The 144,179-nt window shown below is 43.7% G+C and overlaps 3 protein-coding genes and 1 pseudogene across 4 annotated transcripts in view; 2 read left to right on the forward strand and 2 right to left on the reverse strand.

Moving 5' to 3' along the window:
• Positions 1-21,485: 21,485 nt before the first annotated feature.
• On the reverse strand, positions 21,486-74,961 carry LOC138745066 (zinc finger protein 585A-like; annotated as a pseudogene).
• Positions 74,962-104,772: 29,811 nt separating this feature from the next.
• On the forward strand, positions 104,773-107,050 carry LOC138745058 (zinc finger protein 239-like). The gene has a single exon (XM_069902137.1). The coding sequence runs from the start codon at positions 105,668-105,670 to the stop codon at positions 106,241-106,243; it is 576 nt and encodes a 191-aa protein (XP_069758238.1). The 5' UTR covers positions 104,773-105,667; the 3' UTR covers positions 106,244-107,050.
• Positions 107,051-125,220: 18,170 nt separating this feature from the next.
• On the reverse strand, positions 125,221-134,960 carry LOC138745049 (zinc finger protein 239-like). The gene is made up of 4 exons (XM_069902126.1): positions 134,804-134,960; positions 134,126-134,267; positions 129,894-129,969; positions 125,221-127,059 (listed from the first exon to the last, which is right to left on the reverse strand). Exon 4 carries the CDS (start codon positions 126,577-126,579, stop codon positions 125,974-125,976), a length of 606 nt encoding a protein of 201 aa, XP_069758227.1. The 5' UTR covers positions 126,580-127,059; positions 129,894-129,969; positions 134,126-134,267; positions 134,804-134,960; the 3' UTR covers positions 125,221-125,973.
• LOC138744987 (uncharacterized) overlaps positions 134,499-144,179 on the forward strand; it is a 14,106-nt gene continuing 4,425 nt past the window's right edge. The window contains exons 1-3 of one of the 2 annotated variants that reach the window (XM_069901963.1): positions 134,499-135,068; positions 136,667-136,858; positions 139,173-144,179. The exon at positions 139,173-144,179 is cut by the window's right edge and continues 4,425 nt beyond it. In XM_069901963.1, coding sequence (XP_069758064.1) covers positions 143,660-144,179 — 520 coding nt within the window. In that variant the 5' untranslated portion in view covers positions 134,499-135,068; positions 136,667-136,858; positions 139,173-143,659. The remainder of the gene's footprint in view (positions 135,069-136,666; positions 136,859-139,172) is intronic. The other variant, XM_069901972.1, reaches the window with a different exon arrangement.

Genomic DNA, 144,179 nt, shown 5'->3' on the forward strand with positions numbered 1-144,179 from the left:
ATCCAAGCTATGTTTAAATGATTCCCTTTGCATTTCCACAGTTAGTCCTGTCTATCATCAAAGTTGTCCTTAAGTTCAGAACCTTTGTATCTGAATTAACTCTGTCATTCCCTACCTTAATAAAGAATTCCAGTATCGGGGAGATATCAGGGATAAGTGTTTTACACAGAGTTGTTGAGGCATGGATCACTCTGCCAGGAGTGGTGATGGAGGCTAAAACATTAGGGGTCTTTAGACAGGCACCTGGATGAAAGGAAATTAGAGGGTTATAGGGAGGGTTTAGCACTTTTATATGGTTCAGCACAACATGGAGGGCCGAAGAGCCTGTACAGTGCTGGAATATTTTAATATTTAATTCAGTGCCAGCTCTCCTGATATCTAATCAAACAGGTCACATAACTCAGGCACTTTTGAGTCACTATGAATTTTCCCTCAGTAAATTCCATCTGACCTTCCGTGACTGATAACAGGCTTTTTAACATGGCCTTCAGATGAAGAACCAGATTATGATTGTTTGCAGCAAAATTATCTTTTGACTTCTGGCACGACAAGATTTAATAGACAATCTCACTGATGGAGCTACAACTTGGTTTATTGACAGGTCAGCCTTTCTTGATGATACAGATCTACATTGTGCCATTGTGAAAAAATACAAATGAAATAATAAAGACCATTGCCTCGACAACTTGAATTGTTGGCCCTTATTAGAACCGACATGATAGGGAAAGGAATATTTCTGTCCATACTAGAACCCTGTAGCCCTTGGGAAAGCTCACGCAGCTGCTTCTGCAAAAACCGCTGTTAGAAATGGGCCTAATATGGAGATAAAGCATAACACAGGATGCCCCTGCCCTGCTAATTTCATTAAGCTCTGTAAAGCACAGGAGGTGTGCCAGAAATCAAGAAATCGAATTATGAACCACCACTGCAGGACAATTTCTGTACGTCATGCAATTTTTTTACCTGTACTACTTAATTATACACATTCAATAATATATTTGACTGAGGAGGAATGGTAGGAGTGGCACTAAAGGGTAACCAACGATCCAGGACTGGGTCCTTGGTTATGTTTAAACACAGTAGCCATAGGTACCAAAAGGTAACCAACGTTCCAGGACTGGGCCCTTGGTCAGGTTTAAACGCAGCATCCATAAGAACCAGAGGGTAACCAACGTTGCGGGCCTGGGCCATTGGTCAAGTTTAAACGCAGCATCCATACAAACCAAAGGGTAACCAATGTTGCGGGCCAGGGCCCTTGGTCAGGTTTAAACACAGCATCTATATAAACTAAAGGGTAACCAACATTCTGGGCCTGGGGCCTTGGTCAAGTTTAAATGCAAAATCCATATGAACCAAACGGTAACCAATGTTCCAGGCCTGGGGCCTTGGTCAGGTTTAAACGCAGCATCCATACAAGCCAGAGGGTAACCAACATTCTGGGCCTGGGCTCCTGGTCAGGTTTAAACACAGCATCCAGACGAACCAAAGGGAAACCAACGTTCTGAGCCTGGGGCCTCATTCAGGTTTAAACGCAGCATCCATACGAACCAAAGGGTAACCAACGTTCTGGGCCTGGGCCTTTGGTCAGGTTTAAACACAGCATCCATACGAACCAAAGGGTAACCAACGTTCTGAGCCTGGGGCCTTGGCCAGGTTGAAATGCAACATCCATACATGTGGCAGGCTGCACCAAAGGAAGACACAGGCACAATACTGTTTGGGACAACACAGCTTTATTCCACTCACATAAATATCTAGTTGGCTGCTAGCTGTGTGAGAGAGAGAGAGAGAGAGAGAGAGAGAGAGAGAGAGAGAGAGAGAGAGACCTGCATATCATCACATTCACCCCCTTTAAAAAGTCCTGGTATTGCTCACAAGTCCAGGCGTACTATTGATTTCCGCACCCTCTAGGCCCTCCGAGGGAGGGTGCATGGTTTGGGCTGGGGGTGGTGGTCATTCGGCTGGGTGTTGTGGGTATATTGGGTGAGATATCCCGCCATCCATTTACATGACAATGGATCTTGGTGGTCTCCCCCGGGCTCCTGCAGACCTGAGCATAATGGCTTCGTTTTCTACATTATGAGCAGTCCGCGTCTATTGATGGGCAGTGTGCCTGGGGTGGGGATTTTGGCCGCAAAACTGGCATCTATGGGTTGCATCTAGCTGAGCCGCCTTTGTTGCAGTCATTGTCGTCTCCACATTATCGGCCTGATCTTGGCGGGGTGTCAGTGAGTCAAGCAGGGTTGGAATGGGGGGGGGGGGGTTGGTGGTGTGGTTGGGGAGATATTCCCCAAGGTTGTTTCTAGCTGTCTCCATCGCCTCTGCCACCCTCACAGCCTCTTCCAGGGACACTGTGCTTTGTTTTAACAGCCACTGGTGGATTTTGTTTGACTGGACCCCCACCACCAGCGTGTCCCTCATCAGGTCCTGCGCTATTTACTGTGGGGTTCCAGCGCGGAAGTTGCACGCCCGTGCTAGGGCTCTTACTGAGAGCATGAAATCCCAGAAGGACTCCCCTAGTTCCTGTCTTCTGGTCAGGAGATGGTGTCTCGCGTGTACTTCGCCTCCCCCTTGGAGATAGTGGGATTTGAAGCATGTCCATATCAGTCCTGGACTAACGTGCATGGGAGGTCTCCCAGCTGGGCCACCAGCGGCATTAAAAGATCATCCGGGTGCGCAGTTGGCATCATCCCTCGAGCGTAGTTCAGGAAACATTGTCTCCAGCGCTGAAGTGCGTGCGTGCGCAGGGGACCCGAGGGTCTAGTTCCAGGCATTCTGGCCAGAGCATTGTTGAGAGGTGCTGCCATTGATTCATTTCTAGGCACCCTGATCGCGCTGGGGGTGGGGACTGTTGCCTCCACTGATGGACATGGGAGTCCCCGGGGACTGGCTTTACCTGGTAGGCGTCCACTGAGGGTCCAGTGTCCTCTCTCTTATCTCCATGTCTGAACCAGTCTTCACCCAGTTTGGGGGTGCTCACACATGTCTCAACCATGAAGGATTCGTCCCCCTCCTCGATCTCCTCCTCGTGCTTGTGTGGGATCGCCCAAGTCGGGGGCAATCTGAGTGGAATAAATTGTGGCAGGCTGCGCCAAAGGAAAACACAGCTACAATACTGTTTGGGCCAACACAGCTTTATTCCACTCACATAAATATCTAATTGGCTGCTAGCTGTGCTTACAGTGGTCTCAGGGGAGAGAGAGAGAGAACATGGTCCAGACCTCGGCTTTAAAACACGGGCCCTTTGGGGCTACCTGATGGTCAGATGTCATTAGGCTGTGTGCCGTGTCTCTAGGCCCCCTGTTGGCTGAGTGATGTACTGCAGCGTTTCATCACAATACGAACCGCAGGGTAACCTATGGTCCGGGCCTGGGCCCTTGGTCAGGTTTAAACACAGCATCCATATGAACCAAAGGGTAACCAACGTTCCAGGCCTGGGCCCTTGGTCAGATTTAAACGCATCATCTATACGAACCAAAAGGTAACCAAAATTCTGGGCCTGGGCCCTTGGTCAGGTTTAAACGTAGCATCCATATGAACCAAAGGGTAACCATCGTTCTGGGTCTGGGGCCTTAGTCAGGTTTAAATGGAGCATCCATATGAACTAAAGGGTAACCAACATTCCGGGCCTGGACCCTTGGTCAGATTTAAATGTAGTATCCATGTGAACCAAAGAGTAACCAACATTCCGGGCCTGCGCCCTTGGTCAGGTTTACAAAAGGCAGGCACACTACGTTCAAGTATTGTGCTCGACTCCGGTGTCTGCAGATATTCCTGTTAAACTCCAGTCAGCTGCTCCACTGCAAAGTCTCCTACCATCTTCAAAGGGAGTTCTGTGAGAGTCACTCTCGCTGCTCTCCACGATCAAGAGATCCCTTTCTTCCTCCTCCCACCCCCCCTACCTTTTTATTCAGACAACTGTTTTTGCTTATGCTTAAGGGTTCAGGCCTGAAACTTCGTTACCCTTTACTATACATGCTGCGTGACCTTGGAGTACTGCATCAAGACTGAGGCATTGATGGGGATGCAACTGTTCTGAATGGGAGGACCAACCTGTGAACTCTTTCTTAGGCCACAGTGGGTTAATATCCCTTCTGAAGAATTGAACAACTCAATTAATAGGCAATTCTCCCCTCCTGAGGGCTTGTGAAAGGAGTGTCCAAACATCAATCGGCGAGTGTCAGAGATTTGGAGCAGATACTCCATTGGTCAGTTTTGGCTCAAAGAATTATTGAGGACCCTTCCATCCAGACCATAGAGCACCTTTAACCTACTAAATCAGGAAGGAGGTACAGGAGCATCACAATCAGGACAGCCAGGGTGGGACATACAGCCAAAACCCGTTATATCCTACCTCAATCAATGCAAAATTCAGTGACCACACTTTGGAAAATGGCAACCATTTCTGTTACTGCAAGATCCTTATGGAAATTCTGAGATATCTTGGACCCTAGCACCAGGGAAGCAACATCAGGGATATTCAATCTCTTTCTCTCAGGGTAGGAGAAAGGCCTCTTGCTGGTGTGGACTCTCTGGTGTTTCTGCAGGTTGGAGGTCCGGGTGAAGCCCTTGCCACACTTAGGGCAGGTGAAGGACCTCTCTCTGCTGTGGACCCGCTGGTGGCTCAGCAGGTTGGAGGACACGACGAACCCCTTTCTGCACTTAGGGCAGACGAATGGATTTTCCCCACTGGTGCCTCAGGTTGGAGGTCTTGGTGAAGCCCTTACCATACTCGGGCTGTGGATTCCAGTTCTTTTGGTGGACTTCACGAAACAACGTTACCCAAGCTTTCATCCCGGTCAGACTATTTTATTCTCCAGAATTGTGAGTTATCTGCACAAGGCCTCACAAAGATGCTCTCTCTATAAAGGCTGGCAGAGACTGATTACAGGTTGCCTTTGTTCAATTTACACATGGGCGGAGTTACATTTGGCCCAATCAAAAGTTCACACAATACATTCTTACCCAATGCAATTCCTACCAAGTACAAATTCCATTTCTACAAATGATTGGTAGCCTCTTATCAGACCTGCTCCTTGTTGGTTCAAAGTAAATTCCTACAGTTGGTCATCGTGCTAATTGGTCCTTTAGAATCGCCATGTCTGCCTTACTAGAATGCTGCAAAACCTAGCTGCACTATCACTAGCTGTTAACCCTTTCCTTTCTCATTCCTTCCTTTTTAAGCAGTCGTGGTGGTTTATAAGCAGCATATCCCAACAAAGGGGATATTACACACTCATCCCTAACCCACCATCGGCCACTTCCTCACTGCCTATTTCCCATATTCATCTATATTCCCCAGTTTCCAACACTCAGCTTCCCAATGCTCCAATTCTATCTGAGCCTGAATCTCCTTCTCCTGCCACTGCTCAGTCTCAACCCTCACCAATTCCAACCTTTGCAGCATCATAGGGGCGGATGGGCTTACCCAAGTCAAAAAAAAACTTTATCAATGGCAACAAGCGGCATCCAGTCAAGAGAATTACTAATACAACTACTACAATCATTACAACTCAGTAACCCATGAACCCTAAAGTTCGCATGTAACCAGTTAAAGAAACGGTGGCAATAACCAGCATTCTCCTTTAATTCTTAAGTTTATTCATAGCCCAAGTAGATTCTTAAGTTTATTCATAGCCCAAGTAAAGGAACCATCTGGAGCTGTGTTGTTTGGAATAATGGTGCAACATTGTTTGCCAAACAATACGCAGACACCTCCTTCTTTAGCCATTAACCAGTCCAAAGTCTGTTGATTCTGCCATGTCATTTTGCTGGTCCCATCAACCTGTTCTCCCACGGCACTCAATACATCATTGGATTAATTGATAAATCTCCGTTGGTTGTAATAAATATAGTTAATCCATTCTACATTCTTCGCAATTCCAGTTATTGGTATTAAGGATTCCCATCCTGTTAAAAAACAAATCCTGCAACATTTAAACTAAATTAGTATCCTTTCAGTACATTTCTTCTTCTCCCTTATCATCCCCCTTTTAAATCGAACCACGGTGTCCCAGGGAATCTAAACAAAGAATTTGTCATTTCTTTCTCGGATTTATGGAGGGGTAATGTCCATGTCAGCTACAGGCTCGTTTGTGGCTGACAAGTCCGATGCGGGGCAGTCAGACACGGTTGCAGCGGTTGCAAGAGAAAGTTGGTTGGTTGAGGTTGGGTGTTGGGTTTTGCCTCCTTTGTCTTTTGTCAGTCAGGTGGGCTCTGCGGTCTTCTTCAAAGGAGTTTGCTGCCCGCCAAACTGTGAGGGGCCAAGATGCACGGTTTGAGGCGATATCAGCCCACTGGCGGTGGTCAATGTGGCAGGCACCAAGCGATTTCTTTAGGCAGTCCGTGTACCTCTTCTTTGGTGCACCTCTGTCTCGGTGGCCAGTGGAGAGCTCGCCATATAACACGATCTTAGGAAGGCGATGGTCCTCCATTCTGGAGACGTGACCTACCCAGTGCAATTGGATCTTCAGCAGCGTGGATTCGATGCTGTCGGCCTCTGCCATCTCGAGTACTTCGATGTTGGTGATGAAATCGCTCCAATGAATGTTGAGGATGGAGCGGAGACAACGCTGGTGGAAGCGTTCTAGGAGCCGTAGGTGATGCCGGTAGAGGACCCATGATTCCGAGCCGAACAGGAGTGTGGGTATGACAACGGCTCTGTATATGCTAATCTTTGTGAGGTTTTTCAGTTGGTTGTTTTTCCAGATTCTTTTGTGTAGTCTTCCAAAGGCGCTATTTGCCTTGGCGAGTCTGTGGTCTATCTCGTTTTCGATCCTTGCATCCGATGAAATGGTGCAGCCGAGATAGGTAAACTGGCCCGCTGTGGAGAGAGAAGCCCGCTCCCTGAGGTCAGTGGAAACCCTGAATGCAGGACTACAAAAATGGCTCACGGAGCCAAACAAAAGTGTGCAACCACGCATGCGTGAGGATTCACGCACAAGACAAAAACAACACCGATGGGAGGGGGGAACCAGCTGAGGAGTAAATCTCCACAGCTGAAACAGACAAGTACAACACAACAGCAAGACTCTCAACAGGAAAACATAGAAAATAACGGGAACAAGAAGGAAGAGAATAAAAATAGGAAATCAAAGAAACAACAGATGACCAACTCAGAGGATGAAGACCAACACCAAGACACTTTTAATAAAAATAAGAAGATCAAAAATACCCAACAAAATAAAATAAACAACCCAACAAGAAGATCAGAAGAGACAGAGGTAAAAGACACAGATCCTGGAGTGGAGCCAGAAGAAGAGGAGGGAGAACACAGAGAAATGGAAGATGAAGGGAAGGGACAGTACATGGACATATTTTTTTGTAAAGAATATATGGAAACAGTAAAAGAATGGCAATCACAAGAATTCAGTGAAATAAAAAGAATAAAAAGTACAGAAGAAAAAATGAATAGATTAGAGATGATCATGACAGATATAAGAAAAAGAGTAGACAAGGTGGAAGAACGAGAAACAGCCATAGAAATGGAGGTAGATGACTTAAAAAAAGAAATTAGAAGAATCTGATAAAAAAGTTAAAGAGACACAGGAGCTGTGAGCTCAGAAGATAGATATAATGGAAAATTATAATAGAAGAAACAATATAAAGATAGTGGGCCTTAAGGAAGATGAAGAAGACAAAAAATATGAAAGAATTTATAAAAGAATAGATCCCCAGAGTTCTAGGAAGACCAGAATTACAGGAAGGAATGGAAATAGAAAGGGCACACAGAACATTAGCCCCTAAACCACAACCACAACAAAAACCAAGATCCATTCTAGTAAAATTCCTAAGATATACAACAAGAGAAAATATATTGGAGAAGGCAATTAAAAAAAAATAAGGGAAGACAAAAAACCACTGGAATACAAGGGTCAAAAAAATTTTTTCTATCAAGATATAAGTTTTGAACTCCTGAAGAAGAGGAAGGAGTTCAATGCAGCAAAAACAACCCTATGGAAAAAAGATTATAAATTTATGTTAAAATACCCAGCGGTACTTAAAATAGTTATCCTGGGGCAGCAAAGCAAACTGTTCTCGAATCCGGAAGAAGCACGAAAATTTGCAGAACTACAAAACAGACAGAGAGATGAAGAGATGTAACAAGAACAAAAATTACAACAAATTATATATATATATAAAATAGAGTATAAGAAAGAACTAAGAAGGGAAAGAAAGGGAAGAAAGGAAGTAAGGAGGGAATTAAGAGAATGACCTTTGTTATATATGAAGATTAAAATCTTTTCTGGGGGGACTGGGTGGGGAAGAATAACAGTCTCTGCGAAATCAGTTGACGCTTGCGAGCGGATTCGCAAATCCAAATGGAGAGGGGAGATGTGGTTGCCCGACAAGGGACAAAGGGCAACTCAGAAAGGGGAGGGACTATTAGGGTTAAAGGAATTTTAGATATGAGAATAGTGGAAATATTTTATGTTTTAGAAATGTTGTCATATAATGTGTTCAAAAAAAGAAAGCAGAAATGGATAAGAAGGGAAGGTGGTGATGAGGAAATGGAAAAGAAAGATAAACAAAGTATAAAATGACTATGTTGAACTATATGACTTTAAATATTAATGGAATACATAACCAAATCAAAAGGAAGAAACTGTTAAATTTACTGAAAAAAGAAAAAAATGATATAGCATTCGTACAAGAAACACATCTAACTGAAGTGGAACACAAGAAATTAAAGAGAGATTGGATAGAACATGTAACAGCAGCATCATATAATTCAAAAGACAGAGGAGTAGCTATATTAATCAATAAAAATGTACCAATCAAAATAGAAGAGGAAATAATAGATCCACCAGGGAGATATGTAATGATAAAATGTCAGATATATTCAGAATTTTGGAATTTATTCAATGTATATTCACCTAATGAAGAAGATCAAAAATTTATGCAAGATATCTTTTTGAAGATAGCAGATACGCAAGGGAACATACTAATAGGAGGGGATTTTGACCTTAATTTGGACTCAAACATGGATAAAACTGGAAAAAAAACTAACAGAAAGAATAAAGTAACCAAATTTATAATTAAATCGATGCAACTTTTGGATATATGGAGGAAACAACACCCAAAGGAAAAGGAATATTCATATTATTTGGGTAGACATAAAACATACTCAAGGATAGACCTATTCCTGTTATCAGCCCACATTCAAGGGAGAGTTAGGAAAACGGAATATAAAGCTAGACTATTATCGGACCACTCACCCCTGTTATTGGCAATAGAGCTAGAGAACATCCCACCAAGAATGTATAGATGGAAATTAAACTCCATGCTACTTAAAAGACAGGATTTTAGAGAATTAATTGAACGACAAATTAAAATGTACTTTGAAAGAAATACGGAATCAGTGAAAGATAAGTTTATACTATGGGATGCAATAAAAGCATTCATCAGAGGGCAAATAATAAGTTATGTAACTAAGATGAAAAAGGACTGCAATCGGGAAACAGAACAGTTGGAAAGGGAAATAACAAATATAGAAGAATTAGCAATAAAGGTACAACAAAAAGAAGAGAATTGGCAGATAAAAAAATAAAATATGAAACACTACAAACATATAAGGTGGAGAAGAACATAATGAAGACAAAACAGAAATATTATGAGCTAGGAGAAAAAACACACAAAATTCTAGCGTGGCAGCTTAAGACAGAACAAACTAAAAGAATGGTATTGGCATTAAGGAAAAAGGACAAACAAATTACATATAATCCAACGGAGATCAATGAAAACTTCAGGGAATTCTATGAGCAACTATATCAAACTGAAAACGAAGGGAAAGAAGACAAAATAGATGAATTTCTAACTAAAATAAAACTACTGAAATTACAAACAGAGGAGAAAAATAAATTAATAAAACCATTTGAAATAGAAGAATTACAGGAGATATTAAAAAAACTACCGAACAATAAAACACCAGGAGAGGATGGATTCCCAATAGAATTCTATAAAACATTTAAAGACTTATTAATTCCTCCCCTCCTGGAAGTAATCAACCAGATTGATAAAACACAAAACATACCAGATTCATGCAAAACAGCAATAATTATAGTAACACCAAAGACAGGGAAAGATCCACTTGCACCAGCATCATATAGACCAATATCTCTACTTAACACAGATTATAAGATAATAGCTAAACTATTAGCAAACAGATTGGCCGACTATGTACCAAAAATAGTAAATCTAGACCAAACTGGATTTATTAAAAAAAGACGAACAACAGACAATATTTGTAAATTTATTAACTTAATTCATGCAGTAGAAGGAAATAAAATTCCAAGAGTAGCGGTTGCTTTAGACGCAGAGAAGGCCTTTGACAGAGTAGAATGGAATTATTTATTCAAAGTACTACAAAAATTCAGCCTACCAGAGAAATTTATTAAATGGATTAAAGCATTATATAAGGGGCCATTGGCGAAAATGACAGTAAATGGATATATATCAAAACAATTTAACTTAAGCAGATCATCAAGGCAGGGATGTCCACTATCTCCCTCACTGTTCGCGTTAGCTATAGAACCACTAGCAAAACTGATAAGAACAGAAAATAAAATAAGAGGGATAAAAATAAAAGAGAAGGAATATAAAATCAGTCTATTTGCAGATGACGTTATAATATACTTAACAGAACCAGAAATATCAATAAAAGAATTACATAGGAAATTGAAGGAATATGGAGAAGTATCGGGGTACAAGATCAACGCAAATAAAAGTGAAGCAATGCCAATGAATAATGTGGATTTTACAGTTTAAGAAAGAATCGCCATTTAGATGGCAAACACAAGCAATGCAATACCTAGGTATACAACTAAATAAAAATCTCGGCCATCTATATAAACTAAATTACCATCCATTAATGAAAAAAATTACAAGACGACTTAGAGCATTGGAAAGACTTACCACTAACACTGATAGGAAGGATAAACTGTATTAAAATGAACATTTTCCCAAGGATACAATACCTATTTCAGTCATTACCAATACACCTAACAGAGAAATTCTTCAAGGAGTTAAAGAAAATAATAAGGAAATTCTTATGGAAAGGGGGGAAACCGAGGATAGCACTAGATATATTAACAGAATGGTACAATCAAGGAGGCTTACAACTACCAAACTTTAAGAATTATTATAGAGCCGCACAATTAAGATACCTATCAGATTTTTATCAAACAAGGGAAGAACCAGATTGGACCAGATTAGAACTAGATAAAATAGGGGAGAAGATACCTGAACATATACTATATAAATGGGATGAAAAATTGGTGCAACGTAGGAATTCATTGGTATTACATCATCTGCTTAACATTTGGAAGAAGATTCATGTAGAAAAGGATAAAACAAATTACCAACTACCAAAACTAATATTGACTAATCCCTTTCACAATAGATAACCTTTCCTTTAGAGAATGGAAGAAAAAAAGGATCAAAAGAATAGAAAATTGTTTTTCGGGAAATAAATTATTATCCTTTGAACAAATGAAGGATAAATATAACTCATGATACAATGTTTGCATACTACCAACTGAAAACCTACTTGAAGGACAAATTGGGAAACAGTCTGAGGTTACCAGAAGGAAGCAATTTTGAATACGTGATTACAGACACAATGATAATTTAAAAATTTGTAACAAACATGTAGATCAAACTACAAGAAAAGGAGAACGAGGAAACAAACAGTAAACCTAAACAAAAATGGGAACAAGATCTTAGCATAAAGATAAAGAATGAAACATGGGAGAAGCTATGCTCCGGAACTATGAGAAATACAATAAACACGAGGTTACGCATGATACAATATAACTGGATACACAGGCTATAGATCACACCTCAAAAGTTAAATAAATGGGACCCAACAGTATCAGACAAATGTTTTCGCTGTAAAAAAGAAACGGGAACAACAATTCATGCAATTTGTACATGTGAGAAAGTGGAAAAATTTTGGGAAGATCTAAACCAGATATTAAATAAAATCACAAAAAGCAATATACCAAAAAACCCAGAGATCTTCCTCCTAAGTAATATAAGAAACAAAGAATTTGGACTCGATTTGGATGGAGCATAAAAAAAATTTGTTATGATAGCCCTAGCTGTAGCAAAGAAATATATTATGTCAACCTGGAAATTAGAAGACAACTTGAGAATACAACAATGGTACATAGAAATTAATAAATGTATTCCATTAGAAAAAATAACATATAATTTAAGAAATAACATTACAATATTCGAACAAATATGGGAGCCATACATGAAATACAATAGAGAAATCCTACCATGGACTTCCACCACCTAAAATGACAGAAGGAGAAGACAACGAAAAGAACTGACTCAGTAAAATTTCTTGTTTATTTTTATTAAGTGACAACATTGTTTAACGGGTTTAATGTATCTTATAGATTGAACTTCAAATAAATGGGGAAGGGGGTGAGGGAGGGAGGGAAGGGAGGGGGGAAAAGGGGGAGAAAACGACACTATATATTAAGAAAAATGTCTGTATGTATCTTGGTCAATATGGTTTATAGTGTGAAAAATAAAAAAATTAAAAAAAAAATCTCTTGGTGCCCACCGTCAGTGGGCTGATATCACCTCAAACTGTGTATCTTGGCGCCTCACAGTTCGGCAGGCAGCAACTTCCTTTGAAGAAGACCGCAGAGCCCACCTCACTGACAAAAGACAAAGGAGGAAAAACCCAACACCCAACCCCAACCAACCAATTTTCCCTTGCAACTGCTGCAACCGTGTCTGCCTGTCCCGCATCGGACTTGTCAGCCACAAACGAGCCTGCGGCTGACGTGGACATTATTCCTCCATAAAGCCAAAGAAGAAGAAGAAGTACTGCCTGCATTCCAAAGCCATCTGTTGATACCAGCCCTTATCATTCATGGAGCCTCTTCTCAATCTAGACATCAGGCTTCCATTTTGTATTTTAATTCACTTCGAAATTACATTCCTTTTCTTACTTTTGTTTTTTGGTTTTTAATTTTTAATTAGCTAACATCACAATTGCATGCAAGATATATGACCCCCTCATGGCCCTCCAAATATTTAGGTTAACCAAGCAAACCATCCATTCTAACCCCAAGCAAACCATCCATTCTAACCCTCGGCCCCTGTCTAAAACTGTCTAATTATGGATATCTTGCATCACCTCTAAAGATTCATCTGCAACCTTTATAATGCATTTATCCCCTATAATCGAGTATATCCCACCCTGCGTAGCAAACTGATAATCCGCTGCATATCTGGTTTAGTATGAGAAAAGCCTCGATTCCACCAATTCTCAATTAACAGCCTCCAACCCTGCCACTGTCTCATTGCCCAATGCTGTTAAGCCACAGATAAGATGATTGCGAATCTTGGCAGCCACCACCCCAGCTGATCTTCCAAGGGATATGGAGCTGAGGACTCACCATCCAATGTCAGATCCTAGGGTATCAGGATTGTTATGGTTCTTTGACACTCCTCGGCGATGATCCATCTTCTGACTCTCACATTTTCTGGGCATTGGACGACAAGAGGTCCTAACATCCCAATGGCAAACAAGGCAGGGAGGCTGTTTCCTGTAACACATAGGCTTTCTTTAACTGATTACATGCGGTGGGGTCTCGGTACATTTGTTATATCAATGTCTGGGATCTCTCTCTCTCTAAGTAAATTCGAGGGTGATTGTTCTTAACCACACTTCATTTTTCCCATTGTTTTTTTCCCAGCAGCATCCCCACAAACTACCTGAGACCCTCGAATTAAATTCAAACATTCCTTCCTTAAACAAGCGCATGAGTAGTATCCTTCCTTAATCTCATAATCGTGTTCCCAGCAGTGTTCTTCTATACAAGGCAAATCATCTTTCAATTTTACCATCCCACATCCCCATCTCAGACTATCAAAACACATGGGGTAACTGTTATTTAAGAAATATGCTGGCTGCGTTAATTCAGAAGTGATTGCGTTGTAAGGCCAGTACCCTGGCAACCTCCTCTAGTCATACTGTCTATCTGATCAAATAAGCGTGGCTGGCTTTTTATACACCTTCCTTTAGCTGCTTGGAACCACTTCACTGATTCATTAGCCAATAGCCCTAACTTCTGATTGGTGCTATAAACATTCATCTTATCAACATATAAGTAAGACACATTTAAAAAGGTATTATGCTGTCCCCTTTTCAGTCTCGACTCCGGTCTTCAGTTCAAATGTCAGGACTACAAGAGGCATAATAATAAAGTTCTCGTGTTCTATGTGGGCGTATCTCTTTCAGTCTATTATATTAAAAGTCTTAATGTCTTAACTGGGCCTTTTTCCTTAAGTCTGTTTGAGGCTGTCCTTCAAACTTTACTGTAGTCAGTGTTATTACCAGGACCTGGAATGGCCCTTTCCAGTGAGTTCCCAATTTCTTCTGATCCAATTCTTTACCAGAACATAATTCTCAGGTTTGACATTAGGATGTTCACCACTTTGATCTGTTGGATCAGCCTCCTTTAGGTGTTTTTGTTTTACCTGTGAATGCATCTCTCAAAAAATTTTAGTAAGAATTCTCAAATATTTGCTTATGTCCTTACCTAATGATAATAAATCCATCCCTACTGGCGGTGTGGGCTTTGCTCCCCAAGATGTCCTTATTGGCTGTTCGTGGACCATCTCTGCAGCAGATAGCCCTGACTTAGCCTGAGGTGTCATCTGCATTTAAAACAATGCTAAGGGTAGCACTTTTTAGCCAATTTTAGCCTGTTTCCTCAGTCAATTTGGCCAGAGTAGATTTTTTTTTCATTTGCACATTCCACTATTCCTGCTGGCTGGAGTTAATGGGAGTAGTGGAACCAATGTAATCCCCAATTCCTTCATTCAATTCAACCCAGGTTCTGCTGAAAACTTAGTCAATTTGTTCTTTCAGGACCCAGGCAAATCAAAACTTAATTCTATAAAATCAATCCATATACACTAAAATGGTAGGCATTCCATTTCTTTACCAGGATCATGCTGTAGGCAGATAATAATTCCTTCCTTTGGAATGTCCTACTTACTTAGATTAGTGATGTGCCTCTCCTGTGCCACTCATCCTTAGCCAATCTACATTGTTGCATATATAATTAAGTAGTTCAAGTAAAAGAAATTGCATTTGGTACAGAAATTGTCCAGCAGGGATGGTTCATAATTTGATTCTGGCACACCCCTACTGTTTACAGAGTTTAATGAAATAGTAGGAGCATCTTCCTGAACTTATGCTTCATCCCCACATCAGGCAAGACCGTTCTATTCAAGCAGTTCATCGCTTTCTGAATAAATGGTGAAGGGAGCGTTTATAACAGCAGCTTTTACAGTAGCATCTGCATAAGCTCTCCCAAGGGGTAAGAAGTTCTGGTATGGGCATGTATTCCTTTCCCTATCATGAAGGCTCTGACAAGGGCAAACAATTCAGATTCCTGGGAAAACTGGCTGATAGAAAGTGTGGTGATATGTAATTACACCACTAGGTCACCAGGGGTCATCCCGGTACAGGCACCGCTGACCCTAAAACCTGGTCCAATCAGAAAGGGGCTACTACAAGTGCGGGTGGAAGGATCTCTATAAGTTGTGCTCCCAATCGCCACATATGTGCAGAATTCCCGACCACTCCAGAGCAAGGGAAAGCAGACACCACTACCATCACTCCCCCAGCAGCATTTCCCCCAGTATCATGCAGATCTGACGCTACCGCTGGGATCCCCCCTAAGCCCACTGCAAACATCCCAAAGTCAGAGACTCAGCCAACAACCCTAAGCACCCAGGTTACTCCTCCAGCAGACACAAGCCCCACAGAAGGCTCTACCAGCAGTTCCCAGTACCGCAGGGTCCGCCCTTGCTACACCTAGACCCAGAGACCATGTGGAGACCGGTAATGACCCCCAGGGTATCCCCACATTACCTAAGGGACCAGAGACTGCGGCTTAGCCATGTGCTGTGACCAGGTAGGCTGGAGCTCAACCCCAGAAATCCCGGAGCTGTGAAGCACTTCGGCCGCTGGCTGAGATGCTTTCTGAATTACGTGGAGGGTGCTGAGGCATCGGATAAAGAGCTATTAATGCTGCTGTTAGCACAGCTGGGAGACCACCCTTACTCCCTTATACAGGATGCCAGGTCCGACCAAGAGTCAATGAGCACTTTACAGAGGCATTACAGTAAGGGTCATAGTGAACTCCACTCCCAGTACAGGCTCATGACCAGATCACAACAAGTAGGGGAGTCTGCTAGAGACTTTATACTCACTCTGAAAGACCTGGCGAGAGGCTGCAACTTTATAGTCAGCTCAGGACTATGTGGAGGACCTTATAAGGGACAGAATTGTTGCAGGCATACGGTCCACTGAGATGAGACATCGATTGCTGGAGAAAGGAATGGTAGGGCTAAATGAGGCAGAGACTATTGCAGAAGCTTTAGAAAGCACCAGGAAAGAATTGGAGGAGTACTCTCAGGACCCTGGGGCTGGGACAAATGTCACACTAATGGACTCCCTAGCCCCACGAAAAGAAAAGTATGCTGCCTCACAGGAATTCACAGCAGCAGCACCACACCTTGAGGGTCCCAAGTGCTTTTTCTGTGGACGAAGAAAGGACCCCAGAGCCCTCTGCCCTGCCAGAGAAAATGTCTGTTCCAACTGTGGAAAACGTGGGCGTTATGCAAAAGTCTGCAGAAGCCCCAAGGCCACAGCCAAGGCCCATTCTCATGCTAATGAGAGGTGGGAAAACTCTTCTTTCTCCACAGACAAATAGAAGAAGAATGCCATGTACAGCCGGCCATCTTGGACAAATGCTACAGAGCAGAGGACAGAGTCTTCAGGAGATGAATATAACGCCGAGTACTATCGGATGGAAGGACATGCCAGACTTGCTTCCCTAAGCATGAATCAGGCGAGTCCACACAATTTATCTGATGCCACAGTGTGCATCAAAATTAATGATGTGAGTGGAAGCACTGCAAGTTTTATTGATCAGGGGTTAGTCAACCGCCTTGCCCTCCCCACACACCCGAGTAAGCACCAGATCCTGTCAGTAGCCAGCAGCCTTGCAGCTGAGGTAAAACAGTTTTGCAGAGTTACTCTATAAATCCAGGGCACAAAACACGAAGGGTTCAAATTACTTGTACTCCCTCACCTCTGTGCCCCAGTACTATTGGGGTTAGATTTTCAGTGCCAGTTAGAAAGCATTACAATAGTGCACAACAGGCCTCACCCCCCATGACGACTTACGAAGAAACAACACTGCAGCCTGTCTGTCCTGAACATAGAACCCCCTCCGCTGTTCACACACCTGACCCCAGAATGCACACCAATAGCCACAAAGAGCAGGAGGTACAGCCCGAGGGATAGAGCCTTCATTAGGACAGAGGTCTGCAGGCTACTACAGGAGGGCATCATGGAGCAGAGCACCAGCCCCTGGAGAGCCCAGGTGGTTGTAGTAAAGTCAGGAGAAAAACTGCACATGGTAGTGGATTACAGCCAATCAACAAATTTACACAACTAGATGCCTACTCCCTGCCACGCATAGCAGACATGGTCAACAACATTGCACAGTATAAGGTGTTCTCCACCATAGGCCTGAAGGCAGCATACCACCAACTGCCCATTGGAAACAGCGATTGCATTCACACAGCATTTGAGGCAGACAGCAGGCTGTATCAATTTATGCGACTCCCCTTCGGTGTCACCAATGGAGTGTCCCTGTTTCAGAGAGAAATGGACCGAATAGTAGATGAGTTCCAACTGAAAGTGGTGTTCCCCATCTTAGACAATGTGACAATCTGTGGCCACACTCAGGAGGATCATGACACGAATTTAAAACCCTTCTTCCAGGCAGCCGAAGAAAGGAATCTAACATACAACAGGGACAAATGCGTCTTTAGCGGCAGGAAGTTGCCAATCGTGGGCTACTTTGTGCAGAATGGGGAAATCAGTCCAGACCCAGACCTTACGCGTCCTCTCCTAGACCTCCCAGTGCCACACATGCTGAAAGCACTAAAAAGGTGTTTGGGACTGTTCGCTTACTATGCCCAATGGGTCCCCAATTATGCCGACAGGGCCCGCCCACTTATAAAAACCTCAGTTTTCCCACCAGAGCATTCAGGGACATTAAAGACTATATCGCTAAAGCTACCATGCAGTTCATAGATGAGTGGATCCCACTTCAAGTACAAATGGATGCATCCGATGTGGCTCTGGCAGCCACCCTAAACCAAGAAGTTTGACCGGTGGCCTTTTTCTTGCGAACCCTGCAGGGGTTAGAGGTAAGACACTCAGCAGTAGAGAAGGAGGCCCTAGCCATTGTGGAAGCAGTAAGGCACTAGCAACATTATCTGGCGTGCAAACACTTCACCCTCGTCATGGACCAATGGTCTGTGGCTTTTATGTTCAATAACCAGAACAGGGGGAGAATTAAGAATGACAAAATCCTGCGCTGGCGGATAGAATTGTCTGCATTTAACTACGACATTCTATATGGCCCCGGGAGACTCAATGAGCCCCCGGACGCCCTGTCCAGATGCACTTGTGCCATCCTTAACCACATGTCCTAGTTGCACAATGAGCTGGGCCACCCGGGGGTCGCTGAACTGTTTTACTTCATTAAAACCCAAAACCTCCCATTTTCGGTAGAGGAAGTGAGGTCAGTGAACAAGAGCTGCCCCATCTGTACGGAATGCAAACCACAATTTTATCGGCCAGACAAAGCCACCCTGATAAAAGCTACCAAACCTTTTGAGTGCCTCAGCCTCGATTTTAAAGGCCCGCTCCTGTCCAATAATTGAAATGTTTATTTCCTAAAAGTAATAGATGAATATTCCCGTTTCACCTTCGCAATCCCGTGTTCTGATGTATCAGCAGCCACTGTTATAAAATGCCTCCAACCCATCTTCAGCATATTTGGATACCCGAACTACATACACACAGACAGGGGTGCTGCATTCATGAGCGCAGAAGTACAGCAGTACCTGCACGAGAGGGATTGCTACCAGCCGCACTACAAGTTACAATCCCAGGGGGAATGGACAAGTCGAAAGGGAAAATGCCACTATCTGGGAAAAGGTCCTCTTATCCTTAAAAGCAAAAGACCTGCCTGTTACTGGGTGGCAAGAAGAGTTGCCAGAGGCCCTACACTCTATATGTTCTTTGTTGTGTACTGCCACTAACATGACCCCAAATGAACGTATTTTTTCTTTCACAAGGAAAGCCATGACGGGCACAGTCCTGCCTAAATGGATGATGACACCAGGACCTGTTCTCCTCCAGAAGCACTGCAGACCCCACAAACCGGACCCACTGGTGGATCAAGTGGAGTTGAGGCACACGAACCCTCAGTACACCTTCGTCACATTACCAGATGGAAGAGAAGACTTGGTGGCTACCAGGGATCTCGCGCCGGCCGGATGTGTGAACTATGTGGAGGAAACACAGATATCAACGGATCAACAAGGAGCGCAGCAGCAGTCACTAGAACAGTCGTCCATCGAGTCACCCCAGAGGACTATACCACCCACCCCGGGAATCAGGACCCTGGGTACGCCCGCCCCTCAAAATATCACCAACCTAGACTTGATGGCAGGAACTAATCCCATACAAGAGGATCCCCAGCCCACATGACCCACCAGTACTTCCCACTCTCACACCTCCACCAAGAAAGGCAGACCACACTCCCCACCCCTATACCACTACCGAGGAGGTCCAGAAGGCAACGGAAGCCACAAAAAAGTTTGGACTTGTGAACTTACAAACAAGGGAAGGAGAACTGGGGGACTGGAGGGAAATAATTTTTTTAAGGGGGGGTGAACGTGGTGATATGTAATTACACCACCAGGTCACCAGGGGGGTCATCCCGGTGACCTTGTATATAAAGCAGTCGAGCTACAGTCTAGCCTTTCGAGTTCATCTTGCAGAGAGACAAGACCTCTTAGTGTACATATTAGTTTATTAAAGCTGTCTTATACTCGCACTGCTGGTGTGGTTATTGTCAGTACAGAAAGCAGTCGTCTTCATCATTTAATTTCTCTATTTTTCACAAGGCAGTTTTTTTAATAATTCTTTCTTCTGTGTGATTCATTTTTACTCCTATACAAGTTAGAACCAGGAAACACTGCAGAAGTGGAACACCATTTCTTCATTGTTACTTTTTAAAGTTCTACAACTTGTGAAATTGCTCCATGGTTGAAGCTCTCTGGAAGGCAGGTTTCAAATTACTGCAGATAACTTTCAGTTCAAGCTCTTTAACCACCTTCTTCCTCTCTCATGCACAGTCTTTCTACAAGCTTTCAAGTTTTTTTTCCAAAATGAGCAACAATTTTATATCAAAACTAAGTTTGAAACCTTTATTGTAACTAGTGAGACACAGGTCTGGAGACTGTGAGGTATACCCACAAGGAATCTTTTGGTTCCTCCTCATCACTCTGCAAGAATAAGGTCGTCCTGTCTGACATCGGGTCCCCGGGGTTTTATTTTTCTACCTTCTGCTTGCTAACCATTTGGTGCCTGAGGGAATGTGTTACCATTCTAATTGCAATTATATCTTTAATCTAAAATACTAAATCAGTTTCACATTCTGTGGATGGTGCTGGTCTGTTCCTTATTTAAATTTAATTTTTATTACACATCTTACGTGGAGAAAAGTTTAATTTCAGCCTTAAATAAATATTCTGCACAGACAGGGCGGGAGCTGCCAATCACGATCAACTTTACTTTGATTACAAGCAATATTCCAGACATGGAATTGAGATCCCCAACGATTCCTCCCCTTTGGCTCCCATTATCTCTCCAGCTCTTATACTTTTCTCCACATTAGTTGCTTTGCCTCTCCTGTATTACTACCATTATAAATTCTCGTCCTGCTCCATGTAATTGGAACATGAATGGGACCATTCCCTTTTCTGATATATCTTTTTAACTCTACCATAAGTTTACCTGGCCAGTCCTTCTCTGGCCTCCTGCTAATGCCTACCTTTTTCTGAGTTGTGCAACTCACTGTCCAATTTAAATTTTTACCATTCTTCAGATATAAATAATACATTGGCTGGCCCGGGGTCACTCATTTCCAGCATTTTACCCATAGGAGTGTTTACTCCTGGTTTATCACACACTTGTCCCATGTTGTCCTTTTGTTCTTCTGTGCCACTTCCTTACCTGACCTTTGTGTGGGGATTTCCCCTCTTAACAACCAGTCCAAGGCAGGGCATCATAACTAGGACAACATGTTATGTTGGACAGTACTTTTATCTTTTCACCAAGCAAATCCTCAAACTCTTATCATCTGGAGTTTGTCAGAGTTATGCTATAGGGAGAAATTGATCTAACACTTTAAGAGTGAAACAGGAAAAGTGTTCTGTGGGATCATTCTTTAATCTTTAGATGCTAGTCACTGACACCATCAGTAAGCATTCCTCAATCTTGGACTCCTGGCTGGTTTGCCAAATGTATTGAAACATCCACTTCCCAATGCAAAGAACACAGCACACTGAACTGGTCCAGTTAACTATTTATTAGACACCAAGTTAACCTAAGAGAACCCTTACTGCTTTCAGCCTTGAAAGCAGTCTCCAGACAAATGGATGCATCAACTTTTATACACTCAAGAAAACAAATTGAACTAAAAGATTACATCATTATTCTACATACAAGATAAATCACACCCCTTATTACTACTAACACAACCCGCAGTTTTCCTGATCAATTCTCCGAATCTCCTGTTCTTTTCTGTGTGCACATTCTTTCTGGAGGACTTCCACAGGTTTTAATGTCCCCCCTTCTGCCAGTGGGATCCCCAATTTTACGGCATTAGTCTACCAACTTGCAAGTTGGTCTTTCTTGTGGCAGTAGGCACCATTTCCCTATTACATTCCTAGATTTCTCATTTAATATTCACTTCCAAATCAACTGTTGTTATCCCAATTTTACCTAATCTCTGATTCAAATACCCTGAAACTTTACATATAATTTTATCATCTTCTGGATATTTCTCACAGATTGTCTGTATTGGAAAACCCACTTCACTCATTGTATCTATATCATTACCTATAAGGTCCCTGACCTTATCTGAGTTCCCAGAGCTCCTTTTCAATCACGGTCCCGGACTGCTGAGTTCCCTGAACTCTTAATTCAAGTCTGACCTTTCGGTGTCCACCATTAAATTTCATCCAGTCTCTCAGTCTCTGGCCACAGAATCACACAGAGATGGTTCATTCAGAGCAGGGAAAACTGAGGATAAAAGATGTACCTGCTCCGCTGGCCAAATCCCTGATGTGTACAAACTCACTCCATTTCGTTCCGTCTCCCAAGGATCTGCAGAGCCTTTGGAATCCACTTCTGACACAAAATGTGGATTCTGGTTCATTCAGTGGATCACATGAAATGACATGTCCAAACTTTCGTCCTGGTCAGACTATTTTATTCTGCAGAATTGTGAGTTATCTACACAGAGTCTCACAAAGATATTCTCTCTATGAAAGCTGGCAGAGAAACTGACCTTGTATTTCACTGCTTCTTGCCTTTGATCAGTTTATACATGGGCGGAGTTACATTTGGATCAATCAAAAGTTCACACAATACATTCTTACCCAATGCAATTGCTACTAAGTAGAATTTCCATTGCTACAGCCTCTGATCAGACCTGCTCATTGATTGGTTCAGAGAAAATTCCTATAGTTAGTCGTCATGCTAATTGGGCCTTTTGAATTGCGATGCCCACCTTACTAGAATGCTGCAAAACATAGCTACACTATCACTGGCTGCAACCCTTTCCTTCCTCAGGGGCAGGTGAAGGGTCTCTCCCTGGTGTGGACTCGCTGGCGTATCACAAGGCTGGTCCTGTTGGTGAAGCCCTTCTCACACTCAGGGCATGTTAATGGCTTTTCCCCAGTTAAGACACACTGGTGACTCCACAGGTTGTAGTCTTGGTAAAGGCCTTGCCACACTCGAAGTAGGTGAATGGCTTTTACCTGGTGTGGACACACCAGTGGGTCAACAGGTTGGAGGATTGGGTGAAGCCCTTGCCTCATTCAGACCAAACAAATGGCCTCTCCCTGGTGTGGACCTGTCGGTGTCTCAGCAGGTGGGAGGCACGGGTAAAACCTTTGCCACACTCGTGGCAGGAGAAGGGTCTCTCACCAATGTGGCCCCGCTGGTGGGTCAGCAAGTTGGAGGTGTGGGTGAAGCCTTTGCCGCATACAGGGCAGGTGAAGGGTCTCTCCCCGGTGTGGACCCGCTGGTGTATCTCAAGGCTGGACCTGTTGGTGAAGGCCTTGCCACACTCAGGGCAGACAAATGGCTTTTCCCCAGTGTGGACCCGCTGATGCCTCAACAGGTAGGAAGCCTGGGTGAAGCCCTTACCGCACTCGGAGCAGGTGAAAGGCTTCTCCCCAGTGTGGACCCGCTGGTGTGTCAGCAGGTTGGAGGTCTGGTTGAAGCTCTTGCCGCACTCAGGACAGGTGAAGGGTCTCTCCCCGGAGTGGACCCGCTGGTGTATTTCAAGGTTGTACCTGTTTGTGAAGCCCTTGCTGCACTCAGAGCAGGTGAAAGGCCTCTCCCCAGTGTGGACCCATTGGTGCCTCCACAGGTCGGAGGACTGGATGAAGCCCTTGCCGCACTTGGGGCAGGTGAAGGGTCTTTCCCCAGAGTGGACTCGCAGGTGTATCTCAAGGTTGGACCTGTTGGTGAAGCCCTTGCCACAGGTGGAGCAGGTGAAGGGCCTCTCGCTGGTGTGGACCTGCTGGTGCCTCCGCAGGTCGGAGGTCTGGGTGAAGCCTTTGCCGCACTCAGGGCAGGTGAAGGGTCTCTCCCCGGTGTGGACCCACTGGTGTATCTCAAGGTTGGAACTGTTGGTGAAGCCCTTGCCGCAGGTGGAGCAGGTGAAGGGCCTCTCCCCGGTGTGGACCCACTGGTGTCTCGTTAACTCACTCGACCGTTTAAAGTTCTTCCCGCAATCAGAGCACTGAAACCGGTTCATTGCTTTGAGGCAGAGAGGATGTGACCAGGAGGATACATCAATGCAGACCTGCCCCGGGGCCACAGCGCAGGTTAAATTAACACCGAGGCTGAGACTGGGACTGGGGCCGGGGCCCGGGGAGGTGTCCTCCCGCCGGGCGTTGCAGGCCCCGGAACCACGGGAGCCCCCGTTCTGGGTCCCGGTTCTGCGTTCTGAGCCTGGAGTCCCGACACCCGGCGCTGCTCTCTGATCCTGGAGTCAGGGTATCTAGTGCTGCGCTCTGCTCCCGGAGCCCCAGCTCCCGGTGCTGCTCTCTGATCCTAGAGTCAGGGCACCCAGCGCAGTGCTCTGCTCCCGGAGTGCCAGCTCCCGGTGCTGCTCTCTGATACTGAAGTCCCGGCACCCGATACTGAATCACCTTCGGTCTCTAACATACCGACCCGAGGCGAAAGCACCAGAGGGAAGCTTTCCCCGCGCATGCGTGCCACGGAGTCAGGCGCCGCCCCCGCGCATGCGTGCCACGGAGCCAGGCGCCGCCCCCGCACATGCGTGCCACAGGGCCAGGAGGAGGGAGTGCCACAGGGAAGGGCCCGGTTGGACGCACAGTTCTGCAGGAATCCGCGGAGAAATTTGCGGCCCGTCCTGTCCGTCTGTACCCGGGGCCATGGCCTCTCCCAACCCAAGGGAATGAGCGTCTTTCCCCTGCCCAAGGGGACGGGGTCATCTCCCATCCTGGCAGGGTAGGGGCCTCGCCTTGCCTGGCGGAACGAGGATGGAGTCTGGGTGACCCAGTCAATTTGTGGACATTGGAAATCCCCTACAACACCAATTGTGTTTCCTGCAGCTGTCTGCTATTTCTACACATTTGCTCTTCCACTTCTCATTGACTATTGGGTGGTTATAACCCCATGAGTGTGGTCCTACCTTTACCATTCCTTAGCTCCACCCATATAGCCCTCTGGTCTGTCCTGCCTAATCACAGCAGTGATATTTTTCCTGACAAGCAATGCCACTCCTTCCCCTTTCATCTCTTCTCTCCCCCCACCCCACCGCTGACCATTCTATTAAATGTAAAGCAACAGAAGCCTGGAACATGGAGCTGCCAGTCCTGCAACCAAGAATTACTTTTATAAAATTGAAATTTAGACTGCAGTATAGTAACTGGCCATTTCAGCCCAGGAGTCTATCCCACCCAATTTACACCAAATCAACCTACACCTCTGGGATGTTTTGAATCGAATGGCTACAACATCATAATTCCATGTACCAATTCACGTTCTAAATGCTTCTGTTTTTCCAACAATAATCCTTGCACCTGAGAACACCACGTACAACCTATTGAGTTCTAACAGTACATGTAATTTTTACGTCACTTTTTCCTTCCTCCAGTCCACTATCTGCTCTGGCACTCTGCTTCCCCTCCCCTGCAAATCTACTTGCAACACCAGCAAAACTTCCGGCAAGAAGAAAGATAATCATTTAAATCAAGAAAGAAGTTGCTAAAAGGCTTCTCAGGACATCCACAAACTCTTCAGTGTTGTGGATGTAGAAGTCCTTTAGAAACAAGTCTTTCTTGATTTAAGTGACCAACTGAGAACACCACCTCTACCTTCACAGATTGTCCCTGTTCTCTTTCCAGCCTAAGTTGATCTTCTTAATGATATAACTGAGGAATCTCAGCAGCAAGCCCCCAAACAGGGAAATGTGATCTTTGGACAATCATTATTGCTTGTGTTCATTGAGGATTTTGTCACAACGTCTGTAACAGAGTTCTGTGTTGTGTATTGGCCTATGTGTTGTGTGGTTTTGTGTTGAAAAGTGACAGTTTGCCTTAGAGAGCTGTGAGAGATGAGTAAACTTGACATGAAAATATGAAGGATGGGGAAACTAGTACAGACACATGGAGTGATGGATTAAACCAGTATGAACAGGCTAAGCATGGAAATTAGGATGCAGGAAGCAGAGTCAGCCTATGTAAGATAAGAACCTTCTAGTCCTTTCAACAGGATCAGTGAGCCCACCGTATGAATAAGATAAGGAGAGGCAAGGAATAATAGAATGTGGGAAGTAGAGATAGTCTGGGTGAGATAAGGGTCTCCTAGCCCTAGACAGAAGTACCAAGTTCTACATATATAATTAGTAAGCCTTACACAGATTTATCAAGTTATGCATATTATATTAGTAAACCCTAGACAGGATTAGCGAACTCTGCATATGAAGAGACTGTAGCTTTGAGAGTCGGAAAGGTGTAAATGGGGACAAGGGCAAGGTTGTGAATAAGGACAATGAGGATAATGACATAATGAGACACCGACAGGATACCCTTGGTCCTCCAAGTTCACAGAAACTGCACGCAGGCAGGAAGGATTGCCTAATGCCAAACCCATCCAGGAGGCAGAAGAATGTAAGGGGGAGGGTATTCCTATACTGAAATTCACTGTATAAAAGTTGGGTGAGCCCCAGTGTATGTGTGTATTCCCAGGGTAAGGGGAAGCACCTAACTTTCCATTGTTGTAAAATAAATGTTCTTTGTTCTCAATTTTTGTCTCGAGCAATTTCTGTTAAGGTACTTCTATTTCTAACAAATGGGGGCTCGTCCGGGATCCCACTCCCTCCACTGACAGAGTGCCCGACGACGAGAGTAGGTGCACCCCAGCTGATTCAGCTGGACTCACGGACGACGGGTGGCTGGTCAGTGGAAGAAGCAAGAGATATCCGAGAAGAGGCATTGAGAACAAACGACGGGAGAACATTAAGGAAGCGCGATAAGAGTAGCTACTGGATCTGGTAAGAGAAATTTTTATACCTGTCAGTATGGGAGGTATGGGCAGTAAGAAAGAGAATCTGAGTGAAAGATTGGATGATCAGATAACCAAACAGAGTCCGTTAGGAGTAATGTTATCTGACTGGGGTTCGGGGAGAACCTGGGGAAAAGACAAACTTATCATGATTAAGTACTGTTGTCTGGAATGGATTAAAAGCCCTATTAAAGGGAGCTCGGTATATTGGCCGAGGCTTGGATCCGAGGATGACTGGATTTGTCAGGAACTGAACATCTGGCTGTATAAGAATCAAAGGGATAACATTGAAAGCAGGGAACAGGCAGCCTGCTGGCTCAGAGGATCGGTTGATGAACTGGTCCTGAAAGAAAAGAGAAGTGACGACAAGAGAGATGAGGAACCTCTTGTACCTGGAACACAAGGATGGGATGTGTTACATTCCCTTCCTCAAGAGAATAGGGATGGTATGATGACCCGTTCGCAAAGTATTAGATTGCCTCCATGGTCGACGAGAGACAGAGGCAATGGTAGTTTTGAGCAGATTGAGCACCTCCAGGAAGAAAGGGCAGGACAATGTGAGTCAGTTTCTGAAGAGCAGGATTTCAGAAATAATAAGCTAGAAGTTAGCTGGATGAGACCCTTACGGGAGGTTCCCATGGGAGGGGGTCTCGGTTTTGTAAATGTGCCCTTGACCAGTACGGAGGTGCGTAGTTTTAAGAGGGAAATGATTTCCCTGATAGAGGATCCCCAGGGATGCGCTGAACAATTGGACCAATTGTTGGGACCGAATATATATACATGGGATGAATTAACGGCTATATTTAGGACTCTGTTTACCCTGGATGAGCGTGGAATGATTCGCCAGGCAGGGATTAGAGTCTAGGATCGGGATCACCAAGGGGGACCAGATGCGGTACCTGGAGAAGCTAAATTCCCCTTGGCTAGACCTAATTGGGATAAAAATACCAATGATGGTCGGGTATTAATGGAAGAGTATAGGGTTATTCTGATTAAAGGAATCAGGGAATCTGTTCCGAAGGGACAGAACTTTAAAAAGGCATTCGAAGTTCCTCAGGGACCCGAGGAGACCCCCTCGGCATTTTTGAATAGATTGCGTACGGCTATACTGCGATATGGGGGTCTGGATATAGAATCCCCAGCAGGGGAACAATTAGTATTAATGAGTTTCGTTACAAATTCAGCCCCAGACATAAGGAGGAAATTACAGAAAACTGAAAATTGGCATGAGCAGGGAATAACCCAGCTTCTACAAATTGCGCAAAAAGCCTTTGTACAGAGATCTGAGGATAAGCAGAAGGGAAAGGCTAAGATTTTAATGCAGGCATTTAAGGAAGCTGTGGAGGGGCAGCAAGGAAAAGGTAGGGACTGTGTGCCAGCTCCTGGACGTTGGGAGAAGTGCCGGGAGTGGGAGAGTAGAGACCAGAGATAATTTCATAAATCACGACTTCTCACTTCAGTCATTGACCAATATTGATTAAAATTCATGCTAAAATTTAAATGTCATAGATGATCGTTTATCAATACTGTAGAATGAGTGAATTTAACTACCAATTAATTCCAATTTATGAAATAAATTGTATTCAAATGTGATTTTGCACAGGGAGTACCTAAGAGTTGAGTGATATTATAACATTTGCAGGGAGAAATGTTTGCGCAAATAGGGTGAGTTCTATACGTCTTAATTTTAAGTGTATGTGAGATAAAGAAAGGATCTGATGTGTAAAGTGGTTGGATCAGCCAGTTGAAGGGGGAGTGTGCATGTCCCTTTAAGCACATTGTGGCACTAATGAATTGTATGCTGTTCACTTGAAACTGAGGCTCCAGGCTCCTCTCTTGCAGTTAGAGGTATGGAGCCCTCTCAATAGATTTAGTACACATTCAGCAGTCAAGGTTTGTGAGCTTAAAGATCGCCCACCTCTGGAGAATAAAGAAACCTCTGGGGAATCCAATAAGTTAATGATTGATTTCTCTGGTGCATTTTCCTCTGGAGTGAAACTCATGCCTCAGCACAATTTCTCTGTATTGCCGCTGTAATTTAGTTCTGGAATATGATTTAATTAGTGGCATAGTTCTGAACAATTGGGTGCATAGGCATAACAATAACATTAATAGCTCACAGATCTTGTACCAGATGCTATTCAGTACATCTTGATTTAAGAACTGGAGAAATTGGCATGTCAGAATGAGATTGGCAGGGCACCAATATTTCTTGATTCAATAATGACCCCACAAGCTCCAGGATTCATGTAGTAGAACTCTAAGTGGAATATAATAGAAACTAGACTGTACTTAAATGATTGTGTGTGCAATACTCATAAGTACATATTTTGAATGTTTTCGGTGCCGGTTTTTACAGATTATTTTAAATAAGGCCAGCTCCTGTGGGCTGTGGCGCAAGGCATTTAATGTTTAAACTACAATAGTGTGAGAGATGGGAAAACTGATCTAAAATTATGAACATGAAGGAAACTAAAATTCATACATCAGTTAATGGCTGTAACCAGTACAAGCAGGATGAGCTTGGGAATTAGGATGCAGGAAAGCAGAGTCAGCACGATTAACATAAGAATCTTCTAGTCTTTGTGACAAGAGCCACTATAAGACTAAGATAAGGAGTGGTAAGGAACAATAGAATTTAGGAAGTTGAGGTAGCCTGGATCAGATAAGGGTCTCCTAGCCCTGGACAGAAGTACCAAGTCCTACATATCTAATTAGTTAACCTTTCACAGATTTATACATATTAAATTAGCCAACTCTAGACAGGATGAGCCAACTCTGCATACCAAGAGACTGTAGCCCCGAGAATCAGGAAGGTGTGAATAAGGACAATAACATGAAGGGACACCGACAGGATACCCCCTGGTCCTCCAAGTATACTGAAACTGCACGTAGGCAGGAAAGATTGCCTATGCCAAACCCATCCAGGGGGCAGAAGAATGTAAGGGGGAGGGTATTCTGATACTGAAATTGACTGTGTAAAAGTTAGGTGAGCCCCAGTGTATGTGTGTATTCCCAAGGTAAGGGGAAGCACCCAACTTTGCATTGTTGTTATAATAAATGTTCTTTGTTCTCAATTTTTGTCTCGAGTAATTTCTTTAAAGGTAAATTCTGTTTCTAACATTAGCGACGTTAAATAATCGTTAAATTCGTTGCCATCTGCAGTGACAAAGACATAGCTTATTCCCACTCGGCTATTTTTAAAATAAATTCATTTCAGAATACAGTTAATATCACTCGCCGAATCGTTATGGCTAATGGTGTAATTTTCAAATATGAAGCGATCTTGATGGATAGGGATGATCTGACTCTGCCTACAAGTAGAGAACATAATCCAGCAGCCTTTTTAGTCTCTCCAAGCTCTGCCAAAACCATCAATGAGTTAGAGCATATATGTTTGGAGGTGATAGACCTGCAGACTAAGATTAGAGAGGATTTAAGTGATGAGCCTTTACAGGAGAGAGAACGATGGTTTATTGATGGCTCTTCCCGCTGTATTGATGGCACTCGCTATAGCGGATATAGTATAGTGGATGGGAAAGAGGGGGTAGTTATTGAAGCCGGTCGCCTTCCCGGTCACTGGTCAGCCCAGCCTTGCGAATTATATGCCCTCTGTCGAGCTCTCCAAGGACTGGAAAATAAGGTGGGCACAATCTACACAGATTCAAAATACGCTTTTGGGGTAGTGCACACCTTTGGGAAAATCTGGAAGGAGCGGGGAATGATAATGGGAAAAGGACAGAAATTGATGCATGAGAACCTAATTGTCCAATCCTTGGAGGCTCTGATGTTACCTGAAGAAATAGCTGTGGTTCATGTACGGGACCATCAAACTGGTGACAGCCCTGAAGCACAGGGCAACAGACAGGCAGATGCAGCTGCTAAACAGGCTGCACTCACTGCGAAAGTTGACATGCAGCTGTTACTCCCCATTCCACAGGAGCTTAAAAAGACTCCCATCTTTTCACGAGAAGAGGAGGTTTATATGAGGGATCGGGGATGCGTCAAACTAGTGATGGGTTGTGGTGGTCAGCCGAAGGACGCCAAGTGCTGAACAAAGCATTGGCACAGCAAATTTTTGATCAGCTCCACCAACAGACACACTGGGGAGCCCAGGTACTTGTCGACATTTTTGTACGCTCCTTTCATTGTTCAGGCGTATACACTGTAGCCAAGCAGAGTACTCAGGGGTGTCCAATTTGTCAGAAAATTAATGAGAAAGTCATGCGCCAGGTAATGCCTAGCGGTCGCGATATCGCTGTACGCCCTTTCCAATGGATACAAGTGGATTTCAAAGAGTTACCTAAGATAGGTGTTCACAAGTACCTGTTGGTGATGGTAGATCATTTCACGCGATGGGTTGAGGCTTTCCCGACCCCGAATGATCGTGCTAGCACCATTATCAGAGTACTGCTGGATTCTGTGATTCCACGGTATGGGATGATCCAGACCATTGACTCGGATCGGGGTGCATACTTTACTTCTCGGGTACTCCAGGGGGTTTGTAAAAGACTGGGCATAGACTGGCAGCTCAGAAGGGTTTACTAGCTCAAACTCACCCCCTGGAGTATCCTATTCATTCTATTAAACCTGGTGATTGGGTATTTGTTAAAGCTTGACAAGATAAACAACTAAAACCTGTCTGGGATGGCCCCTACTGTGTACTTTTGATTACAGACACCGCTGTACGAACGAAAGAAAAGGGTTGGAGCCACATCCAACGAATCAAACGAGCTGCTGAACCACAGACTACAGATCTTGAAAATCCACCCTCCACCTGGCGTGCAGTCCTTCATCCTGACTTGAAAGTTACACTACGCCGGGAAAAAGTCTTGTAATGTTGTTTTTATTATTTATTGTACTGTTTAATTGTTGCCTCCCAAATTCTGGAACATCACTGAAGTATTCAAAATGTATTACATCCTCCTGGAATAGGGGCAGCATAGATGGCCAGTATTTTACTTTAGAATGTAGACGGGGCATAGATATAGGGTACGATTATAGTAAGGTAGGGGTTAATATAGATTTCAAATGTGGACCAGGGGAACAGAATACCTCTCAATATGATGATTTTAATAGTATTTTGGACTCTGCAGATATTAACAAGATCAGTTTTAAACGTTTAGCACAAAGCAGCTGTGGGCACAAAGGCAGACAGGATAATTGTCAGGATTGTACATGTGGCAGAGAGAGTTGATACATATGCTAATGTTCGCAGGCAGGCTACAACTCACAGATTATGTTACAAGAAACACCCCTCCCCAACCTGTGCTATTGTAGAGCATCCTTTGGGTTACACAGCCATTTCAATTCTTAAATACCACTACTTTAAGGGGAGTCCCAATGGTAAATGAAATAAACAGCTCCAGAATACTAAAGCTGCTGGGCATTTAAATCATTTGTTCAGACTCCAGACGGCTTTGGAGATCGTCACCGAACGGATGGCGATGGCGCTTAATGTAGGGGCTGAAGAAAGACGGCAGCTACTAGCAACGATTCAACAAAACCACCTGGCTCTCTATTGCTTGTTGGCTGCTGGAGGCAGCGTCTGTGCGAGACTCAGTATTGACAATGCTTACAACAGTCAGGCGGTTAAAGACACTGCTTCAGGACTTCGACAAGAATCTGCCCATGCCCATGTTCAGACTTGGCAACCTTGGACTGATGTGGGATGGACTAGACTTTTTACTGAGAACTGGAGCCTGATAATCACAGCCCTTATAGCAGCAGGACTCACTATTCTGGTCAGTGTGGTGCTCCTCTACCTAAAGGCTGGTATTCATTTCATGATTTTGAGGACCCCTATTTCTATAACCCAAGGGGTGTGTGTTTCCCAAATGGATGCTTATGACACTGCAATTCGTTTATTGACCTGCTGGGAGAAAGACCAACTTTGCCAATAGCACAGTTAATTTGACAGATCAGTGACACTGATCTAAAAGAGAAGTGAGGATTGTGAGAGATGAGTAAACTTGACATGAAAATATGAAAGATGGGGAAACTAGTACAGACACATGGAGTGATGGATTAAACCAGTATGAACAGGCTAAGCATGGAAATTAGGATGCAGGAAGCAAAGTCAGCCTATGTAAGTTAAGAACCTTCTAGTCCTTTCGACAGGATCAGTGAGCCCACCGTATGAATCAGATAAGGGGAGGCAAGGAATAATAGAATGTAGGAAGTAGAGATAGTCTGGGTGAGATAAGGGTCTCCTAGCCCTAGACAGAAGTACCAAGTTCTACATATATAATTTGTAAGCCATACACAGATTTATCAAGTTATGCATATTAAATTAGTAAACCCTAGACAGGATTAGCAAACTCTGCATATGAAGAGACTGTATCTGAGAGTTGGAAAGATGTGAATGGGGACAAGGGCAAGGTTGTGAATAAGGACAATGATGATAATGACATGATGAGACACCGACAGGATACCCCTGGTCCTCCAAGTTCACAGAAACTGCACGCAGGCAGGAAGGATTGCCTAATGCCAAACCCATCCAGGAGGCAGAAGAATGTAAGGGGGAGGGTATTCCTATACTGAAATTCACTGTATAAAAGTTGGGTGAGCCCCAGTGTATGTGTGTATTCCCAGGGTAAGGGGAAGCACCCAACTTTGCATTGTTGTAAAATAAATGTTCTTTATTCTCAATTTTTGTCTCGAGCAATTTCTGTTAAGGTACTTCTATTTCTAACAGAGCCAAGGTGAAGGTGGACTGCTAAGAGAGTGGGAGATGGACTGAGCATCTGTAGAAAATAATCTAAGATTTCTAGACTTGGATGATAAACCACAATTGGGGGTGCTGTGGAGTGGAAGGAGGCCCAAAACATGAGTCATTGTCTTGAAGACAGTTTAGAATGTTGGGATTTCAAAAAGGGATGAACATTCCGAAGGCCGTCAGAAGGATCTGGACCAAGCTGTTGTTCCTCTCTCTGCAAGCAACACAAGAAGACAACTTCGAATTTTGTGCTCTCTCTCTCAAAGATCTTTTGGCTTCAGTTTACCAAACAAACTGAATTTTGTTAAAGATCTTTGCTTCAGTTGAGATCAAAGTTTTTGTGAGTCTTGTGTGTTTGTTTTGTGTCTAAGTTTTTCTGTGGGCTGGTTGGAAATATAACTTCGACTTTAATCACATATGTTATATTTATGCTGGAGAATTTATTAGTTTTACACTGTTATAGAAAGTTGCATAGTAAACAGTGGACATTGTTATAAAAGGGGGGATTTTGAATTAAAGTTTGAAGGTAAATTTTTGTTAATAAAATAATTGTTCATCTTTACCCCTGTGTGATATGCCTTCCTTGTGGTTGCTGGTTTGATCTTGTAACATAATCTGGGGGTATTGTCAGGGATCAAACCAATTTGGAATCTTATGGGGTGATTGACTTGTGCTTAGTTTTCAGTTTGACTCAACCTCCAGCTTGCAATTAAAAATAAACAGTGAGTGTATAAATCACCAGCAGAAAATCCAGCAACTATGAATATTGACCAGTTCATAGCTATCCCTTCAGTGGTTAATTTAAAAATGGCTAAAAAGTCAGAACTGATGGAAATAGTTGGCAAGTTAAAAATTCTTGCAGTAAGAACTGGGATGAAAAAAACAAAATTGCCTGAAAAATTGTTAAGCACTATATAGGAAAGTGATATTTGAAAAAGCTGCATTAGAACAGTTTCCAAAGGAGAAAACTTCAGAGGAAGTAAAGTTGGCTTTGAGAAAACTAGAGTGAGAGGAAAAAGAGAGACAGAAAGGAAAGCTGAACAGGAAGCAGTACGGCAGGCAGAAATGGAAGAGAGAAAGAAAGAATTCAAGCATGAGCTAGAACTAGCTAAATTAAGGCTGACAACACAAGAAGAGGAAGAAGTCCAAAACCCACATGCTGGTCAGGAGGAGAGATTTCTGATCAGTGGAGAAGTGAGGTTAGTTCCTCCATTTGAGAAAGCTGAAATAGAGCAATATTTCCAGCATTTTGAGGTAGTAGCTGTAAATTTAAAATGGCCACCAGACCAATGGTCACTCCTGCTACAAAGTGTTCTTAAAGGGAAAGCCCAACAAGTGTATTCGCGTCTCACAGTACAACAAGCAGCTGATTATGAATTTGTAAAGCAGGCTATACCATTGTCTAATGAACTTGTTCCAGAGGCTTATAGACAAAAATTTAAGAGTTTTTAAAAAAGCAGCAACCCAATCTTACCTGGATTTTGCTTATAGGAAGGATGTGTGTTTTGATCAGTGGTGTGCTGCAATGGAAGTAGAAAATAACTTTGATTTATTGAGGGAAATCATTCTGATTGAGGAGATTAAAAATTGTGTTCCTGACGATATTCAAGTGTAGAGAAAAATATAAAAACTTGGCAAGAATTGGTTAAATTTGCAGAGGAATATGCTTTAACCCACAAGCCTAAATGGACACCAGGGAAAACCTTCCAAAGAAATACTGCTGATAATCCAAGAAGAGTAGAAAGAAAATCTAGAAGTGAGGTTAAAGGAAGAGAAATGGGTGAAGGAAAAAGTTTTGAGTGTTATTTGCCACTTTTGTAAGAAGCCAGCGCACATAATACAAATTGTCCTGTACTGAAAAGGAAGATAGAGAAAGTGTTGGTACCAACTGTCTGTGTTCAGAATGAGAAAGTTAGGGATATTTTTAAACCATTCATAAATGAAGGTTTCATATCAGTTAAAGAAGGATCCAATCTAGTGCCAGTTAAAATCCTGCAGGATACTGGAGCAGCCCAATTGCTTGTATTAAGCAATGTTTTGAATTTTGCTGAGGAGACCAATACTGGAGATGTGAATTTAATTAAAGGCATCAGTGGTGAAGCAGAGCCTATACATTTGCATAGAATAGTGATGAAATCAGACTTAGTTAATGGCCCGGTTACGATAGGGATAAGATCAAGTCTGCCGGTGGATGGAGTTTCTCTTTTGTTAGGGAATAATTTAGCAGAGGGTAAAGTTATACCTGCAGTGAAACTCACAAGTAAGTCATTGGTTTATAAGTCCAAAAAGGATTTGGAAATCTACCCTGTGTGTGCCATTACTAGAGCCAAGTCTAGAAAAAAGGTAGAGGTTGAGAAAGTCTGTGATGATCCAGTAGTGGAGGCAAGCATTGAGGACAAACCTAAGGATCCAGCTTTGCAGTTGTCAAGAGAAGAATTAATAGCCAGACAAAAGCATGATCCTGATCTTGCTGGGATAAAAGATAAAATTCTGTCTAACCAGGAAATTGAAACTGTGCCAGTAGGTTACTTTGTTCAAGATGGAATATTGAAGAGAAAGTGGAGACCACAAGTGATACCTGCCAGTGAAAACTGGGTGCTAGTAAGGCAAGTTGTAATTCCCAAAACTTACAGGAATGAAATATTAAAGTTGGCTCATAGTACACCTTTAGGAGGTCATCTTGGAGTGAAGAAGATGGTAGAAAAGATAAGGAAACAGTTTTATTGGCCAAAATTAAGAAAGGATGTTGTGAAGTTTTGTAGAACCTGACACACTTGTCAACAGGTGGGCAAGCCTAATCAAGGACCACCAGTGGCACCTTTACAACACATCCCTGCCTTCAGGGAGCCCTTCTCAAAAGTGATAGTGGATTGTGTTGGCCCATTGCTAAAAACCAAAGCAAGAAATGAATATTCGTTAACACTCATGTGCACAGCTTCAAGGTTTCAAGAGGCTATTCCCCTGAGAAACATTAAAGCAAAGACGATTGTGAAGGCTATGCAAAACTTTTTTATACTGTTTGGCCTACCAAGAAAAATTCAGTCGGACGAAGGGAGTAATTTTATGTCTGGAATATTTCAACAGGTGGTGTATGAATTGGGAGCCCATCAAATTCTGTCATCCTGAAAGTCAAGGGGCCTTGGAAAGGTTCCATTTAACTGTGAAAAATATGATGAGGGCTTATTGCATGGAAAATAAAAAGGATTGGGATAATTATTGTTTGCTGTTCGAGAGGCAACTCAGGAGTCTCTTGGCTTTCATCCATTTGAGTTGGTGTTTGGTCATGAAGTCAGGGGTCCATTACTATTGTTGAAGGAACAATGGATACATAATGATATACAATCAAATCTGTTGGATTATGTTTTCAAATTTAAAAACAGATTACATCAGGCTTGGGAGATGGCAAGGAAAATTTTTAAAACTGCTCAGGGAAAAATTAAAATTCGGTATGATCAAAAAGCAAAAATTAGAGACATTAAACTTGGTGACAAAGTATTGGTTTTGTTTCCAATGCAGTCAAACCCTTTGAGAGCTCAGTTTCCAGGACCATATAAGGTGAAATCAAAAATTAACCAGGTCACCTATGTAACTGAGACACCTGATCATTGAAGAGAGACACAGGTCTGTCACATGAACATGCTTAAACCTTACTTTGAGAAAATGACTGAGGAAAAGACTAGGATTCCAACCAAGGTGCTAGTTATAGAGGAAAGTAAGGAGGAGATAGGTTTCATGGAAGGTCATGGAGCAGAGAAAGTGATAAGCCCCAGGCTGGAAAAATCTATAGTTTTGAAAAACGTAGACACCAAGTTAATGCATTTGACTAAATCATAAAGGGAAGAAATGAAGACATTACTTATGAAATTTAAGGATATATTCCCAGATGTTCCAAGAAGAACTATTGTGGCTTGTCATGATGTGGAGTTCAGTGATGCTAAGCCTATTAAGCAGCATCCTTACTGAGAATCAGGAAAAGAGCAGATTGTTGGATCAAGAGGTGAATCAAGGTGAAGGTGGACTGCTGAGAGAGTGGGAGATGGACTGAGCATGTGCAGAAAATAATCTTAAAATTTCTCGACTTGGATGTGAATTTTGCTCAAAAATCACATTATCCAAAAATCAAGTTCAAATTGGAGTTTACCCTGTGTTCTGGTGCCTAAGCCAGATGGCTCATTTAGGTTTTGTACAGATTTTTGAAAGGTAAACATGGTGACAAAGACTGATGCGTTCCCTATCCCCAGAATGGATGATTGTATAGATAAGGTGGGGAAGGCTAAGTTTCTTACAAAGATTATCTCTTAAAAGGATATTGGTGTGTTCCTTTCATAGAGAAAGGCAGGGAGATTTCTGCATTTGTTACACCTTTGGGATTGTATGAGTATAATGTTATGCCTTTTGGGGTGAAAAATGCACCTAGCACATTTCAGAGAATGATTAATGCAGAAATTCAGGGTTTAGAGCACACAGGAGCCTATATCTATGATTTAGTAATTAGTACAGATACATGGGAAGAACACATGCTTGAATTAGAGCAGTTGTTCCAGAGACTGCTGGAAGCACACCTCACAGTGAATTTGCACAAGAGTGAGTTTGGACATGCCACTGTAATTTATCTGGGTTATGTAGTAGGACCAGGACAAGTGGCGCCGGCTGGAGTGAAAGTATTGGCAATCATTGTGTTCCCTCACCCCAGTAATAAGAAAGCTCTTCAGAGATTTCTACGTATTATTGTCTACTATCGTAGATTTTGTAAAAACTTTGCAGAAATTGCACTCCCATTAACAAAACTACTTGGAAAGAAAGAAAAATTTATCTGGTCAGATGCATACTAGGAAGCGTTTCTGAAGTTAAAGGCCATTTTATGTCATCAACCTGTACGATTCCCCTAACTTTGAAAAACATTCTCTTTAGCCATGGACACCAGTGATGAAGCAGTTGATGCTGTACTGTTACAGAAGAAGGATGGTGATGGAGTAGAACATCCTATTTCATACTTCTCGAAAAAGTTTAATGACCATCAACAAAATTATTCAACCATTGAGAAGGAGTTATTAGTGCTTGTTTTAGCATTACAACATTTTGATGTGTATATTAGTACTGCTCAAAAACCGTTAATAATATGTACTGATCAAAATCCATTAGTTTTTCTGTCTAAAATGAAAAATAAGAACAGACGGTTATTGAACTGGAGCTTAATGTTACAAGAGTATGATTTAATTATTACACACATAAAGGGGACCGATAATGTAATAGCAGATGTTTTTCAAGATGTTAATCTGGGTAGATATGAATCTAATCACATACATACTGTAAAAAATGAAGTGTTTATATTATTTATATAATATTTCCATTAATTTTTAAAAATTTGTTCTTGCGGACCAAATTTTTTTTAGTGTGGAGGTGTTAAAGAGTTCTGGTTTGTGCATTAGCCTATGTGTTGTGTGGTTTTGTGTTGAAAAGTAACAGTTTGCCTGAGAGAGGTGAAGGTGGACTGCTGAGAGAGTGGGAGATGGACTGAGCATGTGCAGAAAATAATCTAAAATTTCTGGACTTGGATGATAAGCCATCACTGGGGGTGCTGTGGAGTGGGAGAAGGCCCAAAACATGAGTCATTGTCTGGAAGACAGTTTAGAATGTTGGGATTTCAAAAAGGGATGAACATTCCGAAGGCCGTCAGAAGGATCTGGACCAAGCTGTTGTTCCTCTCTCTGCAAGCAACACAAGACAACTTCGAATTTTGTGCTCTCTCTCTCAAAGATCTTTTAGCTTCAGTTTACCAAACAAACTGAATTTTGTTAATGATCTTTGGTTCAGTTGAGATTGGCTTTTGTGAGACTTGTGTGTTTTGTGTTTAAGTTTTTCTGTGGGCTTGTCGGAAATATAACTTAGACATTGATTACATATGTTATATTTATGCTGGGGAATTTATTAGTTTTACACAGTTATAGAAATTTGCATAGGGGTTTGTTATAAAAGGGGGGATTTTGAATTAAAGTTTGAAAGTGAATTTTTTTGTTAATAAAATAATTGTTCATCTTTACCCCTGTGTGATATGCCTTCTTTATGGTTGCTGGTTTGATCTTGTAACAATGCCAAAGATCCTTGTGCCTTCACCCAGGAGAGTGGGAGAGGATTTGGTTCTACAGAAAGATGGCATTGCTGATGGTACAGCAATCTCTCAGTACTGCAGACTAGATCTTTTCTGTAGCTCACGCAGACTTCTGTGAACTTAGTCTAACAGTGTGGAAAACGGGGAGACTGAGTAAAATCTGAGATTGAACAACCGAGTGCCTGGCCTTTCAACTTCAAGGGATCTTATCTCCAGGAAAATATTTCAAACCTCCATAAATGGAGAAGGCATCATAACACACAGCTGAATAGTATAGGGGTGTGATTCCCAGAGCAAAGACTGCTTCTAGCATTGCCCCATTCACAGCCAGGAGTAATTGGACACGTGTACTGCCCAAGTGAGGTTTTAATCAGTTGGCTGACCTGCTGGATGAATGAATATTCCTGGGATGAGAGATACGTTGGTGCAGATTGTTGATGGGTGGGAAGGAATCAGTTGTCCATGCCAACTAGAAAATTATCCATCTCGGTCACTGATTTACAATCTGGTTGGAAACGCTGTTTGTACCAATGAACTCTTTTAAGTGTTCAGACTGTGGAAATCTCTTTAAGGATTCCAGTGTGCTAATCACACACCAGAGAATTCGTGCAGGACAGAGGCTGTTCACCTGCTTCCAGTGCGGGATGCGGTTCATTCAGTCAACCAGCCTCTTGAGACACCAGCGAATTCACACAGAGGAGAAGCCATGTGCCTGCCCAGAGTGTGGGAAGGAATTCACACAGTCGTCCAGTCTGATAAGGCATTAGCAAGTTCACTCTGGGGTGAGGCCTTTCACCTGCTCTATGTGTAGGAGGGGATTCACTCAACTCTCTATCCTCATGATTTTCCATTGGGTTCACACTAGGGAGAGGCCATTCACCTGTTTCAAGTATGGGAAGGGCTTCACCCAGTCATCCCATTTGCTGAGGCACCAGAGAGTTCACAGTGAGAAAATCTGAATGGGCCTTGTGGTGACAGTTTAAATGTTCTTGTTGCTGAAACAACAAGCTTAGGTGTGGAACTCCTCAGTTATTGCTGATAGTCTCGAATCCAGGATCCAGTCAAGGTTGAATTCCACGAAGAGATCAGAAGTTAAAGCAGTAGGAGGCCATTTGCTACATACATCTGCTCCAAATCCCATAAACTTATCTTCTACCTTGGCACCGCTTTACTGCATCAACTGCATATCTCTCGATTCCTCCAATATTGTAAAAATCTACTAATCTCCAAATTGATGTGGTTAAAGGACCCACCCAGGTTGCATACTGCTGGAGACTGGCTCATGGGAACCAAGTATAGGATTCAAGGGTTCAGAGGGCAAGAAGGGCTCCAGAAGGGCCTTGGCTTCCAGATTATATTGGAGGTGTGGATCTGGAGCTCGGGTTACCGATGGTTTGAACAGGAGTCTGTGAGGCTCCAAAGGCTGTGGGAGTGCTGGAGACAAATCCATGGACTGTGTCTCTGTAAGGAGTTGCTTTCTCCTATTGTTAGGGGCACTAGGCAATGCTTCTGCCGACTCTTTGCCATATTACAGACAAAAGTTGAAGTGTATCCTGTAAGTTACATTTTTAATTATTATTACATGACAATAGAAGGAGTCTTTGATTATATTCAGTAACTGAGCCCCTCATAGCCCTCTGGTTCAATCCTGAAAATTCCCCACTATATGGAAAGGAATTTCTGCTCATCTCTGCCAACAGTTGTTTTGTGGAAACCTTGGTGACACCCCCGTTAACAGAAAAATGTAGATTGCATCCACTTAATGAACCCCATGAGGATATTGCTCATTTTTATTACTCTCATGAACAACAGAGGTTATCTGTGTCATTTGACACAGACTTCCAGCCCAGGAGTGAATTTGAATGTTCCCTAATTCCAAGTACAACTTTGGGTGATGAAACCTCCAACCAATGGTTCAGGTGTTGTCTCCACTGGGCTCTGTTTAATTGGAGTATGAAGTCTCTGTTACTTTCGTTAAACTATCTTGCAGTAAATGACAACATCTAGTTCCCTTTCTAATTATGAAATCTCAACATCAATGGAGGCTGGTTCAAGTACTGGAGTTTAGGAGTTTGGACCTTCAGGATAAGCTGCTCAAATCATTTTGTTTTTTGGTTAGCTTTTTTTTTCAGTAGAGTAGGTTAGGTGGTTTTTTATATGTATAATAATTTTTTGTATTTTATGTCTTCATTCAGTGCAGTGAAGGAGGGGACTGAGTTTATACTGTTTGAAGTTTTATCTTGATACATATACATATGTGATATTGTATTTTCAGTTTCATTCCCTTTTCTTCATTGTTCTGTATTTATTACAAAACCCAATAAAAAATATTGAAGAAAGAAATAAGTTTGGATGTTAAGGTGACATTAACATTGTACAGGGTATAAGACATTGGTGAGACTAAATTTGGAGTATTGTGAGCAGTTTTGGCCTCCGAACTACAGGAAGGATATCATTAAGATAGAGAGAATGCAGATGTTGCCCGGATGCCAGGAACTGAGTTTCAGGGAAAGGTTAAACAGGTAAGGACTTTATTCCCTGGAGTGTAGAAGAATGAGGGGAGATTTGATGGAAGTATTTAAAAATTTTGAGTGTAGATAGAATAAATACATCAGGCTATTTACACTGAGGTTGGGTGAGACAAGGATATGGACTAAGGGTGAAAGGGGAAAAGTTTAAAGTGGTACATTTGGAGGAAAAATTGGATAGGTGCATGGATGGGAGGGCAGTGGAGGGCTAGACCCCAGGTATTGGTCATTGAAACCAGGCAGAATATTTGTTCGGCACAGACTAGATGGGGAAAAGGCAGGGCCAGTGCTACCATTAGACCAATTAAGCAGCGGACTAGGGCTCAGAGGGACGCTGTTAAAGAGAGCAAATTGTGCCCCACTGTTCAGGTAAGGTAAGGGAAGGGTTCAGAGTCAGTGTCGAGGTCCTTTTATCAGAACTCCCAATGACTGTACCCCAACCCTGTCCCCTTGGCCTACTGCAAATGCACACCAGAGTGTACAGTAGTAGACTGAGGGGAGGGTTTGGAGTTGGCGTCAGGTGCTCCGGTGTGTGCTGTAGGCCAACTGCTAAGGGGAATCTTATGTAAGCCCAAATGTGTATTTGGCCATTTGAAGAAGTGAGATATTTTCATTTATTGTTCTGCTAATTCTAATATTGGTTTGAGCAATTTATTAACAGTTCATCAAAAGTTGGCCAGTCCATGACTGGCCCCTTTTTAGAGGATCATAATTTATGAGAAGAGGCCAAAGTGGTCCAGGCCAATTCGTTAGGGATAACTCAGGACAGGTACTTGCTGGTTTCTAATAGCAGAATAACATAGATGAGAAATAAAAATATATAAATTCTTAAACAAAATCAACTTGGCAATTACTCCATGCTATTTTTTTACATTAATGATTTTGTTTATCCTAGTTGTCAAAGTTTGATAAAGCATGAAGCAGACAAATAGAAAAACCTTCCTGAATTTCCGTGTGTGAAGCCATGTTGAAATCATAGTTACATTTTTCTCAGGGTTTTCTGTCAATGTATTGTAAGTTCTCCCAGTTATTGTTCTGTAATATGGAGACACTATCCTTCCAGGCAGTTCTTAAGGAGACATGTCATCAACTTTATTATTGCTCCAGTTGATGCTGTCTCACAGTGGTGCAATGAACAGAGTTGCCACCCCACAAGCTATCTGGCTTCTGCCCTGAACTCTGGCCCTCCCTGTGACCATGTGAGTTTCCTCTGGAGGCTTCAATTTCCTCTCAAATCTCAAAGATGTGAGCAGGTAGAAGATTGGCCATTACTGTTGTGTGCACGTCAGTTGTAGAATCTGGGGGAGATGATAGAAATGTGGGAAAATAAGGAAATAGCATAAATTTGTAAAAATGGTTGCAGGAAAGTCACAGCAAATTTGATGGGTCAAAGGGACATTTTCATTCTGTGTCCTTCTTGAGGAAATAAAATGGGCACAGGAAGGTGCATATACTTAATGGTGTGTGAAGTGAAAGGATTTAATGTTGTGCTACCCTTGGCAGAGGGATGAATTCTACTGAGAGCCCGTCAGTTCAAAATGATTTGGGCACCAAAATATTTCCTTTTGTATTTGAGAAAGATATTCAAAGATTGATGTATTACTTATTCTTGCAATTTAAAATAAATTTAGCAGTTTCAAATTTTGTGCTTTTCATTTTTTCTACAAAGCATCTGGTTTAGAAAATGGAAGTGGGCGATTTGTTGGGTGGATGCAAGGAGTTGGCACAACTCCTTGGTCACAAAACAGACTAACACCAGCCCTGGGCAAAGGGCAAGTTTTGGTGTTGTTATGTTCTGTGGTTCTATGGACACCCTGGTCCCTCTCAACATCGACAACTTCCACGCAGTCACCAAATAAATACATAGTCCACCTTTCCATTTTTCTATCATCCTGGATGACCTCACATTATTATAACTAATGTTCCATCTACACTCTATGTGTCCATTCACCTGCCCCATCGTGGCATGGTTAGCACAACGCTGTTGCAATGCCAGCTTCACGGGGTTGAATACCGCACTGTCTGTGAGGAGTTAGTACACTCTCCCCATGTCTGGGTGAGATTCCTGTGTCTGTAAGGGGTTTGTACGATCTCCCCGTGTCTGCGTGGGATTTGTCTGCCTGTAAGGACTTTGTACGATCTCCCCGTGTCAGCGCGGGTGATTCTTCTGTCTGTAAGGTGTTTGTCCGATCTCTCCGAATCTGATTGGGTTTCCTCTGACACTAAGAAGTTTTTACATTTTACTGTGTCTGTGTCCTCTATCTGTTAGGAGGTTTTTTTTTTCTAAAATTTCCCTTGTCTGTGTGTGGCTTTTCTCCGAGATCTACCGCTTCCACCCACCGTTCAATATGTACCTGTGGTTGTAGGTTAATTGGATGCAATTTGCCAGCACAGTCTCATGGGCTGAAGGGTTCTGAAAGCATGATGTATGATCTACATTTATAAAAATTGTATGTTTAAAATTTAAATTAAACCCATTTTGACCCTCCTGGTTTATTTCCTCTAATTCATAATTCTGAAGTGATGGCAAATAAATTAAACTTTTTTTTGTGAAACATGGATGTCTGCATTAAATTAAATCTTTTTAAATCGTTTTTTTTAAAACTTGCTTTGTAGCGGGTTGTGAGCGAGTGCAGCGAAGGGACTGAGAAAACAGGCCGTGAGCTCCAGTATCACAACTGCGTTATTTTGAATTCCCCACTGCATCCTTTTCGCCGATCTCCGTCCCGCCCCTAACGTCCTGTTGCTTGCATCCAGATGACACAAGCATGCATGCAACCTTCCCGTCTGGACTGGATGTCCACGCTTGACAAGAGGGGCCAGTTCACTGCTTCAAGCACGTGCGTCACCACACAATCAACCCCCCCCCCCCCCCAATCCCATCCCCCAACCCTCTCAGAACCAGCACTAATGGTCTCAGGATATGTCAAGGGTGAGGTGTGCTGTTTCAGCGGCCGGCTTCTACACACTGGTGGGGAACCTGTACTGGGTGGGACAAGTCCACATGCGCTTGGTTGAAATGGTCCAGTGTTAATAACTTGTCCTTGGCTCCCATGTCGAGGGTGAACATTGTAGTGTTTCGGTGTAGAACCCTGTATGGGCTTTTGTCAGGTTGTTGAAGGGGAGCCCTGTGTGCGCATCTGCTCACAAACACACTCACAGGACAAGTCCAGGGGGTAGTTGCAGAGCATTTTCCCGTGTCACGATGGCGGGGGTGGTGTGATACAGTCGAGTTTGTCATGCAGACTCTCAAGGATGACGGTGGTCTCAGCATCTTGATTGGCTGCAGGGGGAGGGGGAGGAATTGTCTAGGCACCGCATGGCTACAGGTTCGGGCGAGGAGTCGGAAGAGGAGGCGATTCGGAGCTGGGCGATTACTACAGAGGAGGAGAGGGGGTTAATTGGTCAAGGGCCAATAAAAGGAGGGTAAGTAGAAGGGAGGGGCCAATGAGAAGCGGCCCAGTGAGTGAGTGGCACAGTGAAGGACTGTGGGGCTTCGAGGCTTTGGCTCGAGAGACTTCGGAGAGTAGAGGCTGAGGATGAGCGTGTCTGGACTGAGATAAGATGGTCTTCATTGAGTGAAGAAAGATGTGGGATGAGTGTGAGGCCAGTTTGTTGCTCATAGTGTCACATGTGGGAAGTAATGGAGTCTTCTAGCCTCCCGGACATCCACGTCTGCACTAGGTGTGCTGAGCTGCAGCATCTCAGGGACCGAGTCCGGGAATTGGAGCTAAAATTCAATGACCTCGCTCTGGTCAGGGAGAGTGAGGCTGTCATAGATAGGAATTATAGCCAGGTGGTCTCACCAGGGCCACGGGAGGAGGATCAGTTAGGAGAGGGAAAGGGAAGGATCAGGTTCAAGAGAAAGCATCTGAACCTGTAGCCCTCAACAATCGGTATTCCTCCTTGAGTACTATGGGGAGGGGGCAGTCAGGCTGGGGAAAGCAGCAGTGGCTCTACCTCTGGCACAAGGTCAGCCACTGAAGCCCAGAAGGGTAGGGAAAGGAAGAGGAGGGCAATAGTTATAGGAGATTCGATGGTCAGGAGGATGGACAGAGGTTTTAGTGGACACGATAAGGAAAACCAGATGGTGATTTGCCTCCCTGGTGCCAGGGTCCAGGATATAACTACGCATGTCCAAGACATCTTAAAAGGCAAGTGTAATGAGCCAGAGGTCGTGGTACATGTTGGTACCAACAACATAGGGAGTAATGTAGGAAGTTAGGTAGGGAGCTCAGAAGAAGGACCATAAAGGGATTAATCTCTGGATTACTTCTTGTGCCACGTGATAGAGAGGGGAGAAACAGGATCAGATGGAGGCTGAATGTGTGGCTAAAGGGGTGGAGTTGAAATCGGGGATTCAAGTTCTTGGATTACTGGGACCTAATTTGGGGGAGGGGGGACCTGCACCATAAGGACGGGTTACATCTGAATCTGAGAGGGACCATTTTCCTGGTGGGGACATTTGCTAGGGCTACTGAGGGGCTTTAAACTAGAATAGTTTGGGGAAGGGGTGCATGTAAGGGAGGACAGCAGAGAGAGGTATTGTAGATGAAGGGAAAAGGCTTATTCACAAAATTTGGGGGTGGAACAGCAGTTGATTGAGGAGGAAAGGGATAGATGCTATGATGGGGAAGGGAGGATGGTAACAAATAAAAGTGTCGACAGTCGAGAGGGGTTAGGCAGAAGGTAAGATGTGGGGAAATCTCTGCAATGCATTTACTTCAATGCAAGGAGTGTTGTAAGGAAGGTGGATGAGCTGAAGGTGTGGATAGACACTTGGCAGTATGACGTGGTGGCGATTAGTGAGACGTCGTTGAAGGAGGGTTGTGACTGGCAGCTAAATATTCTGGGATTTCACTGCTTTAGGTGTGATAGAATTAGAGGGGTAGGGGGGGTATGTGACATTGCTTGTCAGGGAAAATATTACAGCAGTGCTGATGCGAGATAGATTGGAGGGCTCGTCAAAGGAGGCTGTGCAGGTGGAATTAAAAATAGAAAAAGTGAGGTTACAATTATAGGGGTGTATTATAGACCACCTAGTGGGGAGCGAGAACTAGAAGAGCAAATGTGTAGGAAAATAGCTGAGATGTGCAATAAGCACAGGGTTGGGTTAGTTGGAGTTTTTAATTTTCCAAACAAAGATTGGGAGATGCAGTCAGTGAGAGGGCTGGATGGATTAGAGTTTGTAAAATGTGTGCAGGATTGCTTTTTGTATCAATATGTTGAGGTGCCCACAAGACAAGGGGCAGTGTTAAATCTACTTTTGGGCAATGAAATAGGGCAGGTGATGGAGGTATGAGTTGGGGAGCACTTCGGATCCAGTGATCATAGCACCATTAGTTTCAGCTTAATTATGGAAAGGGATAGGTCTGGTCCAACAATTAAGTTCTTTGAGTGGGGAAAGCCAGATTTGAGGAGATGAGAAGGGATTTGCAGGGAGTGGTTTGGGATGTTGAGGAGAATTGGTGAGCATTTAAAGGTGAGATTTTGAGAGTGAAGAATCTTTATGTTCCTATCAGGACAAAAAGCAAGGCCAATTGTTCAAGGGAGCCATGGTTTTCTAGAGAGATTAGGAATATGGTTTGGGATAAGGGGGAGGTCTACGTTAAATACAAGAAGCAAAGGATTGATGAGATGTATGGACGATAAATAGATTGTAGAAAGAACCTTGAGGAAAATTAGAAAGGCAAAAAGAAGGTACATGGAGGCTATAGCAAATAGGGTGAAAGCAAATCCGAAGGGTTTTTACAAATCTTCTTTGGTTTGGCTTCGCGGACGAAGATTTATGGAGGGGTAATGTTCACGCTGCTCTCCATTGCAGGCAAAATCTTCGCTATGATTCTCCTAAATAGAATAATACCTATTGTCGCAGAGAATATTCTCCCAGAATCACAGTGCGGCTTTCGCGGAAACAGAGGAGCTACTGACATGGTCTTTGCCCTCAGACAGCTCCAAGAAAAGTGCAGAGAACAAAACAAAGGACTCTACATCACCTTTGTTGACCTCACCAAAGCCTTCGACACCGTGAGCAGGAAAGGGCTTTGGCAAATACTAGAGCACATCGGATGCCCCCCAAAGTTCCTCAACATGGTTATCCAACTGCACGAAAACCAACAAGGTCGGGTCAGATACAGCAATGAGCTCTCTGAATCCTTCTCCATTAACAATGGCGTGAAGCAAGGCTGTGTTCTCGCACCAATCCTCTTTTCAATCTTCTTCAGCATGATGCTGAACCAAGCCATGAAAGACCTCAACAATGAAGACGCTGTTTACATCCGGTACCGCACGGATGGCAGTCTCTTCAATGTGAGGCGCCTGCAAGCTCACACCAAGACACAAGAGCAACTTGTCCGTGAACTACTCTTTGCAGACGATGCCGCTTTAGTTGCCCATTCAGAGCCAGCTCTTCAGCGCTTGACGTCTTGTTTTGCGGAAACTGCCAAAATGTTTGGCCTGGAAGTCAGCCTGAAGAAAACTGAGGTCCTCCATCAGCCAGCTCCCCACCATGACTACCAGCCCCCCCACATCTCCATCGGGCACACAAAACTCAAAACGGTCAACCAGTTTACCTATCTCGGCTGCAACATTTCATCAGATGCAAGGATCGACAACGAGATAGACAACAGACTCGCCAAGGCAAATAGCGCCTTTGGAAGACTACACAAAAGAGTCTGGAAAAACAACAAACTGAAAAACCTCACAAAGATAAGCGTATACAGAGCCGTTGTCATACCCACACTCCTGTTCGGCTCTGAATCATGGGTCCTCTACCGGCATCACCTACGGCTCCTAGAACGCTTCCACCAGCGTTGACTCCGCTCCATCCTCAACATTCATTGGAGCGCTTTCATCCCTAACGTCGAAGTACTCGAGATGGCAGAGGTCGACAGCATCGAGTCCACGCTGCTGAAGATCCAGCTGCGCTGGCTGGGTCACGTCTCCAGAATGGAGGACCATCGCCTTCCCAAGATCGTGTTATATGGCGAGCTCTCCACTGGCCACCGTGACAGAGGTGCACCAAAGAAAAGGTACAAGGACTGCCTAAAGAAATCTCTTGGTGCCTGCCACATTGACCACCGCCAGTGGACTGATATCGCCTCAAACCGTGCATCTTAGCGCCTCACAGTTCGGCGGGCAGCAACCTCCTTTGAAGAAGACCGCAGAGCCCACCTCACTGACAAAAGGCAAAGGAGGAAAAACCCAACACCCAACCCCAACCAACCAATTTTCCCCTGCAACCGCTGCAACCGTGTCTGCCTGTCCCACATCGGACTTGTCAGCCACTGCAGGCACGTTTGTGGCTGACAAGTCCGATGCGGGACAGGCAGACACGGTTGCAGCGGTTGCAGGGGAAAATTGGTTGGTTGGGGTTGGGTGTTGGGTTTTTCCTCCTTTGTCTTTTGTCAGTGAGGTGGGCTCTGCGGCCTTCTTGAAAGGAGGTTGCTGTCCGCCGAACTGTGAGGTGCCAAGATGCACGGTTTGAGGCGATATCAGTCCACTGGCGGTGGTCAATGTGGCAGGCACCAAGAGATTTCTTTAGGCAGTCCTTGTACCTCTTCTTTGGTGCACCTCTGTCTCGGTGGCCAGTGGAGAGCTCGCCATATAACACGATCTTGGGAAGGCGATGGTCCTCCATTCTGGAGACGTGACCCAGCCAGCGCAGCTGGATCTTCAGCAGCGTGGATTCGATGCTGTCGGCCTCTGCCATCTTGAGTACTTTGATGTTGGTGATGAAATCGCTCCAATGAATGTTGAGGATGGAGCGGAGACAATGCTGGTGGAAGCGTTCTAGGAGCCGTAGGTGATGCCGATAGAGAACCCATGATTCGGAGCTGAACAGGAGTGTGGGTATGACAACGGCTCTGTATACGCTAATCTTTGAGAGGTTTTTCAGTTGGTTGTTTTTCCAGACTCTTTTGTGTAGTCTTCCAAAGGCGCTATTTGCCTTGCCGAGTCTGTTGTCTCTCTTTGTCGATCCTTGCATCCGATGAAATGGTGCAGCCGAGATAGGTAAACTGGTTAACTGTTTTGAGTTTTGTGTGCCCGATGGAGATGTGGGGGGGCTGGTAGTCATGGTGGGGAGCTGGCTGATGGAGGACCTCAGTTTTCTTCGGGCTGACTTCCAGGCCAAACATTTTGGCAGTTTCCACAAAACAGGACGTCAAGCACGGAAGATCTGGCTCTGAATGGGCAACTAAAGCGGCATCGTCTGCAAAGAGTAGTTCATGGACAAGTTGCTCTTGTGTCTTGGTGTGAGCTTGCAGGCGCCTCAGATTGAAGAGACTGCCATCCGTGTGGTACCGGATGTAAAGAGCATCTTCATTGTTGAGGTCTTTCATGGCTTGTTTCAGCATCATGCTGAAGAAGATTGAAAAGAGGGTTGGTGCGAGAACGCAGCCTTGCTTCACACCATTGTTAATGGAGAAGGGTTCAGGGAGCTCATTGCTGTATCTGATCCGACCTTGTTGGTTTTCGTGCGGTTGGATAACCATGTTGCGGAAATTTGGGGGCATCCGAGGCACTCTAGTATTTGCCAAAGCCCTTTCCTACTCAAGGTGTTGAAGGCTTTGGTGTGGTCAACAAAGGTGATGTAGAGTCCTTTGTTTTGTTCTCTGCACTTTTCTTGGAGCTGTCTGAGGGCAAAGACCATGTCAGTAGTTCCTCTGTTTGCGTGAAAGCCGCACTGTGATTCTGGAAGAACATTTTCGGTGACACTAGGTATTATTCTATTTAGGAGAATCCTAGCGAAGATTTTGCCTGCAATTGAGAGCAGCGTGATTCCCCTGTAGTTTGAGCAGTCTGATTTCTTGCCTTTGTTTTTGTACAGGGTGATGATGATGGCATCACGAAGGTCCTGAGGCAGCTTTCCTTGGTCCCAGCAGAGCTTGAAAAACTCATACAGTTTGGCATGCAGAGTTTTTCCGCCAGCCTTCCAGACCTCTGGGGGGGATTCCATCCATACCTGCCGCTTTGCCACTTTTCAGTTGTTCAATTGCCTTATATGTCTCTTCCCGGGTGAGGACCTCATCCAGCTCTAGCCTTAAGGGCTGTTGAGGGAGCTGGAACAGGGTGGATTCTTGGACTGAGTGGTTGGCACTGAAAAGAGATTGGAAGTGTTCTGACCATCGGTTGAGGATGGAGATCTTGTCGCTGAGGAGGACTTTGCCATCTGAGCTGCACAGCGGGCTTTGGACTTGGGATGAGGGGTCGTACACAGCCTTTAGAGCCTCGTAAAAACCCCTGAAGTTGCCAATGTCCGCGCTGAGCTAGGTTCGTTTGGCGAGGCTAGTCCACCACTCATCTGCGCTGAAGATGGCTGCATGCGCGACGGAAGGTTCATTTCTTCTCTGGCCAGGACAGCTTTGCAAGGAGAGCCTGGTGGGCAGCTCGCTTCTTTGCCAGCAGCGCCTGGATTTCCTGGTTGTTTTCGTCAAACCAGTCCTTGTTTTTCCTGGAGGAGAAGCCCAGTACCTCTTCAGTGGATTGCAGTATGGCAGTCTTCAGCTGATCCCAGACAGTTTCAGGGGACGAGTCCATGAGGCGGATTGCATCCTCGAGCTTTGCTTTGAGGTTTGCCTGGAAGTTTCCTCTCACTTCATCTGACTGCAAGTTTCCAACATTGAACCTCTTTCTGGGGGCTTTACTGTTCCTGGACTTTGGCTTGAAGTGAAGGTTGAGCTTGCAGCTAACAAGCCGGTGGTCAGTGTGGCATTCCGCGCTGGGCATGACCCTGGTGTGGAGCACATCTCGTTTGTCTCTTTCTCGCACCAGGACGTAGTCCAGGAGGTGCCAGTGTTTGGATCGTGGATGCATCCAGGTAGTCTTCAGGCTGTCCCTCTGCTGAAAAAGGGTGCTTGTAATGACAAGCCGCTGTTCTGCGCAGAGTTTCAACAGGAGGCGCCCGTTGTCATTGCACTTGCTGACACCATGCTTGCCCAGGATTCCTGGCCAGGTTTCTGAGTCTTTGCTGATGCGAGTGTTGAAGTCGCCAAGGATGACAACCTTGTCGGCTGTAGGGGTGCATTGAATGAGGTTGCGCAGTTCAGTGTCGAACTTGTCCTTTTCTGCTGGTTCCGCCTGGAGGGTTGGAGCATAGACACTGATGAGGGTGATGCGACGCTTGTTTTGAAGGGGGAGTCGCATGGACATGATTCGGTCCGAGTGGCCTGTCGGGTGGTTTTCGAGTTTGGAGGCAATGGAGTTCTTGACCATGAAGCCTACACCAGATAGGCACCATTCATCCATAGGCTTGCCAGACCAGTAGAGTGTGTAGCCCACGCCGCGTTCTTGGAGGCTGCCTACATCTGCAAGGCGGACTTCACTGAGAGCGGCTATGTCGATGTCAAGTCTGAGGAGTGCATGTGTGATGAGGGCAGACCGACGTTCAGGTCGGTGGCTGTCAGCCTTGTCTAGCATGGTTCTGATGTTCCAGCATGCTAGCTTGAGTAGGTCCTTAACTGATTGGAAAATCAGAGAGGAGGAATGTGTGAGGAACAATATGAGATGAGGGAAATATTAAATGAATTCTTATCACTATTCATGAGGGAAAGAGATATTGAATTGTGTAGGATAAGTGAGGCAGATGGGTTAGTTATGGAAAAGATAAGGATTAGTAAAGAGGGGATTTTAGAACTTCTGGGTGTTTAAAGGTAGATAAGTTTCCTGGTCCTGGTGGGATTTTTCCCAGGACCTTAAGGGAGGAAATAGCAGAGCCTCTGACAGTGATTTTTCCAATGGTCACTGGAGGAGGGTGTAGTGCTGTGGGATTGGCCAGTTGCAAATGTGGTTCTGCTGTTTAAAAAGGGCACAAGGTGTAGGTCAAGCAACTAGAGGCCAGTGAGTTTGACATCTGTGGTAGGGAAACTAATGAAAGGAATTCTTAGGGATAATATGTGTAAATATCTGGATAGGTAGGGATTGATCAGGGACACCCAAAATGGATTTATGATGGGAAAGTCGTGCTTGACGAATCTTGTTAATTTTTTTGAAGAGGTGACCAGAAAGGTTGATGAAGGTAGAGCAGTTGATGTAGTCTATTTGGATTTTAGTAAGGCTTTTGATAAGGTTTTGCATGGAAGGTTGGTGAGGAAGGTTCAATCTCTAGAGATTAACATAAAGGTAGTCAGATGGGTTCAGAGATGGCTGGAAGATAGGCTCAAGAGAGTCATGGTGGACAACTGTCTCTCAGGATGGAGGCCGGTGATGAGCGGTGTGCCTCAGGGATCAGTGTTGGGTCCTTTGTTATTCATCATTTATATTAATGATTTGGATGACGGGGTGGTAAATTGGGTGAGTAAATATGTGGATTATACAAAAATAGGGCAAGTTATGGACATGAAGATGGTTTTCATGGACTACAGAAGGATTTGGACTGTTTGGAAAAGTGGGCTGAAAGGTGGCAAATGGGGTTTAATGTAGATAAGTGGGAGGTGCTTCATTTTGGGAAAAATAACCAAAATAGGACATATGCAGTGAAGGGGAGGGCATTGAGGAATGATGAAGAACAGAGGGATCTTGGAATAACAGTTCAGCATTCCTTGAAGGTGGATTCTCATGTAGATAGGGCGGTGAAGAAGTCTTTTGGTATGCTAGCCTTTATAAATCATAGCATAGAATACTGGAGCTGGGAAGTGATGTTGAGTCTGTTTAAGGCTTTGGTGAGGCCAAGTTTGGAGTATTGTGTGCAGTTTTGGTTTCCAAATTATAGGAAGGATATCAATAAGGTAGAGAGGATGCAGAAAAGATTTACTAAAATGTTGCCTGGATTGCAGTATCTTGAATTCAGATAAAGATTGAGTAGACTGGGTCTTTATTCATTGGAAGGGGGATTTGATAGAGGTATTTAAAATGCTGAAGAGAATAGATGGAGTAGATGTAAATAGACTCTTCCCCTTGAGGGTAGGAGAAATTGGAACAAGGGTTGGGGGAAAAACTTTAGGAGTAACAAGGAGTCTGAAAGGTTCTGTCTACAGAACATTTACTGGGAAACCCAGGTGGCAAGGAAAGTCAGGAGATCCAGGATCCAGGATAGTTTTGGCCTCCAACCAGTGAGTTAATCTGTCAATCACCGTGAGCACATAGTGGGACCCCTGGGAGACAGGGAGGGATTCGACTACATCAAGGCAGACGTGTTGGAACCTTCAGGTTGGGGGATCAAACTGTTGGAGTTGATGGGCCGCTGGACCTTGGATGTCTGTTCGTCTGAGCAATTTCTCCCCCACCCCGTGACTTGTTTCTGCAGGTCATGCCAAACAAACTTTGCGGATACTGGTCGTACTGATGAAGGATTGTGATAAACAGTGGATTAAGTCAAAAAACATTCTCCACTGGCAGGGCTGGGCAGTGGAAATGTCGCATAGGAGCATAGTACCATCCGCGTCAAGCTGGATATCTTGGAGTTGCAACCCCGTTGTGAAGGTTAAAACCTTAATCAGTTTTATGACTTTCCCTTTAAGTTTGTTGTTTTGTAGTTACCATAGTTACTATGATGTCATATGTTATAATATCCAGGCGAACGGGGAGCTTGCATCCAGTCTTGGAATAACCATGGAGGAGGCATAAGCATCAAAATACTTCCCTTTGATTTCATTGTCTTATCATTTTATTAGTTTTAATCATTTTTTAATATCATTATGTCTAAGTATAATCGAATGCTTTGTTAATTCATTGTTATGAAAATCTCAAAGCGAAGTTATGCAAATATTAAACGTTTATATCAACTAATGAAAGGCTACATAAAGCTGAAAATATGAAGTTTGGTTTATTGGAGAGATAAGATTGTGATTCGGAATATCGAAGCTTATGTTTCTTTAGGGAGGCGTTTTGAAACTGGAAATAATGAAAAATTGCAAAGTGTCATCAACACCTGTGATTGCTGTTTGGAAGCTGAGAGTCTCGGAGCCGTTCCATTGTGCCCGAATCAGATCATGGGAGTTGATGCCCTGTGGTATAGCATTGACTGCAGGCCTGCAAAGTGTGTCAGAAAACACGTTGTGATTTCCTGACAGGTATCGGATAGCAGTGGTGAACTCAGAGCCCAAGGATAAGGGTCTCTGTGGTCAGGCAGACCATGCGTCAGAGGACTTCAAGAAGGCAAAAGTAAACAGTTGTGGTTTGTTTGGACAGTGAATGGACGTCCTTCCAGGAAGTATCAGAAGTACCAGATGGCCAGGTACAGGACGAGTAGTTCCCTGTCAAATGCGCTGAACTTCAATTTGGGTGGGTGAAGATGTCACCATGAGTCATCAATGAACTGTTCCAGAAGAGCGCCCATGGCTGTGTTGGACGTGTTGACGGCGAGGGCCGTCAGTACATCCATCCGTGGATGTAGAAGCATTGTCGTGTGGGCCAGGGCTTCTTTGGTGTTAGAACACACTGTGTGCCTCCTCTGTCCATTCAAGCTCCTTCAACGAGCCCAACATTAACGTGAAGAGAGGGTGCGTAATCTTAGCTGCCACAGGGATGAACCGTTTGGAGAAATTCAGTGTGCCAATGAATTCCTGAAGACCCTTCAGTGTTGTTGGTATGGCGAACCGCCAGATGGCCTGGACTTGGTCTAGTAAAGGGGTGGCGCCGGCTGGGGCAATTTTGTGGCCCAGAAAGTCTATTTCCATGAGGCTGAACTGACTCTTCTCTGGGTTAATGGTGAAGCTGAACTGTGCGAGGCAAGTGAACAGCTGGCGGAGGTGCGTCATGTGCTCTTCAGGTGAGCTGCTGGCTACTAGGATGTCGTCGAGGTAGATGAAAAGGAAAGGCAACCACGTCCATGAGGCACAGAAAGGTTTGCACCATATTTTTCAAAACAAACAGCATGCGTAGGAACTCATACAGGTCAAACATGGTAATGATAGCAGTCTTTTGGACATCATCTGGGTGCACATGGATCTGATGGTATCCCTGGACCAGGTCGACTTTGGAGAAAAGCTTTGAGCCACGGAGATTCACTGTGAAATCCTGTATATGGGGGATCATCGAAGGGCCTCCAGCTGCCATTAGACTGAGGCACCAAATGGAGGGGTGAGGCCCATGGGCTATTAGAATGACAGACGATGCCCAGTTCCTCCATGCGCCTGAACTCTTCCTTGGCAAGGTTGAGTTTGTCTGGGGTGGTGCTGCAGCCACATGAGTGCAATGGTGGGCCTGTGGTAGCAATATGGTATCGGATGCCATGTTTGGGCATGTCTGCCATTAACAATGGGTGCAGAATGGAAGGAAAGCTTACAAGGAGGTGGCTGTACTGGCTATGTTTGGTCTCCATGGAAGTGAGCTGGGTAGATGGTTCGTTGGATTTGCTGATGGAGAACCGTGTGGAAAGTCTCAGCGTGGACTAGTCATCTGCCCTGGAGGTCGAGTAGGGATTGCGCCCAGAGGAAATCAGTGCCGAGCAAGGGTTTGTCCATCAAAGCAAGCAGGAAGGACCATTGGGATGTGCTACTGCCAAAAGGTTCAGATGGTGGTGCTAGGGGCAGCCTGAAGGGAAGGTCCATGGGGTCTTGTTCGTTTCTCAAGTGCTGTAGGGTGTATGACGTTAATCTCTGCCCCCCTGCAGCCTGAGATGCTGTCCCAGATGTGGAGAAGGCTATTTAGTTGGCCAGCCACTGCAGCCGCTAACGGTGGCTGGCCAAATAATTTCCTGGGAACGAACATGGCTGGCGGCATCTGCAGGAGGAGCCCCCCTCCCCCCCCAACATTGGTGATAGAAACACCATTTGGGATCGGACCTCTCTGTCCTCTGACAGGGTGGGGCCTGCTCATGTGATGGACTGGACTTGGGCGTTGTCCTTGGTGGTGGCCACGAAACAGTTGGCGGAGTCTATGGCTTTGCGTTTTGAATGGTAGTAGACATCCGCATGCACCGCAACCTTGCATGGGTTGCTGAAGTCAGTGTCAGCCAAGAGGAGTCTGATGTCCTTGAGGAACATCTGCTCAAACATGAGGCAGGGCTTGTGTCTTTTTGCCAGCGTGAGCATCTCGTCCACGAGGGCAGAGTGGGTCCTATTGCCTAGGCCGTGCTCGCTTGCATCATGAGAGGCCGCATGTGCTAATGTGAAGATTTTTCAGAGCCATGTATTTACCTTCCTCCAGCGGTGCCTGAGTGAGGTCATCGACTCGTGAGGCAGCTTCCTGGTCAATTGGTGTATTGCTAATGTGGTTCCTTTGTTCAAAAAAGGTTCAAGGAGCAAGCCTAGCAATTATCGACCTGCAAGTTAATGGAAAGCGTCCTTAGAGATAATATATACAAGTATCTGGATAGGCAAGATCTGATCAGGAATACTCAACACTGATTTGTGTGGGGAAGGTAATGTTTGACAAATCTTGTTGAAATTTTTGAAGAGGTGACTAGGAATGTTGATGAGGATAGAGCAGTGGATGTTGTCTAATATGGACCAGTAAGGCCTTCATAAGGTTCCGTGTGGAAGGTTGTTTAGGAAGGTTCAGTCGATAGGTATTAATTTTGAGATAGTCAAATAGATTCAACAGTGGCTGGAAGGGAGATGCCAGAGAGTTGTAGTGGATAACTGTTTGTCAGGCTGGAAGCTGGTGACAAGTGGTGTGTCTCAGGAATCTATTTTGGGTCCATTGCAGTTTGTCATTTACATTAATGATCTGGATGATGGGGTGGTAAATTGGATTAATAAATATACAGATGATACTACAATGGGTGAAATTGTGGATAAGGAAGAAGGTTTTCAAAGATTCCAGAGGGATTTAGAAGAGTGGGCTGAAAGATGGCAGATGGAGTTTAATGCTGAGAAATGTGAAGTGCTTCATTTAGGAAGGAATAATCAAAACAGGACACATGTAGTAAATGGGAGGGCATTGAGGAAGGCAGTGGAGCAGAAAGATCTAGGAATAACGGTGCATCATTCGCTCAAGGTAGAATCTCATGTGGATAAGGTGGTGAAGAAGGCTTTTGGTATGCTGCCCTTTATCAATCAATGTATAGAATACAGGAGTTGGGAGGTGATGTTGAGACTGTTCAAGGCATTAGTGAGATCCAATTTGGAATTCTGTGTGCAGTTCTGGTCACTGGATTATAGGAAGGATATGAACAGAGAGTGTAGAGAAGATTTATGAAAATGTTACCTGGGTTTCAGAATCTAGATTACAAAGAAAAATTGAGTAGATTAGGTCTTTATTCCTTGGAGCGTAGAAGGTTGAGGGACGATTTGATAGAGGTATTTAAGATTATGAGGGATAGATAGAGTTGATATGGATCGGCTTTTTCCCTTGAGCCACCCTTGAGAGATTGAAACAAGAGATCATGAATTAAGAGGTATGGGTCAGAAGTTTAGAAGTAACATAAGAGGGAACTTCTCAGAGTGGTGGCTATATGGAATGAGATTCCGGGAGAAGTAGTGGTGGCGGGGTCAGTTTTGTCATTTAAGGAAAAATTGGATAGGTATATGGTTGGGAGGGGAATGGGCAAGGTGCAGGTAGGTGGGACTAGAGGAGAGTACCTGGTTTGGTGCAGACTAGAAGGGCCAAATGGCCTGTTTCTGTGCAGTAATTGTTATATGGTTAATATTTCTCTGACTCGTGTGTCCCCTGAGGTCTATTGTGCATCTTTCCCCTTTTGCCTTGAATCTCCACCCTCCAGTTTTAGATTTCCCTACCCTGGGGAAAAGACCTTTCTCCAAGCCCTTGGTGATTTGATAAATCTCCCTCCATAAGGTCCTCCCTCCCTCAGCCTCCTCTGCTCCAGCCTCTCCTCACAATTCACACCAATGTCAAATCCTTTATTTTGGCTCATTCAGCCTCGTTTGAAGCAATTTCTCCGCAGTCTGACAATTTTCCATTGCATTTCCTTTGGAGGCACAATTAGCGCAGTGGTTAATGCAACACCTTTACAGCACCAGTGATCAGGACCGGGGTTCGAATCCCACGCTATCTGTAAGGAGTTTGTACATTCTCCATGTCTGCTGCATTGGCTCGTCCATGTAATAGGTGAACCGGTTGAGGGCAGGTCCATGGTAGATCTGACTGAGAGCTGCAGGTACGGAGGAAGCCCACAGCCTGGCGGCTGAAGTTATAAAGGTCCCAGGAGTTGCAAATGTCATCCGGTTTTGAGGGAGTTAAGTGCACACGAGTTTTATTAAAGTCAGTTGGTTCAACTCACTTTTGACTCTGTGGATCTTTCGCTCGCTGCCTGCCTTGTGCACCTACATTGTGTCCTTGGCATTTAGACCTAACGATGACCGTCCCAAGCCCGCAGAATGCAGTTTCACCAAAACTGCTGACTTTCTGGACCTCACAGTTGGAGGTCTAATTTGAACAGGCTGAAGCCCAATTCCAGGTCAGGTAAATTGTCTCGGATGCCACATAGTACTACTATGAGGTCGGTTCACTCGACCAGGAAACAGCAGGCCGCATCATCAACTTCCTACACCAGCCACCGGTTATGGACAAGTATGAAACAATCAAGGTGCTCCTGATCCGTAGTTCTGGCCTCTCCCATCATGAGCATGCAGTGCAGTTGCTCCACATTGACGGCCTGGATGACCACACACCATAGACTTTAATGAACGAGATGCTGGCACTAGCAGATGGCCATAAACCATGCTTACTGCTTAAACAAATCTTTCTCGAGCAGATGCCAGAAGATATCTGCCTCCTTGTCGTTTATGATGATTTCAGTGACCCACACGAAGTAGCAGCCCTTGCAGATATCCTGTGGCACACCAAGTAGTGTGGCAGGACCTCTATCAACCAAGTTGCTGCGACTCAACCTAGGCCCCGAGCCTTTGTCATGCCACCAATGAAGCCGGTAATCCCACAGCAGGGAGTGACCCCAGTGTGGACTGTTGGTGTTTTTGACCAAAAGTGTGGTTCAGGAGCCCACCATTGCTGCCCACCCTGTTCTTTTCTGGGAAGTGCTGGGGCTGACTATCATTAATGCCTACGGCAGCTGGCCACCGTTTTAGCCTCCTTTACTTATGGGACCAACACTCTGGGCAAAAGTTCCTCATAGACACAGGGGCAGAAGCTAGCATATTGCCCCACTCGAGCCATGATACATGCGCTGGGAAGTCAGGACCAGTGCTCATCGCTGCCAACAACAGCTGTATTTGCACATACGGCACATGAACCATCACACTACAGTTTGGTTCCAGCCGTTTCAGCTGGTCATTTACGCTGGCAGCAGGGTCGCAGACTTTATTGGGTGCAGATTTCCTCCGGGTGCACATTTCAATATCCTTCTCCTTGGTGAATACCAAAGAAAAGAAATTGTTCAAGATCTCCCCCATCTCATTTGGCTCCACACACAGTTGTCCACTGATTCTCTTAGAGACCTTTAGCTATTCACATATTTATAGAAACCTTTTGGATTTATTTTCACCATTTGCTAAAGCCACCTCGTACCTTCTTTTAGTTTTTCGAATTTCTCACTTGATTCTTTTTACATTCATTGTATTCTCCGAACATCTCCTTTATTCCTTGTTTCTTTTATTTATTGTAGGTCTCCCTCTTTATTTGAACTAAGTTTCCAATATCCCTTGAAAACCATGGCTCTCTCAAACTTTTGATCCTGCCTTTTAACCTAGCAGAAACAAAAAGATTTTGTACCCTCAAAATCTCACCTTTAAAAGACTTCCATTTCTCTACTACATCCTGCCCAAAAAACAAATTGTCCCAATCCACTCCTTTCGCATTTCCTCAAATCTGGTTTTTACCCAATTGAAAACCTCAACTCTAGGACCTGACCTATCCCTTCCCATAATTACATTAAAGCTAATGGCACAATGATCACTGGATCCAAAGTGCTCCCCAACACATACTTCTGTCACCTGCCAACAGTAGAACCAACACTGCCCCTTCTCTAGTCAGTACCTCTACGTATTGCTCTAAAACCTATCCTGCACACATCCTCCATCCAGCCCTTTCATAAAATGGGTTTCCCAATCTATATGTAGAAAATTTAAATCTCTCCCCCCCCCACCCATCACAACCTTGTGCTTATTACAAATCTCTGCTATCTCTCTACAAATTTGCTCCTCTAGTTCTCACTCCCCATTAGGTGGTCTGTAATACACCTCTATAAGTGTGACTGCCCCTTTACCATTCCTTAGTTCCACCCATACAGCTTCCCTAGATGAGCCCTCTAATCTATCCTGCCTAAGAACCATTATAATATTTTCCCTGACAAGCAATCCAACACCACCCCCCCCCTGCCCCCTCCAATTCTATCACACTTTATGCAATGAAATCTAGGAATATTTAGCTGCCAATCACATCCCTCCTGCAACCACATTTCACTAATCGCTACCATGTCATACTACCAAGTGTCTATCCACACCCTTAGTTCATCCACCTTCCTTACAATGCTCCTAGCATGAAAGTATATGCATTTCAGAGATTTCCCACTACTTATTCTCTGTTTGCCCTCATCTTTACAAACAATTTTGTTATTTTTCTATCATCTCCGTACAGAACATCTCCCTTTTCTATTCCCTGCCTTTCCACACAACACTGACTACAAGCTTTCTCTGTTTGCAGTCGAACCTTCTCCTTGCTGTTCTCCTTTGCTTGGTTCCCTCCCTCTAATCATTCTAGTTTAGTCTACTGAGTAGCCTTAGTAAATGTCCCTCCCAGGATCCTGGTCCTCCTGGGATTCAAGTGTAACCGTCCATTCTGTACAGGTCCCACCTCCCACAAAAAATGTCCCAGTGATCCAGAAACTTGAATCCCTGCCCCTTACTCCATCCCTTCAGCCACGCGTTCATCCTCCACCTCATTCTGTTGCTGCTCTCACTGTCACGTGGCACAGGCAATAATCCCAAGATTACTCAATTCGCGGCCCTTCTTTTCAACTCTACCTAACTCCCTGTACTCTCTTTTCAGGACCTCTTCACTCTTCCTCCCTATGTCATTGGTACCTACATGTACCACGACCTCTGGCTCGTCTCCCTCTCACTTTAAGATATCTTGGACACTAGCAGCAACATCCCGGATCCTGCCACCAGGGAGGCAAACCACCATCTGGTTCTCCTTACTGTGTCCACAGAATCCCCGATCTGTCCTCCTAACTATTGAGTCCCCTATGACTATTGCCCTCCTCTTCCTTTCCCTTCCCTTCTGAGCCACAGGGGCTGACCCTGTGCCAGAGGTACAGCCATTGTTGCTTCTCCCAGCTATGTTCCCCCCCCCCCACCCCACCCCACCCACCCAACAGTACTCAGAGAGGAGTACTTATTATTGAAGGTGACAGTCACAGGTGTCCTCTCTAGTACCTTACTCTTCCCCTGCCCTCTCCTAATTGTGACTCACTGATCTCCTCCCGTGGCCCTATTGTTTCTGATATGGCCTTCTCCATATCAGAGACTGGACACAAAACTGGGAGATCGGTCCGTTGAGCACCTTCACTCTAGTGTAAATAACGGGAACCTCCCAGTGAGGAACCATTTCACTTCTCGGCCCCATTCCCACACCCGCGTGTCTGTCCATGGCCTCGTGCATGGCCAAAACTAGGCTACCTGCAAATTGAAGGAACCTCTAATATTCTATCTGGACACTTTCCAACCAGATGGGTTTAATATCGACTTCTCCAGTTCCAATTAAACCCCTCCCCAAGTCCCTCTCTCCCTATTCCCCGACTCCTTTCCTCCAGTTCCCCACTCCCCTTTCCAATCAGAGAGTTACCCCTATCACCCCTCAGCTTTTTTCTCTTCTTCCCACATCCTTACCGTGAGCTCCTCCCCCTGCCCCTTCCTCCCTCCTCTCTTCAGATAACTGCCTGCTTTTTGCTCAGACCTAGTTGAAGGCCCCAGGCCCGAAATGTTGGTTACCCTATAGACGTTGAATGACCTGCTGAGTTTCTCCAGTATTGCATTGTAGACCCAGCATCTGCAGTCTCCCCTATTTAACTTTACACAGAGGGAGGTGGGATGATGTGGAATGAGCTGCCACAGGAAGTCATGGAGGCGGGTGAACTAAGAAGACATATTCAGGAACATGGATCAGAAGGGTGTTAGAGGGATGTGGGCCAAATTGGGCCAGTATGAACAAGCTGGGCCGAAGAGACTCTTTTCTGTGTGGCACAACTTTATGACCTATCAAGGCTTATCCGTGACCCAATTCCAAAAGACCACCCGTTCCCCATGGTTCGGAAAACATTCATTCACCTTGAGTTTTCAAATGACAATTTATAAAAACACCCACTTGTGGCAAAAGCTTCCAGACCCTTACCCTCCCCTTCTAAGGTACTGCTCCCCAAATGGCCAGGCTCCCTCCTCTGTCACTAGAATAGGGAAAGGAGGGAGAAGCGATCAGTTGTCTAACAGTCAATGGGACTGGGCAGAATAATAGTATAGCACAGAATAGATGGGCCAAATGACCGGTTTCTGTGCTGTTCTGTGGTTCAACAGCAGAAAGACCATTCAAATAATCCAAACTGAAGCCTAAGTCCAGCCCTCGCTATTCAACAGTCAACACCCAAATGTTCAAGGTCCAGGTTATTTATTTGACATGTGGCAAGTACATTAAGCTGCAGAACAGTTACAGGGGCTGTTAAGATCAGTTAGACAGGGACGGGTTAGTGGACACGGTCTGACCCTGGTTAGAATGACAGGGTTTGGGGTCAGATCAGCTACAGAATGTGTTCACTTGTGGACCCGCTGGTGTTTCCACAGGCCGGCTAACTGGGTGAAGCTCTTGCCGCAGCTGAAGCAGGTGAATGGCCTCTCCCCGGAGTGGACCCGCTGGTGTCTCAGCAGGTTGGATGACTCGGTGAAGCCCTTTCTGCACTCGGGGCAGACAAACGGCTTTTCTCCAGTGTGGCCCCGCTGGTGACTCAGCAGGTGGGAGGTCTGGATGAAGCCCTTGCCGCACTTGGGACAAATGAATGGCCTGTTTTCGGTGTGGACACGCCGGTGTATCGCAAGGCTAGATCTGTTGCCAAAGGCCTTCTCGCACTCAGAGCAGGTGAAAGGCTTTTCCCCGCTGTGGCCCCGCTGGTGCCTCCGCAGGTCAGAGGTTTGGATGAAGCCCTTGCCACACTCGGGGCAAGTGAAGGGCCTCTCCCCAGTGTGGACCCGCTGGTGGGTCAGCAGGTGCGAGGCCTGGGTGAAACCCTTGCTGCACTCAGGACAGACAAAAGGCCTCTCCTTGGTATGGACCCGCTGGTGGGTCAGTAGGTTGGATGTCTGGGTGAAACCCTTGCCACACTCAGGGCAGGTGAATGGCCTCTCCCCGGTGTGAACCCGCTGGTGTCTCAGCAGGTTGGATGACTCGGTGAAGCCCTTCCCACACTCGGGGCAGATGAATGACTTTTCCCTGGTGTGGACCCGCTGGTGCGTCTGCAGCTGGGAGGTCTGGGTGAAGACCTTGCTGCACACAGGGCAGGTGATGGACCTCTCCTCAGTGTGGACCCGCTGGTGTTTCGTTAACTCACTTGACCCTTCAAAGTTCTTCCTGCAGATGGAACACTGAAACGGGTTCATCGCTGTGGGAACAAGAGGGTGTGATCAGGGGATAAATCAATGCAGTCCTACCCCAGGGCACACAGCTTGTGCTCAGCCTGATGGGAGGCTCCCAGAGACCAGGGCAGCGGGTTAAATCAACACTGAGGCTGGGACTGGGGCCAGGACCCAGGGAGAAGCATTCTCTAGCCGGGCTTTGCAAGCTCTGGAACCACAAGAGCCCCCCCCCCCCTCCGTTCAGGAACACAGTGCAAAATCACCTTCAGTCCCCGACCAGGGGATTACCCGGAATGCATTGCTAACTCCCCCGAAGGAGCCATGCGAGGAGCTTAGAACGGTGCCTGCGGAGCCTCTTGCCAAGCACGGGGCATTGTGGTCAAAGAAGGCTCTGTTGATCAGGTGCTTCGTGGGCAGCGATCAAACCCCCACCTTGGAAATGCAAGTGGGGAGAGTGGGAGCTGGGATTGCGTTTGACACCTCGGGGCCGATTTAAAATCCAGCTGAGGGAATCTCTCCTGTTGCTGAGAAGTCTGTTGTAGACTGTAATACAATAACATCATAAGCAGTCAGGCCATTTGGCCCATCAAACTCACCCTGTCATTCCATCATGGCTGATTTACTATCCCTTTCAACCCATTCTCCTGCCCTCTCCCCCCAACCCTTGATCCCCTTCCTACCACTGCCTGAAATATCCCCAATGAATTGGCCTCCACAGCCGCTCACGGCAACACAGGCTCCCCCATCAGAGGAAACATCCTCTCCACATCCACGAAATCCAGGCCTTTCAGTATTCCATTGATTTCAATGAGACCCCCGCCCTCATTCATCTAAACACCAACGAGTACAATCCCAGAGCCTTCAAATTCTCCTTATATGAAAATCCATCACTCCAGGAATCCTCCTTGTAAACCTCCTCTGGGCCCCTCTCCAACACCAACACCCCCTTTCTTTGATATGGAGCCCAAAACTGTGCTTTCACCAATGCTTCAGAAAGCCTCATTACATCCCTGCTTTCATATTCTATCTCTGTCCATTCGCCGTCCTCACCACTGACTCTACATGAAAGTTCACCTTTAGGGAGTCTTGCACGAGAACTCCCAAGTCCCTCTGATATGTAAATGTCCACATCTTTATTCCTTCCACCAAAGAGCATGATCCTTCACTTCTCTTCGCTGAACTCCATCCGCCATTTCCTTGCTCAATCTTTCAACCTGTCTATGCCCTTCTCAGACTTCCACAATATTACCTGTCCCTCATGACCCCTCCACTAGGCAAAAATTCCCCTCACCTCCCCACCTACTGCAGGGACCACTCCCTCCGTGACTCCCTCATCCACTCCTCCATCCGCACCAATTGTCCCTTTGGTACCTATCCCTATGACCACAAAAGATGCTCCACTTGTGCCCACACCTCCTTCCTCCACCATTCGGGCCCCAAACAGTCCTTCCATGTGAAGTAACATTTCACTTGTGAATCTGCAAGAGTCATCTACTGGATTCGTGCTCCTGTTGTGGTCCCCACTACATCGGAAAGGCTGGATGCAGACTGGGGGAGGGATTGCCTTGTTGAGTACCTTGGCTCTGTCCTCCACAATAGCGTGGATCTCCCAGTGGCCACACATTTCAGTTCTCCATCCCATTCCCTTGCTGACATGTCTGTCCATGGTCTCATGCATTGTCAGACTGAGATCACCCGCTAACTGGAGGAACAACAGCTCATCTTCCCACTGGGCATCCTTCAACAGGATGCCATTAATATTGAATTCTCGGCTTTCGTTAAACCCCCTGGCCTTTTCTCATCTCTGTCTCTACATTCCCTGTCTCTTTTCCCACAAACATGATCAATTCTCACCTCGTCGCTTCTCATATCCTATTAACACCTTTTGTTGGTCTGGATTCCTCCCCCACTGTCTGAATTCTGAGACTTTATGGTATTAGCTGATTCTAATTCTACCTTGAAGAAGGGCTCTGGCCTGAAACACTGGAAATTTATCTTTGTCCCCTGTGGACACTGAAAAGACCAGCTGAGTTCCTCCAGCATCTCGATGTGTTTTCAACTACCTGCCCCTCCTCCCATCTTTAGATCATCCACAAAGGAAACCCACTTCAGGGTGGGGATTTCTCAGAGACTTCGCAGTGTAGCAGATGAATGGAGTTAAACAAGAAAATCTGCAGATGTTTGTTAGAGCAGCGGATTCCAGAAGGGGAACAGTAAGAGGGCGTCTCATAGAACTCCCTTCAAAGAGATACGTGTATGTTATTTCTTGTGTATGCATCTCGATCACCAGTTTTCCCCTTTTATCCACTGACATGACCAGCAATGGGAAAGAACTGGTCATGGAGTTTGTTAATATCGGCCAATACTGAAGAGTCTGGAGGGACGACATTGTGAAGAGAGTTTGCATTCAGTTCTGGTTGCCTCCTAACAGGAGGGATGTAGATGCTTTGGTGAAGAGACTGGGATGACACAGTTAACGTAGCAGTTACAACGCCAGCCATTGAGATTGGGGTTCGAATTCTCACTGTCTGTAAGGAGTTTGTATGTTTTTTCCCATGTCTGCGTGGGTTTCCCGCAGGCTCCGGTTTCCTCCCACTCTCCAAAACACATCAGGGGTAGTAAGTCAATTGGGTGTAATTGGTTGGAATGGGTTCGTGGGCAGAAAGGGCCTGTTACCGTGTTGCATGTCTAAAAAAAAATTCAACCTCCAAACCCTGTATATTTTTGAAAGGCAGGAGGAAACCGCAGCACCCAGAGGAAAGGCACAGAGACACGGGGAGAACGTACAAACTCCTTACAGACAGCACTGGATCGGTACCCATGTTGTTGACATTATATAATACCATTGTGCGAGCTGCTGAGCTAACTGTGTCGCCGATAGGGGTGATGTCTTTCACAGGAATCTATAAGCAAGTCTGTGGATATTTGATGATGAAATGGGAAATTACCCCAGAATGATTCACGGGATGAGGGCCTTCCATTACCTGGTTTGACTGTGGAAACGCTGGGTAGCTCTGGAACAGAGGAAGTTGTGATGAGCGATCTAAATAGAGAGAAAGGTGGAAGAAAAGCTTGTTTTCAAATAATCCAGATACTTGAACAAATCGGACGTGTTCTTTCAGGCTTAAGTTCAACTTCTTATTTTGGAAAGTAAAATCCTGCAGATGCTGCAAATCGAATCAGAACAAAAGCAGGAAAGAGTTTACATTTTAGTTCAGCCATTAATCAAAAAGGACCAGACCTGAAATGCTGGAGACATTAGGGTCCGGGTTCAAGAGACGGCAAATTCCAGAATCTGAAGCAAAATCCAATTTGCTGGAGGAAGTCAATGGGTCGAGGGGGTTTAGTGGAAGGAAAAGGATTGTCAACATATGGAGTCCGAGCCCTTAGACCGTAGGTTCTCAAACCTTTTATTTAAACTGCTCACAAACCACGAAGCACAGAGCACCAATGGCATCCTGTATAAGGGGTCAGTAAGGGATGACTGAAAGTGGTACGTGAGTGGAGAGAGAAAGGTTGGGAACCACTACCTTAGACGTTGCCTGAATGTTCCGGTTTTCTGCTTTTATTATATTTATTGTATTTTGTGACGGTTCTGACTGTAGCCGTTACCTACCAGGGTTTGGATCCCGGCAAGGTCTGCAGAGCCGAACGGTCACAATTCGCCCGCCCGCCTTCCCGGGCTCCGTCTGCTGAGCAACAGGAAAAGAAAGTGATGGTCACAGCGGGTCAAGGGCCATCTTCATTACCCATAATGACTTAACCACTATCGACCAGTACCATTTACATCCACAATGGAAAGGCTGATGATGAAGCTTATCAGCTCCTGTCTGAGCATTGACATGGATTCGTTCCCATTCACTTATCGCAGAAATAGGTCAACGGCAGATGCCATCTCACTGGCTCTACACAAAGCCCTGGAACACCTGGACAGCAAAGATACAGACATCAGGATGCTCTTTATTAACTACATTATGGAATTTAACAACATTATCCCCTCAAAACTGATCAAACTCAGACTTGGGAGTTGACACCCAATTGGATCATGGATTTCCTCACCTCCAGACCACAATCAGTGAAGATTGGTCAGGACATCTCTAAAATCTCTATCAGTACCAGAGCACCACAGAACTGCATTCTTAGCCCTCTGCTATACTCCCTTTACACCTACAACTGTGTAGCTCAGTACGACAATAACACCATCTACAAATTTCTTGACTATACCACAGTAGTGGGTTGTATAAAAGAAGGGGATGAGTCAGCCTACAGGATGGACATTGAATGGTCTAAAAACAACCTTGCACTATATGTCACCAAAACTAAGGAGGTGATTGCTGACTTCAGGAATGGAAAACCAGAGGTATACAATCCAGTGATCACAGAGGATCAGAGGTGGAGGGGATGAGAAAATTTAAGATTTGGGAGACACTATCAAGGAAGATCTTTCCTGGATCCAACACACCAAAGGCATCATGTGAAGAAAGCATGTTAGTGCCTCTACTTCCTCAGGAGTTTGCAGAGGTTTGGTATAGCACCCAGAAACTCTGGAAAATTTCTAGAGGTATGGTAGAAAGTGTGCTGACCAGCTGCATCACTGTCTGGGATGGGAACACCAATAGCCTAGAATACAAAGCCCTCCAAAAGGTAGTGGACACAGCCCAAAACATCACAGGCAAAACACTCCTCACAACTGAGTACAGCTACTGGGAACGCTGCTGTCAGAGAGCAGCAGCAAACATCAAAGACCCACACCACCTAGCACACGCTCTGTACTTGCTGCTGCCATCAGGAAAGAGGTTTTGGTGCCACAAGACTCGCACCATTAGGATCAGGAACAGCTGCTACCCCTCCGCCATCAGACTCCTCAACAACAAACTCAATCAGGGACTCATTTAAGGACTCTTACTTGTTTATTTTATTGATTTTCTTTGTTCTCTCTGTATTGCAGTTTGTTTACATTCATTATCTGTTTACAGTTCTTTTATTTGTTTTCAAGTTTATTCTGTGTACAGGTTATTGTTTTGCACTACCTATCAGTGGTAATTCTATCTCGGCCACAGGAAAAAGGAAACTCAGTGTTCTATGTGATCTCATGCATGTACTCTGACAATAAATCTGAAATCCATAATCCCTTACACAGCTGGAACTGCTCTCCCAGTGCCAGGGAAACATGCACACCTGATGCCTGCAATTCAACATGGCAAGGTACAAAAGGTTAAATCCCAGAGGTCATAGGTTAGGAGCATGGGGTGGGAAGGGTCCATGCAGCGGCATCGTATCCACCTTGCGGTGCCGAGAGCCAATCTAACCGGCCTCGGTCTTCACATTGATGGAAGCTGTTCCCCTGCGCTGCCTTCCTACCTGTCACCTGTCGGGGAGGCACACACTGCGCATGTCTGTGAGCAACCTTCCAGCGTCGGCATCTGGTCTCGGAGCACGCACCCTGGTCTCCTTCAGGAGCTCTCAGGCGTCCGCAGGACCACAGCACTGTCCAAGGAGTATGCTTCACGGAGCATGTCCGAGGGTTTCTTTGACCCCATTAGCTATGTGTGATGGATGGCAATAAACAGTCCCAGAAGAAAGACTTTCTTTTTTCTCTACATGGCAATTCAAGTTCAGTTCATTATCATCTGTTTGTACAACCAGACGCAACAGCATTTCTCCAGACCACAGTGCTCGCCCGCGCCCGCACCCTCGCCCGCACCCTCGCCCGCACCCTCGCCCGCACCCTCGCCCGCACCCTCGCCCGCACCCTCGCCCGCACCCTCGCCCGCACCCTCGCCCGCACCCTCGCCCGCACCCTCGCCCGCACCCTCGCCCGCACCCTCGCCCGCACCCTCGCCCGCACCCTCGCCCGCACCCTCGCCCGCACCCTCGCCCGCACCCTCGCCCGCACCCTCGCCCGCACCCTCGCCCGCACCCTCGCCCGCACCCTCGCCCGCACCCTCGCCCGCACCCTCGCCCGCACCCTCGCCCGCACCCTCGCCCGCACCCTCGCCCGCACCCTCGCCCGCACCCTCGCCCGCACCCTCGCCCGCACCCTCGCCCGCACCCTCGCCCGCACCCTCGCCCGCACCCTCGCCCGCACCCTCGCCCGCACCCTCGCCCGCACCCTCGCCCGCACCCTCGCCCGCACCCTCGCCCGCACCCTCGCCCGCACCCTCGCCCGCACCCTCGCCCGCACCCTCGCCCGCACCCTCGCCCGCACCCTCGCCCGCACCCTCGCCCGCACCCTCGCCCGCACCCTCGCCCGCACCCTCGCCCGCACCCTCGCCCGCACCCTCGCCCGCACCCTCGCCCGCACCCTCGCCCGCACCCTCGCCCGCACCCTCGCCCGCACCCTCGCCCGCACCCTCGCCCGCACCCTCGCCCGCACCCTCGCCCGCACCCTCGCCCGCACCCTCGCCCGCACCCTCGCCCGCGTAACTGGTGACCTATCGTGGACACTCAACATCTCCTCACTTGTCAGGAAAGCGCAAGAGTGACTGTACTTCCTGAGAAGCAGGCAAGGCTACCAGCCACTATTATGTCAACTTTCTACAGGAGTTCTATTCAGAGTGCCCTGGCTGGCTGAATATAAGGAGTTAGGCAGGGAGCTCAGAAGAAGGACCACTAAGGGTGTAATCTCTGGATTACTTCCTGTGCCACGCGATAGTGAGGGCAAAAATAGAGTCAGGTAGAGATTGAATGTGTGGCTGAAGGGGTGGAGTAAAAGACAGGGTTTTAAGTTCTTGGACCACTGGGTCCATTTCTGGGGGAGATGGGACCTATACTGTAAGGATGGGTCACATCTAAATCCCAGAGGTACCAGTCTCCTGGCAGGGGCATTTTCTAGGGCTTTAAACTAGCAAGGTTGGGGACAAGGGTTCATGTCAGGGAGGATAACAAGAACAGAATCTTTAGGCAAAGAAAAAAGGCTTTTTCACACAATCTGGAGGTGAAACAGCGGCAGGTAATAAATAGTGGCCATTGTAACAATTGTAGAGAGAGTGAGAGGCAGAAGTTAAAGGTGGAAGATCTCTGAGATGCATTTATTTCAATGCAAGGAGTGTGGTAAACAAGTTGGATGAACTAATGGTGTGGATTGACATGTGGCATTATGATGTGATAGCAATTTGTGAGACATGGTTGAAGAAAGGTTGTGACTGGCAGTTAAATATTCTGGGATTTTGGTGCTTTAGACATGACAGAATTGGCGGGATACGAGGGGGAGGTGTGGCATTGCTTGTCAGGTGCTAAGGCAAGATAGACTGGAGGACTCATCATGGGAGGCTCTGTGGGTTGAACTAAAAAATAAGAAAGATAGGCTACAAATATAGGGGTATATTATAGGCCACCAAAAGAGGATAGAGAACTAGAAGAGCAAATGTGCAGGGAAATAACTGAGATGTGTAGTAGAAATAGGGTTGTGATAGTTGGGGATTTCAATTTTCCTAACATTGATTGAGAAACGCAATCAGTGAAAGGGCAGGATGGCTTAGACTTTGTACAGTGTGTTCAGGATTGCTTTTTACAGCAGTATGTTGAGGTGCCTACTAGAGGGGACGCAGTGTTAGATCTATTGTTAGGGAATGGAATAGGGCAGGTGAGGGAAGTGTGCGTTGGTGAGAACTTTGGGCCCATCAGCTTCAACTTAAATATGGAAAGAGGTAGGTCAGGTCCGAGGTTGAAGGTCTTCGAGTGGGGGAAGGTCAGATTTGAAGAAATGAAAACGGATTTGCAGAAAATTGTATGGGCTGATCTTTTTTTCTGGAAAGGATGTCAAGGAGATTTGGAGGGTATTTAAAGAAGAGATATTGAGAGTACAGGATCTTTATGTGCCAGTCAGATCAAAAGGCAAGGCCAAAGGTTCAAGGGAACCGTGGTTTTTCTGGAAAAATTAGGAAGTTGGTTCGGGATAAGAGGGGGGCATATGTTAAATTTAAGAAGCAAAAAATGGATAAGATATATGATTATTACATAGATTGCAGAAAAAACCTTAAGAAAGAAATTAGAATGGCAAAAAGAAGGTATGAGGTGTCAATAGCTGATAAGGTAAAAGTGAATCCTAAGGGTTTTTACAGATATGTGAATAGTAAAAGGAGGGTTAAGGATAGAATAGGACCACTGGAAAATGGGAGCGGTGAACTGTATCAGATGGAAAGACATTAAACAATTTTTTCTCATCTGTGTTCATGATGGAAAAGGACATTGGACTTTGTGAGATAAGTGAGGCAAATGGCTTAGTTATGGAAAAGAGAGGGATTAGTAAAGATAGGGTTTTGGAGCTTCTAGGGTCAGTAAAAGTGGGTAAGTCTCCTGGTCCTGATGGGATTTTCCCCAGGATATTAAGGGAGGTCAGGGAGCAAATAGCAGATGCACTGCCAGTGATTTTTCAATGATCACTGGAGGAGGGTGTAGTGCCGCGGGATTGGAGGGTTGCTAATGTAGTTCCGTTGTTTAAAAAAGGCACGAGGTGTCAGCCAAGTAATTATAGGCCTGTAAGTTTGACTTCGGTGGTAAGGAAAGTTATGGAGGGTATTCTTAGAGATGGTGTGTATAGATATCTGGATAGGCAGGGATTGATCAGGAGTACCCAGCATGGGTTTATGAAGGGGAAGTCATGTTTGATGAACCTTGTTGAGTTTTTTTGAAAATGTGACAAGCAAGGTGGATGAAGGTAGGGCAGTGGATGAAGTCTATCTGGATTTGAGCAAAGCTTTTGATAAGGTTCCACATGAAAGGTTCTGGATGGGTCACGTCTCCAGAATGGAGGACCATCGCCTTCCCAAGATCCTGTTATATGGCGAGCTCTCCACTGGCCACCGTGACAGAGGTGCACCAAAGAAAAGGTACAAGGACTGCCTAAAGAAATCTCTTGGTGCCTGCCACATTGACCACCGCCAGTGGGCTGATAACGCCTCAAACCGTGCATCTTGGCGCCTCACAGTTTGGCGGGCAGCAACCTCCTTTGAAGAAGACCGCAGAGCCCACCTCACTGATAAAAGGTAAAGGAGGAAAAACCCAACACCCAACCAACCAATTTTCCCTTGCAACCGCTGCAATCGTGTCTGCCTGTCCCGCATCGGACTTGTCAGCCACAAACGAGCCTGCAGCTGACGTGGACTTTTTACCCCCTCCATAAATCTTCGTCCGCGAAGCCAAGCCAAAGAACATGAAAGGTTAGTAAGGAAGGTTCAGTCACTGGGGATTAATAGAGAAATAGTAAGATGGGTTCAGAGGGGGCAGGAGGAGAGACAGCAGAGGGTCATGGTGGATAACTGTCTGTCAGGATGGAAGCCTGTGATGAGTGGAGTACCTCAAGGATCGGTGCTAGGTCCCCTGTTGTTCATAATTTATATTAATGATTTGGATGATGGGGTGGTTAATTGGGTAAGTAAATACGCAGACAATACAAAAATAGGGGGAGTGGTGGATAGCGAGGAAGGTTTTCAGGGATTACAGAGGGATTTGGTTTGTCTGGAAAATTGGGCTGAATGATGGCAGATGGAATTTAATGTTGAAAAGTGTGAGTTGCGTCATTTCGGAAAAAAATAATCAAAATAGGACATATGTAGTAAAGGGGAGGACATTGGGGAATGCACAAGAACGAAGAGACCTTGGAGTTATGGTGGAGCATTCCTTGAAGGTGGATTCCCATGTTGACAGAGTGGTTAAGAAGGCATTTGGTATGTTAGTCTTCATAAATCATAGCATAGAGTATAGGAGCTGGGAAGTGATGCTGCGACTGTTTAAGGTGTTGGTGAGGCCAGGTTTGGAGTATTGTGTTCAGTTGTGGTCTCCAAATTAAAGGAAGGATAGAGATAAGGTGGAGAGGGGGCGGAGAAGGTTTACAAGGATGTTTCCTTGCTTAAAATACCTAGAATACAGAGAAAGATTAAAGAGGTTAGGACTTTATTCATTGGAACATAGACGGTTGAGAGGGGATTTGATAGAGGTGTTTAAAATTATGAAGGGAATTGATAGACTAGATGCAATTAGACTCTTCCCCCTGAGAGCAGGGGAGGTTGAAACAAGAGGACACAAGTTGAGGGTAAGGGGGCAAAATTTTAGGAGAAATATTAGAGGATGCTTCTTCACTCAGAGAGTGGTGGCTGAATGGATTAATCTTCCAGGAGAAATAGTTGAGGCAGAGTCAATTCTTTCATTTAAGAGGAGGCTGGATATATACATTGATAGGAGGGGATTGGAGGGTTATGGGCGGAGAATAGGCAGAGGGATCTAGCGGAGTTGTTTGAGTGAACTGGCGTGGACCTGAAGTGCCGAGATGGCCTGTTTCCATGCCATAAACTGTTATGTGGTTATTTCAGTGTGATACGGTTACTGCAGAGGATCACAAGAATCTCTCTTCTCCCATCAACGTGATCTATCGGGATTATTGTCTGAAGAGAGCGTGCAAAATCATTGAGGACTCTTTCCATCCTGCACACAGCATCTTTCAGCTGCTCCTGTTGAAGAAGAGATACAGGAGTATCAGAGCCAGCATCACCAAGCTGTGGAATAGCTTCTTCCCATGGGCAGTGGTTATCATGGGTGCACCCTCCTTTGTACACCCTATTATCCCTCTTCTACTTCCGTAGTCCATTCAACTTCATTCCCTTGTCCTGTCCAGTTCTTTTAAACCTTGCTCCTTCCATTCCTTTATTTGCACACGTGTACATTCAAAAAAAGTTCTTTGATTCACAGTCCAATTTCACTTCTCACTCCTCCAAGTTCAGTATTATCAGGGAATTCTTATACATTGCACAGAATTTACCATTTATAAAGTTCACCAGGCTTTGGTTCTTGAAAGGTAAATGGTTATTGCTCAGGAAGGTTCTTATCAGTTTTCAGAGAGAGATTTGTTGCTCTTTGGACACAAACTGATTCCTTCCAATCAGCCACTTCAGTGTCTTGCCAAAGAAACTTGTCCCATCAAGGTTTTCCAGATGATAACCTCTTTCTTTCAGATCACCAGAGAGTTCCTTTTCTGTATTTCAAGTGAAACATTAGACAGCCAGTCCTCTTCTCTTGTATGGACCACAAGGGAGTTGACCTGGCTGAACTAAGAACTCACAACCTATATTCAAAATAGGGTTTTTCCCACAAGTTTGTCCTGTTCTAGTCTCTCTCTCTCTCTCTCTCTCTCTCTATATCGCAGAGAGATGTCTGTTTTCTTCTCTCTCTGCTTGCAAAACCACATGACCTTCCTAGAACAGCAAACTGCATTTAGATAGACTGCAGCACCGGACCTAATCTTCTGAGTTTGTTAATTATTTGCTTTCCAAAACAATAATCCATTATTCCACAGCATTTCCAATTAACACCTACTTGGAAATCTCTATAGCCATTCTTCAAAGTTTTTGCAAAGGCACTCGGAGCCTGGACTGTCTGGCTTGAGCAGAGCTCTGGCATTTTAAATGAGATCTGTACTGAAGTGTTTATACCCATGTGTGACCCAACTAAAAACCCCTCAATTTATCTTCCAAAAGCATATCTGTATACAATACAAAATATAACATAATCTGTCACATTTTCTCCCTACAAAGGAATTTTAACTCGAGTTAAAATTCAGTTAGAACTAACTTTACAATCACTAAAGTGATAACAATACACAAATATGTATATAAATAAAACCTTATAACATTGTAACCCAATGTTGAGAAGATATATTCCTAAACATGACCAATTTTAACATCTTGAAAAACAATCTGCTATCACATTATTTGTACTTCTGATATGATTAATATGCAGATTATATTCTTGTAATATTAAACTCCAGTTTAACAATAAAATTATTAATTTTATTCAAAAACACCAGAGGATTGTGGTCAGTAAATATCACAACTGGGACATGAGAGGAACCAAGATATACATCAAAATTCTGCAGAGCAAGTATTATAGACAACTGTTCCTTCTCAATAGTGGAATAGTTCCTTTGATGAACATTGAATTTTTTTGTCTTTCATCATCCTCCCTCCATTGTTCAGCTACCTCTAACTCAGAGTTCTTCTGTTTTTCAGCTTCTTCTAACTCAATTTCCTCCATTTTTCAGCTTCTTCTGCCTCATATAATCCTCCACCTCATTTTGTCGTTTCTGCAACTCAAAGTTCCGTTTCTCTCTTTCTTCCAACATCCTTAATTTCTCCAATTCCAATTGCAATTCAACAGATCTATCCTCCAGAAAATTATCTGTCTTTATCAACAAATTTTCCATAACCTATATATTTCACTATAATCCTCTGTATTTGTATTTTCCTCAACCAATGCTCGACTTCAGTCATCTTTAATGCCTTAGCAATAACCATCAATTCCTCTTGAATCTTGCTCTGCAGTTGACGGTTGTGACAAAAATGTACTAACATCCATTGCTGCTGTTTTCCACGCACACAAGCTTTAAATTAGCTTTGAAAAACCAATTAATTAATAAATAACAAAAACTCCAAAAGTTTAAGATCCCAAAACTCCAATTTTCAATCCAAAAAGAAAACTCTTATTCCAAATGAACTTGTTATTCCAAACGAATGCTTTTTATTCTTCCAAACAAATCAACAAATGAACGTTTACTAACCTGTATACTTCCTTCTTATTTTCTGGTTCTTTTTTGGATCTTGGCAGGGAACCAGGTCTACCTCAGACAAGGGACCACAATGCTCTCAGAGGCCAGTGTAGGAGTCAGATACAAAGGATCTGAAGACGCTTTCATTTCTCCTTTCAGCCTCCCAAATTCCATCTGTCACTTACTAAATCTGGAGATTCCCAGGTGTCCCAGTGAGATCCTGCCGACTATGCCAATGCTGAAGTCAACATAAAACAAACACTAGCTGAACCAAAGAGATACAATTAATTCTTTATTGTCTTACACTAGCAGGGGTGAGGGGTTCAAGGAAAGAGTAAATAATGTAACTTGTTTCCTGCGCTGACCACAAAGTACACAGCATCCTTGCACAACTTATATGAGGCAGATGCCTACTTGCAGTTTTACATGTTTTTTTACTACTGGCAATGTTTTCGCTCCTTCTATCCTTCACAGCTTCTGAGATTTACAACTTCTTAATAGACCATATTTCATATTAAATACTCCCATCCCATTCAAGTCATACTATGCCTTGCAGCTGGGGACTGCCTAATCTACGACACCATTAAAACTTTGTTGGCTACTTAACACAGCAGAACTCCCTTCCCACAATTCTTTACAACTTGACTTGACTTGGAAAAAACACCCGAGACACCAGAGACCACAGGAGTCTGCAGCTAAACACCATCTAGATGGTCGATGTTTTGAGCCAAACCACTTACAGAGGAGAAAACACCAGTGTTCGAGGACATTCCCTACGGCACAGGGAATACAACTATAACCTGCGAGACCTCTGTACAGAGAATACAATATTACACTGCGACACCTCGGAAAAGGAATAGAATTTTACTCTGCAACACATCGATCCAGTGAATACAACTTTACTCTGAGTCACCTCAGTACTGGGAATTCAACTTTACTCTGCAACACCTCGGAACAGGGAATATGTTACTCTGCGACAACTCAGTAGAGGGAATACAACTTTGCTCTGCGACAGCTCGGTATAGGAAATAAAACTTTAGTATGAGACAAATCGTACAGCGAATACAACATTACTCTGCAACAGCACAGTACAGGGAATACAATTTTACACTGAGACATCTCAGGACAGGGAATACAACTTTATTCAGAGACACCTTGGTGCAGGGAATACAACTACACAGTGCTACACCTTGGTACAGTGAATACGACTTTACACAGCGACACCTCGGTACAGGGAATACGACTTTAGACTGCGACACCTCAGAAAAGGGAATATGACTTTAGACTGCGACACCTCGGTACAGTGAATACGACTTTAGACTGCGACACCTCGGTACAGTGAATACGACTTTACACAGCGACACCTCGGTACAGTGAATACGACTTTACACAGCGACACCTCGGTACAGTGAATACGACTTTACACAGCGACACCTCGGTACAGGGAATACAACATTACTTTGCAAAACCTCGGTACAAGGAATACTACTTTACTCTGCGACACAGGGAACACAAATTTACTCTGAGGCAACTCAGTACAGGGAATACAACTTTATTCTGCGACACCTCGGTACAGGGAATACAATTTTATTCTGCGACACCTCAATTCAGGGAGCACAACATTATTCTGCAACAACTTGGTACAGAGAATACAACTTTACTTTGTGACATGTCGATTCAGGGAATACAACTTTGCGAACCTCAGTAGAGGGAATCCAACTTTATTCTGAAACACCTTGGTTCAGGGAATACAACAGTTTTCTGAGTCACTCCTGAACAGGGAATACAACTTTACTCTGAGATACCTCGGTACAGGGAATACAACATTACACTGACACACCTCTGCACTGGGTACACATTACTCTGCGACAGCTCGGTGCAGGCAATAGAACTTTAGTATGAGACAAATCGATACAGCGAATACAACATTACTCTGCAACAGCACGGTACAGGGAATACAATTTTATTCTTCGATACCTCGGTACAGGGAATACAACTTTACACTGAGACATCTCGGGACAGGGAATACAACTTTATTCAGAGACACCTTGGTGCAGGAAATACAACTATACACTGCTACACCTCAGTACAGGGAACACAACTTTATTCTGCGACAGCTCGGTAGAGGGAATACAACTTTATTCTGCGACAGCTCGGTAGAGGGAATACAACTTTACTCTGCGACATCTCGGTATAAGGAATACAACATTACTCTGCGACAGCTCAGTACAGGGAACTGAACTTTACTATGAGGCAAATCAGTACAGGGAATCCAACTTTACTCTGAGACACCACGGTACAAGGAATCCAACTTTACTCTGCGACAACGCGGTACAGGGAACGTAACTTTATTCTGACACCTCGGTACAGGGAATACAACTTTTCTCTGAGACACCTCGGAACAGGGAGCACATCATTAATCTGCGACAACTCTACATGGAATACAACTTTAATCTGCGACACCTCTCTGCAGTGAATACAACTTTTCTCTGAGACCTCGGTACAGGGAATACAATTTTATTCTTAGATACTTCGGTACAGGGTATACATCTTTACACTGCTACACCTCGGTTCAGGGAATACAACTTTACAATGTTACAACTCTGTGCAGGGAATACAACATAACACTGCAACACCTTGGTACATGGAAAACAACTTTATACTGCTACACCTCGGTACAGTAAATAGAACTTTACACTGTTACACCTCGATACAGGGAATAGAACTTTATTCTGCAACACCTCGGTACAGGGAACAGAACTTTCTCTGCAACACCTTGGTGCAGTGAATACAACTTTACTCTGAGACAACTTGGCACCGGAAACACAACATTCCTCTGTGACAAATCTGCATAGGGAATTGTAATGGAAGATTTAAACCATGTTTCTTACTTTTGCAGTCTTTGATTCTGCAAGGCTGAGAAGTTGCCTGTTTTTTTAGAATTTAGTAGACACATCTGGTTTACACTATGAGGCCCAGGATGCATATTTAGTAGACACATCTAAATTCCACCATGGGGCCCAGGATGCAGTTGAAATAGGAAGACCTTATCTAATTTACACTTATGCGGCCCAGAGATGCAGTTTTCTTTTGTTGGTCACAGACTGTCAGGAGACTTTGAAGATAATTAAACCATTTGTTCAGAGATAAGATATGAAGTAAACAACTTTTGGGTAATATAAGCCATGGTCCCACTGCTGAAGAGAGAGACTCTCCAAGAGGTGGCAACATCTCTCAGCAAGAAGAAGAACTTCAAGAGTCCAGCTAACGTCCCGGTCGAGGGAGGTAGAGAAGCTGCTACCGGCGCCCCGACAACCTACTACAAGTGTGCAGTCGTTGCCTCGCTTCGGATACAGCTTTACTCTGAGACAACTTGGCACCGGAAACACAACATTCCTCTGTGACAAATCTGTATAGGGAATACAACATTACTCTGCGACAGCTCGGTACAGGGAATACAACTTTACTCTGAGATTCTTTGGTACAGGGAATACAACTTTATTCTGCGACACCTCGGTACATGGAATACAACTTTATTCTGCGACACCTCGGTAAGGGGAATACAACTTTACTCTGAGACACTTTGGTATGGGGAATACAACTTTACTCTCAGACACCTTGACCGGCCCCGTCCCATTATCCCTACCACCTGAAGGAAGCAGAAATTGTAATCTGTGCACAATTTACCCCAACCTGCCATCAGGACCACGATCAAAATGGTGGCTAAACATTACGTATGGCATCGCCTTCATAAACAGGTCACTAATTGGGCCAGAACATGCACATAGCTCCAAATTTCAAAAGTCCAGATTTACACTAAACTCCACTCCAAACATTTGAACCTCTGTGGTTCAGGATTATCCATGTTCACATTGATATAGTGGGGCCCAAGGTCCTCGTTACCTACTCACTATGGTAGACAGGTCCACCATATGGGCGGACTCTGTTGCCATATCCAAAATATCTTCCGAAACATGCCAGGGGACTCCTCAACACTTGGGTGGCATGTTTCGAGGTTCATGAGTACCTTTCCTTAGACTGGGAAGTCCAGTTCATCTCTAGTGTTCGGGCAACCTTAGCAACAGCACTCAGGACACAGTTGCACACTACAGCCTCCCATCCCCAGGTGAACGGGCTAGTAGAATGGTTCCACCGGCACCTAAAAGCAGCCCTGATGTCCCGACTCACTGGGTCAACTGGCTTGATGAGTTACCCTGGGTCCTCTTAGGCATCCGAATCTCGCCAAAAGAGGGTTTGGAAGTCTCATCCACTGAAATGGTGCATGGGGTACCGTTAGTCATTCTGTGCAAATTCCTGGTCCCTAACAGGGGTACTGAAAAACCCCCTAGGGAAGCCCTAGCACATCGCCGTGAGCAGTTGTGATCCCTGGCCCCTTTACCACAGCTAGAAGCACACATTTGTCCCCAAAGATTTTCAGAACATCACATATATTTTCCTAAAACACACAGACCCCTGTTGCAGAGACCCTATATGGAGACCCGCATCGTCCAGCTCAATGGTTCAACTTGTGTTATTGGCATCGGAGGTCAAGGAGACTTTTACGATTGACAGGTTGAAACCAGCCCATTTGGACATTACACAGCCGATTGACCACCCTCCCCCCAACCCCCTGCAAAAGAGACAGTATAGGGAATATAACAAAAATAAGAGATTTTGGTTGCCAGTTCTGGTGGGGGGGGGGGTGGGGTACCTGTGGCAAGCCCCTCTCAGACCCCTCAGGGTGCCTCACAAAATGAAGGACGAACACGAGATCCAGCAAGCTGCACAAGGCCCGCAGCACTGTCCTCCAATTGGCAACAACTAAAGGAGCCTAACTGGCCAATCAAGGAAAGCGGATCACAAATGCACCAATCAACACTGAAGGAGTTTTGGTGGTGTTTTTACCACACCCCTCAGCCTGAGAATAAAAGCAGGGCTGTGAGCCCAATAAAGCTCAGTGTTAACTACACTCAACAGGGGCTCGTGTTGTTCTTTCTGGGAACAGCATGTTCTTTCTGAGCTAACCTGCGTGCAGCTATTATCTCTCCTGTGCTATTAGCTCCGCAGAGCCAGAACTTGTAGCAGTAGCTACAGTTTACCACTTCCACATTTTCAGAATTATTATAAAGCTGCACAATTGAAATCTTCAGTATTGGTAAATATAGTCAGCTAAAATTGATGAGGAATGTATGCAAGAAAAAATTTATAAATGGAATTTAAAATTGTTAATGTCTACAGATCCACCAATATAGAATTAAAAAATTGCATGTAATTGTGACAGAGTATTTAGAGGTGGTTTGGGAGGAATTGCTAGAGCACGCACGCACCCACGCACCCACGCACCCACGCACCCACGCACCCACGCACCCACGCACCCACGCACCCACGCACCCACGCACCCACGCACCCACGCACCCACGCACCCACGCACCCACGCACCCACGCACCCACGCACGCTTCAAAACACAGAAATTTTGCAGGACTTTTGCTGAAAGAGCAACCAAGTTGCAGAATTCAGCTGGGCCTGGGAGAGTACTCAAAGAGGGAGGGAGTGAAACAGAGAGGAGAGACATAGAAATCAGTTCCAGAAGGACAAAGCTGGCAAACCTTTGAAAGGCTGTCCAGTCAAAGGAGAAGACCAGCTATCTGGGTTGATCCAAAAGAAAGAGGATCATCTAGAGAACCCTGAAGGGAGCAAGTTTCGTCAGCAAGACTGATCTCCAGGTGCAGATGTCCTGGAACAAAAGAAATCTCGCTCTGAAAACCAGCAAGAATCCTCCTGAATGGTAATTATTTGCCAGAATGGAGGATCATCGCCTTCCCAAGATCGTGTTATATGGCGAGCTCTCCACTGGCCACCGTGACAGAGGTGCACCAAAGAAGAGGTACAAGGACTGCCTAAAGAAATCTCTTGGTGCCTGCCACATTGACCACCGCCAGTGGGCTGATATCGCCTCAAACTGTGCATCTTGGCGCCTCACAGTTCGGCGGGCAGCAACCTCCTTTGAAGAAAACCGCAGAGCCCACCTCACTGACAAAAGACAAAGGAGGAAAAACCCAACACCCAACCCCAACCAACCAATTTTCCCCTGCAACCGTGCCTGTCCCGCATCGGACTTGTCAGCCATAAACGAGCCTGCAGCTGACGTGGACATTTACCCCTCTATAAATCTTCGTCCGCGAAGCCAAGCCAAAGAAAGAAGCACCAAAGCCTGATGCATTTTGTTAATGCTAACTTCTCTGCACAGAACAGGAATTGCCTGCAACCAGTGAGCTTGGACTGTGATCCAAAGAACTTTTCTAACCTTAAATATACATTACACACATCTGCGCTTAGTATTAGAGGAGGGATTAAGTAGGTTAGGTAGGTTAAGTAATAAAGTTTAATTCTATTTTCTTGTTCAATTACAATTAAAAACTACTTTTGTTTTAGTAACCCTGTGTTGTGGTGCATATCTATTGCTGATGGTTTTAGGGGTCCTCTGAACTCCATAACATAATTGAATAAAATTGATTATGAAATAGGTGGAAAAGGTAAGATTTCATCAAAAATGCCTTTTTTTCAAAATAAACTTTTTCCTTTCACTGTTAATAATCAGTTTTTGAAGCAATGGAATCAATTGGGGATTAAAAAGGTAGAGGATTGTTTTGAAGCGGGGAAATTTGTATCTTTTAATTGAATTAAGGAAAAATACAAGATTCCTAATAATTTTTTTTGTCATTACGAAGTAAAAGCTTTTTTAACTAAAAAGTTAGGTTATAGTTTAAAATTACCCAGACAATCTGCTTTAGAGTTATTACTTTCTAAAGGAGATGTAAATAAATATATTTCTGAGATGTATAAATTATTACAGAGTAAAATGTCTAAACCAAATATTCATATCAAGATTGAAATGGGAAACTGATTTGAATAGGACGATGGATGAAAATGATTGGAGGAACTTATGTAAAGATAACATAGCTAAGGTTATAAACGTAAGGTACAGATTATTACAATATAATTTTCTGCATCAATTATATCTAACCCCTCAAAAATTAAAGAGATTTAACTTAATGTCTTTAGACTTATGTTCTAGGTGTGGTAAAGAGATAGGCACTTTTCTTAATTCAACTTGGATCAGTCCTAAAGTCGAGACTTTTTGGATACAAGTTAAATTGTTTTTGGAAAAAGTATTAAAAGTTAAACAATGTTTGATCCAATGTTGTTTTTATTAGGAGATATTAAAATGATTGGTTTAAAATCAAGATTGACCATGTATCAAATTGAATTTTTACGTTTAGCTTTAGCTGTAGCTAAGAAATGTTTAGCTATTACATGGAAATCTGATTTGGTTTTGGGAATGCAAAGATGTCATACTGAAATGAAATCTTGTAACCCCCTTGAAAAGATAACACAATTTACAAGACACATACCAATTTTTGTAAAGTATGGAGCCCATATCTGAAAATTGTTGGTTTGAAAATTTTAGCTCTCGATCCGTTCCAGTGATGATTCTTGGTTCCAAGGCCAAAGCGTTGCATTGTATATATAATTGATGATCTCCTTTTCCTTCCTTTCTTAGGGGTAGTTTAGGGGAAAGAGTATGGGGATTAGTGGGGAAGGGAGGTGGTGGGGCTTGTTAAATTATCCACATATATTTTTCTATGTATGAACTTTATCAGACTTTTATGTAATTGTGCTTTAAAATTTTTAAATATTCAAAAAAAAAATGGAGTTATCCGCTCACAGTCCTCAAAATGAGCAGACATGTTAACTGGGAAGATCAATAAGTCAAAATCCTGATTTATGGGGTCCATTGGGCCTTGAAACTGCACACAGGACATAAAGCACCATGAGAAGATGAATTAGATGAACAATGCAAGGCCGGTCTTTCACTGTTGGTTTGGAGAGTTCTGGCCAACTAGAATGTGAAGATTAGGAAAGAACCACAGACTCTTTGATTAGATAAGTGTGAGTAGTGAGCAAGTTCTTTCAACTTCTCACCCCGGAATCACAATTGGTGCCAGATCCTCTGAGATTTTCCAAGCTACATCCCAAACCAGAGTGCACGATGAGGAGAAGGGCATTTTGTTCTGTTGATCTTTCATGTTACTCACTGCTCATTTCCACATTTTGTGCTTTCTTCCTCATTGATCTGAATCCTTGAAAACTTGCTGATCCTATCTCGTTACAACTTGAATTTACAGCACGATAACAGGCCATTTCAGCCCATGAGCCTATGCTGCCCAATCACACCCAATGGACCTACAACCCCTAGTTTGTTTTGAAGGGTGGGAGACTAAAGATACTGGATTTAAGACAAGGATAATGAGGTCAATGCACAGAAATGCTGGAGGAACTCAGCAGGTCACGAAGCTTCCTTGGAAAGCGATTGGCAGTTCGTGTTCCAGGCCTGAGTCTTCTTAATTATGCGAAAATTCAGGCAAATAAGCTAGGGGGAGGAGCACAGATCAACAAATGGATATAGGTTGAAGGAGGAACCGAGAGGTGATGGGGAAGGGGTCAGAGGCTGAAAAAGATGCTCTCTGATAGGGGAAAGGAACGGGAGAGGGAGCTGGAGGAAGGAAGTCAGAGGGACGAGGGAGAGAGAAACTGGAGGGAGGGAGGGTGATGGAAAATTGGAGGTTGATATTAATGCCATCTGTTTGGAGTTAAGCAAGAACATCTGCAGATCCCAGGGTTGAGTGCAACACCCAAATTTCCTGGAGAAACTCCACAGGTCACGCAGCATCCATAGGTAGGATCATCCCAGCCCAAAACTTCCTACGATGCCTGATGACCTGGTGAGTTTCTCCAGCACATTTGTGTCTCACCATCTGGGTGGAACCAGAAATTGACTTCCTGCAGAGTGGTGAATCTGTGGAATTTTTCTGCCCAATTAACCAGAATCAGAATTTATTGTCATGAACAAGTCACTAAATTCATTGTTTGTGGCAGCATCACCGTGGAAACATTCACATAAACCACTTTACAACAATGAATAAAAATAGTTCAAGAAAAGCAAGGCAGTGTCTTTGGTTCATTGATTATTCAGGAATCTGATGACAGAGGGGAAGAAGATGTTCTTGTGCCGCTGAATGCTTGTTTTCAGACTCCTGTACCTTTTTCCCCCAATGGTAGCAGAGTGAAGAGGGCATGGCCTAGGTGATGAGGGTCTTTGATGATAGAGGCTGCTTTCTTGAGACACTGCCTAATGTCAATGTCCTCAATGGAGTGATATCCATAATGTCACAGGCCGAGTTAAGAACCCTTTGGAGTTTTTTCTTGTTCTGAGCATTGGCATCTCCGTACCAGTGATGAACCAGCCAGAATGCCCTCCATGGTAGAAGTTTTCCAGAGTCTTTGGTGACAGACCAAATCTCCTCAAACACCTCACAAAGTATCGCTGCTGGTGAGCCTTCTTCATGATTACATCGACGTGGGAACTTCACAGGAGAGATCCTCAGAGATGTTGACACCCAGAAATTTGGTTCATGACTCTCTACCACTTGAGGACTAGTTATTGTTCTCCTGACTTCATGTTGAAGTGCAGCAGTGTAGGTTTCCCTGTTGAAAGTATTTAAGACACAGATGGATAGATTTTTAATGGATGGGGAAATAAGGATTGCTGGGAATGGGTGGGTAAGTGGAACGGAGTCCAACCATGATCTTATTGACTGGCAGAGTGGGTTAGAGGGGCTGGATGGCAGACTCCTGCTCCTGTGTGAACAGCTCAGCTGTCTAGAAGTGGAAGTTCAGTGAACACATAGAGGAGAAAGAAACTGAAGAGTATCCCAGAAGGGTGAGGAGGTTGGGGGCTGATATGGACCAGAAACATGGACAGGACGGGAGATACCAGGATGCTCCCAGTGTGACACCAGCTGTACTGTATCGCCTTGTCTTTGCATCTACATTGAGTGTATTACTCAATGTAGATACAAGGGGATCAGACTCGGTTTTCAAACACAGCTGTGTCATTTGTTACAGATCCAGGGCATGAAATTTCATTCCTGTAATTGGTGACACGGTTAGAGAAACACTATTATAGGACCAACGACCCAGGTTCAAATCCAGTCCTGTCTGCAAGGAGTCTGTACGCTCCCCCCATGATTGGTTGGTAAATTGGGCAGCACAGGTTTCGTGGAGCTAGAACCTTTAACTGTTCTGTACTTTTAAAAAAATATTTCATTTATGATTTTTCCAAATTCAAACAGTTCCAATAATTCATAATACAACAATCACCTTCATCAAGTACATTGGGGGGCCGTGACATGATATTGTAGGAGGAAGACATGGAAAACGCCTCTCCTGACAGAATTAATTAATGGCCGAATTCTAAAGAATTTTATCAACTTTAATTACTTAAGCTGTAGTCAATAATTACAGATCCCTTTGGAAGACTTGTAATGATAAATTGTCAAATTTATTCAGAATATTTATGCCCCAAATGTTGATGATGATAAATTTATATCTGATGTTTTCCTTCATTTGGCACAAACTGATGGGATATATTAGTTGGTGGAGATTTTAATTGCTGTTTAGATCCGATTTTAGATAAATTTACAAAATCTGTCACTAAAAGTAAAATGGCAAAAAAATTATTAATACTGATGCATGAACTGAACCTGTTTGATATTTGGAGGTGAATGAATCCTTAAAAAAAACTTTGTTTTATTCTTATCGATTTGATTCATATTCTAGAATTGATTTTTTCTTAATTTCAGCTTATTTATAAGGAAGGATTGAAAATGTACAATATAAATCTAGAATTATATCTGATCATTCTCCTTTATTGATGTCATGTTCAAATATGGAAAAAAATTGATTCTACATATAGATAGATAAATCCAGAATTTTGTGATTTTATATGAAATCAAATACAGATATACTTGGAGGCTAATCTTAACTCAGTTGTTAATAAGTTTGTTATATGGGATGTGTTAAAAGCTTATTTAAGAGGACAAATTATGTTTTTCAGCTAAGATTTTTAAAAATGCATTTTCAGGAAGTAGAGAATTTAAAGAAGGAAATTGCTCAAATGGAAAAAAACTTATAGAAAAATTTTATCTCTCATCAGAGAGATAGAATAAAATTGGAAAATAAAAAGATGCAATATAATTCAATTCAGACTTACAGAATGGAAAGATTAATGGATAGAACTAAAAAAACGTATTAGGAGTTGGGAGAGAGGCCCTACAAAGTATTGGCTTGGTAGTTAAAAGCAGAACAAACATCAAGGACTATTATTGCATTTAAAAGGAACTCTAAGATTACCTATAAACCACAAGACATAAATGACTCTTTTAAAGAGTATTATACAAAATTGTATTCAGAGACAATTAACAATTTAGATAAGATTGAGGATTTTTTATCTAAGTTGCAATAACCAACTTTAAAAAGCCAAGCCCATAATAATTTGGACTCTTCATTTACTTTGAAAGAAATTATTAATGCATTCAAATCAATGCAGAATGGAAAATCTCCTGGGGAAGATGGATTTACTTTGGAATTTTATTTAAAAAATTCAAAGACTTGTTAATATATTTATTAATATAAGTATTAAAACAAGCTACATTAACATGTTGTTTACCTGAATCTTTTTGTAAAGCAGTTATAATAGTGATACCTAAGAAAGATAAAGACTTCTTAAAGCCAGAATCCTATAGTCCCATATCATTGTTAAATGTTGACTATAAAATTGTAGCAAAATTTTTGGCAAATAGAATAAATGAATATTTACCAAGTTTGGTTCATTCAGACCAATCTGGATTTATTAAAAACAGATATCTGGCCAATAATGGAGCAAAGTTGGTCAGTTTAATACACAGTGCTCAAAACCAATCAGAGCCGGCGATGGTTCTACCTTTAGATGCAGAAAAAGTATTTGATAGATTAGAATGGAATTATTTGTTTAAAGTCTTACAAAAGTTCCAATTTGGACCAACGTTTATTAATTGGATTAAGGCTCTATACAGTAATACAAAGGCCAGAGTGATAACTAATAGACAACTTTCTTTACCTTTTTCTTTAACTAGATCGACAAGGCAAGGTTGTCCTTCATTCCCTGCGATGCTTGTCTTAGCAATTGAACCATTAGCACAATGGATAAGACAGAAAGATAGAATTAAGGGAATAATGGTAAATAAAGAATATAAAATAAGTATTTTTGCAGACAATGTTTTAATTAATATGACAGAACCACAGAACTCGCTAGCTGTACTGTATAAAAAGATACAGGATTATGGTATATCAGGGTATAAAATTAACTGTGACAAGAGTGAGGTGATGCCATTCATTGAAGGGATTTATGAGCATTGTAAAGCAGATGCACAATTTAGATGAACTAAAAATCCGATTGAATATTTAAGTATTAAAATTGATAAAAATTTAGAAAGGTGGAGCAATTTACCTATTACTTTGATGGGAAAAGTGAATTGTATTAAAATGAATATTTTTTCAAGAGTAAAGGATTTAAATATAGTTATACATACATTTTTGTGGAAAGGTAAGATGAATATGACATGGAAATTAAAATTGGGAGGCTTACCACTTCCTCATTTTCAGAATTATTATAAAGTGGCTCAATTGAAATTTATTAATGCAATGTTTGATATGATGAAATCCAAGGCTTGGGTTAAAATAGAATTAGATAAGATTGGTGAAAAGTCTATGACAGAATTTATTTATAAATGGAATTCAAAATGATTAACTGGAATAAACCCACCAATCTTAAAATGTCTAATTGAATTATGGAATAAAATTGATTATCAGACAGGAGGAAAGGTTAAGATCTTAATGAAAACACCTTTATATCAGAACAAACTTTTATCTTTCTCTGTAGATATTCAATTTTTTAGAAGTTTGGAATGAAAAGGGAAATTTAAAAAGTCAAAAATTGTTTTGAAGCTGGGAAATTTTTAACCTTTAACCATATGAAAGAAAAATTTCAAAATCCTTCAAATATCTTTTTTGTTGGGAGGAGTCACATGATGGAGTAGTGGCCGGTCGGGGAACTCCAGCCCTCTCCGGAAAAGTTAAAAAAAAGAGAAAAAACAAAGGCACAAACACAAAAACTAAAATAAATTGAAAACAAAGGTGTGGAGAAAATGGCAGCGAAGAAAGAAAAGCCAAAAGCAACGGGAAGAAGAGAAGAAGAAAAGACGTCGGAAGAAGAAGGTGAAGGCCTTACCTGTCCGAGGAGGCCCGCCGTGGAGAGAGAAGCCCGCTCCCTCAGGTCAGTTGAAGCCCCAAGCTCGAGACTACAAAAATCACTCACGGAGCCAAACAAAAGTGCGCAACCACGCATACGTAACTCCTCGCGCATGCGCGATGCGCAAGACAAAAAGAACACTGACGGGAGGGGGGACCAGCTGAGGAGTCGATCTCCACAGCTGAAATTGACAACCACAACAAAGCAGCAAGAGGAGAACATAGAAAATAACGAAAACAAGAAAGAGAGTAAAAAGAAATCAAAGAAACAACAGATGACCAACCCAGAGGAAGAAGACCAGCAGCAAGACACTTCTAATAAAAATAAGACCACCAAAAATACTCAACAAGATAAAACAAACAACCCAACAAGAAAACCAGAAGAGACAGAGGTAAAGGACACAGATCCTGGAGTGGACTCAGAAGAAGAAGATGAAGAACACAGAGAAATGGAAGATGAAGGGAAGGGCAAGTACATGGATATATCTTTTTTTTAAAGAATGGCAATCACAAGAATTCAGTGAAATAAAAAGAAGAGTAAAAAGTACAGAAGAAAAAATGAATAGATTAGAGATGATCATGTCAGATATAGGAAAAAGAGTGGACAAGGTAGAAGAACGAGAAACAGCCATAGAAATGGAAGTAGAGGACTTAAAAAAGAAATTAGAAGAATCTAATAAAAAAGTTAAAGAGACACAAGAGCTGTTAGCTCAGAAGATAGATATAATGGAAAATTATAATAGAAGAAACAATATAAAGATAGTGGGCCTTAAGGAAGATGAAGGCGGCAAGAATATGAGAGAATTTATAAAAGAATGGATTCCCAGGGTCCTAGGAAGACCAGAATTACAGGAAGAAATGGAAATAGAAAGGGCACATAGAACATTAGCCCCTAAACTACAACCACAACAAAAACCAAGATCCATTTTAGTAAAATTCCTAAGATATACAACAAAAGAAAATATATTGGAGAAAGCAATGAGGAAAATAAAGGAAGACAAAAAAACCACTGGAATACAAAGGTCAAAAAATTTTTTTCTATCCAGATATAAGTTTTGAACTCCTGAAGAAGAGGAAGGAGTTTAATACAGCAAAAACGATCCTATGGAAAAAAGGATATAAATTTATGCTAAAGTACCCAGCGGTACTTAAAAAAGCACAAAAATTTGCAGAACAACCACAAAACAGACAGAGAGATAAAGACATGTAACGAGAACAAAAATGACCACAAACTATATGTATGTGTGTATATGGGTATATATGTATGTATATATGTATGTATATATGTGTGTATGTATATTAAAAAAAATAGAGTATAGATAAGAACTAAGAAGGGAAAGTAAGGGAAGAAAGGAAGTAAGGAGGTAATTAAGAGAGTGACCTTTGTTATATATGAAGATTAAAATCTTTTCGGGGGGGCTGGGTGGGGAAGAATTACGGTCACTGCGAAATCAGTTGACGCTTGCGAGTGATTTCGCAAATCCAAATGGAGAGGGGAGATGTGGTTGCCTGACAAGGGACAAAGGGCAACTCAGGAAGGGGAGGGGATAGTGGGGTTAAAGGAATTTTAGATAGGAGAATAATGGAAATATTTTATGTTTTAGAAATGTTGTCTTATAATGTGTTCAAAAAAAGAAAGCAGAAATGGATAAGAAGGAAAGGTGATGATGAGAAAACGGAAAGGAAAGATAAACAAAGTATGAAATGGCTATGTTGAACTATATGACTTTAAATATTAATGGAATACATAACCAAATCAAAAGGAAGAAACTGCTAAATTTACTGAAAAAAGAAAAAATTGTTATAGCATTCATACAAGAGACACACTTACCTGAAGTGGAACACAAGAAATTAAAGAGAGATTGGATAGGACATGTAACAGCAGCATCATATAATTCAAAAGCTAGGGGAGTAGCTATATTAATCAGTAAAAATGTACCAATTAAAATAGAAGAGGAAATAATAGATCCAGCAGGGAGATATGTAATGATAAAATGTCAGATATATTCAGAGTTTTGGAATTTACTCAATGTATATTCACCTAACGAAGAAGATCAAAAATTTATGCAAGATATTTTTTTGAAGATAGCAGGCACGCAAGGGAACATACTAATAGGAGGGGATTTCAACCTTAATTTGGATTCAAACATGGATAAAACTGGGGAAAAAAAAATTAACAGAAAGAACAAAGTAACCAAATTTATAATTAAATTGATGCAAGAAATGCAACTTTTATATATATGGAGGAAACAACACCCAAAGGAAAAGGAATATTCATATTATTCGGGCAGACATAAAACATACTCAAGAATAGATCTATTCCTGTTATCAGCTCGCATGCAAGACAGAGTTAGAAAAACAGAATATAAAGCTAGAATATTATCGGACCACTCACCCCTGATATTGACAATAGAGTTGGAGGACATCCCTCCAAGAATGTATAGATGGAGATTAAACTCCATGCTACTTAAAAGACAGGATTTTAGAGAATTAATTGAAAAACAAATTAAAATGTACTTTGAAATAAATACGGAATCAGTGAAAGATAAGTTTATACTATGGGACGCAATGAAAGCGTTCATCAGAGGGCAAATAATAAGTTATGTAACCAAGATGAAGAAGGACTACAATCAGGAAACAGAGCAGTTGGAAAGGGAAATAGCAAATAAAGAAAAAGAATTAGCAATGAAGGAAGACACAACTAAAAGAAGAGAATTGGCAGATAAAAAAATAAAATATGAAACACTACAAACATATAAGGTGGAGAAGAACATAATGAAGACAAAACAGAAATATTATGAACTAGGAGAAAAAATGCATAAAATTCTAGCATGGCAGTTTAAGACAAAACAAACTAAGAGAATGGTATTGGCATCAAGGGAAAAAGACAAACAAATCACATATAATCCAACGGAGATTAATGAAAACTTTAGAGAATTCTACGAACAATTATACCAAACTGAAAACGAAGGGAAAGAAGACAAAATAGATGAATTTTTAACTAAAATTGAACTTCTGAAATTACAAATAGAGGAACAAAATAAATTAACAGAACCATTTGAAATAGTAGAAATACAAGAGATAATAAAAAAAACTACCAAATAATAAAACACCAGGAGAGGATGGATTCCCAATAGAATTCTATAAAACATTTAAAGATTTATTAATTCCTCCCCTTCTGGAAGTAATCAACCAGATTGATAAAACACAAAGCTTACCAGAGTCTTGTAAAACAGCAATAATTACAGTAATACCAAAGACAGGGAAAGATCCACTTACACCAGTGTCATATAGACCAATATCTTTACTTAACACAGATTATAAGATAATAGCTAAACTATTAGCAAACAGATTAGCCGACTATGTACCAAAAATAGTAAATCTAGACCAAACTGGATTTATTAAAAAAAGACGAACAACAGACAATATCTGTAAATTTATTAACTTAATTCATGCAGTAGAAGGAAATAAAACTCCAACAGTAGCGGTTGCTTTAGACGCAGAGAAGGCCTTTGACAGAGTAGAATGGAATTATTTATTCAAAGTACTACAAAAATTCAGCCTACCAGAGAAATATATTAATTGGATTAAAGCATTATATAAGGGGCCATTGGCAAAAGTGACAGTAAATGGATATATATCAAAACTATTTAACTTAAGCAGATCAACAAGGCAGGGATGCCCACTATCTCCTTTATTGTTCACATTAGCCATAGAACCACTAGCAGAACTGATAAGAACAGAAAATAAAATAAAAGGGATAAAAATAAAAGACAAGGAATATAAAATCAGTCTATTTGCAGATGACGTTATAATATACTTAGCAGAACCAGAAATATCAATAAAAGAATTACATAGGAAATTGAAGGAATGTGGAGAAGTGTCGGGTTACAAGATTAACGCAAATAAAAGTGAAGCAATGCCAATGAATAATGCGGATTTCTCAAAATTTAAGAAAGAATCACCATTCAGATGGTAAACGCAAGCAATACGATATCTCGGTATACAAATAAATAAAAACCTCGGCCATCTATATAAACTCAATTATTATCCACTAATGAAAAAATTACAAGACGACTTAGAGCATTGGAAAGATTTACCACTAACACTAATAGGAAGGATAAACTGTATTAAAATGAACATTTTCTCAAGGATACAATACCTATTTCAGACATTACCAATACGCTTAACAGAGAAATTTTTCAAGGATTTTAAGAAAATAATCAGGAAATTTTTATGGAAAGGGGGGAAACCGAGAATAGCACTAGATAAATTAACAGAACGGTATAAACAAGGAGGCTTACAACTACCAAACTTTAAAAATTATTATAGAGCCACACAATTAAGATACCTATCAGATTTTTATCAAACAAGGGAAAAGCCAGATTGGACTAGATTAGAACTAGATAAAATAGGGGAGAAGATACCTGAACATATATAAATGGGATGAAAAATTGGTACAACGTAGGAATTCTCTGGTATTGCATCATCTGCTCAACATTTGGAAGATTCATGTAGAAAGGAATAAAACAAATTACCAACTACCAAAACTAATATTGACGCAAAATCAACTAATCCCTTTCACAATAGATAACCTTTCCTTTAGAGAATGGGAGAGAAAAGGGATCAAAAGAATAGAAAATTGTTTTTTGGGAAATAAACTATTATCCTTTGAACAATTGAAGGATAAATATAATATAACTTACGATACAATGTTGGCATACTACCAACTGAAATCCTACTTGAAGGACAAATTGGGAAACAGTCTGAGGTTACCAGAAAGAAATAATTTTGAATATGTGATTACAGACACAATGATAATCAAAAAATTTATAACAAACATGTATATTAAACTACAAGAAAAGGAGAATGAGGAAACAAATGGTAAAACCAAACAAAAATGGGAACAAGATCTTAGCATAAAGATAAAGAATGAAACATGGGAGAAGCTATGCTCCAGAACCATGAGAAATACAATAAACACGAGGTTACGTATGATACAATATAACTGGATACACAGGCTATACATTACACCTCAAAAGTTAAATAAATGGGACCCAACAGTATCAGACAGATGTTTTCGCTGTAAAAAGGAAACGGGAACAACAGTTCATGCAATTTGGACATGTGTGAAAGTAAAAATATTTTGGGAAGATCTAAAACAGATACTAAATAAAATCACAAAAAGCAATATACCAAAAAACCCAGAGATCTTCCTCCTAAGTAATATAAAAAACAAAGAATTTGGACTCTATTTGGTTGGAGCACAAAAAAGATTTGTTATGATAGCCCTAGCTGTAGCAAAAAAATGTATTATGTCAACCTGGAAATTAGAAGATAACTTGAGAATATAGCAATGGTATATAGAAATGAATAAATGTATTACATTAGAAAAAAATAACATATAATTTAAGAAATAACATTACAATATTTGAACAAATATGGGAGCCATACATGAAACACAATAGAGAAAACCTACCGTGGACATCTACCACCTAAAATGACAGAAGGAGAAGATAATGAAAAGAACTGACTCTGGAATTTGTTTATTTTTATTGAGTGACAACATTGTTTAACGGGTTTAATGTATCTTATATTCTGAAGTTTAAATAAATGGGAGGGGAGGTGAGGGAGGGAGGGAGGGGAGGAGGGAAGGAGGGAAGGAGGGGGAGAAAACGACACTATATATTTAAGAAGGAAAATGTATGTATCTTGATCAATATGGTTTATGGCATGAAAAATAAAAAATTAAATTAAAAAAAAAATATTTTTTGTTATTATCAAGTTTTAAAGAATTATTAGAACAATTAGGTCATGATCTAAAACCACCTAGACAATCTTCGTTAGAATTTTTCAGAAAAAAATTATTTCTGAAATGTATAAATTGCTACAAAATAAATTGCCTAAACCTGATCTTCATAAATCTAGAATGAAATGAGAACTGGACCCAGATAAAAAGATTGATGAGAATGTTTGGAGAAATATATGTAGAGATAGTATGATGAAAGTAATAAATCTACGATATAGATTAGTTCAGTATAATTTCTTACATCAATTATATTTGACTCCACTTAAATTTAAACATTTTCAGCTAAGTTCTTCAGATATATGTTTTAGATGTGGTCAAGAGATAGGTACTTTTTTTTTCCATTCGACATGAACTTGTTCCAAGGTTAAAAGTTTTTGGTTACAAATTAAATCATTTTTAGAGCAGACATCAAAAATAAATTTATCTTTTGATCCAATGTTATTTTTGTTAGATTTTAAATCAACAGCTTTAAAATTGAAACTAAATGTGTATCAAAATGAATTTTTGCATTTATCACGAGCAGTTTCTAAAAAATACTTAGCTATTATGTGTAAATCGGAAGATGGCATAATGAAATGAAAACCTGCATTCCTTTAGAGAAGATTATGTATAATTTGAGATAAATATTCTTTTTTTTAAATTAAAGTTTAGAGCCCTTACTCGAAAGCTGTTGATGTTAAAGTATGAGGTCTCAGTCCATTCCAGTGGATGTCTTCACTCCTGCAGCCAAGAAGCTTTTTAGTTATAAGATTTTAAAATTAAATAATGATCTCCCTTTTCTTTCTTTATAGTTGGGGAAGTGAGGAGGGAAGATATGAGTTGGGAGGTTGTATATATATATATATATATATATATATAGTGATTGACCATATGATACATGTACCTAGATGTAGTAATTATTATGTTTGTGATGATTAATCTTAAATAAAATATTTAAAAAAGTATATTTACATTTCTTCTCCTGAATCTGTTTTTATCACCCTCACAACAGAAAACAACAAAAAGCACATTAACCATTTAAATAAAGAAATTTAACTTATGTGAAAAGGCAAAAATGCTTATTCAACATAAAAAACAAGACACCACAAACCGAGATAAGTGGCAAATTAAAAAGGAAAATGTAAAGAAAAAACACCTTGACCACAGGGTCTGTCGGAGCTCAACGCCAATCCTCCAGGTCTCTTACATTCATCTCGATTTAGCCTGATTAGAATGGACACCCCCCCATCCTCCCCCATAACATGGACAGTGGTTGGGGGGGGTGGGGGGGTGAGGGCACAAGCAACGAAGCACAGGGGGCCACACTATAGCCTTGAACCTATGTAATGAAGTTCAGTTGCCAGATTTTGAGAAAAGTTTCCTATTTTTTTTATGAGAGTTCATTTACAGGTAATCACTTTGCACTTCCTGACCACCGCCAATGTGATTAACACAAATTGGATTTAAAATTTGGATAGCTTCATCGTAAAACTTGTGCTGTATTGTTAATTAAAAAAATATATATATTTAATCGGAGTCACTAACATTGAGGGAGAGAATCCATCTCCACCTCCACCCTGTAGCCATGGAAAAGCAACCAACATATTAATAGACTCACCCCTCCCCAGACTCACTCCCTTCACCCTCCTCCCCATGGAGAAGATTCACCAGTGTGAGCTCACACCCTACCAGATTCACCTTTCCCCTGTTATCAGACTCTTGAATGATCCTCATACCTGTAGAATAACACTGCTTTAGCCTTGTACCCACTGGTCTGTCCCTGTAACTCAGCACTCCTGCACTGTGACTTGTTTACTGGACTACATACGGAATGTTCAGCTGGACTGCTCCAAAACAAGCTTCCTCACTGCACCTTCGTACATGTGACAATAACTTGAACCTGAAAATAAATTGCAAATTGACAACAATACCAAGACCTCTTTTGATTTGTTTCCTCAATAACCAGAAGACTCCAGTCCCTCCTGGTGTTTCAGTGAGTGATGTTTAAATATTCCACACTCTGCAAACTGTGTGTGAACTCGTTGGTGTTTCACCAGGCTGTTCCACTGGGTGAACTGCTTCCCACACTCTGAGCAGGTGAACGGATTAGACGAAACCCTTTGTGCACTGAGGGCAGATGAATGGCCTCTCCACAGAGTGGACCCACTGGTGGGTCAGCAGGTGGGAGCACTGGTTGAAACCCTTCTCACACTTGGAACAGGGGAACGTCCTCTCCTCAGTGTGATGCAGCCAGTGCATTCTCAGGCTGAATAACTGGGAAAACCCCTATCCACACTCGGGACAGACAAATGGCCTCTTCCCAGTGTGGACCCGCTGGTGCCTCAGTGGGTGGGAGGACTAGGTAAAGCCCTTGCCACACTGCAGGCAGGTGAAGGCCTCTCACTTGTGTCAATCCACTGATGACTCCTGAACTCGCAAGACTCGCTGAACCTCTCACCACATTCTGTACAGGTGAAGGGCCTCTCCCTAGTGCGGATCCACCATTGATTCTCAAACTTGGACCTGTTGGTAAAGGCCTTCTTGCTTTTCATCAGTGTGACCCGCTGATGCCTTCGCAGGTTGGAGGTCTGGGTGAAACCCTTGCCGCACACAGGGTAGCTGAAGGGCCTCTATCCAGTGTGGACACACTGGTGTTTCATCAACTCACTCAACCTTTTAAAGGTCTTCCTGCAGATGGAGCAATGAAACGAGTTCATCGCTGTGGGGAAGAGAGGGTTTGACCAGGGGAATAAATCAATGCAGTCCTGCCCCAGGGCACACAGCACCTGCTCAGACCGATGGAGGCTCCTGGAGAGCTGGGCAGGGGTTAAATCAACACCGAGGCTGGGACTAGGGCCAGGACCTGGGGAGAACTGTCCTTTAGCCAGGCGTTGTAATCCCCCACAACATGAGCCCTCTGTTCCAGTACCCCAACGTCGTACTTTGCTCCCAGCACCTGGAGGTGAATTACCTTCAGTTCCCAACAAGCACCTTAACCAGGATGCACTGCCAACTCCCCTGGAAAGAGCATGCACGGTGCTCTGAAAGGCAGTTGAGGAGGGAGTCCTTTGCCAAGCATGAGGCATTGTGGTCAGAGAAGGCTCCATTGATTGGGTGTATCGTGGGCAGTGAGAAAACCCCCGCCTTGGAAATGCAGGTGGGGAGAGTGACATCCAGGCGCTGGGAGCTGGGGTTGCATCTGACACTCAGGGGCCGATTTAAAATCCAGGTGAGGAAACCTCTTCCAATGCTGCGAAGTTCATGGACTTGATATCTATCTAACTAGATCTGCCATTCCATCATGGTTGATTAATTATCCTTTTCAACTCCATTCTGCTATCATCTTCCACAACCCTCAATTCCCTTCCTACCACCACCTTAAATATCCCAATGAATTGGCCACTCGCAGCAACGAATTCCACAAATTCACCACTGTCTGTTCCCTCCTCTCTGTTCTAAAGGGACATTTTGTATTACGAGGCTGGGCCCTCTGGTCACAGACTCCCCCACCAGAGGAAACATCCTCTCCATGTACACGAAATCAGGCCTTTCAGTATTCCATGGGCTTCAACGAGACACCCGCCCTCATTCTTCTAAATCCCAGTGAGAACAATCCCAGAGCCTTCAAATTATAAGAATTTGAAAATCGGTCACTCCAGGGATCCTCCTTGTAAACCTCCTCTGGGCTCCTTTCCAACACCAACACACCCTTCCTTTGATAAAGGGCCCAAAGCCATCATCTCACTAGTGATTCACGAAGCCTCATTACATCCTTGCTTTTACCAAAACATACAACACGGTAACAGGCCCTTTTGGCCCATGAGCCTGAGCCCAATTACACACAATTAACCTACAACCCCTGGTACATTTTGAAGGGTGGGAAGTAACTAGAGCCCTGGAGGAAACCCATGTAGACACAGGGAGGACATACAAATTCCTTACAGACAGCATCAGGTTCAAACCGCATTCCTGATTGCTGGCACTGTAATGCGTTGTCCTAACCCCTACCCTAATATATTCAGTATATTACCTAGAATATTGGGGCAGGATTTTATTCTATTGAGGGATAATATTCTTTCCCTCTCGAAATAAATGCTGGCATTCCATTTGCCTTAATTGGAGGAAGAAGCTGATTGGAGCGAGAAGTCAGGTGACCTGAGGAGCGGCAACAGTAGAATTTAGAAAGGGGTGAGGCAGCAGCAAGAAGCTGTTTGGAGAAAGAAGCTGAGTATCCCTATAAAGATGAGGGACTGTGCAAGATTGAAGGAAGTACCTTTGGGGTAGTGGATTGTTACCTGTGCTAGTGAGATCAGAAACAGGAGGATAATGCAGCTTAGCATGTGGCTAAATACATGGTGTGGGAGGGAGGGCTTCATGTTTCAGGATCATTGGGGTCTCTTCCAGGGAATGTGGGTCCTGATCCAACAGGATGGTTTGCATTTGAACTGGAAGGGGACTAATATCCTTGCGGGAAGGTTTGCTAATTCTGTTCTGATATGTTTAAACTAGATTTCCAGAGGGATGGGAACCAGAGTGCTGGAGTCCATAGAGGATTGGAGATGGGAAAAAAATTGTTAAAATTGCATGCATTGTTAGAACTCAATGGGTTTAATGTTGTGGAAATGTTCTCAGATGCGTCTATTTCAATGCAAGGCGTGTGGTGGGAAAGGCAGATGAGCTCAGAGCATGGATTGGCATGTGGAATTAGGCCATTGTGGCCATTAGGGAAACTTGGTTGCAGGACTGGCAGCTCAATATTCCAAGAGATGAAAGGGTGGGATTACTTGTCAGGGAAAATATCATATCTGTGATCAGGCAGGATAGACCAGAGGAATCAACTACTGAGGCTATATGGGTAGAGTTGAGGAAAAGTAGGACCACACTCATGGGGTTGTATTATAGACCACCCAACAGTCAGCGAGAATTGGAGGAACAAATCTGTAGATTTGTAAGGTTGTGATCGTAGAAGATTTTAACTTTCAGCATATTGACTGGGGCTCCCATATTGTAAAAAAGACTGGATGGTTTGGTTTGTCAAATGTGTTCAGGAAAGTTTTCTAAATCTCTATAGAGGTACCAACTGGATAGAGTGCAATACTGGATCTCCTATTAGGGAACAAGACAGGACAAGTGACTGAAGTAGGTTTAGGGAAACATTTTGGGTCTAGTGATCATCATGCCATTAGATTTGTTAAAGATGGAGAAGGATAGGTCTGGGCCTTGGGTTGAGATTCTAAAATGGAGAAAGGCCAATTTTGAGAAAATGAGAAAGGATCTAGAGTGCATGGATTGGGATAAGTTGTTTTTGGGCAAGGATATCTGAAGTAAGTGGAGGACCTTCAATGGTTAACTTTTGAGAGTACAGAGTTTGTATGTTCCTGTCAGGATCAAAGACAAGGTTAGAAGGCATAGGGAACTGTGGTTTTTTAGGGATATTGGGGATCTAGTTCAGAAGATGTGTATAAACAGGTATAGGCACCATGGAGCAAATGAGCTACTTCAGGAGTATAAAAAATGCAAGAAAACACTCAAAGAAATCAGGAAGGCTAAAATATGACAGGAGGTTGCTTTGGCAGAAAATGTGAAGGAAAATCCAAAGAGTTTTTATCGGTATATTAAAGGACAAAATTGGTCCCCTTGAAGATCAGAGCTTTATATGGAGCCAAAACTGATTTTTTTTTCCCCATTAGGCAACAGGCAGAGTCATGGGAAGTAAGGAAAACAAGCAGTGAGATCATGGAACCTATACAGATTAAAGAGGAGGAAGGTCTTGATGTCTTAAATCCCCAGAGTCTGACAAGATATTCCCTTGAACCTTGAGGAAGGGTAATGTAGAAATTGCAGGGGTTCTGGCAGAAATATTTAAAATGTTCTTAGCCATGGGTGAGGTGTCAGAGGATTGGAGGGTAGCTCATGTTGTACTGTTGTTTAAAAAAGCTCCAAACGTAACTGGAAATTATAGACAATAGTAAGCAAATTATTGGAAGGTATTCTAAGAGAATATATTCAATTATTTGGATAGCCATGGACTAATTAGGGATAGTCAACATGGCTTTGTGCACGGTAGATTGTGTTTAACTAATCTAAAAGGGTTTTTGTAGGTTACCAGGAAAGTTGATGAAGGAAAGGCTGTGGATATTTACATGGACTTTAGTAAGGTCTTTGACAAGGTCCTGCATGGGAGATTATTCAGGAAGGTTCAGATGCTTGGTATTCATGGTGAAGTAGTGAACTAGATTCAATAATGCCAGGACAGGGGAGGCTAGAGAGAAGTAGTGGATGATTGCTTCTCTGACCGGAGGCTTGTGACTAATGGTGTGCCTCAGGACTATATATCAATAATCTGATGATAAATTGGATCAGCCAGTTTGACAATAAGATTGGAGGAACTGTGGGCAGCGAATAAGCTTCTCAAAGCTTGCAGAGGGATCTGGACCAGCTGGAAACATAGGCTGAAAATATCAGATGGAATTTAATGCCGGCAAGTCCGACAAGTTGCATTTTGGAAGGACAAACCAAGAAAATACATTCACAGTAAACGGTAGAGTACTGAGGGGTGCAATATAAAAGAGGGATCTGGGAATACAGATACAATATACCCTGAAAGTGGTGCCACAGGTGGATAGAGAGATTTTGGCATATTGTCCTTCATAAATTAAAGTATTGAATACAGGAGTTGGGACCTTATGTTAAAGTTGGAGAAGACATTGGTGAGGCCAAATGTGGAGTATTGTGTGCAGTTTTGGTCACCGAACTACAGGAAAGATATCAATAAGATAGAAAGAGTGCAGAGAGGATTTACTAGGATGTTGCCTGGACTTCAGGAACTGAGTTACAGAGAAAGGTCAAACAGGTTAGGACTTTATTCCCTGGAGCGCAGAAGAACGTGGGGAGATTTGATACAGAGGTATTTCAAATTATGAGGGGGGGATAGAGAGTAAATGTAGATAGGCTTTTTCCACTGAGGCTAGGTGGGATACAAACCAAAGAACATGGATTAAGAGTAAAAGGGGAAAAGATTAAGGAGAACTTCTTTGTACTGAAAGTTGTGGGAATGTGGAACAAGCTACCAGCTGAAGTGGTGAAAGTGGGCTCAATTTTAACATTTGATAAGAATGTGCATGGATGGGAGAGGTGTGGAGGGCTATGGACTGGGTGCAGGTCACTGGGACTAGACAAAGTGGTCTTTTTTTGTGATGTAATGCTCTATGGTTCATTCCATTGAACAGAGCAAGTTGCGATGAGTGATCTAAACAGCGAGAAAGGCAGAAGAAAAGCTTAACTGCACATAATGAAATAAGTTAAAGTGTTATTTGAGGCTTAAATTCAACTTCTTATTTTTGGAAAGTAAAATCCTGCAGATGCTGGAAATTGAATCAGAACAAAAGCAGGAAAGAGTTGACAATTTAGTTCTGCCGTTAATCAAAAAGGACCGGACCTGAAATGCTGGAAACACTAATATTGAGGGAGAACTACCTTGGAAAAGCAACCAACATATTAAAGGACTCACCCCTCCCCAGACACTTTCCTCCCCATGGAGAAGATTCACCAGTGTGAGATCACACCCCACCAGATTCATGGTCAGTTGCTTTCCCTGTTATCAGACCCTTGAATGATCATTGTACTTGGAGAATAATGCTGCTTTTATCTTGTACCAACTGATCTGTTCCTGTAACTCTGCACTCCTGCATTGTGATTTATTTGCTAGACTATGTATGAGATGTCCAGCTAAACTGCTCCAAAACAAACTTCCTCACTGCACCTTTGTTCATGTGACAATAAACTTGAATCTGAAAACAAATTGCAAATTCAAATTGCAAATTGACAACAATACCAAGACCTGTTTTGATGTGCTGCCTCAATAACCAGAAGACTCCAGTCCCTCCTGGTGTTTGAGTGAGTGATGTTTAAATATTCCACACTCTGCAAACTGCGTGTGAACAAGCTGTTCAGAAGACAGTGTGAACAAGCGGTGTGAACTGCTTCCCACACTCGGAGCAGATGAACGGCCTCTCCCCGGAAGAAGATATTGAATCGGGTGGGCATTAGTGGAATCTGGAGTGGGGGGTGGGGAAAGAGAGAGGTGGGGTCATCACTGCCGTTTATCCTCCGTCCGCTGCCCTCACACTTACTTTGTGTGGGAGTCTACCTGTACCCTGTCCGTCCCTCCCTCTCCCATCTCCCTCCTTCCCCGCCCCAACTGCTGCTCCACCCAGGATCCCTTCGGCCCGGGGCGGTGGAGGGGGGGAGAGATGAGGGCTGTGGCCGGGGAGAGGGGTGGAGGTTTCACAGGGGAACTCACTCACTGCCCAGGCCGTTGGCAGGGTTCCTTCTTCCTTATCCACCCCCTCACCCCATCGTGTGACAGGAGGTGGCTCCCAGTTCATTCCCTCACACCCCCCCCCCCTTCCCTCACCCACCGGCCCGACTGTGGGGGAACGAGGCCCTGCCGGGCCCCTGGTGCCGCTCGTCCTCCTCCCCAAGGCCGCCCTCACCCCAGGCAGCAACAAGGGCCGGGCCCCGACCACTCGGTGCCGCTCCGCCCGGAACAGGTCTCACCTCCAGGCCGCGGCCTCCCTCCGTGGACCAGCCCGTTGCTGAGGGAACGACGCTGGCGGGCCGTGACGTCAGTGCGCTCACGCCGGAGACGCTACACGTCGCCACGTGATGGGGCGGTGAGAATTGATCTTCACTCACAGTTTGAATTTCTTGTCATGAGGCAGATCTGCTTCTTTAAGCAACGCAGGACAGAGACGTCACGCGGGATGACGTCATCACGTTCTCCAGCCCAGGGACGCGGCGTTGCAGCCCAGAAAGTCGTTCACAAGCATGTGCAGTGCGCGCTTCCCGGGTCAGGCGCTTGAGCACAGCATCGGGTGTCGGAACAATGGGAGAAGAAAACAGCACCGGGAGCCGGCACTCCGGGATCAGAGAACAGCACCGGGTGTCGGGACTCCGGGATCAGAGAACAGCACCGGGTGTCGGGACTCCGGGATCAGAGAATAGCACCGGGTGTCGGGACTCCGGGAGGAGAGAACAGCACTGAGTGTCGGGACTCCAGGAGGAGAGAACAGCACCAGGTGCCTGAACTCCGGGATCAGTGCACAGCACCGGGTGCCGGTACTCGGGGAGCAGAGAACGGCATCAGGTGCCGGGACTCCGGGATCAGATAGAGCAGTACTGGGAGCCAGGACTCCGGGAGAAGAGAACTGCACAGGGTGTGGGGACTTCAGGATCAGTGCACAACACCGGGTGTCGGGACTCTGGAAGAAGAGAACAGCATCGAGTGCCGGGACTCCAATATCAGTGCGCAGCACCCGGGACTTCGAGATCAGGGAACACACTGGGAGCTGGGACTCTGGGATCAGAGGACAGCACCAGGTGCCGGGACTCCGGGAGAAGAGAACGGCATCGGTGCCGGGACTCCGGGATCAGGGAACACACATGATCAGAGTGCATCACCGGGTCACCCAGCGGGAGGACGCTTCTCCCTGGGTCACAGCCCCAGTCCCTGCCTTGATATTGATTAACCCACGGCTCAGCTCTCCAAGACCCACCATCGGGCTGATCCCTCACTGTGGCCCCAGGGCAGGACTGCGTTGATTTATCCCCTGGTCACACCCTCTTGACCCCTCAGCGATGAACCTGTTTCTGAGCTCTGACTGTAGGAAGAACTTTAAAACTCCAGGTAACTTGAAGAGACATCAGCAGGGAAAGCCATTCACCTGCCCCAAGTGCAAGAAGGCCTTCACCCAGACCTCCAACCTACCGAGACACCAGCAGGTCCACACTGGAGAGAGGCCATTCGCCTGCCCCAAGTGTGGCACGGGGTTCGCCCAGATCTCCAACCTGCTGACCCATCAGTGGGTTCACACCAGGGAAAAGCCATTCGCCTGCCTCGAGTGCAGAAAGGGGTACACCTGGTCCTCCCACCTGCTGAACCACCAGTGTATCTACACTGGGGAGAGGCCATTGCCCTGCTCTGACTGCAGGAAGGGGTTCACCCATTCCTCCCAGTTGCTGATCCACCAGCGGGTATACTCTGAGGACAGGCCATTTGTTTGCCCCAAGGGTGGAAAAGGGTTTGCCCAGTCATCCAACCTGCTCATCCACCAGCGGGCCCACACCGGACAGAAGCCGTTCACCTGCTCTGAGTGTGGGAAGGGGTTTGCCCAGCCGAATAGCCTGGTTAAATACCAAAGAGTTCACATGTAAAGTTTGCAGAGTGGAATATTTAAACATCACTCACTCAAACACCAGGAGGATCTGGAGTCTTGTGGTAACTGAGGCAATAAATCCAAACAGGTCTTGGAATTGTTGTCAATTTGCATTTCATTTTTAGGTTCAAGTTTATTGTCACAGTGAGGAAGTATGTTTTGGAGTAGTCTAGCTGGACATCGCGTACATAGTTCAGCAAACAAATCACAGTGCAGGAGTGGAAAGTTACAGGGACAGACCAGTGGGTACAAGGTAAAAGCAACATTATTCTACAAGTGCTAGGATCGTTCAAGAGTCTGACAACAGGGGAAAGAAACTGTCTGTGAATCTGGTGGGATGTAATCTCACACTGGTGAATCTTCTTCTTCATGGGGAGGAGGGTGAAGGGAGTGTGTCGAGGGAGGGGTGAGTCTTTTAATATGTTGGTTGCTTTTCCAATGCAGCGGGAAGTGCAGGATGAATGGATTCTCACCCTCAATGTTAGTGACTCCGATTATATATTTTTAAACATTAACAATACATCACAATTGAAGGCTCTCCGCCCATGAAACCCGTGCTGCCCAATTAACCTACCAATCACGGGAGGGGGGGGAGAATGCATGAGGTCTGGATTGGAAGCTGGGTTGTTGGTTCTATAATTCTTGGTTTGGCTTCGCGGACGAAGATTTATGGAGGGGGTAAAAGTCCACGTCAGCTGCAGGCTCGATTGTGGCTGACAAGTCCGATGCGGGACAGGCAGACACGGTTGCAGGGGAAAATTGGTTGGTTGGGGTTGGGTGTTGGGTTTTTCCTCCTTTGTCTTTTGTCAGTGAGGTGGGCTCTGTGGTCTTCTTCAAAGGAGGTTGCTGCCCGCCGAACTGTGAGGCGCCAAGATGCACGGTTTGAGGCGATATCAGCCCACTGGAGGTGGTCAATGTGGCAGGCACCAAGAGATTTCTTTAGGCGGTCCTTGTACCTCTTCTTTGGTGCACATCTGTCACGGTGGCCAGTGGAGAGCTCGCCATATAACACGATCTTGGGAAGGCGATGGTCCTCCATTCTGGAGACGTGACCCACCCAGCGCAGCTTGATCTTCAGCAGCGTGGACTCGATGCTGTCGGCCTCTGCCATCTCAAGTACTTCGATGTTAGGGATGAAGTTGCTCCAATGAATGTTGAGAATGGAGCGGAGACAACGCTGGTGGAAGCGTTCTAGGAGCCGTAGGTGATGCCAGTAGAGGACCCATGATTCGGAGCCGAACAGGAGTGTGGGTATGACAACAACTCTGTATACGCTTAACTTTGTGAGGTTTTTCAGTTGGTTGTTTTTCCAGATTCTTTTGTGTAGTCTTCCAAAGGCGCTATTTGCCTTGGCAAGTCTGTTGTCTATATCGTTGTCGATCCTTGCATCTGATGAAATGGTGCAGCCGAGATAGGTAAACTGGTTGACCGTTTTGAGTTTTGTGTGCCCGATAGCCGACAAGGTTGTCATCCTTGGCGACTTCAACGCTCGCGTCGGCAAAGACTTAGAAACCTGGCCTGGAATCCTGGGCAAGCATGGTGTCGGCAAGTGCAACGACAATGGGCGCCTTCTGTTGGAGCTCTGTGCAGAACAGTGGCTTGTCATTAGAAACACCCTTTTTCAGCAGAGGGACAGCCTGAAGACTACCTGGATGCATCCCCGATCCAAACACTGGCACCTCCTGGACTACGTCCTGGTGTGAGAAAGAGACAAACGAGATGTGCTCCACACCAGGGTCATGCCCAGCGCGGAATGTCACACTGACCACCAGTTGGTTAGCTGCAAGCTCAACCTTCACTTCCAGCCAAAGTCCAGGAACAGTAAAGCCCCAAGAAAGAGGTTCAGTGTTGGAAACCTGCAGTCAGACGAAGTGAGAGGAAACTTCCAGGCAAACCTCAAAGCAAACCTCGAGGATGCAATCCGCCTCACGGACTCGTCCCCTGAAACCATCTGGGATCAGCTGAAGACTACCATACTGCAATCCACTGAAGAGGTACTGGGCTTTTCCAAGAAAAACAAGGACTGGTTCGACGATAACAGCCAGGAAATCCAGGAGCTGCTGGCAAAGAAGCGAGCCGCCCACCAGGCTCACCTTACAAAGCCACCCTGTCCAGAGAAGAAACAAGCCTTCCGTCGCGCATGCAGCCATCTTCAGCGCAAACTCCGGGAGATCCAAAATGAGTGGTGGATTAGCCTCGCCAAGCGAATCCAGCTCAGCGCGGACATTGGCGACTTCAGGGGTTTCTACGAGGCTCTAAAGGCTGTGTACGGCCCCTCACACGAAGTCCAAAGCCCGCTGCGCAGCTCAGACGGCCAAGTCCTCCTCAGCGACAAGATCTCCATCCTCAACCGATGGTCAGAACACTTCCAATCGCTTTTCAGTGCCAACCGCTCAGTCCAAGATTCCGCCCTGCTCCAGCTCCCTCAACAGCCCCTAAGGCTAGAGCTGGATGAGGTCCTCACCCAGGATGAGACATATAAGGCAATTGAACAACTGAAAAGTGGCAAAGCAGCAGGTATGGATGGAATCCCCCCAGAGGTCTGGAAGGCAAAACTCTGCATGTCAAACTGCATGAGTTTTTCAAGCTTTGTTGGGACCAAGGAAAACTGTCTCAGGACCTTCGTGATGCCATCATCATCACCCTGTACAAAAACAAAGGCGAGAAATCAGACTGCTCAAACTACAGGGGAATAACGCTGCTCTCCATTGCAGGCAAAATCTTCGCTAGGATTCTCCTTAATAGAATAATACCTAGTGTCGCCGAGAATATTCTCCCAGAATCACACTGCAGCTTTCGCGCAAACAGAGGAACTACTGACATGGTCTTTGCCCTCAGACAGCTCCAAGAAAAGTGCAGAGAACAAAACAAAGGACTCTACATCACCTTTGTTGACCTCACCAAAGCCTTCGACACCATGAACAGGAATGGGCTTTGGCAAATACTAGAGCGTATCGGATGCCCCCCAAAGTTCCTCAACATGGTTATCCAACTGCACGAAAACCAACAAGGTCGGGTCAGATACAGCAATGAGCTCTCTGAACCCTTCTCCATTAACAATGGCGTGAAGCAAGGCTGTGTTCTCGCACCAACCCTCTTTTCAATCTTCTTCAGCATGATGCTGAACCAAGCCATGAAAGACCTCAACAATGAAGACGCTGTTTACATCCGGTACCGCACGGATGGCAGTCTCTTCAATGTGAGGTGCCTGGAAGCTCACACCAAGACACAAGAGCAACTTGTCCGTGAACTACTCTTTGCAGACGATGCCGCTTTAGTTGCCCATTCAGAGCCAGCTCTTCAGCGCTTGACGTCCTGTTTTGCGGAAACTGCCAAAATATTTGGCCTGGAAGTCAGCCTGAAGAAAACGGAGGTCCTCCATCAGCCAGCTCCCCACCATGACTACCAGCCCCCCCACATCTCCATCGGTTCTATAATAGTGTTTCACTAACTGTGCCACCAATTACAGGAATTGAATTTCATATCCTGGATCTGTAGCTAATAAAGCAGCTGTTTGAAAACTGTGAAATATGGATGAAAACGATTAAACTTGCACCATTCTGTGAAAAGTAATGCAATGCAAAGTATGTATGTAAAAGCTTGAGAGTAGACAGTACTGGGTAGTGGGCCCCTTCTTATCAGGAGCACCAAAGATGCAAGGATCTGGTTCAGGCTGGTACAGTGACCTAAGGTAGTTTATAGCTAGTACTGTGCTTGCTTAATAGAGACATGAATATTAATTTAGATGCCCTTAAGGAGGGAATGAACTAATTAATATAACATGCGATGGTATGAAGAAGGAGGAACTGAGTGATACTTGGATTGATGGGAGAAGAATATTGTAATGTACTAAGATTCTGATTGGAAGAAGGTAAATGAAGGTGGGGTGATATTGAGCCCGGGATTGTAGAAAAGAGTGATGATTCTGAACCTCCGGTGTGTCTCCTGACCAGAGGCACCCGACTACAGACTTGAAATAAGCTGAACCTGTTCTCCAAGATTTTGTCTCCAGAGTAGTGATTGTGAACACTTTATATTTCACAAAACTGTGTCTCATCCCTTTGTAACTGTAAAATACTCAATGTAGAGAACAAAGTGGGGGGTGTGGCCTTGCGAAAGACCGAGTCAGACATGGGTTGGAAGAGCTCTTCGTGAAGCATTCAAAGTCATCAGACTAAAGATTTGATGTGCTGAAAGTAAAAATGACAAGTAAGAAAAATAAGAGCCAAAAAACTAAAGTTGAAGAAGCTCAAAAGTCACTGAGATTGTCAACATTAAGTTCAAAATGGAGGGGTGAAGGTGCCACCATGATGTTGGAGTAGACTCGAATAGATGGGGGATTGACACCCGATCTGCAAAAGATGCTGGAAACAATGGAGACATTGAGTGGAGCATTTTCTAAGGTAGAAAATGTGCTGAGAGAGGTGGCAGACAAAATATCAATGATGGCAATGGCACCTGAAAACCTGACAACTCAGATGGAAAATAACCTGATGAAGAACTGAAGGCCCTGGATGAAAATGCAATGGCATAGAAACTTGACAAATAACTGCTGCTCGATAAAACAGATCATATAAGACTTTCAGTTGAATGAACAATATCCGATTCGTGGGCCTAAAAGAAGTAAAAGGCCCTGTGAATTTCTTTGAGGACTGGATCCTACAGGTGTTGGGAACTGGAAGATCCAAAGAAAACTTGCATGTGGAGAGAGCCTACTGGACCCTCGGCCCCAGAAGATCAGATGATTAAAGACTGTGACTGGTCCTGGTAAGATTCCTGAATTACCGGGATCGGGAGGCAACGTTAAGTGCAGCAGTCGATTATACCAGGAAAAATAATGGCCCAGGTGAGTTGGAGGGTGGAAAAGTGCAGTTTTTTCAAGACCTTAGTATGAACTGGGTTAAACAAAGAAAGGAATTTGATGGCATCAAGTGACAACTGTGATCACGGAACATGAAGTTCTCGATGTTACTCTGAGCAACGCTGAGGATTGATGTGTTGGAGGGAATTTCGAAAATTCTGTAAATCTCCAAAGGAGGTAGAGAGATATTTACAAGGACTATAAGGGGACCTCAGAATGGATTCAGAAAGAATTTTTAAATATGGATAAAGGTAAAAGGAGAGTTATAGTTTGAATTGTCTTTTATTGAATGTGGGAAATCTGAAATGCATTTACTTTAATGCTAGGAGTATTGTAAGGAAGTGTGGGTGGGTGGGTGGAATTAAAAAATAGAAAAGGTGAGGTTACAATTATAGGGGTGTATTATAGACCACCTAGTGGGGGGTGAGAAATAGAGGAGCAAATGTGTAAGGAAATAGCTGAGATTTGTAATAAGCACAGGGTTGTGTTAATAGGGGATTTTAATTTTCCTAATATTGATTGGGAAACACATTCCGTGAAGGGGCTGGATGGCTTAGAATTTGTAAAATGTGTGCAGGATGGATTTTTGCAGCAATATGTTGAGGTACCCACTAGAGAGGGGCAGTGTTGGACCTACTGTTGGGGAATGAAATGGGGCAGGTGACGGAGGTGTGTTTTGGGGAGCACTTCAGATCCAGTGATCATGGTACAATTAGTTTAAATTATGGAAAGGAATAGGTCTGGTCTGACAATGAAGGTTTATGAGTGGGGGAAAGCCAAATTTGATGAAATGAGAAGGGATATGCAGGGGGTGGTTTGGACTGATTTGTTTTTTAGGAAGGAGAATTTTGAGGTGCAGAATCTTTATGTTCCTGTTAGAATAAAAGGCAGGGCCAGATGTTCAAGAGAGCCGTGGTTTTCAAGAGAGATTAGGAAGTTGGTTTGAGATAAAACGGAGGCTTACATTAAATACAGGAAGCAAGGTATGGATGAGATGCTTGAAAGATACAAAGATTGTAGGAAGAAGCTTAAGAAGGAAATTAGGAAAGCGAAAAGAAGGTACGAGGTGGCTATAGCGAACAAGGTGAAAGTAAATCCGAAAGGTTTTTACAAATATGTGAATACTAAAAGGAGAGTGATGGATAAAATTGGTCCCTTAGAGTGGACAAATGTCTGAGGAGCCAAATTAGATGGGGGAGATATTGAATGAATTTTTCTTGTCAGTATTCATTGGGGAAAAGGATATGGAATTGTGTAAGATACGTGAGGCAAAAGGGGTAATTATTGAAAACATAGGAATTGGGAAAGAGGGGGTGTTGGAACTTTTGAGGTATATAAAGGTGGATAAGTCTCTGGGTCTCAAATGGGATTTTCCCCAGGACTTTAAGGGAAGTCAGGGAGGAAATAGTGGAGGCTCTGACTGATTTTTCAAGTCACTGGAGGAAGGTGTGGTACGCTGGATTGGTGTGTTACAAATGTGGTTCCACAGTTTCAAAAGGGCTCCAGGTGTAAGCCCAGCAATTATCGGCCAATAAGTTTGACATCGGTGGTGAGTAAACTAATGGAAAGTATTCTTAGAGATAATCTGTATAAGTATCTGGAAGGGCAGGGATTGATCAGGGACACCCAACATGGATTTCTGTGGTGAAGGCCATATTTGACAAATCTAGTTGCATTTTTTGAGGAAGTGACTAGAAAGGTTGATGAGGGTAAAGCAATAGATGTAGTCTATATGGATTTCAGTAAAGCTTTTGATAAGGTTAGTGAGGAAGGTTCAGTCTTTAGGGTTAATGTTGATATAGTCAGATGGGTTCAACATGGCTAGAAGATAGGTGCCAGAGAGTCATGGTGGACAACTGTCTGTCAGGATGGAGGCCAGTGGCTAGCAGTGTGCCTCAGGGAACAGTGTTGGATCCCTTGTTGTTTGTCATTTACATTAATTATTTGGATGATGGAGTGGTAAATTGGATGAGTAAATATGCAGACGATACAAAAATAGGGGAAGTTGTGTATAGTGAGGATGGTTTTCGGGGACTGCAGAAGGATTTAGCCTGCTTAGAAGAGTGGGCTGAAAGGTGGCAGATGGAGTTTTATATGAACTGCTTCATTTTGTGAAGAATAATCAAAACAGGACATATGCAGTGAAGGGGAGGGCATTGATAAATGCAGAGGAACAGAGATCTTGGAATAACGGTTCATTGTTCTTTGAAAGTGGATTCTCATGTAGATAGGGTGGTGAAGAAGACTTTTGGTATGCTGGCCTTTATAAATCAAAGCATAGAATATAGGAGTTGGGAAGTGATGTTGAGACTGTTCAAGGCATTGGTGATGCCAAATTTGGAATATTGTGTACAGTCTTGGTCTTGAAACTATAGGAAGGATGGGGCGTGGCCGAACCAGGTCTCCGGCTCCTGAACCCGGAATTCAGGCAACTTGACAGCTATAGTACTGATCCCAGGTTCACTCATGATGGGTTCAAAGACGTTTGAACCAATTGGGGTCACCAATTGTTGTGGCAGCTAGACTGCTACTGAAAGAACACACAACCAGATGGGTTGAGCTCAGTGAGCAGAACTGATTCATTGCAGGCTGCTGGGCTGAACTTATACTCCCAGCTCAGACCTGGCTGAGAACCGCGCTGAGGGGCGCTGACGTCACCCGGGCATCACGTGGTCCTCCAGCGTGGGCTTCTGAGTCCTGTGCTGAGAAGGGGAAACCCCCAACGCCACCATTTTGGGTGCGTGGATTACAAGTGGGGCTGGTTCGCCTGCCTAGTGCTGTGCCGCCACAAGAGTATTTTTTATGCGGATTTGAGTCAAGAAATTATTAGGCGACGTCGGGAATTTAACTCAGCCAAAGAAGTATTGTGGCGGAAGGGGTATAAATTTGCTTTTTCGTTACCCTGCGGTGTTAAAAGTGTTTTTATGGCAATTTTCAATCTCAATTTTTTGAAAATGATCATGATGCATTAATTGTTGCTAATTCATTGCCAGATTTACGAGGGAAATGGTCGATCTTCATCTTTGTCACCTAAAAGAAGGGCAAATGGGAATGGGAAGAATGGAAAAAATAGAAAGAAAGAAGAGCTGACACGAAGTCTTCTTGATATTGAAGACCCGGAACAGTCATTGGGACTGGAATCATTGGTTTGATTATATTTGATTGTGTTTTACTGAATAATGTACATATGTCTGGCTGGGGGAGTAGATGGCACTGAAATCTTTGACAGTCATCGGCTGCTAGTGGGTTTTACCACACCCAGATTTTTAGGGCATTACTACCTTTGGGTGGTTTTTTTTTAGGGGTGATTTTTTCTTTATTTGATGTTTTTAGGGGAGGGTTTGTGATTTTAAGGATTTATAAGGGGAGCGATATTTTATAGTGGGTGAATATATTGTTAGTTTGTAGAAATTTCTAATTTGAAATTTGCAACTTTCAGGGGTTGAATAATCCAATTAAGCGGAAGCAAATATTGGCCAATATTTAAAAAATGAAAGTTGATATTACCTTTTTACAAGAAACACATTTGAAAAAGAACACTTGAAATTGAAGAGAGATTGGGTTGGTCATGTATTTTCTTCTTTTAATTCTAAGCTGAGAGGTGTAGCGATTTTAATTCATAAGAGTTTTCCATTTGAATTACAATCTTTGAAGGGAAATGCTGGGAGATTTTTGAGGGTGTAGCTAGTAAAGATAATATAGAGATTAGTATAATACGCTGGAATTAATTGAAAGCTTGTATTATTATGGAAAAAAATACATATAATTTGCATGATAATTATTGTTTTTGTTAATAAGTGGTTTCCTTATTTGGATATATGCACTTAGATATAGTTTGATTTATTGTAAATACTATCAGTTTTTCTTTTCATTTATATTTGGCTCTCCTTAAGAGAGCTGGCTGATGGGGTGGGTTTTTTTAATATACTTATACAAAATTGTTCTTATTGGATTGTATGTTGCTTTTTTAATGATTCTTTAAATGAATAAAGTTTTAAAAAAAACTATAGGAAGGATATCAATAAGGTAGAGAGGGTGCAGAGAAGATTTACTAAAATGTTGCCTGGATTGCAGAATCTTGAATACAGAGAAAGATTGAGTAGATGGGGTCTTTATTCATTGGAGTGTAGAAGGTTGAGGGGGGATTTGATAGAGGTATTTAAAATTATGAAGGGGATAGACAGAGTAGATGTGAATAGGCTCTTCCCCTTGAGGGTAGGAGAAATTGGAGCAAGGGATCATAAGTTAAGGGTTAGGAGGAAAAAGTTTAGAAATAACATAAGGGGGAGCTTCTTCACTCAGAGAGTGGTGGCTGAGTGGAATGACCTTCTGGAAGAGGTGATTGCAGCAGGGTCAATTTTGTCATTTAAGAGGAGGTTGGATGAATGCATGAATGCGAGGGGGTTGGAGGGCTATGAGCAGGGAGCAAGTAAGTGGTAATAGTGGTGTTCACTTAACTCGGTGCGGACTAGAAGGGCTGATAATGGCCTGTTTCCGTACTGTAATTGTTATATGGTTACTTAGTAAAATTAAAGACTATTTAAATAGGTGGAATGATTTACCTATAACTTTAATAGGTGAGTGAACTGTATTAAAATGAATATCTTTCCAAGGATCCAATATCTTTCTCAGACTATTCCCTGTCAAATACCACCCCCCCCCAAAAATTTAAAAAATCTTAACTTAAATTTTTATGGAAATGGAAAATGGCTTAGAGGATCCTTGGAAAAATTAACTTGGAAATTTGAATTAGGTGGCTTACAACTTCCACATTTTCAGAATTATTATAAAGCTGCCCAATTGAAATTTATTAGTGGAATGTTTGATTTAAATAAATCCTCAGTTTGGGCAAATACAGAGTTAGCTAAAATTAATGAACAATGTATGCAAGAATTTATTTACAAATCAAATTCAAAATTGTTAATTGGTAGAGATCCACCAATATTGAAGCATTTCATTGAATTATGGAATAAAAATTATGTGATAGGTGGAAAAGATAAAATTTCATTTAAAGCACCTTTATATCAAAATAAGCATTTGCCTTTTACTGTTAATAATCAGTTTTTGAAGATAGGGAATCAATGTGGAGGATTGTTTTGAAAGGGGGACATTTATATCTTTTAATTGAATGAGGGAAAAATACAAGATCCCTATAATACTTGTTTTTTTGTTATCATCGAGTTAAAGATTTTTTTTAACTGAAAAGTTAGGTTATAGTTTAAAGTTACCCAATCTGCTTTCGAGTTATTACTTACTAAAGGAGAAATAAATAAATTTATTTATGAGATGTATAAATTATTACAAAGTAAAATGTCTAAACCAAATATTCATAAATCAAGAATGAAATGGGAAACTGATTTGAATAGGAAGATGGATGAAAATGATTGGAGGAATTTACATAAAGATAATATGACTAAGGTTATAAATGTAAGGTACAGATTAGTACAATATAATTTTTTACATCAATTATACTTAACCCCTCAAAAATAAGGGATTTAATTTAACATCTTCAGATTTATGTTTTAGATGTGGTAAAGAGATAGGTACTTTTTTTCATTAAACTTTGATCTGTCCTAAAGTTAAGATCTTTTGGATACAAATCAAATTATGTTTGGAAAAAGTATTAAAAGTTAAACTTCAGTTTGATTCAATGTTGTTTTTATTAGGAGATACTAAGATGATTGCTTTAAGATTAAGATTGAAATTTTACATTTAACCCTGGCTGTACATAAGAAATGTTTGGCTATTACTTGGAAATTTGATTTAGCTCTTGGAATGCAAAGATGGCATCCTGAAATGAAATCTTGTATTCCTCTCGAAAAGATAGCATATAATTTAAGGGACAAATACTATTTTTTTTGTAAAAGTATGGAGCCTATATTTGAAAATTCTTCGTTTGAAGATTTGAGCTCTCGATCTGTTCCGGATAGGCATCTTGATTCACAGCCGAGTAGTTGAATTTTTTATATATATATATTATATATATATATATATATAGATGATCTTTTCTTTCTTTAGTGGGTGGATATAGGGGAAGGAGGGTGGATATCAGTGGGGAGGGAGAGGGAGATTGGGGAGGGTTTTTTGTTATTATCCATTTTTTTTGTATATGAATTTTATTATAATTAATCTCATTGTGGTTTTAAAATTTTAAAATGAAGTATTCAAAAAAAGACAGTACTTTTATCTGTGTACTCAAGTAATTCTACAAAATCAATCTGTGTACACTCAAAGGGTCCCATAGGCTTTGTGTCCTACCCGGAGGGCACTTCGTTGCTGAATTGCATAATTGCTTTACTAAGATTATTTTTCTGACAGATAATACATTTCTAGGCACACATATGCTGGCATGCTCAGGTGCATGTGCATGTGCACGCACAAGCACACACACTCAGACATACATATTTAATAATCACACTCATACACACACACATACACACACACACACACACGTAATGGATCTGTGTTAATATTAATATTCAGTTAATTGTTAAGCTATATTTCCTATAACTATGTCTTAGGTAATGTAGTGTGTTTGGAGCAGGGTTACACACACCCAAACAATACATTCAGAAGTGAGCTCATCTTTCAGAGTCATGATGTCTGCAAGCCAGAGTTCTGAAAGTCACATGGTTTCCAAGAAACTGGGGCTGGCAACTGTTAAAGATTCTAGCAACTGGTCACATGGTTTCCAGGAATTGAGACTTATCTCATTGATCATGTCATGTCACATGATGTCAGAGAACTATATACTGCAGGTAGAGAGACATTTTGAATCAGAAGACAGAAGAAACACTTGACCTCTTGGAAAGACAGGACTTGTATTATCCTTATCACGGGAGATTCACAACATGAGTGGCTTTTAAATAAGTAAGACCACATCCACCTACCACTTAGAAGTTTCTAAATCCTTTGAAAAGGATTGTGTTCTTCTTATTGACAGAGGGACACAATAGCCACTCCAACTCTTCTTTCAAGAAAAGAGAGGCAGCCTCATTTGTGCCCATCAGATGGTCATTCTTGTTTGAAGAATTCATCTCTCTGAAAGACAGCTCATCAAGAGACCTGTGAGTTTTAAGAGATTTGAAAATGTAATGTTTAAAAGTGCATCATAATTACTTCTGAACTCTGATTTAAAAGGATTCTGAAGTCAACAAGATGTTTGAAACAGGACTTTAAAATTGACTTTTACAGAATCAAGTTTAAATTTTAATGGTTGTGGACTTTAAAACACACAGAAACTTACATCTGTGCTTAAATTTAGAGTTAAGTTTAGAGATCAGTAAGTAATGTTGAATTTACCAATGTCTGGTGAATTTTCCATTGCTGCTTCTTTGTTAGTACGAATAAGGTTTGTTAGTTTGTAACACAATACACACATGGCACACAATAATCACACACATATACAAAAAGATATATAAAGTAAAAATAGTGATATTTTGTATCAATTGTTCATTGTGTATAGTGCACACACAATACATACATAGCACACAATAATCACACAAATACAAAAGGATGTATAAAGTAAAAGTGCAGAGATATTTTATGCTTAGGTTAGGGTGCCACCACATTTGTAGTGCCACTCCTCCCACTCCCTCCTTACCAATGCGTAGATAATTAAACAGCACAGGTAAAAATGCATTAGGTTGACAAACCTGTCCAGCAGGTGTGGTCCATAACCAAGTCTCTGGATTTCTTATGCACCCCTACTGTTTCCACAGTTCAATTTGATTTACAGGTGCGTCTCCCTGACGCTTTAACACAGTCCCCATGTCAGGCAGGACCAGTCTATTCAACAGTTGTTTGTCTCTGTCAGAACAGACAATAAGGGGTCCATGGATAGCAGCAGTCTTTGTGAGGATATTTCAGTAATGCACCTCCTTGGTCTCTTAGCCTAATGGCTGCACAATAAAATACTGTATCCTTGGCATCGTACTGTAAGCAGTGGTTCACAATCAAATTAAAACCTTCTACAAATTGATAGCCTTCAAGTTGTTTCTTCATCATTTGGAAGCCCATTGGCTTTTTGATACGGTGCAAATTATCTGGTATCTTTTAATGCCACAGGATCACCAATGTTTCCTGTGTCTTTCTCCTGGAGCTGCTTGAACATCTCGGAGAGGATGAGGAAGGGGCTCAGTTGGATCTCCATTACAAACTGCTGTATCTTGATCTCACAAATGAGTTTCTCCAGATTAACTTGACGAGGAGCTGCACTCTTTCTAAGTCATGTCGCAGTCACTGCCACAATTCCAGCTGTGCCCTGAAAGGGCACAATTTTTCTCCGCTGACTCTCATTATTCTGCATTTCACTGAGACTGCAAGTGGGCTGTAACTGCCGAAGGAATGGAATTCTTGACTGTCCCTTTAATAACCAATAACCTTGAAGGCACTGCATGAATTGGCTTTTACAGTGAATTGATAGTTGACCAGTGATCATCTGCCAGTTTAATTCTACAAAGCTCCAGCAGGTTTCATCTTTGTTTCACACTCATTACAGCCTTTTGGTAGATCTGGGCTTCGTTTTTACACGTTCAGCTACCACTTCCTCATTGGAACTAGCAAGAGATGGCGCTTGGGGTATTTTTTCTGGATCTTGGGGGGCTGGTGTCTGAGGGGTTGTGATGGCTGGCAAACATATGGGGGTGGTCTTGTCCTCAAGGAATCTTCCTCATCCCCATCATTCTGCAAGAATAGGGTCGCCATGCCTGACAACAGGTCCCTGGGGTCATTATTGTCCTTGTATCGTTCGGCCAATTTATTGATCAATTGGAGTTGCACCTGAGCCTCATTATGTCTGTGCTTCTTTTCCTGGTTACCGTGGGTGCACCCTCCTTTGTACATCCCACTATCCCTCTTCTACTTCCGTTGTCCCTCCAACTTTATTTCCTTGTCCTCTCCCGTTCTTTTAAACCTTGCTCCTTCCATTCCTTTGTTTGTTTTGTTCCACTTTTCCCCCATATTCTTTCCCCATAATTGTTCCTCTGTCAATATTACCCTCACAGACCACATACCACTGATCAGCCACTCCTCCTGGCCTAATCTTTTTGTTAATGCTGCCGACAATTGTTGATATTCCTTTTGATGTTTTGGATTCAAATAACACATTTGTTGCACCAGGGTCCCCATCACTTTTATCCAACACTTGTCCCATTTCATTACATGTCTGCTTGTCCACATTACAATTTATTCTGGCCTTCTCTGCCACCAGCCAAATTTGATATTTAACCCAAACTCTGCTTACTTCATACATATTCCAAACCAATTCTGTAGTACTACTGTAATCTTCCAAATGAACATTCCATACAATCTCTTATTATTCTAAGGTTTACTAACCTATATGCTTCCTTCTTGTTTTCTGATTCTTTCTCAGATCTCAGCAGGGAAACAGGTCTACCTCAGAAGAGGGACCACAGTTCTCCCGGAGGCCAGTGTAGGAGTCAAACACAAGGGATCTTTATTTCTCCTTTTGGCCTTCTGCGCTTACTCAGTCCAGAGGTACCCAGATATCCCAGCAAGATCCTACTGATGACACCAATATTGAAGTTGACCTGCACTATAATAAAACAAACAACAGCTGAACCAAAGAACATGTAATCATTTCTTTATTGTTTGACATTAGCGGAAGAGAGGGGTACAAGGAAAGAGTTAACATTTTAACACTGAGCCCCACACCAAGTACACAGCATCCTTGTACAACTTATATAGTCCTTCAGACAGATGCCTACATGCAGTTTTACATGGTTTTTACTACTGGCAATTGAATGTTTTTGCTCCTTCTGACCTTTGCAGTTTTTGTGATCTACAACCCAACAAATTCTAGATAGGCCATATCTCTTATTGAATACTCCCATCCATTCTAGTTATACTATGCCTTACAGCTGGGAACTGCCTAATCTACTAAATCATTAACTCTTTGTTGGCTACCTACCACAGCAGAAGCCCCCTTCCCATTTCTTTACAATTTGACTTGATAAAAAAAAAGACTTGACTGTTGGAGTCTAGAGCTAAACACCATCTGCTGAATGGTCAACATATTGAACTAAATGACTTTATCGAGCCTCGATAAGGGGTTCTGGCCTGAAACGCTGTTATTTTTCATCACAGATGATGCCTTAACCGCTGAGTTTCTCCAGCTTTGACCCACTTCCATCTGGTAGAAGATATAAGAGCATCAAAATTAGTGCTGCCAGACCGGGAAATAGCTTCTTCCTGCAGGCTCTGAGATTACTGAGCAGTGCCCTGTTCTCCCCGTGTCTGTGTGGACTTTCTCCGGGTGTTCCAGGTTCCTACCACCTTCCAAAACGTATGGGGGTGGGGCTGTAGGTTAATTGGGCAGCATGAGCTCATAGGCTGAAAGGGCTTGTGACCACGCAGTATTTCTAAATTTAAATAAATAATGTGGTCCACAGAAATGCTGTTTGTTCTGGTTGTATCTATCAGAAGACAGTAAATTAGAACCTGTGCAACGAGAGGGTTAATGTCACATCTTTTGGTTTAAAATGGAGTTGTCCGCTCACAGTCCTCAAAATGTGCAGGCATGTTAACTGGGAAGATCAGCAAGTCAAGGTCATGATTTATGGGGTCCATTTGACCTTGAAACCTGCACACGAGACATAAAGCACCGTGAGAAGATGAATTGGGTGAACAATGTAAGGCCAGTCTTTCACTGTTGGTTTGGAGAATTCTGGCCAACTAGAATATGTAGATTAGGAAAGAATCACAGACTCTTTGATTAGATAAGTGTGAGTAGTGAGCAAGTTCTTTCAACTTCTCACCCTGGAATCACAATTGGTACTAGTTTGTCTGAGATTCTCCAATACACCATCCCAAACCAGGGTCCACGATGAGAAAGGCATTTTGTTCTGTTGCTACTCACTGCACGTTACCATATTTTTACACCCTGGAAGTGTCAGTGAGGACAGAGCATGTGCTGGGATGTGTAAATCTGACGATTGCTGCTGCCGTCTGATGGCTGCGTTCCGTGTAGATGTACTCAGTAGTGGGGAAGGTTTTGCCTGTCACGTCATGGGCTGTGTCCACTACCCTTTTGAGGACTTTACACTCAGGTGTTTAGGTGTTTCCACACTAGACTGTGATGCAGTCAGTCAGCACACTTTCCACTACACATCTGTAGAAATTTGCCAGGGTTTCTGGTGTCATACCAAAGCTTTGCAAACTCCTGAGGAAGTAGAGGGACTGACGTGCTTTCTTCACAATGCCTTTGGTGTGTTGGGCCCAGGAAAGATCCTGCAAGAAAGTGACTCCCAAGAATCTAAATGTGCTCACCCCCCTCCACCTCTGATCCCCCAATTATCACTTTCCTTTCCTGAATGACAACGTGAAGCCGCTCTCACAGAAAGTGGTCATTCTGGGTTTGGAGACAGCGCCATGAAGGTTAACCAGGTTGATTTCAGTGGGGGAGGGGGTGTTAGATCGAGTAGCCTCAGTCTTCCTCATTGGAGTTTCAAAGGATGAGGAGGTATCTCATGGTGACAATATGAACAGATTTTTTCCCCAAAATATACTTTACTCACAATACATGAAAACCATTCATGACTTTTTAGTCACAGTGTTATCATATCAATACATTCTCATCATTATTCATTCTTCTCTCAGACTCCATGACCATCATTGTGGCACCTTGTCTTGTCTCTTCCCCTCCCTGAGGGGTTTCTCTCAGTCTCAACCACCCCCACCCTCCCCATTGCCAGGTAATGGGAGGACTCAAAACTGTGGTCCATCTCTGCAGCACCTTTGCGTTGGCTGCATCAAGCCTCAGTGTGTCCCTCAGTTCGTCCTCCTGCAGCCTGGAATGAGCCAGGTGGCAGCATTTCCACACCGACATCAACGAGTGGTAAAAGACCAACAGGTTTTGGGCTGATCAAAGAGAGTCTTTCATCAAGTTGATGTCTTCTGGACATCGGATTCAGTGTGTCTCTGGGAACAACCTGTAGGTCAGAGAGCCTTCTGTCACGCTGCAGCTGGGGATGAACTGTGTCATGTACGCTTGCATCTTTCTCCACACACACTTTGCGAATCTGCAAAGTGAGTGACAGTCTCCACTCCACTGCAGTCATCCTGAGGACAATGTACATGGAGGGTGATGTTCTAGTTGTGCAAGGATCTCATTGGGAAGGGCCCTCTCCCCACCAGCCAGGCCATGTCCTGATGCTTGTTTGTGAGCCCTGGCAATGAGACATTTCCCCCAGACAACCGGAACTATCGGCTCAGGGAACGATCCCACTGGATCCATCGAGTCCTCATCTCTCAGTATCTGCAGGATGTTCCGTGCTGACCACTGCCTGTTCTGGTCAAAGGTGTTGTTCTGGAAAAACTTCTCCACAAAAGGAATAGATAAGATAGAATCAGGGAGATTGTTTCCACTGGCAGCTGGCACCAGAACTGGAGACAGAGCCAAAAGATACTGGATTTAAGACAGGGATAATGAGGTCAATGCACAGAAATGCTGGAGGAACTCAGCAGGTCACAAAGCTTCCATGGAAAGCGATTGGCAGTTCATGTTCCAGGCCTGAGCCCTTCTTAATCATGCCAAAATTCAGGCAAATAAGGTGGGGGGAAGGAACACAGATCAGCAAATGGATACAGGTTGAAGGAGGAACCAAGAGTTGATGGGGAAGGGGTCAGAGGCTGAAAAAGGTGCTCTCTGATAGGGGAGAGGAATGGGGGAGGGAGCTGGAGGAAGGAAGTCAGAGGGATGGGGAAATAGAGAGAGATTGGGATGGCGGGGGCAGCGGAGGGGAATATGGTTACCAAAAATTGAAGGTCAGTATTGATCCCATCTGTTTGGAGTTAAACAAGATGCCAGGGTTGAGTGCCACGTACAAACCTCCTGGAGAAACTCCGCAGGTCACTCAGCATCCATAGGAAGATCATCCGAGCCCAAACCGTTGGTTTCCCTTTACTTCCTATGATGCTTGATGACCTGGTGAGTTTCTCCAGCACATTTGTGTCTCACCATCTGGGTGGAACCGAAAAATGACTTCCTGCAGAGTGGTGAATCTGTGGAATTCTCTGACCAATTAAGCAGAATCAGAATTTATTGTCATGAACAAGTCACTAAATTCATTGTTTTGTGGCAGCATCACCGTGGAAACATTCACATAAACCAATTTTACAACAATGAATAAAAATAGTTCACGAAAAGCAAGGCAGTGTCTTTGGTTCATTGATTATTCAGGAATCTGATGACAGAGGGGAGGAAGATGTCCTTGAGCCACTGAATGCGTATTTTCAGACTCCTGTACCTTGATTCCCCCCCCCCATGGTAGCAGAATGAAGAGGGCATGACCTGGGTGGTGGGGGTCTTTGACGATAGAGGCTGCTTTCTTGAGACACTGCCTAATGTCAATGTCCTCAATGGAGTAATGTCCATAATGTCAATAATGTCACAGGCCAAGTTAAGAACCCTTTGGAGTTTTTTTTTGTCCTGAGCATTGGCATCTCCGTACCAGTGATGAACCAGCCAGAATGCTCTCCATAGTAGAAGTTTTCCAGAGTCTTTGGTGACAGACCAAATCTCCTCAAACACCTCACAAAGTATCGCTGCTGGCGAGCCTTCTTCATGATTACATCGACGTGGGAACTCCACAGGAGAGATCCTCAGAGATTTTGACACCCAGAAATTTGGTTCATGACTCTCTACCATTGAGGACTGGTTATTGTTCTCCTGACTTCATATTGAAGTGGGGCAGTGTAGGTTTCCTTGTTTAAAGTATTTAAGACACAGATGGATAGATTTTTAATGGATGGGGAATTAAGGGTTGTTGGGAATGGGTGGGTGTGAAATTGAGTCCATGGTCAGATCAGCCACGATCTTATTGACTGGCAGAGCAGTCTTGAGGGGCCAGATGGCTGACTTGTGTCTTACCTTGAAGTGAACAGTGCAGCTGTCTAGAAGTGGAAGCTCAGTGAACACAAAAGAGAAAAAAAACTGAAGAGTATCCCAGCAGGATGAGGTGGGTGGGGGCTGGTATGGAACAGAAACACAGACAAAAGGTGTCAGGATGCTCCCAGTGTGGCCCCAGCTGGACTGTATCGCCTTGTCTTTTTACCTACATTGAGTGTACAACAGATACAAGGGGATGAGACAGTTTTCAAACATCTGCTTTATTTGGTACAGATCCAGGTCATAAAATTCAATTCCTGTAATTGGTGACATGGTTAGTGAAACACTAATAACCAATGTCTGTAAAGAGTCTGTACGTTTCCCCCATGATTGGTAGGTTAATTGAGCAGCACAGGTTTCATGGACCAGAGAGCCTTCAACCGTGATGTATTGTTAATGTTTTAAAATATATAATCGGAGACACTAACTGATTTGAGAGAATCCATTGCACCTCCACTTCCTTGGAAAAGCAACTGACATATTAAAATCTTCACCCCTCCCCAGACACACTCCCTTTACCCTCTCCCCATGGAGAAGATTCACCAGTATAAACTTAAACCCCACCAGATTCAAGGACAGTTCCTTTCTCGTGTTATCAGACTCTTGAATAATCTTTGTACTTGTAGAATGATGCTGCTTTTGCCTTGTACCAACTGGTCTGTAACTCCTGCACTGTAACTTGTTTGCTGGACTATGTATGGGATGTCTCGTTAAACTGCTCCAAAACAAACTTCCTCACTGCACCTTTGTACATGTGACAACAAATTTGAACCTGAAAACAAACTGGAAATCGACAAGACCTGTTTTGATTTGTTGTCTCAATAACCACAAGACTCCAGTTCCTCCTGGTGTTTGAGTGAGTGATGTTTAAATATTCCACACTCTGAAAACTTTACATGTGAATGTGCTGGTGTTTCACCAGGCTGTTTGACTGTATGAACTGCTTCCCGGACTCTGATCAGGAGCACAGGCTCTCCCCGGTGTGAACCCGCTGGTGGGTCAGCAGCTGGAAGGACCGGGCGAACCCCTTTCCACACTCGAGGCAGACAAATGGCCTCTCCCCAGAGTGGACCCGCTGGTGGGTCAGCAGATTGGAGGACTTCATGAAGCCCTTACCGCACTCGGAGCAGGTGAAGGGCCTTTCCCCAGTGTGAATCTGGCGGTGGGTCCTCAGGCTGGATGACTCGGTGAAGCCCTTCCCACACTCAAAGCAGATAAATGGTCTCTCCCCTGTGTGGACACGCTGGTGGTTCAATAGGTGTGAGGACTGGCTGAAGCCCTTCCCACACTCAGGGCAGGCGAATGGCTTTTCCCCGGTGTGGACCCGCTGATGGGTCATCAGGTTTGAGGTCTGGGTGAAGCTTTTGCCGCACTCAGAGCAGGTGAAGGGCCTCTCCCCTGTGTGGATCCGCTGGTGGGTCATCAGGTTTGAGGTCTGGGTGAAGCTCTTGCCGCACTCAAAGCAGGTGAAGGGCCTCTCCCCAGTGTGGGCCCGCTGGTGTTTCGTTAACTGACTTGAGCCTTTAAAGTTTTTCCCACAGTCTGAGCACTGAAACAGGTTCATCACTGTGGGGCCGACATGTGACCAGGGGATAAATCAATGCAGTCCTGACCTGCTGCACGAAACACCTGCTGGAAGCTTGTGGAGAACTGGGCTGCAGGTTAAATTGACCCCAAGGCCAGGACCCCAGGTGAAGTGTCCTCTAGCTGGACGTTGTAAGCCACCTGATGCTGAATTGCCTTCGGTCCCTGACAAGTGCCTTATCTGGGATTGTGAACTCCCCTGGAAGTCACATGCACGGTGCTCATAATGGCAGCTGTAGTGCCCTTTGCTGAGAGCAGGGCATTATGGTCAGGGACGCCTCCATTGATCAGGGCTTTGTGTGCAGTGAGCAAAACCCCTCCCCTGCGAAATGCAGGTGGGGAGAGTGATAGTTGGATGCTGGGTACTGGTATTGCCTTACACATAGGACTCAATTTAAAATCCAGGTGAGGAAACCTCTCCTGATGCTGTGAAGTTCATGGGAACGACGTTTGTTGCTGACTGTAATACAATAAGATCATAAGCAGGTTAGGCCATTTGGCCCATCAAACTTTCCCTGCCATTCCATCATGGCTGATTTACTATTCCTTTCAACCCCATTCTCCTGCCTTCTCTCCCCAACCCTTGAATCCCTTCCTACCACCGCCTTAAATATCCCCAATGAATTGTCCTCCACAGCCGCTCACGGCAACAGACTCCCCCACCCTCTCCACTTCCACGAAATCCAGGTCTTTCAGTATTCCATGGGTTTCAATGAGACCCCTGCCCTCATTCATCTAAACACCTGCAAGGACAATCCCAGAGCCGCTAAATTCTCCTTATGTGAAAATCCCTCTCTCCAGGGAACCTCCTTGTAAACCTCCTCTGGGCCACTCTCCAACACCCTTCCTTTGATATGGAGCCCAAAACTGTGCTCTCACCAATGCTTCAGTAAGCCTCATTACATCCCTGCTTTCATATTCTATCCTTCTGTCCATTCACCATCCCTATCACCAATTCTACGTGCAAGTTCACTAAAGTGCAGGATCATACACTTCTCTACACTAAACTCCATCTGCCATTTCCTTGCCCAATCTTCCAACCTAAGGCCTTCTGCAGACTTCCTCAACACTATCTGCCCCTCATGATCCCACCACGAGGCACATATTCCCGTCCTTCCTCACCATTACTCTCTTGTCCACTCCTCCCTCCCCACCGATCATCCCTGGTACCTATGACCACAGATGCTCCCTTGGACCCACACCTCCTCCCTCACCACCATTCAGGGCCCAAACAGTCCTTCCATGTGAAGTAGCATTTCACCTGTGAATCTCCAGGGGTCGTCTACTGCATCCGGTACTCCAGTTGTGGTCTCCTCTGCATCGGAGAGACTAGACCCAGAGTGGACCTCAGATCTGTCAGCTGCAATAGTGTGGATCCCCCAGTGGCCACCCATTTCAATTCTCCACCCCATTCCCTTACTGACATGTCTGTCCATGGTCCATGCAGTGCCAGACTGAGACCACACACAAATTAGGCACCCTCCAACTGGATGGCATGAATATCGACTTCTCTGGCTTTCGTTAAACCCCCTTGCCCTTTTCCTTATCTCGGACTCCTTTCACACAAACATGATAAATTCTCAACTCATTCCTTATCATTTTGTTGGTTTGGATTCCTCCCCCATTGTCTGAATTCAGAGATTTTCTGCTTTTAGCTGATTCAAATTTTTCCTTGGGCTCTGGCCTGAAACATTGGAAATTTATCTTTGTCCCCTACAGACACTGAAAAGACCAGCTGAGTTCCTCCAGCATTTCGATGTGTTTTCAACTACCTGCCCCTCCTCTCATCTTTAGATCATCCGCAAAGGAAAACCTCTTCAGGGTGGGGATTCCTCGAAGAGACTTCGCAGCGGAGCAGATGAATGGAGTTAAAAAAGAAAGTCTGCAAATGCTGGTTAGAGCAGGGGATTCCAGAAGGGGAACAGTAAGAGGGCATCTCACAGAACTCCCTTCAAAGAGACACGTGTATGTTAGTTCTTGTGAATGTATCTCGATCACCAGTTTTCCCCTCTTATCCACTGACGAAAACAGCAATGGGAAAGAACCAGTCATGGAGTTTGTTAATATCGGCCAATACCGAAGAGTCAGGAGGGACGACATTGTGAAGAGAGCATTGCATTCAGATCTGGTTGACTCATTACAGGAGGGATGTAGATGCTTTGGAGAGGGTGAAGAGATTGGGTTGGTTTCATTAGTGCAGCGATTAGTGCAATGTTGATACAGCACCAGTGATCAGATTGGAATTCAAATCCCACACAGCATGTTCAGAGTTAGGTTTTCTTCAACAGCTCCGGTTTCCTCCCAACATTAGAAAAGTACCGGGGATAGTGGGTACTTGGGCAGGTGGAGCTCATGGGCTGAAATAGTCAGTTACCTCCAAACCCTGTATATTTTTGAAAGGCAGGAACCGCAGCACCCAGAGGAAAGGGACGCAGGCACAGGGAGAACGTACCAACTCCTTTCAGACAGCACTGGATCAGTACCCATGTTGTCGACATCATAATACCATCGCGCGAGCTGCTGAGCTAACTGTGTCGCCGATAGGGGTGATGTCTTTCACAGGAATCTGTAAGCAAGTCTGTGGATATTTGAAGATGAATTGGGAAATTACCCCAGAATGATTCATGGGATGAGGGCCTTCCATTACCTGGTTTGACTGTGGAAACGCTGGGTAGCTCTGGAACAGAGGAAGTTGTGATGAGCGATCTAAATAGAGAGAAAGGTGGAAGAAAAGCTTGTTTGCAGTTAATTCAGATACTTGAACGAAAGAATCTGACGTGTTCTTTCAGGCTTAAATTCAACTTCTTATTTTTGGAAAGTAAAATCCTGCAGATGCTGCAAATCGAATCAGAACAAAAGCAGGAAAGAGTTTAGATTTTAGTTCTGGCGTTAATTAAAAAGGACCAGAACTGAAATGCTGGAGACATTAGGGTCCGAGTTCAAGAGATGGAAAATTCCAGAATCTGAAGCAAAATCCAATCTGCTGGAGGAAGTCAATGGCTCGAGGGGCTTTAGTGGGAGGAAAAGAATTGTCAACATATGGAGTCTGAGCCCTTAGACCAGTGGTTCTCAAACCTTTTATTTAAACCACTCACAAACCACTTGAAGCACAGAGCACCAATGGCATCCTGTGTAAGGGGTCAGTAAGGGGTGACTGAAAGTGGTACGTAAGTGGAGAGAGAAAGGTTAGGAACCACTGCCTTAAATGCTGCCTGAAGGTCCCGGTGTTTTCTGCTTTTATCATATACTCCTTATTTGTACTTTGTCTCAGTTCTAACTGTAGCTGTTACCTACCAGGGTTTGGATCCCAGCAAGGTCTGCAGAGCCGAATGGCCACAATTCGCCTGCCCGCCTTTGCGGGCTCCGTCTGCTGAGCAACAGGAAAAGAAAGTGATGGTCACAGCAGGTCAATGGCCATTTTCATTTCCCATAATCCCCCACACAGCTGAAACCATTCTGCCATTGGTGTCATCAGGGAAATGCACATGCCTGTTGCCTGCAATGTATCACAGCCAGGACAAATCTCCAGGGGGGGGGTCATGGGTGAAGAGACTGGGGTGGGAAGGAGTCCGCACAGTGGCCCGCAGCACTGCATCCACCCTGGGTTTGAAGGTTTCTGTGACCCTATTAGTGAGTGGTAGACTGCAATAAACAGTCCCAGAAGCAAGGCATTCTTCTTTCTCTACACAGTAATTCAAGCTTATTATAATCTATCTGTACAACCAGACATAACGGTGTTTCTTCAGACCACGGCGCACGCGCGCCGGCACAGACTTAACTAGTGACCTACAATATTCTAAATTTCGATCTCTTTAATCCAGCAAATCAAACTCTGTGGGTATTAATTATTGTAGTTTTAATTTGTTGATAAAACAGATAAACATTTTGCATAACTTCACCATAAGACTTTCATAACAGTGAATAGCAGTATTTACTGTAAAGATACAAAGATATATAGAAATACAAAAGTATGAGATACAAAGATATGTAGAGATACAAAACTTAAAGAAAAATTTCTTGTGCTCACGCACATAGACTTAACTAGTGACCTATCCTGGACACAGATCTCCTCACTTGTCAAGAAGGCGCAACAGTGACAGCACTTCCTGGGAAGACTGAAGCTGGCAAGATTACCAGCCACTATTATGTCAAGCTTCTTCAGGAGCTCTATCCAGAGAGTCCTGGCCGGCTGCATCATAGTGTGGAACATTTGCTGCAGAGAAATGGATCAGAGATTAATCCACAGGACCATAAGAGTGAGAGAGGATCACTGGAGTGTCCCTCCCATCAATGACATGATCTACCAGGATTGTTATCTGAAGAGAATGCACAAAATCATTGAGGCCACCTTCCACCCTGCACACAGTGTAAAGATTTAAACCTTGTGTTTTTGATACTTAGTTAATTTTGTGCCTGTCTCTTTAAGAGAACTATTGTTTGTAGTGTTATCACAGTGACTATGATGTACTATGTCATAATATCCTCTCAGGCTAACGACTTGCCTTGCATTCTACAAGATGTGAAGGAAGCGTGAGCACAAGAAATTTTTCTTTAAGTTTTGTATCTCTACATATCTTTGTATCTCATACTTTTGTATTTCTATATATCTTTGTATCTTTACAGTAAATACTGCTATTCACTGTTATGAAAGTCTTATGGTGAAGTTATGCAAAATGTTTATCTGTTTTATCAACAAATTAAAACTACAATAATTACTAGCCGCAGAGTTTGATTTGCTGGATTAAAGAGATCAAAATTTGGAATATTGTAGTTCACACTTTGGAAGATGATACTTTGAAATTAGCATCTATTAGAATAAGGAAAGAATCATTTATACTTTGATCTAAAGAAAAATTTAATTGTGAACTTTGTTCGGAAGGATCATAAAATTTGTCTAAATGAATTAACAACTTGATTTGAAGGCAAGAGACATTTATGCTGTAACAATAGAATATTCCAGAAGTGTGTGAACCTTACTGTGAATTGTGCAGTTTGAAATTGAGCCAAAGGCTGACTAGACAGCTTATGTCATTGAAAAAGGTAAGCGACAGCTCTGGTAGCAGAATTGGCAGGAAGCCCAAAAAATATTCCTGAAAACAAACATTAAAGTAAAAAAAATTGTGTGCAGAACCAGAGACAATTCAACCAAGTAAGACACAAAATTTGTTTACAGTGCCAGCAGGAACCAGGAGAAGCCAGGGCAGAAGTCAGTTTGCAGTGGAAAAGAATCCAAGGTAGATGATAAGTCTCATTGGGCTAAAGACCTCAAGCAAGCAGATCATGAGTTGAGCCAACAACGTGCACTGGCAACACTTGGCAGGAGGTTGGATCCGGTAGCCAAAGAAGAAGCGGCTTCAACTAGCAAGCAAGCAAGAAGATTCTGTCAAGGCACTGTAGGCATCATTAACTGTCTTAAATGTTAATGGAACTGGAACAGATGAATGTATGTTACAAAGTTCCATTGGCACCCTTCCACCCTGCACACAGCATCTTTCAACCGCTCCCGTCAGGGAAGAGATACAGGAGTATCAGAGCCATCACCACCAGGCTGAGGAACAGCTTCTTTCAAAAGGCAGTGAAAATGCTGAACTGCTCACATGACCATCTGAGACTCAATTGTACAAAACATTATATATGTTATTTGTATAGATGAAATGTTTATCCTGCATATGTATTGTCTGTCTGTGTTTTATGTCTGGTTATGTGTCTGCATGTTTTGCACTGAGGACTGGAGAACACCGTTTCGTTGGTTTGTCCTTGTACAATCAATAAACTTAACTTGAAAAAAAAGCCGAGATACTAGAGACTGCTGGAGTCTGGAGCTAAACACCATCTGCTGAAAGGTCAAAGTTTTGAGCAAAACAATTTAGTGAGCCTCGAGATGGGGTTCTGACCTGAAACACTCACAATTATTTTATTCCCATTGCCGATGCCTGAACCACTGAGTTTCTCCACCCACTTGCATCGGGTAGAAGATATCAGAGCATCAAAATCAGGGCTGCCAGGCTGGGAAATAGATTCTTCCTGCAGGCTCGGAGATTCAATAAGCACTATCCTGAGACTGAGTAAATACTTCCAAAATATTTACACATATTCATACTTGGGCAGCACGGTTAGTGTAGCGGTTAGCGCAACGCTGTTTCAGCACCAGTGATCGGCACTGGGGTTCAAATCCCATGCTGTCTGTAAGGATTTTGCACGTTCTCCCCGTGTCTATGTGGATTCTCCCTGGGTGCTTTGGTTTCCTCCCACCCTCCAAAATGTACCAGAGGCTGTAGGCCACTTGGATGTTATTGGTCGGCACTGGTGCGTGGGCCGAAAGGGCCTGTTACCACACTGATGTGTAAATTTAAATAATTTGGTCCAGAGAAACGCTGTTTGTTCTGGTTGTATCAGTCTGATGATAATAAGCTTGAACCTGTGCAACAAGAGGGTTAATGACACATCTTTTGCTTTAAAATGGAGTTGTCTGCTCACAGTCCTCAAAATGAGCAGGCATGTTAACTGGGAAGATCAGCAAGTCAAGGTCCTGATTTATAGGGTCCATTCAGCCTTGAAACCTGCACATGGGACAAAGAGCACCGTGAGAAGATGAGTTAGCTGAACAATGCAAGGCTGGTCTTTCACTATTGGTTTGGAGAGTTCTGGCCAACTAGAATGTGTAGGTTAGGAAAGAACCAGACTCTTTGATTAGATCAGTGTGAGTAGTGAGCGGGTTCTTTCAACTTCTCACCTCAGAATTACAATTGGTGCCAGTTCGTCTGAGACTCTTCAAGCCACCATCCCAAACCAGAATCCACGATGAGGAGAAGGGCATTTTGTTCTGTTGATCTTTCATGTTACTCACTGCATGATACCACATTTTTACACCCTGAAAGTGTTCTTTCTTCCTCATTGATCTGAATCCTTGAAAACCTGATGATTTTATCTCTTTACAAGTTGGACTTGAAATGGACCATTTGGTCAAGGTGCTGAGCTGCTCCCGCACAATCCTTCAAGTTTTTTTTAAAGACAAAGCACAGCAACAGGGCATTTCAGCCCATGAGCCTGTGTCAACCAATCACACCCAATGGACCTACAACCCTGATGCTTGATGCTCTCCAGCACGTTTGAGTCTCACAATCTGGATGGAATTGGAAATTGGCTGATCACCGAGTGGTGAATCTGTGGAATTCTCTGCCCAATTAAGCAGTGGAGGCTGCCTTGTTTAAAGTATTTAGTCATGTATGGATAACTTTTTAATGGATTGGGGAATTAAGGGTTATGGGGAATAGGTGGAAAAATGGAACTGAGCCCATGGTCAGATCAGCCATGAGTGGTGGATGGCCGACTCCTGTTTCTTACCTTAAGGTGAACAGTGCAGCTGTGCAGAAGTGGAAGTTCAATGAACAGAGAGAGGAGAAAGAAACTGAAGAGTATGCCAGCTGGGTGAGGTTGATGGGTGGGGGCTGGTATGGAGCAGAAACACAGACAGGAGGGGAGATACCAGGATGATCTTCATACTTGGAGAATAACACTGTTCTTACCTTGTACCAACTGATCTGTCTCTGTAACTCTGCACTTCTGCACTGTGACGTAGTTACTGGACTATGTACAGGATGTCTAGTTAGACTGCTCCAAAACAAACTTCCTCACTGTTCCTTTGAACACATGACAATAAACTTGAACCTGAAAACAAATTGCAAATTGACAACAAAACCAAGATCTGTTTCCTCAGTAACCACAAGACTCCAGTCCCTCTTATTTGAGCGAGTGATGTTGAAATATTCCACACTCTGAACTTTATGTGTAAACTCGCTGGTGTTTCACCAGGCTGTTCAACTGGGTGAACTCCTTCCTTAACTCAGAGCAGGCGAACAGCCTCTCCCCAGCAGAGTCGCCAGAGAGATCTAATCGGGGGGAATTAGTGGAAGAGCAAGGGGTGGGGGAAATGCGAGTGCTATCCCTGCTGTGGATGCTTGGTCCACGGCTCGCGCCCTCACACTTGGCCTGTGTGGGAACCTGTCTTCACCCTATCTGACCTTTTCCTCCTCCCCCACCCTCTCCACATACCCCCTGCACCTCTCTCCCCATCCATCCCACCTTCCCCCTCACCCTCTCTCTACTCACCCTCCCCTCTCTCCCTCATTCGCCACCCACTTCCCTCCCCCTCCCCCACCGGCTCGACTGTGGGGGAATGAGGCCCCGCCCGGGACAAGGCTCACCTCTACCCTGGAGCCAGAACGCAACCTCCTCCGTGCATGGACCTCTGGTAAGGAGAAGGAGCCCAATTACGCTCCTGGGGCCGATGACGTCAGGACACTCACGTTTCGCAAAGAAACGCCGTCATGTGACGGGCGTCAGGAGACTGGGAGGCGAGGCTGAAGGACCTGTCACTCAGGAGGGCCAACGTACGGGCCGGAAAAACGCATGTGCACAGGCGGCTTCCCTGAGCCTTTTGAAGTGCTCCTGGAACAGGGAGGATTGAAGGTGCGAAGAAGAAGGGGGAAAAGGAGAAATAAAGCGACGAGGGGGAATAAAGGGCAGAAGGGGAGGGGCACGAGGGGGGATAAAGGGGCCAAGGGTGGATAAAGTGGCGGGGGGGGGGGGGGGGGGAACGAGGTGGAATAAAGGGTCAACGGGGGAGGGGGAATAAGGGGTGAAAAGGGAACAAGGGGGGAGAAAGGGGCGAAAGGGAGGGGGAATAAAGGGGTGATGAGGGGGAACAAAGGGACGAAAGAGGAGGGGAACGAGGGGGAATGAAGGGGAGGAGGAATAAAGAGGTGAAGGGGAGGGGAATGAGGGGGAACAAAGGGATGAAAAAGGAGGGGAACGAGGGGGAATAAAGGGATGAAGGGGAGGGGGAATGTGGGGAAATAAAGGGGCGAAGGGGAGGGGGAACGTGGGGGGAGTAAAGAGGGAAGGGAACAAGGGGGAATGAAGGGGAGGGGAATAAAGGGGGTGGGGAAATAAAGAGGAACGGGGAAGAAGGAATAAAGGTGAAAGGGCAACAAGGGGGAATGAAGGGGCGAAGGGGGTGGGGAAGAAGGGGAGGGGAACAAGGGGAAATAATGGGGCAAAGGGGAGAGGGGAATAAAGTGGGGAAGGGAATGAGGGGGCATAGAGGGGCAAAAGGGGAGGGGGAAACAAGGTATAATAAAGGGGCAAAGGGGGAGGAGGATGAAGGGGAATAAAGTGGTGAAGGGGAGGGAACAAGGGGGAATAAAGGGGTGAAGGGGAGAGGAATGAGGGGGAAATAAAGGGGGAGGGGAATGAGGGGGAATGATGCATCAGAAAGACAAATCAATAGTTCCCATTTTGCTTCATTTATTTGGAGTGCATTTCTGCTCATTCAGTTAGAGAAAAGTTGTACTATTTATTGCAGTAAATGGCTTGGGATTGATGGTGATGGGGAAAAGCTGTTGGCCATTAAGTGCTAAAGTGGAAATAGGAGTTGCAAACGGGTAGGATTGCTGAGGCACAATGCATATTTACCTATGAAGGATCACAGATTGGGGAGAGGGGACACTAGGAGTAAAAGTAGACGAGTAGAAAACAATAATGCAGTATAACCTTCTGCAGCCAAACCTATGTCCATTAGTGCTGAAAAGCCAAATGAGTTCTTCAGCATTATTTTACAAATGTTGATGTGAATATCAGCTTCAATTTCTGCATGTATGCCAGCTATCATAACATTTTTAAACATTTTCTTGTGATCTTGATGGTTTGCAAGGGGACTTCAGGGCCGGTCAAGAAATGTAGACAAGATAAAGATGATGAGCTCAAACATCAAGCATATTAAATACGTAGAAGCATTATTGAGTAATGATCAATATAAAGTTTGATCTGGTTGTATGAGAACATTCCAATATCCTGCAGTTATTGGGTCCTTGAAAATGTTCACCCCCCAAAGCAGGCCAGAGAGTTATCGGTATTTATGATCATTTTATAGAATCGTCTTTACAGTCTTTATCTTGTTGACACCAAAACAATATTGAAATACACCAAGGCATCGGCTAATCTAAGATATACAGAAAGAAATATTACTTCTATTGTGGATGAGTCATTGTGTCATTTTGAAATCACAGGTCCTTCAGGAAGAAATTTCTGAACATGAAGATGCTGTAGAAAAGTTACAGGAAGAAGCAAAGTGTCTGCTGTCCTTGAGCAATGACCTTGTTCCAAATGTACTTCAGCTACGAAAGACCATTTCAATATTTGCTGCTTATATCAAAATGTGGTTCTCTAATTACAACAAATAAAAGTGATACTTCCTGCTGGTAAATTAGACACTTTCAATATATGCAAATTATTAGTGGTGAGCCACCAACCTCTTTGAATCATTCTAAAATATATATTGCATTTGATTGGATTTCAAATGTTAAATCATCTTTACGTAGCAATCATAAATATGCTATCATTTCATAAACAGCTCTGAAAACTCTAAAATAAATGGAATTATCATTTACTAAAGAAATGTGTACATTTAAATAAATGTTTGAATAAAATACAGTATTTAAGAAAGTTCAATAGAACTTCCCCCGCCAGGAGACTGGTCCCTCTGCGATTTAGATGCAACACATCATTACGGTATAGGTCCCATCTTCCCCCCAAAAAGGTCCCAGTGGTCCAAGAACTTGAAACCCTGTCTGTTACTCCACCCCTTTAGCCACGTGTTTAGCCTCCACCTAATTCTATTATAGGAAGGATGTGAAAGCTATGGAGATGGTGCAGAGGAAATTTACCAGGATGCTGCCTGGAATGGGAAACAAGTCTTATGAGGCAAGGTTAGCAGAGCTGGGACTTTTCTCTTTGGAGCGCAGAAGAATGAGAGGAGACACGATAGAGGTCTACAAGATTATGAGAGGCATAGATAGACAGACAGCTGTTTCCCAGGTCAGGATCAGCAAACACCAGAGGTCATATGTACAAAGTTGACCTTGAGTTTATGGGAGTCATCAGGGGTCAGTATTTTTTACACAGAGTTGTGGGTTCCTGGAATGATTTGCCAGGGATGATGGTAGAAGCTGAAATATTTGGAACATTTAAATAGAGGGTTATGGGGTAGGGAGTGTTTCATATTTTTTTAGGAAGGAATGTTTGGGTTGGCACAACATTGAGGGCTGTAGGGCCCTGAACTGTGCTGTAGTGTTTTATGGTCTATATATGTTCTAACTCATCTCAATCACCTACCTGCCACCATCACCAGGGTAATGTACAATAATCTAATCCCCTTCCATCCAACATGGGCATGTCTTTGAAGATGAGAAGGACGGGATCGAATGTGGATCACTGAGACAGTGGCACACTACTGGTTGTGCCATTATGTCACCCGATAGGACTCCATCTACCCTAGTAACCGTAGTTTGGAATTACAAGACTGTTGTTCCCATTCATCACAGAAATTGATTCATTGACTGATGTGTTTTGACCATGATTCCAAGTCACTGTTCTGGAAATTGAAATGAGATCTAATAGTGCAGCTTTCACCATCACCATTATACTGCAGAAGATCCTCCCTAACTAAATCACAAAATAGACACAGCACAGAAGGCCATTTGGCCCATTGTGCCATGCCAGCTCTGTACATGGATGGTCTTTAATTCTACACTGTGACCATGTAAATATTTCCCTCATCATATATTTATCAAATTGGGTCCTGAAGGTCAGTTCACAGGCAGTGAATTCAAACTTTGAACCTCAGAATAAAAACATCTTTTCCTTTTATCATTTTTTAACTCTTTTCCCCTTTGTGACTCAGGAACTACTGATCCCTCCATCAGCACAAACAGGCTCTCATCCATTTTGGCAAAACCCTTATGCTTTATGCAAATTTAGACATTGTTGAGTCTACTTCCAAATTTAGATTTAAATAATTAATGAGTCCAACACTGAAAGCTCAAGGAATACAGTATTTCCCATCCTTCCATCCATAAAACCACAATCTGAAGCCACCTCTCAAGCATGCAGGTCGACACTCGTCCAAAGATATTGTTTGTAATTTTATATACTTCCCTCAGCAAAAACAATTCAATCCAAACCTCTTCAATCTAGGCGATTTCCTGGTTAACCTCTTCTGAACCCTCGTCAATGCTTCGACATCCTGAAATTCAGGGACCAGCATACTACACACTACACGACTTCCAAATGTGGCTGACCCAAAATTTTATACAGCTGCAACTTGACTCACCAACTTTTACACTCAGTACACCAAATCATGATGTCCAGCAGGCTGGAGGCTTTCTTTACCATCCTCTCCACCATATTGCCTCTTTCAGGGAGCTATGAACTTTCAGCTCAAAATCCTCTCTATCAATGCTATCAAGGGTGTATTGTATACTTTCCTCTTGCATATGACACCACCCAAAATCCAGCACTTCACTCGGGAGAGGGAGAGGGGAAGTGGGGGTGGAGGGGGAGGGAGAGGGAGAGGGGTAGAGGAAGGGGGAGGGGATTAAAGGATTTCTATCATCTCAGAATCTGGATCAAAAAGTGAAGATTATTTTGTGCTAAAGACCATTGGTCGGCTTCGCGTGATCTTCAAAACTATGTTCATCTCTTCCCTTGAATGACTTTTGTTTACGTTGCATGTAGATTCCCAAAGCACAGAAGGAAGGAGAACAACTTGTGCTGGAATTCAAGCTGGTAGCAGGACCAATAGTCAATAAGGCAGTGATGCTTGGAAAGACAATCAACATGTTCAGATTTTTCTACATCCAATCCTGGAGGATCGCAACAAAGCTCAATCAAGATTTCTGCCAACATCCAAAAATTCGACAACTCCAAGAAATATGTAGTGAACAGCTCCAACCTTTGTACACGTCATTCATCATCCTCAACAAAGCCTTTAACTTTGCATCAAGGAAACAACTATGGAACATCCTTTCTAGTTATAGATGAACTGAAAAGTACACAGGATTCAAACACAGGTCCAGTCCTGACTGCTGGCCCTGTAAAGACGATGCACTAACAACTGTAGCAACCATGACACCCTGTCGGCTCAGAGAAGCTGGCTGGAATCTCGAGCCATCAGTGAGTGACTGGAGTGTTGGACAGCAGTGGAGAGGGGTTGGAGATCAGCGGTAGCAGTGGGAAGGTATCGGGGATCAGCAGCAGCTCCTCCCAAACCCCCCACCCACACCACACACACACACCCCAGGCACATACCCCCACACACAACCCCCACAATCACACCTCCCACATGCATATCCCACACACAACTCCCGACACACACACACACCACATACACACATACACCCCAGGCACATAGCCCCACACACAACCCCCACAATCACACCTCCCACATGCATATCCCACACACAACCCATGACACACACACAACCCACAGACACACACACACACACAACCCCCATACACACACACTAACACACACAACCCCCTGGACACATACTACCCCACACACAACCTCTGACACACATAAACACACCAACACATGCCTTCCACATGCACACCCTACAAACAACACCAAATACAACCACACTCCCCCTCACACCCAACACCTACAGGCATACCCCCACACACAACCCTGAAACACCTCCCACATACACGCCTCACACATGCCCACGTCGCACACACAACTAAAACACAATCAAGACCCATCCACACACAACACCACACATAGCCACATACTCACACTCACCTGCTACAACCCCTACATGGATACACCCACATACCATTCCAACACACATACCCCTACACACACCCCCACAAATACAATCACATACACGCCCACAACTCCCAACACACAAACTCCACACAAACCCCACACACACAAACTCCATACACACAAACATCACACATACAAACCCCAAACACACAACTGCACACAAACACCCCCACACACAAATCCCACACTCACAAACACCACATGTACAACCCCCCAGACACAAACCCCCCCACACAAAAACCCCACACTCAAAAACCCAAAAATCAAAAACACCACACTAATAAACCCCCCCACACAAAACCTACACACAAACTCCACACACACAAACCCAACACACAAAACAACCCACACACAAAAACCCCAGCAGATAAACCCACACACAAAACCGAAAAACAACCCCCCACACACACAAACTTCACACTCACAAACCCCCCACACATAAACCCCACACATGCAACGCCCCCCACAAACTCCACACACAAACCTAACACACACAAACACCACACACACAAACCCCGCACTCACAAACCCCACCCACATATTAACCCCCCACATGAAAACCACACACACAAAGACAAACCCCCCACACATATACCAACCACTCACTAACCCCAAACAACCCCACACACACAAACCGCAAACACACAAACCGCAAACACACAAACCCCACATACACAAACCCCACACACACACAAACCCCACACACACACACAAACTCCACACACACATACAACCCCCCCCACACACAAACCCCACACACACACAAACCCCACACACACACACAAACCCCACACACACACATAAACTCTACATACTGTAGGGAGTTACCCTGTACAGGGCAGTAACAAGAAGGGGAGGTGTCCTTGTACTCCTGTTAGGTAAAACATCATGAGATGGGACCGGAGAAGGAGTCACCCAGTACTAAGGAGTAACAGAATGCATCCTTGTACTTACAAGATAAGAGAGACATTGATGGATTGAGAGGCAGGAAGCTAGCAGGGAAAGGATAGCAACAGTTTTAGTCATTGGACAAGTAATGATATGATGATGTTCTAAACATGTATCCAAGGGTATAAAAAATCACCATTTTGCTGATAACGGCAGAATGCATTCTCCGACTAACTTTGTTAGTCGCAAGTGTTACAATCCGGTAATAAAGAACAAAGAACCCTGATTTCGACTCAGTCTGGTGTTTGTCTCACTCATTCATGAACAAAGCAGACCTAACAATTTGGTGACCCCGACGTGATGGGTGAGTGAACACTGGACGACGGTTTCTGTTTTTTCTGACAATCATCTCAGCCGGCTGATAAAAAGGTCCAGAGAAGCCTGTTTTAACAAAATTCTCTTTTTTTTTAAAATCTTTATGATTGTCAGTAAGAACTGGAGATCGGACAAATTAGACGACCACAATTGAAGGTTGCATGCCAGGATTGTAACACGTAAGTGATTACAGACAAGATAAAAGTCCTTAAGGTGTTTGAATGACATTTATTAAGTGCTTCGCAAGAAACTACTAGAGTTTAAAAGTCTTTATTGTGTCGTTGCAAAGTCCAATAGAGTGAGAAGGTGGTCTATAAACAATTGAGGACCTGAGTTTTCTGCCCTAAACTGGTTATTAAGAGGAGAAATCTCCCACGTGAAGGTTGGGCTTTGAAAGAAAACAAAGGTTCAGGCTTATTGGCCTCAATTGTATCTGAGAGACTGACTTATAAATGTCCGGTAGGTATGATAATGTCTGTACACTTGAGAAGTTAAGAATTTATTTCCCCAATTCGCCGTGGTGGAATACCACAGCAGACACTAGAGACCTTGAGACAACAAAAAAAGTACTCAGGGACGCCTGCCTGGTGAACAAGAACGACGACAGAAGGCTGCGACAGCTGTGTCCGGATCAGGTAGGAGATATTAATGAAAAAGTTGACAAACTCCTAAGAGACACCCAGTTTATTCGAAATACTTTTGATAAGTTAAATGAGGGTATTCCCAACATCACCAAGGAGATAAAGTTACGTAAATTCATAGATTGGTACAGGGAAACAGGACAAAAGTATAGCCCAAATATTTGGTTTTCTAGTTGTAATTTAACTTTCAGACCCCTTTGGGAAAACAGAGAGTGGAAAACGAGCAATCAGAGTATACAGGACAGTCTGAAGTCAATTGGAGGACAAGACTTAGAGACTGTTCTTTTAAAAGATATTAGTCATCCAGCTTGCAAGGAGACATTTTTAAAAGCAATTTTCGTTGACATAGATCCCCTAAACGGACAAGAACCTAAATTAAAACAGGCATTAGAAAGCGGTCCCGCAGCTATGGCTGTACAGTTGCCTGCTAAGACTTTTGACCAAGTTATTAAGGAAATTAATCAGGAATTAGAGGAGCGAAATACCAGTAATGCGGCATTGGAAAAACAAAAAATGCTCCGAAAATGTGTAGACCGCTGGAGGAAGAGGGGTTGGTTACCCGGGGGCACTGAGATGTTCCTGACAGGTGAGGAAAAAAAAATTTTAAAACGTAGAGGCTTAGATAAGCTGGAAGAAACAAAACACAGAAGGGAAAGGAAAAGTGCCTGTTTCCAGTTTCCAGCCACGAAGTGTCCGGGTTTGCTCTCTCCCTCCCTCCTTTCACCCTCCCCCCTCTCTCTTCTCTCCCCCTCTCTCTCTTCTCCCCCCCCTCCTCTCTCACCCACTCCCCCTCCCAATCCCAATCTGTGGTGGTGCTGCCCTGAAATCCCCAGGTTGGGCAGGGCAGAGAAATACAATTTGGTTTTAATTTTGTGCCCACAATTCCAGCTCCGCATCAAATGGGATCCTGTTTTATCCTCTCTCCCTCCCTTTTTCCCGCACCCCCACCATTGCGGGATCAGGGCAGACATTGTGGGCTGACGTGTAGCTCACTCGAGGTGGGAGGGAAGGAAGGAGTGATAGTTCCCAGTGGTGGGAGACCCAATCTGATCCAGACCAGTGATCACAGGATGAGAACCTTTTAAAACCTTTGAAACGAAAGTGTTAATCTGAAGACTTTTCTCCCAGTGGGGCCAGTGCAAGGCATTTTCTCTCTCTATCTCTTGTGCTCTGTGTATCTGCCTCTCTATCTCTTTCTCTCGCTATGCTCTCTCTCTCTCTCTCTCTCTCTCTCTCTCTCTCTCTCTCTCTCTCTCTCTCTCTCTCTCTCTCTCTCTCTCTCTCTCTCTGGCACCCCAGATGGGACACTGGAGTCACGTCCCTTATATTCAGATATTGAGACACTGGGGTGTGACAAGAACCACGGGAATAGGGACACATCAGACGAGGTACAGGCCCCTTTAATAAAAATAGAAGGGGGAGTAATAGATGTAGAGACCCCTCTGGAGTCCAAGAAAATAGAAAAGGAGTTAGAGATACAGAAATGGAACATGAAAAAGGTTCAGGATAACATTAAAAACTTAAACAGAGATATTAATGTGCTGGGGCAGATCAGTGAGGATCAAAAAGAATTAATGGTAGGTGTATTGAAGGAAGTGGAAAAGATAACTACAACACTGTCAGGAGAAATTAAAGCTGAAGGAATGGTAATAGGAGTAAAGGACGAAAAGTGTAGTACAGATGAGGAAACGAGATACGATCCACCATGGGAGGAAAGTAGAAGGAAAAGACTCGGGAGGGAGAAAAATAGACATGCCTACCTGGACATAGTTAGAACAAAAGAGAAAGATGTGAAACAACTAAACTATGGCCGAAAAGATTATCTTAGAGATGAACGTGACCAATATACCTTTGACCCTGAGACATTGGAAGCTGATAGGGACAGTGACAGTGACGAAGAAGAGTCAGAACAAGGTGGGATAAATAAATGCATGCCAAGAGTAAAGAAGGAGCAGAAATCCCCAAAATTGAGATATCAATGCCCATTACTGATCACGGGACGGGGAACTC

This window comes from Narcine bancroftii, chromosome 1, assembly GCF_036971445.1.
Source record: "Narcine bancroftii isolate sNarBan1 chromosome 1, sNarBan1.hap1, whole genome shotgun sequence".
NCBI classification, from domain to species: domain Eukaryota; kingdom Metazoa; phylum Chordata; class Chondrichthyes; order Torpediniformes; family Narcinidae; genus Narcine; species Narcine bancroftii.

Excerpts from the sequence above, each read along its gene's own strand:
- LOC138745058 (XM_069902137.1), top strand. The coding sequence starts at position 105,668 with ATGAACCTGTTTCTGAGCTCTGACTGTAGGAAGAACTTTAAAACTCCA.
- LOC138745049 (XM_069902126.1), bottom strand. The coding sequence starts at position 126,579 with ATGAACCTGTTTCAGTGCTCAGACTGTGGGAAAAACTTTAAAGGCTCA.